We start from the raw sequence: 121,896 nt of genomic DNA, 5'->3' as shown, positions 1-121,896 counted from the left end.
AATTTCAGTCAAACTGTGGCATAGGTTATGATTAGCCAATGTATATTCTATTTTCTCAATATCATATTATAATTACATTTATTAAAGAATAATAAAAGCTGTATCAGTTTGAATTTAACAGATTTGTGACAAGTTATTGCTGCATCATTGGAGGCTACTCCCTTTCGCCCCCTATCGGTCATTCATTGTTACAAAAAGAGAGAAAAAAACAGATTCTTTCAACTGCATTGTGGGTATTTTAGTCTTCGACGACGACAGGGGCCAGTAGAATGCTCATTCATTGAACGACAAGTACCACAATCCTTTGCGGAAATAAATTGTCACGGTTGCGGCGTTTTGACAGCCGCAGTCAACCTCTGAGCTCTCAGTGGACGCTGCACTCGGCTACATCACGTCAGCTTTGTTTCTTTGTTCGCTCTCGCACCGTTACCGTTACCGGTCGCCGCTGACCGCTTCGAAGAATGTCCGACGGCGGGGGGACGGAGGAAAACTCCGGCACCATGGAGGTGTCGGCCGTCCAGACGGTCGCCGACACCTCTGTGCTGCAGAAGCACATTCGGAAGCTGGTACCTCTCCTCTTGGAAGATGGCGGCGAGGCCCCGGCCTCACTGGAAACCGCCCTGGAAGAGAAGAGCGCCGTGGAACAGATGAAGAAATTCTTGGCTGATCCTCAACTTCACACCATCCTTGTCGAGAGAAGTGCCCTCAAAGGTACATTTAGAGACGAGTGCGTAGCAGATATCTTTAGGACACTTGCTGTTTAAAATTTGACGCAACGTCTCCGCTAACTCGCTTTTAAATGCACCAACAGGTACGCGCCTGTAAACCCAAATCTTGGCTAATTTAACTGCTCGCCAATTAACTATTAACCAAACTTGCACTCGTTATATTGTAAAGCAACTGCGCCATATTGGGTGTGGAGGAGAAAGGAAAAGAGGTCACAACACAATACACTCCCCTGGAGGCAAGTTTACATTTTGAGGCGTGATAGTGGCCGCAGTTTATGCAAAATGTTGGGTTAATCTCTCGTAATTTAAGGTTGCCCTTAACTCTGTGTTTAAATAAAGTTAATTCAGTTATTTATTTAACATGGTAGTAGTTTACAACGGTGCTGGAAATCGACAACAGACCACTGATAATAGAAACTCAAAGAGAAAGACTCCTCTGTCATTTCTGCAAGTCATATTGTGCGCAGTTTCTTGGGGTTTTATCATGTGAGCCAGCTTCTGTCAGTGAACACATTGTGTTCGGTTTCCTACAGGCGAATTCATCCTCAGCCTCAGCTGCCGCTTGCCTGTTTTTATTTTATAACAGTGCTGAATCTTGATCCTCAGATACTGCACATGACCAGCCGCTCAGTCTGAGCCTGTGCAGGTTTTGGATTCCCAGCCGGAGAGTCACTTCCGCAGCCTATTCGTGGTTTTGCACCAAGAATACTGACACTGCAGAGCAGAGCGCAGTGTCTGCAGACGGCTCTCTCTTTCCTACAAGCCATAACCTCGCTTGTAAAATTGGGTGGGGACTGGGAAACTCCAAGATTGCACCCACATCCTCTACACACAATTAAACCCATATCTTAGTATCTAAATAAAGCTCTAGTATCTAAATAAATACTTTTTCTAATTCCTCATCACTAGATGCAAAATAGCATGAACAATAATTAAAAAGCAAGCACATAGTCAGCCTTATGCTACGTAAAGTGTTTCTCAGTTTTGCAGATGCTGGATGCATAGATATGTTAGTAATGTTACTGGTCTGGTCTGGACTCTTAACAGATTTTATTTGTTCTTCACACAGAGGATGTTGGCGATGAAGGAGAGGAGGAGAAGGAATGCATCACTTACAATGTCAGCATTGACATACACTATGGGATCAAGTCCAACAGGTATATGTTTCATCTAATGTGGTGGTCTGTAATGCTGTGAGAGATACTGAAAAATGTCTTTTGCATTCTTCGTGTGAACTGCATTCCTCTGTTAGTTGTAAACATGAACGTATTCACCATTTTTCTCCCCGGCAGCTTGGCTTTGATCAAGAGGACAGGTGTCATTGATGCAGACAAGCCCATATCAACCCAAGTTCGAGTGCTGACTTTGAGTGAGGATTCCCCGTACGAGACGCTTCACTCCTTCATCAGCAATGCCGTCGCTCCTTTCTTCAAGTCCTACATCCGTGAGTCTGGCAAGGCGGACAGGTAATGTCTTTTATATTTCTGATTAGTTTTTAAGACCTTTTTATCAAATACAATGAGTCCTGAACTTTTCTTGTCATAACTCTGTAGAGATGGGGATAAGATGGCTCCCTCTGTTGAGAAAAAGATCGCTGAGCTGGAGATGGGCCTTCTCCACCTGCAGCAGAACATTGAGATTCCTGAGATCAGCCTGCTCATCCACCCAATCATCACAAACATCGCCAAGCAGTGCTATGAGCGCGGGGAGAAGCCCAAGGTCACTGACTTTGGCGACAAAGTGGAAGACCCAACCTTCCTTAACCAGCTGCAATCAGGAGTTAACCGCTGGATCAGGGAGATCCAAAAGGTACGAGGCATTCCCTTAGGGTGTTGGTGTCGAGTTTAAACAAAACAGTGTCGTGGGCAGTGATATAATACATGACAAAATATCTCTGGCTTTATTCTCTGTGCAGGTGACAAAGCTTGATCGTGACCCAGCTTCGGGCACAGCCTTGCAGGAGATCAGCTTCTGGCTGAATCTGGAGAGAGCTCTGAACAGGATCCAGGAGAAGAGAGAAAGCCCTGAGGTTCTGCTCACACTGGACATCCTGAAACATGGCAAACGTTTCCATGCTACTGTCAGTTTTGACACAGACACCGGTAAGTGAATTATACTATATTTAATGGGCCTAATGCTCCTCTGCACCGTTTTGTCCCCTAGTAGTAATTATATAATTATTTATTAATACTACTTGCAGGTCTGAAACAGGCACTGGAAACCGTCAATGACTACAATCCTCTGATGAAGGACTTCCCCCTCAATGACCTGCTTTCTGCATTGGAGCTCGATAAGATCCGTCAAGCCCTGATGGCTATATTCACTCACCTCAAAAAAATCAGGAACACCAAATATCCCATCCAGAGAGCTCTGCGTTTGGTGGAGGCCATCTCCAGGGACTTGAGCTCCCAGCTCCTCAAGGTGTTGGGCACCAGGAAACTCATGCATGTTGCCTATGAGGAATTTGAAAAGGTTTGTTTGGTTGTGTGCCTTCCCCATTAGTTCAAACCTTTTCTCTGATGTGCTCGCTTACACTAGACACTGAGAATATGTTTTTCTAAATGTCCATGTAACTCCTCCGTGCAGGTGATGGTGGCTTGCTTTGAGGTGTTCCAGACCTGGGAGGATGAGTATGAGAAATTGCAGGTGCTTCTGAGGGACATTGTGAAGAGGAAGAGAGAGGAAAACCTGAAGATGGTGTGGCGTCTGAGCCCTGCCCACAGGAAGCTTCAGTCCCGACTGGACCACATGAGGCGCTTCAGAAGGCAGCACGAGCAGCTGAGGGCTGTCATCGTCCGTGTGCTAAGGCCTCAGGTATGGTACCTTCAGCAAGTGCAGTGGCCACATTTGAATTTTGCTTCATCATTTAAGTATACTTTAAATTAGGATTTTTTATTAATTCATTTTTATCACCAATTAATTGTGAAATTACTTTGTGTTTTCAGATATCTGCAGTGCCACAGCACGCCCCAGGGGAGACAGTTGAGCCTCAAGACATGAAGGTAGCTGGAGTTCTGTTGGATGCTGCTGATGCCAACGCTATCGAGGAGGTCAACCTGGCATATGAGAATGTCAAAGAGGTCGATGGCTTGGATGTGTCTAAGGAAGGCGTGGAGGCCTGGGAAGCCGCCATGAAGCGCTATGACGAACGCATCGACCGCGTGGAGACCCGTATCACTGCCCGTCTGCGTGATCAGCTGGGAACCGCCAAGAACGCCAACGAGATGTTCCGCATCTTCTCCCGCTTCAATGCCCTGTTTGTGCGCCCCCACATCCGCGGTGCCATCCGAGAGTACCAGACACAGCTCATCCAGCGTGTGAAAGATGACATCGAGTCACTGCATGACAAATTCAAAGTGCAGTATCCTCAGAGCCAGGCCTGTAAGATGAGCCATGTCCGAGACTTGCCACCTGTGTCTGGCTCCATCATCTGGGCCAAGCAGATCGACCGTCAGCTGACAGCATATATGAAGAGGGTGGAGGATGTTCTGGGAAAAGGCTGGGAGAACCATGTGGAGGGGCTGAAGCTGAAGCAGGATGGAGACAGCTTCAGGGCTAAACTCAATACTCAAGAGATATTTGATGACTGGGCTCGCAAGGTATGGAGCAGTGTTATATTTATTCAAAATTTCCTCAAACATTTAAATCATGGTCTTCATTCTGCTGCTGATACATTGCCTTTCATTTGTAAATTCATATTTCATCCCTTTAATTTGTGAATCAGGTGCAGCAGCGTAACCTTGGTGTGTCTGGCCGGATCTTCACCATTGAGAGTACTCGCGCCCGTGCAAAATCAGGGAACATGCTCAAGCTTAAAGTCAACTTCCTGCCAGAGATCATCACCTTGTCCAAAGAGGTCCGCAACCTCAAGTGGCTGAGCTTCCGTGTTCCTTTGGCCATCGTCAACAAAGCCCACCAAGCTAATCAGCTGTACCCCTTTGCCATCTCTCTGATCGAGAGCGTGCGCACCTACGAGCGCACTTGCGAGAAAGTGGAGGAGAGGTCCTCGATCTCTCTGCTGGTGGCTGGGCTCAAAAAAGAGGTCCAGGCTCTCATCACTGAGGGCATCACTCTGGTATGGGAGTCCTACAAGCTGGATCCATATGTTCAGAGGCTGGCAGAGACGGTCTTCAACTTCCAGGAGAAGGTGAGGAGCTCTCACTATTCAGTAGATACCAACATCCTGCATGAATATTGACTCCAAACGGTCATTTTGTATTTGAATGACAAATGTATTTTTTTCTGCCATGTAGGTGGATGACCTCTTACTGATTGAGGAGAAAATTGATCTGGAGGTTCGCTCTCTGGAGACATGCATGTTCGACAACAAGACCTTCTCTGACATCCTCAATCGAGTCCAGAAAGCGGTGGATGACCTCAATCTCCATTCTTATTCCAATTTGCCCATCTGGGTCAACAAGCTTGACATCGAGGTTAGCACTACAAATTAATACCAATATGTGTTGTTCTGTCACAGTTGTAAGCCAACATAAAAACACTGACTGTTTCTGAATATTTCAGTCTATAGGTGACTTATTTGTTTGCTAATAAAATTGTTGATACTAACTAATGTTATTTCCTTAGATTGAGCGTATCCTGGGAGTGCGTCTTCAGGCTGGTCTTAAGGCCTGGACCCAGGTACTCCGTGGCCAGTTCGAAGACAAAGCTGATGTGGACATGGACACAGAGGCTCCACAAGTCAGCCACAAACCTGGAGGAGAGCCCAAGATCAAGGTAACCAAGCTGAGTAGTGACACTGCCTTGGTGAACATTACTTGTAAAGCCTTGGATATCTGTACAGACCTGACTGTTCGTTTTTTTATTCCTAGAATGTTGTCCATGAGCTGAGAATCACCAACCAGGTGATCTACTTGAACCCACCAATTGAAGACTGTCGCTACAAGCTCTATCAGGAAATGTTTTCTTGGAAGATGATCATCCTTTCTCTGCCAAGGATCCAGAGCCAGAGATACCAGGTGGGGGATCTTAAGACAGTTGTGTTTGGATATTGTGACCTATTGCGCTTGTATTTTTTGCTATTTTCCTGATCCTGTCTGTTATTCCTCATTAGGTGGGTGTCCACTATGAGCTTTCAGAGGAGGAGAAGTTCTACCGTAATGCCCTGACCAGGATGCCAGATGGGCCTGCAGGTTTAGAGGAGGCCTACAATGCAGTGGAAGACATCGTCAATGAGGTGGAGCAGTATGTTAAGGTAAGAGCCTCCTGGTTTTAACATTAAATGTTATCCTGTTTTTGAGCTCCTTTCTTTATTAATTCAGCTTTTATCCAATTATATCATATTTAATTATTGACTGTCTCTATCTTGCCCCCTGTCCAGGTGTGGCTGCAATATCAGTGCCTGTGGGACATGCAAGCTGAAAACATCTACAACCGTCTCGGTGAAGATCTCACCAAGTGGCAGGCCCTGCTGGTCCAGATCCGCAAAGCACGAGGAACCTTTGACAATGCTGAGACTCGTAAAGAGTTTGGGCCTGTGGTTATCGACTACGGCAAGGTAGTTACATAATCCAGTCCTGTAAGAAATTCACAGCTAAAGTCTTATACTGTCATGTTTTTACCATTATTCTAAGAATAACAGGAAATGTGATCCTCCTTATTTGTGCCAGTTTGTTTATTTATTTATTTTTGAAAGCTGTATAATGATCTTCTGCACTCCACAAAAACCTTTTAGTTTTTCTTTGGACTTTGAATTAAATGTTTGTATTGGTCCCTGACAACAGGTCCAGTCTAAGGTGAACTTGAAGTATGACTCCTGGCACAAAGAAGTCCTCAGCAAGTTTGGACAGATGCTTGGTCAGAACATGCAGGACTTCCATGCCCAGATCTCCAAGGTAATGGATAATACGCGGAGCCTGTTATTTGATAGACACTGAAAAAAAACAATGATTCTTCCAAATAGTTTTCTAACACTTCTTGTTCCTCACCAGTCTCGCCAAGATCTGGAACAACACTCTGTGGACACGGCTAGCACCTCAGATGCGGTCAACTTCATAACATACGTCCAGACCCTGAAACGCAAAATCAAACAGTTTGAGAAAAATGTGGACGTAAGTACTTAAAACGTTTAGTATTCTCTCCTTCATTTTTGTATTACTGTTATTAAAAAAAATAAGCACTAATCTGATTCTCCATAATTTTTACTTGTAGATGTTCCGTAACGGACAGCGTTTGCTGGAGAAGCAAAGATTCCAGTTCCCTCCTTCCTGGCTCTACATCGACAACATTGAAGGTGAATGGGGTGCGTTCAGTGACATAATGAAACGCAAGGACACTGCTATCCAGCAGCAAGTTGCCAATCTGCAGATGAAGATTGTCCAGGAGGACAAAGCCGTGGAAAACCGCACCACTGACTTGCTCACTGACTGGGAGAAGACCAAACCAGTTGCTGTAAGAAACTAAGTTCTGTCATTGAATTTTAATTACACCTAGAAGTCAGATAATGTGGCTTGTTCTAAAAAACAAATTCTGGATTTGTTTATTTTAGCATCTAACTGTTAATCTTTTCCATTAGGGCAATCTGCGTCCAGAGGAGGCTCTGCAGTCTCTTGCCATCTACGAAGGCAACTTTGGCCGTCTGAAGGTTGAAAGGGAGAAGTGTGCCCGTGCCAAAGAGGCCCTGGAGCTCACTGATACTGGTTTGCTCAGTGGCAGTGAAGAGAGGGTGCAGGTAAGGCCTGCACACACTTACATAAATGTTTTATAAGGATTGGTTGGACACTGGTTTGAAGTATGATTACTCTGTAGCCTTTTATGTGCGAGTTACATCACCGATCTGTGCCTACTGCACATATTTACAAACCAACATATTGATTATTTGAAAAGATGCTTTCCTTGTGATTCATTTGTGTGACTCCGTTCTTGTAGGTGGCATTGGAGGAGCTGCATGACCTGAAAGAGGTGTGGTCTGAGCTGTCAAAGGTCTGGGAGCAGATCGACCAAATGAAAGAGCAGCCATGGGTTTCTGTACAGCCTCGCAAGGTAACAAGAGCATAGTAATCTTTTGGATCCCCATTCTCTTGTCCCGTCCCTTACGCATGAGATTCAGCATAACCTGTAACTATGTTTGTATTTTGTGTGCAGCTTCGTCAGACTCTGGATGGTCTTCTGAACCAGCTGAAGAACTTCCAAGCAAGACTGAGACAATATGCCTCTTACGAGTATGTTCAGAGGATGCTTAAAGGATATTTAAAGGTCAGGAAACTAGTTTTCTCCACTAAGAACAAGGTTTGTCTCACAAGAAAAATAAATTGCATTTTAAATGATCTGCCTGTATCTTTTTTTTTTTTCTAGGTTAACATGTTGGTGATTGAGCTTAAATCGGAAGCTCTGAAGGACCGCCACTGGAAACAGCTGATGAAGAGGTTGCATGTGAACTGGGTCCTGTCTGAACTGACTCTTGGACAGATCTGGGATGTGGATCTGCAGAAGAATGAGATGGTGGTGAAGGATGTTCTCCTGGTAGCCCAGGGTGAGATGGCTTTGGAGGAGTTCCTTAAACAGGTAAGTGGGGAGGGGGGCAGTTTCCATTTGTAAATACACAGCTTTCAGTCAAAATAATTATCAACCGCTCTCAATAATAATTGGATGGTTTTCTGGTTTTCAGATTCGTGAAGTGTGGAACTCTTATGAGCTCGACCTGGTGAACTACCAGAACAAGTGTCGTCTGATCAGAGGCTGGGATGACCTCTTCAACAAGGTCAAAGAACACATTAACAGCGTGTCTGCCATGAAGTTGTCTCCTTACTACAAGGTAAACGGGCTTGTTACCCAGATGGACATTAAGATTTATTTTTTTATATATATATATATATATATATATATTTTTTTATTTTTTTTAACAACTGGATTAACATCACATTTTTCTTCTTTCCCTCCTAGGTGTTTGAGGAAGATGCCCTGAGTTGGGAAGACAAGCTGAATCGTATTATGGCTCTGTTTGACGTCTGGATTGACGTCCAGCGTCGCTGGGTTTATCTGGAGGGCATCTTCACAGGCAGTGCCGACATCAAACACCTGCTGCCTGTAGAAACCCAGAGATTCCAGAGGTACGTGATGGACTGTTATTTTATAAATTGAGACCTCATTGTGTCAGCAATTTAAAGAAAGAAAACTAATTTCAAGTTTTGACTTAATGTTTACTTCTTATTCACTACAATATTAATCAACTGTGATCTGTTTCTCTGTCTTCATTGCAGTATTAGCACAGAGTTCTTGGCACTGATGAAGAAGGTGACCAAGTCTCCTTTAGTGATGGATGTGCTGAACATACAGGGAGTGCAGAGGTCCCTGGAGCGACTGGCCGACCTTCTAGGAAAAATCCAGAAAGCCCTTGGAGAATATCTGGAGAGAGAGAGATCCTCATTCCCCAGGTATTAAAGTTGATGCAAGCAAGATTGAGGGCATGTGCATCATTATCATGCAGATTCTTGCATTTCTTTATTGAGTAATACATTGTTTTTTAAATTACCTACTTGTTGTTGACAGGTTCTACTTTGTGGGAGACGAGGACCTGCTTGAGATTATTGGCAACAGCAAGAATGTGGCCAAACTCCAGAAGCACTTCAAAAAGATGTTCGCCGGCGTCTCCAGCATCCTGCTTAATGAGGACAGCACAGAGGTGCTGGGAATCTCCTCACGTGAGGGTGAGGAGATTGTCTACAAGACACCAGTCTCCATCACACAGCACCCGAAGATCAACGAGTGGCTGACACTGGTGGAGAAGGAGATGAGAGTGACACTGGCCAAGCTGCTCGCTGAGTCCGTCACAGAGGTCACAGCCTTCAACACGGGCACAGCTATTGACCTCAGTCAGTACATCAACTGGATTGACCGTTACCAGGTTGGGATCGAGAACATCCATTCTGCATTCATTTAATTATAAAACACTGTTGCAGATGTGGAAATCTGGCGCTGTGTAAATGTTTTCATCTATTTTTTTTTTTTGCTCCACAGGCCCAGCTAGTGGTCCTCTCTGCCCAGATTGCCTGGTCTGAAAACATCGAGAGTGCCTTGACCACCGTCTCTGGCGGAGGGGACATGTCACCCATGCAGGAAGTGCTGTCAAACGTGGAGGCCACTCTGAACGTGTTGGCTGACACCGTGCTGATGGAGCAGCCTCCAATCCGGAGGAGAAAACTGGAGCACCTGGTTAGAAAGAAAGAATTGATTAACTCCTTTTCAAAAGAATACAGTACATTGAAAATTGTTTGTAATACCTCTAATGCTCCACTCATAGATCACCGAGTTGGTGCACCAGCGTGATGTGACCAGGATTCTGATCAAGAACAAGATCGACAACCCCAAGTCCTTCGAGTGGCTCAGCCAGATGCGCTTCTACTTTGACCCTAAGCAGACAGATGTCCTGCAACAGCTGTCCATTCAGATGGCCAATGCCAAGTTCAACTACGGCTTTGAGTACTTGGGAGTCCAGGACAAGCTCGTCCAGACCCCTCTAACAGACCGATGCTATCTCACCATGACCCAGGCTCTGGAGGCTCGCCTTGGAGGATCTCCATTTGGTATGAAAGTTCACTTTAGTATTTTTTTCTTAAAAGAAATGAAGAATGTGCCTTTTTTTTCTTATTTATTTAATTATAATTTTCTCAAAAACTATAATAATTAAACCACTCATCTCCTAAATTTGTTCACCATCTAGGTCCTGCTGGTACAGGGAAGACGGAGTCAGTGAAAGCCCTTGGTCACCAGCTTGGCCGTTTTGTCCTGGTCTTCAACTGTGACGAGACTTTCGACTTCCAGGTACATAAATGTATTCATTTGGGGACCCCAAGAAGAATCGCTACTGAAATGCTGTAACTGATGTCAGTTCAATTAAACTGTCTGAAATGTTCTTATCTCTAAAGCTATTTTATAATCAAGACTCGTATATAGAGATTAATTAAATGTTTTTCTCCTTTTTTTTTTTTTTTAGGCCATGGGTCGTATCTTCGTGGGTCTGTGCCAGGTAGGAGCCTGGGGCTGCTTTGACGAGTTCAATCGTCTGGAAGAGAGAATGCTGTCTGCTGTCTCCCAGCAAGTCCAGTACATCCAGGTGGCCTTGAGGGAGCACAGTAACCCTAACAGGGACAGAAGTATGTATAATATGAGTGGGAACTTGCATTACCTGTAATGAGAATGCCACTGTATTCTCCCCATTTCTTGAGTTGTACATATGGACTGCATTGTAAATAACCTCTCATCTGTCATCCTCCCAGGTGTGCCCGTCACTACAGAGCTCTTGAACAAGCAGGTGAAGGTGAGCCCAGACATGGCAATCTTCATCACCATGAACCCTGGCTACGCTGGTCGTTCCAACTTGCCCGACAATCTGAAGAAGCTGTTCCGTAGCTTGGCCATGACGAAGCCTGACCGCCAGCTCATCGCGCAGGTCATGCTCTACTCCCAAGGTTTCAGAACAGCTGAGACCCTCGCCAAGAAGATTGTGCCCTTCTTCAAGTATGTTCCGTGATTGTCTAAGACGAGTTAAGATTACGTTGAGAACTTCTTCTCCTCTAAATTAAACCCATACTTCTTATTTCAGACTGTGCGATGAGCAGCTTTCATCACAGAGTCACTACGACTTTGGTCTCCGAGCGCTCAAGAGTGTGCTGATCAGTGCCGGCAACGTCAAGCGTGAGCGCATCCAGAAAATCAAAAGGGAGAAGCTTGAGCGTGGAGAGGTTGTCGATGAAAATGACATTGCTGAAAACCTTCCTGAGCAGGAGGTGTGTAAACTGTTGACACTTGGACTTGGAAGTTTCTTTATTCATTTAGTTTTTTTCACCTCTTGCAAGTTTGTTTTAGAAAAGTGGGGTTGTTTCACTCAGTCTGTGTTCCGTTTACTTTAGATTCTTATCCAGAGTGTGTGCGAGACCATGGTCCCCAAGCTGGTGGCGGAGGACATTCCTCTGCTGTTCAGCCTCCTGTCAGACGTCTTCCCTGGAGTTCAGTACATGCGTGGAGAGATGACTGCTCTGAGGGAGGAGCTGAAGAAGGTCTGCACGGAAATGTACCTCACCTACGGAGACGGTGACGATGTGGGCAGCATGTGGGTGGAGAAGGTACAAAGCTAAATGAAGTCGTTACAAAGATGCACACGTCTTTATATACTGGTGTGGATGGAAGCAATGAAGCCTATGAAGACACTGACGCATGTTAAAGTTGGACACATACTGAATAAACTTTGTCGTTCAACCTTTTCCAGGTGCTCCAACTGTACCAGATCACTCAGATCAACCATGGTCTGATGATGGTGGGACCATCAGGCAGTGGGAAAACCATGGCATGGAGGGTGCTACTCAAAGCCCTGGAGAGACTGGAGGGTGTTGAGGGAGTGGCCCACATCATTGACCCTAAGGCCATCAGCAAGGACCACCTGTATGGAACCCTAGACCCCAACACCCGTGAATGGACAGATGGCTTGTTCACACACATCCTCAGGAAGTGAGTTCACAGCTTATTAATACTAATTAATTGTAAGAAATCATCTTGACAGGTGGGACAATTTTTAAAATACCTTGTTTTCTTAAATTTAAGGATCATTGACAATGTTCGAGGTGAACTGCAGAAGCGCCAGTGGATCATCTTTGACGGCGACGTTGACCCAGAGTGGGTTGAAAATCTTAACTCAGTCCTGGATGACAACAAACTGCTCACCCTGCCCAATGGAGAGCGTCTCAGCTTGCCACCAAATGTAAGAGCACGGCATTTCAAACACTGTTGTTGGCTTCAGTCTTACTACAGTCCGAGCTGGTGGAAGCATGTTTTTATTCACCCTGGGTCTTTCTCTTTCTGTCCAGGTGCGTGTGATGTTTGAAGTACAGGACCTGAAGTATGCCACCCTTGCCACTGTGTCCCGCTGTGGTATGGTGTGGTTCAGTGAGGATGTCCTCAGCACCGACATGATCTTCAACAACTTCCTGGCTCGCCTTCGCAGCATTCCCTTGGATGAGGGAGAGGATGAAGCTCAGCGTAAGAGGAAGGGCACCGAAGATGAGGAAGAGACTGCCTCACCAATGCTGCAGGTACTTAAAGGACAGAAAATCCGCAACAAAACACCACCAGATCTGTCAGGAATTTCCTCTGTACTGATGTTCTGCTGTTTACATTAGATCCAGAGAGACGCTTCAGCAGTCCTGCAGCCGTACTTCACCTCCACAGGCCTCGTGATCAAGGCCTTGGAGCATGCCTCTAAGATGGAGCACATCATGGACTTCACCCGCCTGCGCTGTTTGGGTTCACTGTGCTCAATGTTGCACCAGGCTTGCCGTAATGTGGCTCTGTACAACAACAACCACCCTGACTTCCCTATGCCCATTGATCAGCTGGAGAAATACATGCAGGTAATGTTCGGTGTTTGTTGTTACGTCAGTTAATTGTCATATGTATTTTCTTAAAACTGATGAATGGTATTTCTTTGCAGAAATATTTGATCTACGCGGTGCTCTGGTCCTTCTCTGGTGATGGAAGGTTGAAGATGAGGGCAGAGCTTGGGGAATACATCCGTCGCATCACCACCGTGCCCCTTCCCTCTGCTCCAAATGTCCCCATCATTGACTATGAGGTACAGCCTCCTTTGCTTTTGTTAATGTTTTGCCTTTATCTACATTTAAAAAGGGAAAGCAAAATTACTCCAGTCTTGTATTTTCTGAACCAACTTTGCATCATTTTATTCTCGTTTAGGTGTGTATCTCTGGTGAGTGGCAGTCCTGGCAAGGCAAGGTGCCCCAGATTGAAGTCGAGACCCACAAGGTGGCTTCCCCAGATGTGGTGGTTCCTACCCTGGACACTGTTCGCCACGAGGCTTTGCTTTACACATGGCTGGCAGAGCACAAACCACTGGTGCTGTGTGGACCGCCCGGCTCTGGAAAGACCATGACCCTGTTCAGCGCCCTCAGGGCTTTGCCTGACATGGAGGTGAGAGTCTGGACTGAGTAAATCCTGCATTTACCAAGCAGCTCAGATGTTTTATGTACTTCTCAATGAATGTGGATGTTGCTCTATTGTCAACACTTTTAACTGTCAAATTTCTACTTTCAACAGGTTGTCGGTCTGAACTTCTCCAGTGCCACCACCCCAGAACTGCTCCTGAAGACCTTTGACCACTACTGTGAGTACCGCCGTACTCCTAATGGTGTGGTCCTCGCCCCCGTCCAGCTGGGCAAGTGGCTGGTGTTGTTCTGTGACGAGATCAATCTGCCGGACATGGACAAGTACGGCACACAGAGAGTCATCTCTTTCCTCAGACAGGTATGATTCACTGTTAAGAAACACAATCGCGACTTCCTCTATTCTACGAAGAAGACCATTTTTACATCATGGTGGCATCAAATGTGGTATCCCTCATCTCTCTGCAGATGGTGGAACATGGAGGTTTCTACCGCACTTCAGACCAGACTTGGGTCAAACTGGAGAGGATCCAGTTTGTTGGAGCCTGTAATCCTCCCACCGATCCCGGCAGAAAGCCTCTCACACACAGGTACAGACTTGATCATAGCAGTTACAAAACTTATATTTAACACATAACAAATGTAGTGACCATGTTTTGATGCACTCTCTTTAGGTTCCTGCGTCACGTTCCCGTGGTGTATGTGGACTATCCAGGTCCAGCCTCTCTCACCCAGATTTATGGAACCTTCAACCGTGCCATGCTGCGCCTCATCCCATCTCTACGAACCTATGCTGAACCTCTGACAGCGGCTATGGTTGAGTTCTACACCATGTCTCAGGTGAGATGTTGAAGATGTATTTTTTACTTAGGACTTTCTTTTCATTAAAATTGTTTCTTATTTGCTTGCACATCTAAATCCAATTATTTGTTTTCCACTCTAGGAGCGTTTCACCCAGGACACTCAACCTCACTACATCTACTCTCCCAGAGAGATGACCCGCTGGGTGAGGGGCATCTTTGAGGCCCTGCGGCCACTTGAAACTCTTCCTGTGGAGGGGCTCATCCGGATCTGGGCCCATGAGGCTCTCCGTCTCTTCCAGGATAGGTGGGCTCTAGTTTCTGTCTGAGCTTTTTCACAGACAGTATAGATTACGAGAGGTGACATTTTAACAGTGATTCAATTTAGTAACTGTGTGATTTGCTTCTAGGCTGGTGGGTGATGAAGAGAGAAGGTGGACAGATGAAAACATTGACATGGTGGCTCTCAAACACTTCCCCAACATTGATAAGGAAAAGGCCCTCAACAGGCCTATCCTCTACAGCAACTGGCTCTCTAAGGTACGTCGCATCTATCTATGTTGACCTCACTCTGATATCTGCTTCTGTAATATTCAAGTCAGTAGTAGCTTAAGTTCCATTTTTGTCGTTTAAGGATTACATCCCAGTGGAACAGGAGGAACTGAGGGACTATGTGAAGGCCCGTCTGAAGGTCTTCTATGAGGAGGAGCTGGACGTCCCTCTGGTGCTCTTTAATGAGGTGCTGGACCACGTCCTCAGAATTGACCGGTGAGTCTTTTTCTTTTTCTTTTCATCACAGCCCCATTGACTCTTTCATATCTGATATATTTATGTTGTGTTGTTTTCCAGAATCTTCCGTCAGCCTCAGGGCCATCTCCTGCTAATTGGAGTGAGTGGAGCAGGAAAGACGACTCTCTCTCGCTTCGTAGCCTGGATGAACGGACTAAGTGTCTACCAGATCAAGGTTGGTACAGTAAATGTTTAAATGATTTGGAGTCATATTTGTACATTTTCCTGTCTGTATATTGATTTGTGTATGCTTGTTATATTTAGGTGCACAGGAAATACACTGGGGAAGACTTTGATGAAGACCTCCGTACAGTTCTGCGTCGCTCAGGTTGCAAGAACGAGAAGATCGCCTTCATCATGGATGAGTCCAATGTCCTGGATTCTGGCTTCCTTGAGAGAATGAACACACTGCTGGCCAACGGAGAGGTAACTTATATTTTATTCTTTTAACTCGTAGCCTGTTGTTTTGCATCTGTTCTTGTTTCGCTAATGCTCCCCTGCTTTTTAGGTTCCTGGCCTGTTTGAGGGAGATGAGTATGCCACCCTGATGACTCAGTGTAAAGAGGGAGCCCAGAAAGAGGGGCTGATGCTGGACACTCATGAGGAGCTGTACAAGTGGTTCACCAGCCAGGTTATCAGAAACCTCCACGTGGTTTTCACCATGAACCCATCCTCAGAAGGCCTGAAGGACAGGGCTGCCACATCTCCTGCCCTCTTCAACAGGTACAGAGTCTCATAACGAATGAATAAACTGCATTAGAGGAACAGGAAGCTGAAGTGATCGATAGATGGATTCTGTGTTTACTGAAATCTTTCCTCTTTTTCAGGTGTGTGTTGAACTGGTTTGGAGACTGGTCCACAGAGGCCCTTTATCAGGTGGGTAAGGAGTTCACCAGCAAGATGGATCTGGAGAAGCCCAACTACAAGGTGCCAGACTACATGCCCATCGTCTATGACAAACTGCCCCAGCCACCATCTCACCGCGAGGCGATTGTCAATGGCTGTGTGTTTGTACACCAAACACTTCACCAGGTATGATGGTGTGCTTTAATAGAAATGACACAATTGGGGGAAAATGGTTTAAATGTGCACTAATTTATTGCCGTAAGTAATACTTGTTATGAAATCTCTCAGGCTAACAACCGTCTGGCCAAGCGTGGAAGTCACACCATGGCCATTACTCCTCGCCACTATCTCGACTTCATCAACCAGTATGCCAACCTGTTCAATGAGAAACGTAGTGAGTTGGAGGAGCAGCAGATGCACCTCAACGTTGGTCTCCGGAAGATCAAGGAGACTGTAGACCAGGTAATCTTTAATTTCTATAAATCGTCCAATGTGCTTGGTATTCATTGAATGACTTTTACATGAAATATTCACAATCCATCAGTGCTTTGTGCTTTATCAACCCTGATTGTATTAATGCCTTGTCATCAAGGTGGAGGAACTTCGTCGTGACCTGAGAATCAAGAGCCAGGAGCTGGAGGCAAAGAACGCCGCTGCCAACGACAAGCTGAAGAAGATGGTGAAAGACCAGCAGGAGGCTGAGAAGAAAAAGGTACACTGAAGGAACTGAACACTATTAAAGAATGACTTTCTGTAGATGTGACCCCTTTACCCATGCATTACATGGGTCGTGTGGGTTTACTGGTGCACTAGACTGTACTGTCACTACTTTAATTCCAGGTGATGAGTCAGGAGATCCAGGAAGCTGTGTACAAGCAGCAGGAGGTGATCAAGGACAAACAGCTGAGTGTCAAAGAGGACTTGGACCAGGTGGAGCCAGCTGTTATTGAGGCTCAGAATGGTACAGTACTCCTTTCACATTTTAGCATATGCATAGCGGCTTTTTATGCACTTTGATTGTTAAGCAAAGGGTTCCAGTTAACAGTCTGATGTCTGCTCACATCCTCCCTTCATCGCTGCCCCTTTCCTTGTCATAACCCTCATCCTTGTTCACCTGGTGTCGATAGCCGTTAAGTCCATTAAGAAGCAGCACCTGGTGGAGGTGCGTTCCATGGCCAATCCCCCCGCGGCCGTGAAGCTGGCCTTGGAATCCATTTGCTTGCTCCTGGGAGAAAGCACGACTGACTGGAAGCAGATCCGTTCCATCATCATGAGGGAGAACTTCATCCCCACCATTGTTAACTTCTCTGCTGACGAGATCAGGTGAAATAAAAGAAAGATGTTTTTGGCAGTTGTTGCACTAAAGAGTTCCCTCTTTCTCTCTTTATTTCTCTCTTCCTTCCGTCTTTTTCATTTTCCCTCCCTAAACCTGTGTCAAATTTCTCTCCACTCCTTGTCCTAAACGCTCTTCTTCCCTCTTTCAAACACATTCTTCCTATTACTTAACTAGCGGTGAGTTCTATTAAGCGGCAGCACCTAGTAGAAGTGCGGGCCATGACCAATCCCCCAGCTGCTGTCAAACTGGCCCTGGAGTCTATCTGCCTATTGCTGGGCGAGGAGACCAATGACTGGAGAAAAATCAGACAAGTTATTATCAGGGATAATTTCATCAGCAGCATAGTCAACTTTTCCATTGAGGAAATGAGGTACCGGTGTCAGGAGTGTCTGTTTTGTCCTTGTCTAGTGGAAGCACAAATGACGTCATTCAATCAGCACAACCGGCACCTGTGATTAGTATTTGATTTCAGTGCCAAAGTGTAATCAGATGATTTTGAATCACAGAGTGAGCTGATGGCCACGTTCCTTGTTTGTAGAACTTGTATCCCTTTGTACAAATGATCCTGTACCGTATACCACAAATCCTTTTTTTTTTTTCTTTTAATTTCGTGTGATTTATCATCAGTATTTCACTTCATAAAGTGCTGCCGTTTTCTAACTTCTTTGATTATTTCTACTTTATTCAGCGACTCCATCCGTGAGAAGATGAAGAAGAACTACATGTCCAACCCAAGCTACAACTATGACCAAGTCAACAGGGCATCTCTGGCCTGTGGACCCATGGTGAAATGGGCCATTGCTCAGGTACGGACGCCTAAACAATGTGGAAATGAAGATGATAATTAAGTGCTCTTCTAATGTGCACCATGTTCTATCACTCTAGCTCAATTATGCTGACATGCTGAAGCGTGTGGAGCCTCTGCGCAATGAACTGCAGAAGCTTGAGGACGATGCCACGGACAACAAGACAAAGGCAGAAGAGGTGGAGCAGATGATCAGAGACCTGGAGGCTAGCATTGCTCGCTACAAGGAGGAGTACGCTGTCCTCATCTCAGAGGCCCAGGCTATCAAGGCTGATCTGGCTGCAGTTGAAGCCAAGGTAACCGGTTAACACATGTGTCTGGTTCCCCTTCATATAATATCAGCCTCCTCAGTTCTTATCTCATCTAATTTATTTTGCTCTCTGTTCCTAGGTGAACCGTAGTACAGCCCTCCTGAAGAGTTTGTCGGCTGAAAGGGAACGCTGGGAGAAGACAAGTGAGACGTTCAAGAACCAGATGTCCACCATAGCAGGAGACTGTCTGCTCTCTGCGGCATTCATCACGTACGCCGGCTACTTTGAACAGCAGATGAGGCAGAACTTGTTCACTACATGGTCTCATCACCTGCAGCAGGCCAACATTCAGGTATGTGAGGGTCCACGTATATGTTTTGGTATACTTTTCATGTCTAAATAAGTACTAACTCCCACTGACCTCGTTCTTGTCCTTAGTTCCGTACGGACATTGCAAGAACTGAGTACCTGTCCAATGCAGATGAAAGACTCCGCTGGCAGGCCAACTCTCTCCCAGCTGATGACCTCTGTACTGAAAACGCCATCATGCTTAAACGGTTCAACAGGTCAGTGTCTTTATTTGGTCAGGGAACCCCAACTTTAATATCGGTGACTTTATTTTTTTCCAGTTTTGACTTCCTGCTCTATGTCTTTGTCATTTTAGATACCCGCTCATAATCGATCCATCAGGCCAAGCCACAGAGTTCATAATGAACGAGTACAAGGAACGCAAGATCACCAGGACCAGCTTCCTGGACGACGCCTTCAGGAAGAACCTGGAGAGTGCTTTGCGTTTTGGAAACCCACTGCTGGTCCAGGTAAGAGCATCTGTTTTAAACTTCCAAAATATCTCAGTTTTCCTGCTACATGATCAACATCCAATCAATACCAATCTAGGACTTTATTTATTCTCATTTATTTTCTCTTGTGTGCCTTGAAGGATGTAGAAAGCTACGACCCCATCTTAAACCCGGTGCTGAACAGAGAAGTCCGCAGGACCGGAGGACGTGTCCTCATCACTCTTGGAGACCAGGACATCGATCTGTCACCTTCATTTGTCATCTTCCTCTCCACTCGAGACCCAACGGTAAAGAGACTCTTTTATTTTATTTGTCTTCATGCTCGATTCTACAAATAATTTGATCTGAGTGCTATGGTGTCTCTTGCGTATGCAGGTCGAGTTCCCACCAGACTTGTGTTCTCGTGTCACATTCGTCAACTTCACCGTGACTCGCAGCAGCCTTCAGAGCCAGTGTCTCAACGAGGTCCTTAAAGCCGAGAGACCCGATGTGGATGAGAAACGCTCCGACCTCCTCAAACTGCAGGGTGAGTGACGAATGTAACGACAGGCTGTGGAAAGAGGTCTGTGAAATGATGAAGCCGGGCGTTGACTCCCCTCTCGTCTCTTTCAGGTGAGTTCCAGTTGCGTCTTCGTCAGCTGGAGAAATCCCTGCTGCAGGCCCTCAATGAAGTGAAGGGTCGCATCCTTGATGACGACACCATCATCACCACACTGGAGAACTTGAAGAAGGAGGCAGCTGAGGTGACAAGAAAGGTGGAGGAGACTGACATCATCATGGCTGAGGTGGAGGCGGTGTCACAGCAATACCTGTCTCTGTCATCCGCCTGCAGCAGCATCTACTTCACCATGGAGTCTCTCAACCAGGTCCGGGGACACCTCTAGTACCTTTCCTCTTTTAACGTTCATCAGCTAAGAACTCTGAATTATAAATACTGTCTATATGTTTTTTGGGGGTTGTCCAATATGTGCATGCAAGTTAAGCAAACACTTAATAAACCAGCTGTTTTTGTACCACCTTCCAGATGCACTTCCTCTACCAGTACTCTCTCCACTTCTTCTTGGACACGTACCACACCGTGCTGTATGAGAACGCCAACCTCAAGAGCATTAGCGATCATTCCCAGAGACTTGCCGTCATCACCAAGGACCTCTTCCAGGTTTGCACCACAACTTAAAATAAAATAAGGCTTGTTGTCTTCTTTTAGACAGTCATGCTGATGTCTGGTTTGTGTGGAATTAGGTGGCGTTCAACAGAGTGGCCAGAGGTATGCTGCACCTGGACCACATTACCTTTGCCATGCTGCTGGCTAAGATCAGTCTGAAGGGCATGACCAGGTAAGACGGCAGTACTGACGATAACCGACTACAAGTAGTATAAATCAGGTTGAGGTTAACGCCAGTAATAATAAATAAATCTTGTGCATCTCTCCAGTGAGCCATCATACGATGCAGAATTCCAGCACTTCCTGCGTGGTAAGGAGATCGTCCTGACAGGCATGTCACTGCCCAAGGTCAAGGGTCTGACTTCCGACCAGAGTGAGGCCATGGTCCGACTCAGCCGCCTGCCAGCGTTCAAAGACCTGGTGGAAAAAGTTGAGGCTGACGAGGTGAGCACTGACAGATGCTTTCCACGTGTTAAGACTTCATATTGACTGAATCAGTGATCATTCATTGTTTTGTTTTGTCACCACAGCAATTCTTCATGTGGATTGAGAGCAACACTCCCGAGCTGGCTGTTCCTTATCTGTGGTCAGAGGAGAAGCAGGCTAGTGAGTATATGAACTTCTCATATTTTGCGAGTTGGACACAAACTGTACGGATAAGCAAAACTTGTACAGTAAACACATTGGTTGTTATGGCCTGCCCCTGACCTGTACCATGTCCTGTTCAGCTACCATCGGCCAGGCAGTGCACCAGCTGCTGCTGATTCAAGCCTTCCGTCCCGACCGCCTGCTGGCCATGTCACACATCTTCGTCTCAAAGGTGCTGGGAGAGACCTTCATGAACATCACTGAGCAGCCTCTTGACCTGGCTAATATCGTGGACACTGAGGTAGTGTAAATTATACATTTTTCAGTATTTTTCCCCATTTGTCTTTCTATTATCTCTGTTGTTGAATATCTTGCTGACCTCTCTTTCCTTGTGTCTTTAGGTGAAGCCCAGCACTCCAGTGCTGATGTGTTCTGTACCTGGTTACGATGCCAGCGGACTGGTTAGAGATCTGGCTGCTGAGGAGAACAAGCAAATCACTTCCATCTCTATTGGTAAAGGAATAAACTTATGACTCTTGGTTCTTAACGCATAAACTAGATCCTTCTTTTGTTTTGAGTAAATAAGTCAAAGGTCACTGAGGATATTGTAAATGTTTATATACTTCCACTGTCCACAGGTTCGGCTGAAGGGTTCAATAAGGCTGACAGAGACATCAACACTGCTGTCAAGTCTGGCAGGTGAGTGTTGTTAAATGTAAATGTGTGCAGCTGTTCTGTTGTACCGGTGTCCTGACTGTTTTTCCGTCCTGCAGGTGGGTGATGTTGGAGAACGTCCACCTGGCTCCCGGCTGGCTGATGCAGCTGGAGAAGAAGCTTCACTCTATGCAGCCTCATGCCAGCTTCAGGCTTTTCCTCACAATGGAGATCAATCCCAAGGTATACCGCGTCACCCACAAGGATTTGATCGGCTGAAAATCTGGATGATGAAAACTCACTTCACTGTTTTCCTTCAGGTGCCAGTGAATCTGCTTCGTGCTGGTCGGATCTTTGTGTTCGAGCCTCCTCCTGGTGTCAAGGCCAACATGCTCAGAACCTTCAGCAGCATTCCTGTGGCTCGCATGTGCAAGGTGATCTGAGCTGCGTTCACCAACACAATACAAACATACACAGAAAAACATTTTCAAAACCTTTGCTATATAAATGTGTATATTTTGTTTTTTTAAAGGCTCCCAACGAGCGTGCACGTCTCTACTTCCTGCTGGCTTGGTTCCATGCTGTCATCCAGGAGCGTCTGCGTTACGCACCACTCGGCTGGTCCAAGAAATATGAGTTTGGAGAGTCTGACCTTCGCTCTGCTTGTGACACCGTTGACACCTGGCTGGATGATACTGCTAAGGTTAGAGATGCTTGCAGACATTATACACAACTTTAAATAATAAAAATGTTGGCATGTGCATTATTTGTCGCAATAGAAATACTTAATCCATCAGATGAATTACTCAGTGATTAGAGATTTGACAAAAATATTCCCACCTCGTGACACTAAACTTGCAAACACACATGCACAGGGCCGTCAGAACATCGCACCAGACAAGATCCCCTGGGCGGCTCTGAAAACCCTGATGGCCCAGTCCATCTACGGTGGTCGCATTGACAACGAGTTTGACCAGCGGCTGCTCAACACCTTCCTGGACCGCATCTTCACAAAAGGAAGCTTTGACAGCGAGTTCAAGCTGGCCCTCAAGGTGGACGGACACAAGGACATCAAGATGCCCGACGGCATTCGGTCAGTCGGATTTTAGTAAAATATGTTTTAAACGTTTTGTGATGTCCTTAACCTAAAAAAAAGAAATCATGTTAAATGTTTTTGATGCATTACAGACGCGAGGAGTTCATGCACTGGGTAGAGATGCTCCCTGACACTCAGACTCCATCCTGGCTCGGGTTGCCTAGTAATGCAGAGAAGGTCTTGCTCACCACTCAGGGTATGCAGAAGCCAGTCGTCTTCACCGTTTGTTGTTCTGTTACAGTTACTGGACCACATTTCTTGTATTCTTTTTCTTTTATTCTGATTTCTTATGTTTACTGGGTAGAGTATTAATCAATTCTCTCTCTGTTGTAGTGTCATAACTATTTAACAGGATGTATCCGCGCAATGTTAAGGGGGTTCCCTCTGATAATCTCTCATCTTCCCGTCAGTTCTCTTCACCTCATTACCAGATCGTTTCCTGTGGTACAATAGCCTCTCCTTGTATCCATACATTGTAGCCTAGCTGCAGTCATAACCATCATACTTTAAAAGGTGCTCTGCCCAAAGGATTGGGTGCGCGTGTCCTCACCCTCCAGCAGCTGTATTTCACAGCCATCATGTCGCTTTGCTGAGTATACCATCCCACCTTGAGATTAGGTTTTAAAACCCTCACCCACTTCCATATCCCTCGGCTACCCCTTCACATCCCACCTTCCCTGTTTTGTCAAATTGATCTTCACAGCTCCAAAGTCCCGCAGTCCCAGCTGCTGAAGTGTCCACCCACTGCACTCCCCCTTTCCTTTATCCTCACCTCATCCCCTTACTTTATACCTCAAAACCTGCCCCCCCACGTCAGTTGTGCTCATTTTCTTTACAGGTCCAGTCAGTCAAGATAGTGGTTTATTTTTCCACTTGGCAGCTATGTGAAAGTGATGGAAATATTGCCTGAAGCCTTGTGTGTGTTTACCCAGTGTCGTCCTAATTTGTTAGTCTGGCACAACTCCTTTTATTTTATTTTTTTTAAACCAAACCCTTTATTAACACATCCTTGAGGTAAGCTGTTTGTTTCTTTGTTCCACAATTAATTTCTTCTTCCCCCTACCTCCCACCGTGGCCTTGTCTTCCACTTCTCTTCCACCTCCCTCCCCGCTCACTCGCTCCCTACGCCGGGCTGCACAGGCACTGACATGATGGGTAAGATGCTGAAAATGCAGATGTTGGAGGATGAGGACGACCTTGCCTACGAGACGGAGAAGAAGGAGCGCGCCTCGTCCACATCCGATGCCCAGCCAGCCTGGATGAGGACCCTCCACACCACGGCCTGCAACTGGCTGCAGCTCATGCCACAAACAGTCAATCCACTCAAACGCACGGTGGAGAACATCAAGGTAATGGCAGAATAAAAAGGAAAGGCAGATGGCAAGCAGACTTCTCCTGTACTGACAACTGATATGATCATTTTTTTGTGCCTGACATTTGAGGTAACCAGGTGAACTCAAAAACAAAATTAAAGATCAGGTTTAGATTAATACGTGTTTGTTGGCGCATCTGTGCATCTTCTACATTTCCTTTAACGGCATCTTTGTCCAAACAAACACCAGGACCCACTGTTCCGCTTCTTTGAGCGTGAGGTGAAGATGGGCGGCAAGATGCTGCAGGAGGTCCGTCAGGATCTGTCTGACGTGGTGCAAGTGTGTGAGGGCAAGAAGAAGCAGACCAACTACCTGCGCACACTCATCAGTGACCTTGTGAAAGGTTTGTTAATGTACTTTTATGAATTTACCTTGGATAAGTCGGAGGAATGAATATATTTGGTATATAAATGTGTCTGCCTTTATTTTCTCAGGAATCCTTCCTCGCAGCTGGTGTCGGTACACAGTCCCAGTCTCCATGACTGTCATCCAGTGGGTGGCAGACTTCAGTGAGCGAATCAAACAGCTGCAGCAGATCTCCCAGGGAGCTGCCAGTGGGGGTGCAAAGGAACTGAAGGTACTGTTTGTGTACAGAATCAAACAAGCTCTAACTCTTTTTAAATAGTATGATAAAACTGATCTTACTCTTCTTTCGCATTCCGTGTCCTCTCCTCTCGCTCCCCGTCTCCAGAACATTCACGTGTGCCTGGGCAGCCTGTTTGTGCCAGAGGCTTACATCACCGCCACCCGCCAGTATGTGGCACAGGCCAACAGCTGGTCACTGGAAGAGCTGTGTCTGGAGGTCAATGTCACCACCGCCCAGGGAGCCGCACTGGACGCCTGCAGCTTCGGCATCAAAGGTCAGACAAAACACGCCGTCTGCTGTAGGAAAGGAAAAAAAAAAACATTGTGCAGATTACGTAACAAGCCACCTTTTTATATGACGAGCTGAAAATGAGCTTTATGAACACTTGAACTTATGTTAATTAAATAATTATGCTCTATAATTTAGTGGAGATTTGTAAAATGTTGTTGTCGGTTCTTATTCCAAACATATTCCCTACTGTTTCCAGGTCTGAAACTGCAGGGAGCTACTTGCGGCAACAACAAGCTTTCTCTGTCCACCTCCATCTCCACTGAGCTGCCTCTCACTCAGCTTCGCTGGATCAAGCAAAGCAATGCAGAGAAGAGACACTTGGTATAAAAAAAAAAAAAAAAAACATGAACATATGACGCAACAATACATACTTAGCTTTAAAGGCAATTTGGGAAAACAAATATGAGGTCATAAACGTCTTTGTCTTTCTTCTCGCTGCAGGTGACTCTGCCCGTGTACCTGAACTTCACGAGGTCTGACCTCATCTTCACCGTTGACTTTGACATTGCCACCAAGGAGGATCCCCATAGCTTCTATGAGCGTGGAGTCGCTGTCCTGTGCACAGAGTAAATGAAACGAGTCATTCCTTTAGACTAAAAAGTCTTTATTATTATCAAACCACACTTAATCTCTTACATTCATCACATTTAGAAGTAGTCATAGTCTGTTGCATTCCAACATGAAGCTTAGTTAGAAACATTAATGGAGCAGTAATGAACATTTAATCAATCGTAGTGGCTTGGGAAAGTGTCTTGGAAGGTCAAGAGAATGTTGTCAGATGGTAAATGAAATGGGAGGGGAAAAAAGGTGGAAAAGAGAAGTTGAAATGTTTTAATGAAAGAAAAAGTATGTTTTTAGATTGAATAAAACATGTTAGTGTGAATGAACTGCCTCCAGAGTGATCTGTGTTCTAGTTAACAATATCATAGATGGTTTCTACTGTGGCACTAATTCCGATCTTGATCTGTTCTTGTTTAATACACCTTTCACTGCACGAGAAGTTTTGAGACAAATTTCTGAAGTAGATTACAAATGTGGTCACGAGATCAGATGAAATGGCTATGCTCATTGTTTTTATGCAAAATAAAGCTAACATGAGAGATAAGAACTGTCCTTACTGAAAATTGTGAAAAAAATATTACCTTTTAGACATTTGCAAAGGTTGAATGCTATGAAATGGGTTCAAACTGGTCAACCAGACCAAATACTTCATATGAATGTGCAGATGAGAAATATTTGTTTCAGCTCAGATTCCACTCCACTGACAAGAGGAGCTCTCATAGAGGAAGACGATTAATTTCATTATCAGTTCAGTTTCTGCTCTTTTCCACTGTCCTCAGAGGTGGTCATACATCTTATCAGATTAATGACCAAACCAATGTGAACCTGGATGCATGGATAATTGAAGCTTCACTGAGCCGCAGGAAAAGTTACATAAAAATGTTCCATCTTCAGTGTGTTACTGCCCCCTGCTGGATGGAGGTATCAATGTTATTTAGGATTTTGTAAAAGCACAAATATAATGGGATGGACTTGAACTCTGCAAGCTGTTAGGGAAAAGAAAACTACCAATAAATCTTAGAATTTGTTCAAAATATCTAGTAACTTGGATATGAGTTGGGTCTGTTGTCTGCTTAAACTACTGAAATGACTGAATTTAAACATGGAACAATGAATGCTGTGCATCTTTAATTTGACCCATTTATATGGATGCTACTTCCAAAAGCACTTAAACTGACTTCAACACAACATAAAGAAATTTATGTATATTATATTTGTTATATTATCCATTTGTATCAGTGTGTATAAAATAAAATTTAAACCGCTCATAATTTTAACAGAAAAACTTGACGCACCTGTGGCTAAAATTCAAGTGAGCTGCGGTTTCTGATTGCCAAAATCACGAGGTGCTCAAACGTTACTAAGAACAGTAGTAGAAACTTAAAGAGTTTATCATGACAAAAAAAAAAATCAAATATTATATTTCAATATACACCAATTTATCTGTACACAAGTAAACAAAGTGCATTTCCAAATAACTATATACAGTATTTCAGTCCAGATTTAAATTATTTAAGAGGACTGTTAGTCGATGGCTAGAAGCCTCTAACACGGTTCAGGTGCAGAGTCTCTTCCCGCCTGGTCGTCCTCCATGCTGATGACACACTGCCTCTTTCTTTGCCCCAACTCCATCATGTCTGCTCCGAGGAGTTTTCTCTTGTAAAAAGGTCTAAGGTTGCAAGAGCTGGGGGATTTCTCCGAAGAGCTATCCAGCATTTGAGGTCTGGTTGTGTGAGGGGTAGAGGATCTTGCAGCGTGCAAACCTGAATCATCAAGCTGTGATTCTATGTCCATGATTTGGGTGTGCCTTGTTGTTTCTTCAGTCACACTTCTACAACCGTGCCTGTCAGCGTGGGAGGAGGGCAGAGCGTCTATTTCAAAGTCACTTCCACATTTCATCTGGACATCCGTGTGATGCTGCTGCTCTATGAAAGAATTTCTCATCCCGTTTTTCACCACTTCTCTGAGGGCAACAGAGGCAGGATGATGAAGGATAAATCGCCTGCTCCGGCCAGAGAGCCGGCATCCTCCTGCTCCCCCTCCTCCTCCACATTTCCCTTGCTGCCTTGTCTGCCTGCTGGAGACGCCGGCGTCAGTGTTTGACTTGTCAGAATCCTCAGAGCTCCCATCGTACGGGTCCAGAAACTACAATGAAAAACATACACATATATATTCAGTCCTAAACACATTGAACAGCATGATGCTACTGCAGCAAAGATGGATGGAAAAAGGGGAATGTTTACCAGTGAATAACAGCCATGTCTTCCTGCAGGCTTGTGTATCAATGGCAATGGCCGCCGTGATGTACCACTCTCTGGTGCGCTGCTCATACATCCCTAATCGCAACAAGCAGGGATTCAACAGTCTGATGGCTATTGCAGTAACTATTTAAAAACTAGAAGGATCAATGCATTCTCTTCTTGTTACTATATCTTACTGAAATCTTTATGAATTAATGTGTGTACCATGTGCTCCAGTGATGAAGCCAAACTTATTATATATTTGTGTGTAAAAGTAATACCATAGTGCTGGTGTCTGACCATCTTGGACTGATTTCAGAGTCAGAATCTGTGCTGGACTCCACTTTGCACATCTCCTGACAGAAAACAGAGGTCACTCCAGTCCACATACATATATCACAGCAATGGAAACAATCTAAAACACTTGTTTATATATATATTAAAAAAAAAAGTTTCATAAATAACACAACAGATAATATACAACAGATTAGCTGCAGACAGGCCTCACGTGTGTAACTAATCTCACCATGTACTTGAAAGTAAGTTGGTCCATGTTGTTGGGTACATGTCTATCACTGTGGTCTGAGTACAGAAAAAACAATTTATACTTAAGCACTTTATGAATTCAATTAAATTCCACGTGCAACGAAAAATTATTTTTTGAACGCTTTAAAACATGCATCAGTTTTTTTTTTTTAATGAAAAAGATTGATACGTACTTACAAGTGAGCTTTGACGTCTTCTCCTATTTGCCATGACATATGTCCCGTGCAACTTTTTTTTGGACAAAATCCCGACAAAATGTCGTGATAATGCAGTCAGGAAAACTGGCAGATTAATTAACCAGCAGGGCGACATTTAATATCAAACAGCCCCGCGTGGTGAGCACAGGTGAGCCGGGCACGAGCTCAAATTTCGTGAATTGGCCTAAATATTACGTCCGGTGATTGCTTTTTCAAAATAAAACTTGTGATCAACTAAAAGTGTCCATTAGTTTTTTTTTTGTTTTTTGTTTTTTGTTTTTTAATTATCTTAACTTTAATTGAAATACATATTTCTGTGGGGGAAAATGCGTTTTAAGATCTTTCTATCCAAGGCTTTTACCTAAATGACTATATTCTTCTATATTCTTATGTTTGACTTTTATTTTCCTAAATGTACTCTGTGTACCAAACAAGAACTATTTGTACTTTTTGCTTTAAAGTTAACATAATATAACGCTGCAACTTTAAGGTAAAAGTAAGTCTCAACTTTGTTATTTTAAAAACAGCATCGGTAGCTTCACCCTCCACCACTTCCCCGGTGAACCGTTGGGGGGAACGGGAGAGTCGGAATGCCCGCTCCCATCCGTGCGTAAGATCCGGCCTGGGGGAAAGGGATGAATGTTAATTTCAAAGATGGCGGCGGAGGGAGGAGGGAAGGAGATGAACGAAATTAAAACTCAGTTCACCACTCGGGAAGGTGTCTACAAACTCCTCACTCACTCCGAATACAGCCGTCCTAACAGGGTGCCTTTCAACTCGCAAGGCTCCAACCCCGTCAAGGTCTCCTTCGTAAACGTCAACGACCAGTCGGGCAACGGCGACAGGATCTGTTTCAATGTGGGCCGTGAGCTCTACTTCTACATCTACAAAGGCGTAAGAAAGGTAGCGTGCTAACGCGGCTAATGTCAACGGAAACCTGTGATACTACAAGTTAAAAGACGCCACTTCTGCATGAGCTGCTGCTTGAGTTTTGGCTTGTGTTTGTTGTCTTAAATAACTCTGACAGGTGCTTGACTTTGAAATTAGCTGGCTGCTAGCTAGTTAGCTCCAAGCTACGGCGAAGCTAGCCTGCTAGTTAGCTAGCAAACGCAACTGGCTAACATTAGCCAGCAGCTACGCCGAGGCCAGGGGCTAAACTCCGTCCCCTGTCCGTCACTTTGTTTTAGTTTTGCGTTATGACACGGCTCTGGTTGGATACGTGTCGTTAGGGTAAAGCTGACTTTTTGTCTTGATTTAAGTTGTCAGGTCCTAAAGTGTTTCTGTAACGGGTGTAGTTTGTGATGAAAGTGACAGTTGACAGTGACAGCTTTACTTTTCCCCACCCTTAAGAGCTGTCGGTGTTCTTTTGACGAACAGCGGTCCACAAATCAAATCATTGTACCGGCAACCATTTGGCCGTCAAGCTAACTGCCGCCCTCAGTTTAATTTAATAACACTTGGCCATAAGCTTGGGGATGTGTCCGGACACTTATCTATGTCCTGAGCTGACTTTGCATATTTCGGTTCTGTTATTAAAAGGGCTGTGCGTCTTTCAAGTCTCTGGCATCGCTCAGCACATTTTTATTTTTTTTCTTCTTCTAGATTTCCAGCCACTAACAAGTCATATAGTTCTCCAACAACAACACGTGAATGGTCTAGACGAATGTGTCATGATTTTTAACAGAAGGTCGGGAAGCAGCGGGATCACATGATGCCCTGCTCTCCAGCATTATCACGATACCCTGGCTGTGGTGTTTACGTGTCATCAAGTATCACGATGAAACTGTTTTGTCACTGTTGACATCACAGCTTGACAACGGTGATCCGGTTGCTAACTGTGCGTTTCAGCCCTCTTACTGTTTCACGTTAAAGTGACGTTAAAATGTGTTTCAACAGGTTAAGTTTGGTCATGTTAAGAGTTTATGGATTAATCAACAAAACCTGACAAACCTGTTAATGTGCCTTTTGTTGTACAGTAGTCTTGACTCGAAGGTACACATCAACACAGTGCATCTCGTCGTGCATTAGGTACTGAAGTGACTGTACAAGCATCGGTTTCTAGCCACCAAGTACGCCACAGCGGAAGTGTCATATGTGAATCGTAAGCCAGAGCTGTGGTTCGAAGAATCTTGCTCCTATCAGTTTGTCAGTGAGGGACAGTGAACGTTTTCTCACTTTTAATCACACATTTAGACTGGTGACATTATGTGAAACAGTCCTAGCAGAGTTTTGCCACATATAACCCACCACTAACTCGTTTGTCTTGTATGTATTGAGCAGACAAAATCCTTCCACAACATTATTGACTAAAACGGTGCCCTTTCTGTCATAATTCACTTGATCTGTAATATAATATGCCTAGGAAACTGGATATCACTGAGCCGTAAAAAAAAAGAAAATCCAGTTAACTTTTTGTCTTGAGAAGTGGAGTGATTGTGTAACCCACTGCTAAATACATACAATACAATACGATGTTATTGGTATGAAGTGGAATCCCATGTTGCACACCAGGCAACAGGCGTTATACATGAATGCTCATACTTGTTGCTCACTTGTCTTTATTTACTGTTGGTGCGCAAACATGTGAGTGTGCGTAGTGACACCTAGTAGTAGGACTCGTGAGATTGCCAGCAGACAGAGATTTGAAAGAACTGTATATTGAAATTGAATGTATAAGCGTGATAAAGGTTTGCACCACAAATTGTTAGGCTGGGAACAGAAAGAGACAAAAAAGTGTCTGACTTGGACTTTGTTTTTAAACACCCCTGTTAGACAAAAACTGAACAGCTTATTGGCTGAGACGAGATGCGCACGTTATCACACCAAAAACTAACATCTTAAGTAAAAAAAGCTACCTGTAATCGAGAATTTTGTAGTTGTCTAAACACGAAACCTCAAAGGCGTTATTTGTGCAGATGGATTCTTTTCTTATAGTCACACGAAAAACCTGTGTTGTGCTCAACTCTATTAATAGTGCTCAGATGATGTGTATGACTATTTAGCTGTTCGGCCATCAAAACAATCTGATTGACTCGGCAGATCTTTGCTGAGCGACTTCCAATCAACTTTCCACCACAAAAGATTTGTGGCCAGGAGAAAACTGGACTCGCTTCTAGGCTAATTAACAAATGTCTGAAAGTACTCATGCGCTTTGCAAAACTTGTCAATTTAGTTTTCAGTTTAACGTGTAAATATTTCCGTGCATAGTCTAATATTTCTTTACATTTGTAGAGTAGAGCAGGAAGTAGCTGGAGTTTTATTGCGCTGACATATAGTAACAAATTAATCCCTGCAGGTGTCTCATTGTTATCAGCAGCATATTATTAAATCCAGCATCTTGGGTTTATTACTTGTAAGAATCCAAAGCCTCTGTACTTTGCACCACCACACTTGACACTGACTTTTTATATAAAACATTTTGATTATGTTTACAGTGGTTTGTAGTTTTTGTTGAGAGTTCTGGTTCATTCACAGAATTGTAAAGCACTGACTTTGCAAGGAATGAAATGATAAGTTTGTGACTTCTTTCCATTACTGCGTGAGACATGAGACACGTTTGACTCATAGAGAAATAAAAAGATGGGCGCAGCCACTTGACTTCAAAAGCGAAGCCACTGCGGAGACAGAAACACTCGGTGTCACATCTCACAGTGATGGAGCAACCACTGAGTCATCATTTTACACTCAAGAGAGTTTTCCATTGTTTCAGTAGTGTTAACTGTAAATCATTAACTTACAGAACTGTTCTTGTGCGTTGGATATCTACGACAGTGTGATACTTTTACCCTGTGACCTAAAGCGACTCATCTGCAGAGAACAGGCGTACCACTGTACTTGAGTTCTTCCTCATTTTTGCTCGGTGAATGTCAGCTATTTGACGTGCTGCTAAATGTTGTTCAGTTTTATTTTAGGTTCAGTGACGTCGTTCTTTTCTGATCTGTGAAATTAATTCTGTATCAGCGTGTTTGAGATTTAAGCTAATCAAGAAACTTAATAACTACACGCTTACCTCCTGTGTTTTGTTTAGACAGGATGACCAGAAGGCGCCTTTGCCATACAACAAATTCAGATATTGGTTATTGCAGTCTTTTAATGCGTGTTCATGCTGTTTCCCTCTCTCCCTCTCCAGGCTGCTGACTTGAGCAAACCCATAGACAAGCGCATTTACAAGGGAACGCAGCCCACATGTCACGACTTCAACCACCTCACAGCAACAGCAGAGAGTGTGTCTTTGCTGGTGGGTTTCTCAGCAGGACAGGTACAGCTCATCGACCCCATCAAGAAGGAAACGAGCAAGCTCTTCAATGAAGAGGTAGGTGTTTAAAGGACACACTTTTCCAGACATGGCAGGACTATTTCCCCAAATCACATATTGTAGTATTGCTTATGTTGAGACTTCCTTTAATTGGATATTCCTTTAATTAATCACTACAACTCAGATTGTGCTCTGTAAAAATTACATAAAATACAGTTTGATGTGAAATGTGTCCTCACAGGTTTTCAACTACATTTCTACTTGGTTTTCCTTTATCTATAGTGTTACCTTGTGACCAAAGACTTTTTGTGTTAAGCTGTAAATCTTTCAGTATGTTCAGAATATCGATCTCAATATGACACTGTACTGAAATTGTTTTCTCTCCTCTTTCCCTTCCCCGCCTGCCTCGCAAACCTCCACCATCCTTCTTTCCTGCCAGAGATTAATTGACAAATCCAGAGTAACATGTGTGAAATGGGTCCCAGGCTCTGAGAGCCTGTTTCTGGTCTCTCATGCCAGTGGGAATATGTACCTGTACAATGTGGAGCACACCTGCGGAACCACAGCACCACACTACCAGCTGCTCAAACAGGGAGAGAACTACTCTGTACACACTTGCAAGAGTAAATCCACGCGGAACCCTCTCCTTAAGTGGACAGTGGGGGAGGGAGCTCTGAATGAGTTTGCCTTCTCTCCAGATGGGAAGTACCTTGCCTGTGTAAGCCAAGATGGCTTCCTACGGGTGTTCAACTTTGACGCTGTCGAGCTTCATGGCACCATGAAGAGCTATTTTGGTGGCTTGTTGTGTGTGTGCTGGAGCCCTGATGGGAAGTACATAGTCGCAGGTGGAGAGGACGATCTAGTGACTGTGTGGTCGTTCTTGGACTGCAGAGTCATTGCCAGAGGTCACGGCCACAAGTCATGGGTGAGTGTGGTGGCATTTGACCATTACACCACCAGTGTGGAGGAGAGTGACCCGATGGAGTTCAGTGGCAGTGATGAGGACTTCCAGGATCAAATGATCCACTTTGGACGGGACCGGGCCAACAGCACACAGTCTCGACTTTCCAAGCGCAACTCCACGGACAGCCGGCCTGTTAGCGTCACGTACCGGTTTGGCTCAGTGGGCCAGGACACTCAACTGTGCCTATGGGACCTCACTGAGGACATCCTTTTCCCCCATCTTCCGCTTTCACGGACACGAACACATACTAATGTGATGAATGCTACCAGCCCTCCTGCGGGCGCTACAATAATCACTAACACCTCTAGTAACACTACTAATGGAAACAACAGTGGTGCCAATACTCCTGGCATTAATTCCCTCTCTACTACATTACCACGCTCCAACAGCCTTCCCCATTCAGCCGGCACCACAACAACGGCAAACAATACCAACAAGGCTGGCAGCGGGGGTGGAATCGGCAGTGGTATTATGGACAGTGCCATCGCCACGGGCGTGAGTAAGTTTGCCACGCTGTCACTCCATGATCGGAAGGAGCGCCACCACGAGAAGGACCACAAACGCAACCACAGCATGGGTCACATCAGCAGCAAGAGCAGTGACAAGCTCAACCTGTTGACCAAAACCAAAACGGACCCTGCTAAGACTCTGGGCACGCTGCTGTGCCCACGCATGGAGGATGTGCCCCTCCTTGAGCCGCTCATCTGTAAAAAAATAGCACACGAGAGACTGACTGTACTCATATTTTTAGAGGACTGCTTAGTGACTGCTTGTCAGGAGGGATTTATTTGCACATGGGCGAGGCCAGGCAAAGTGGTAAGTTCTTTTTAATGTAGGAAATGTGGGTGAAATATGAAGTGATCGCGTTGTGTTTGTCAGACCTAAACGATTAAGAGACCAGGCATATTCTGAATTGACATTTTGAATAGCTTTTTATAGTTTAAATTGTCATTTCGTAGGCAGGCAAGTAACATTTCAGACTTTATTTAATGTTCACCTGCTTTCCAATTAAATACCTATTATGCCTATTAAGTTTCAGATATAGTCTGTGCTGTGAAAATATAGTTTCTGGTTATATAATCTATTCTGACCTGTGAGAAGAAGGAAGACATATTAAGTGTGTTCATTGGCTCATCATAATCATTTCACAATGCATAGCAGCACAGCATAATAAGTCCTCTGCACACACTCTCACATTTAGGATCGGGTTCCAGTAGCTGGTTCCGTTTTAGATCCAGTTTCTGGTCAGCAGCTCAGATGCTAGTAAATTTATTTTGTTTCTCTGTAACATGTTGGCAAAGAACAATTATCACAACATGAGGGTGACATTAGCGGCTTCTAATTAATGGTAATACGTTGAATCTTTGTCTGTTTTTAATGTGCACTCTCCAAGACACCGACTGTGCTCCCAAGTCTGTTTGTGACTGAAGACATCATCACATGTGTGTTCATGTTTTTCAACAGAGCGGAGACTCTTTATCAAATCAACATTTTGAGCTCATGGCCTGGTGTAAAATTCGGTTGCAGCTGTTCTCAGTGCGTCAGAACAATCAAACATTTCAGAGCTCACTTTAAAGGCTGGACGTTGTGAACAGGCCAGCTTAATTAATGTTGATTAAATTACTAGCATTTCTGGCTTCTTGTTCAAGCATAAGCTAAATTTAATAAGATTTGTTAAAGGATTTGATAAAGTGCTATTGAACCCCAACCCTACTCACATTTCAGCTTTTATGCAAATAGCTCTGTACTTGCACAAATAACCTCTGCTGTTCACATGTTTGCAGCTTAATATGTATATACACTCTTGCACATTTCCCTTTTTCTGTGTATTTTGAGAGATTTTACCAAAAATGAGGAACGTGATAATCTGGATCATAACCAGTAGACCGAATGCTAGTGCTGTGAGCCTGTTATTTTTATCCAGACATTCATGGGAACAAAAAAAATGCCCTTGAAAGTTCAACATAATTAAATACTCAACTTGAGGCTGCAGAAAAAGTAAAGTGAAGCTTTGTTCAGACTGCTGGCACGTCAGATTTGTTCCAGGTCTTTAGGGCAGACCGTTCACACTATTGTTTGTATTAGATTGGAGTTTTGTGTCCAGCTTTCAGTTGACTTACAAGTTAAAGTAGGTTCAACCCAGGTTTGCTTGCACAGAAGCCTCCCCCTACAGTTCCAGCAGGCAACTTATTTTGACAGCTGTTCGCAGACTGTTGTTTCCCTTGTAGCTGCTAGTAGCCGCACGGATACTGCTCCGCTGCTTCATTACTCTATTAGACATTTTCATTGAATACACTTTTAAATCCAATTTGGACATCCAGACTGGGACGCATTCATAGAAGTCCAGCTGGAATTTCATTTGAAAAGACCTCCAAATGTTGTTTCGATCCTATTTGGAATGATTTCATGTGGGTTTTCTTCTTTTTCTGTCGAGTCTGAACGCAGTTTAGATATGCCAAAAATTGCAGATTTATCTAGTAGTCTGAACTAGACTTAGTTTCCCATCAAATCTCTGTGAATGTCAGATCAAGAGGTTAAAAAATACCTTTAGTCATGTGTAAAACAAGTGCCTTGATAAACAAAACCTCTCAAAAGACACTATTGGTCTCACACTGAGCTTACTTTTCCTGTTGTGCAAAGTGTATTAATTGAATGCAGGGGTCCGGGATATGGGAAGATGAGGCTTTTTCCTTTTTTTGCTTGATTTTGATACAGTATGTGGACTTTCCCAATGCAAATCTCCTTGTTTTCCTTTTTCCAGGGTTTATTGTCATCCCAAAACCAAGCCAGCTCTCCCAGTGGAACAGTAGTATAGCCACAATATTTCTGCTGCTAAAGAACCCTGCAACCCAGAGTCTGATGCTGCTCTTCACCCTGCAAGCATTGCAAGTTTTCCTTTTCTTTTATACCCCTCCCTCCCCCCGTTTTGTTAATGGCTTTTCTGTTGTTTTTTTTTTTCGTGTATCACTCACTTGACCTAGAGGAGGAATGGAACAAGAAGCAGTGCAATTGTGGACTATTGTGCTAATTGTTCTCTGGAGTTTTAACACATTTTAGATTTTTTTAAATATCTTTTTTTTTTTTTTTTCCTGTCAGTTCTCATCACACTGTTGTCTTCTCTGGAATTAATGCTTGGCTTTGTTAGATGCAAACCATACTATTGGGGCTTGAGATTAAAAGGATAGTTCATTTAATTTTCAGAATCGCTGTAGCCCTTTTCACCCTTAGGCTCAAGGTTACTGACTTCAGTATGAGTTTTGAAAGAACTATCCTTTTATGACCAAGTGCGTGAGCATCTGAAAATTTTGCATCCATCTACATTCACACACCACTTCTGTCTTTTCCCGACTAGAATCTCCCCATTGATGACTTTGCACTGATTTTCTCAGCTATTTTGTTTGTTTGTTTTTATAACTACTCTAATGGAACAAAAAAAAAAAAAAAAAAAAAAGAGGGTTGAGGACTGCCTTGTTGCACTCGGCTTTAACATCCTCAGTCTTGAAATCTGAATCTATAAAGCTGGATGCTGCAATCATAGTCTTTTTAAAGTTTAAAAAAAAAAAAATGGTTTGCACTTAAATTAGTTTATTAGAAGAAAATGGCTTTACATTTTTGGGTGTGCTCACAGATGGCTAATACAGTAGGTGAAGAAAATGATAAAAAACTATTAAAACCTTTATCTATTGAGCATTTATTTTAATATTATTTCAGATTCAAATCTGCTCTGTATCATAATGTGTATATTGTAATTAATTGATTTGATGGGGGCCTACGCAAACTACCATTACTCCAGTGGAAGTTTTGTCATTGATAGTTATATTTCTAAAGCCTAAAGTATACATATTAATAATATTAAAATAATCTTGAATACATTGTTTTCTGTTCTTTTTTTGTGTGATGTCGTGATGTGTTGGCGTAACAAATGTCTTTGGCTTGAAAATATTGTAGCTGCAAACGAGAGGCTTTCAACCTCAATTCTTGAACTTTATATTATGTTCACACCAGCAGCAAGAGGGCAACAAGCTACAATTAATTTTTAATGGCAGTAAGAACATTATATATTGAAGATAAACCTTTACACCAATGCATCTTTAATGTACTTGAATCTAAAGCTGATGACCAATCATTGTTGACGCCATAAGGAGTTCAGTAGCCCCTGCGCTAGACAGAAACCTGCTGGAAATTTTTTTTTTTTCAAGTAAACCATTATATTATTAATTGAAAAAATCTGTCGGGAATTTGCGTTAGATTTTTAACACTCATTAATGACAACATCATACACATGAGACTTGAATTAAGTTCTTTACTCTGATAATACATCACAGTAAACCACATGATAAAGAGCAGACTGGGTCGCGGTCTGCTCTTAATGAGCTCACAGCTCTGAATAAAATGGAACATTTTTAAGCCACAGTTCCTCGAGTGAGGACGAATGAAGGTTGTGGCAAAGCTACGTTCTAAACATCACATTCAAATATCCGACACAGACTTTTTTAAAGTCCAATCTGCAGTCAGTGTCTACGCACACTAATACAGGCGTCTTCACATACATGGTTAAAGGAAAGCTGTTGTGTTAATGTTGCCGAGGACACTTTCATGTGAATGTCGGACTTTGGACTGGAAGACTATTACCCTTCAAATCAATTTGTCCTCAGGACTTCATGTCATAGTTATTAGAAAGAGACACACATACAGTTCTTATAGAAAGAAAGAAACCCTGGCCTTTTTTTTCATGTTTATTATCCCACAACTCTGACTCACAGTGTAGCCTTTGGATTGGATTAAAGTCTGGACTTTGATTTGGCTGCTACAGGATATAAAGATACTCCTGTATAGTTTTTATTTAATGTTTAGAGTCCTAATCTTGCTGTAATGTAAATCTTATTCTGTCATTAATTTACAAAGTTGGACCTTCCAGATCCCCAGAGTATGTAACTCAAATTCACTCGTCCCAGTATAATTACACACAGTCAGGCTCATTCAAGTTATTTATACCACTAAAAAAAAAAAAAAAAGACCTTGGTCATAAAGGTAGGTGTATTCTGTTCTATTTGTGATTCAGATTTAATGATGTAATACAACCTGAACAAGCGCAAGCAATGTGACTGCATTTTAAAGGTACTGTTGAAAATGTTGATCAGTGACCAATGGTAAAACGTCGTTCTTTGTCAAATGTAGTATGGCTTAGCTTGTGTACCGTAATAGTTTTAGACTCAAGCCTATTTTAACAGTAGTTGTAAATGTGTAACGTCCATTTAGGTTTGGGTGTAGGTGTAAGTAAAACTGAGGAACTAAAACTACACACACACTGAACATTATATGAAAGACTATAATGTATGTGTAGAGATCACATTGAATTTCACCATTACACTCAGGTTTACCGTCAGAACTGTAAGAAGACAGGTTTTGCGGCGTTCATTGCATTTCGTGAGAATGTTTGTGACTTTTTTTTTTTTTTTTTTTGGAAGAGGCTTCGACATCAGTCCTCTTCAGTCGTCGTCCTCTTAACATATCAGTTTCTTAGTACAGGTGTATCCTGTTTTTTAAGAAGCATTTTAAAATCAAATACTTAAGTGTTTTTGGCTCTCAGTAGCCACCATGTTTCCTGTCCAGAGGTGGCATATAGTAGGTCTTGAAAGCTGCGCGGTGTGACTCATCCCGGGGCTGTGAAGAGAGGAAATGCAGCCTGAATGCCAAATCAGAGCTCTTATTGAAAGCAGTAGCGAGGCACTTGTTTGGTCATATTAATGTGACATCTTCTAATATCTGAAACAAAACCATAAGCTGAGTTTTACTATAATTCTGTAGTAATAGTTGATGTGACGCCCAGCAAGAGTTAAACGACTCAAGGATTCAAAAATGTCTGCTGTCTGTGTAGGACCGCTGTGTTTACCTTGGCCAACTGTGACTGGCACTTTTTGGACGTGATGGCTGGCAGTGAGCCTCGGTGAGTGACGGTAAATGCAGGCATAGTGGAGACTGGGAAGGAGATCTGAGGTCCGGGCACCACCATGTTGAGCTTGGGCAGCTCTGCTGGGTAATGATGGATGTTTCTTCTGATGAGTGGGTCTGCTACATGCTTCACATTGTGCTGAAAAGAGAGAAAGCATCGGATGGTGTTTGAGAAGTTTACTTTAGTGTAATTTAACATTGGCCAGTACAGTTTGGACTTACACTCATTAAAAGCGTTTGCCTTGTGTGCCTTCCCCTCAGATGTTTGCCAAGTCGGGTTGGTCGCCAAATGTGCTCCAAGGAGTTTTGCAACACACTCCCTCCGACTCCATCAATCGTCTCAGAAACTCTTTGAAGAGTCTCTGCTTTCTTCTCTGCCATCCTGCGAGAAAAGGACAAACAGTTCTGTCACATATTACAGGATGCAGTTATTTTAACAATTTATAACATAGTTTTGTATTAAATTTCACCTGATTTCTCTAAAGTATGTGTGCCTCAGCGCTGTCTCTGCAGAGATACGCTCATCGGGGTCATAAGCGAGCATCTGGTAGAGCAGTGATAGAGCTGGAGCTGGGCAGTTTGGGATTAACCTCGATATGCCAGTGCCTTTCTTTGGAGGGAAGTTGAAATGCATTGCTCTAGACCTGGCAGACATTGAGACGCCAAGACAAGTCTTTGTAAGTACATGAAACATATATACTGTATTTACAACTTACAATCCATCGGAGAATGAACACCTACTGCTTGAACTTTTGGAGGAGACTTTGATCTGGTGTCCCCAACACATCATGGATCTTTGAAACCTGGTCCAACTCATTGCTTCCAGGGAAGAGGGGATTCAAGCTGAAACATACAGGTATATAAGGATATGACTGCCACAGCACAGATATTTGCATAGCTTTTGTTTGACATTTGTTTATGCCTATAGGCAGAGGCAGTTGAATTACAAAGACGAAGAAAAAATATTGTGTAAGACAAGACATGAGCTTGTATTACAGGTGAAATGTTGTGCCCTCTTCCTGCAGAAATACCTCATGATTTCAAAGAAGACACAACCGGCGCTCCAGATGTCCATCTTTAAGCTGTAATAGCCATCAGTGAGGAGGCACTCCGGGGCTCTGTACCAGCGGGTGGAGATGTACTCTGTGTGCGGGGGCTTTGAGTACACGCTCCGGCACGATCCAAAGTCACCAAGCTTCAAAATGTTTTGCTGCAAGTTGTGCAGAATTTGTGTGGAAAAAAGGTTTTTAGTAACTCAAATCGAACTCATGCTTTCTTTTAAAACAAATTACAACGATGATGCATCTCACTTTTATGAGAATGTTTTCTGGCTTCACATCTCTGTGAAAGATCCCACATCTGAAAAAAAAAAAAAGAAAATAATCTCAGTTTATATGGATGAGGAATTTCACTTAAACTTGAGTATTTGCTTTTAAGTACTTTTTTTTTTATATACCTGTGCATATGTTCAAGTGACTTGCACAGTTGGTACATGTAGTGCTTTACTGTATGGTCAGGCAGTGGTGTTTGTCTCCCTGCAAGAAATAGAAACACCAAACATAACTTATATCATTTATGCAAAACCACTATGTCTTTAAGTCAACAGGGATTTGTGCATGTACTCGGTCATACTTGCAGACTTACCTTGTATATACTCATAGATATTCATCTCCATCAGCTCACATATCAAAGACACCGTTCCAGTTTCTTTGTCGCTGAAACATTATATTAGATTAGTACGACAAGTCTCACATCATACAGGTTTAAGATACTACAATAACTGCATAATAGTTAACACTTACAAAATCAGTTCATGCAGCTGGATGATATTTGCATGTGGGCTCAGCCTCTTCATTGCCTGAACTTCCCGAAGGTTGTTGGCCTGCTCCAAACTTAACAACAGAGAACATGGCAGGTGTATGAATACAGTATACTTACTTGCACAGTCATAAGGTATATGTGCTTATTTAAACTGGAGGAACTGGGCAATTCTGCATCCTTACTTTTATGTATGGAAACATTCAATAATAAATGGCCGAACAGATTTAGACCCTAGTTACAAACCAGTGCACTGACAACTCAAGCAGACAACTATTGTTGTCTCATCACTACAAAGTCAAAGGCAGAGTATGGTGAAATCGAATAGGATACTTAAAGCAAAAGGAGGGGTGTCAAGCTGCCAACTCAGGTTTCAGTGTCCATACATAACCGAGCACGGAGACACTACACCACTGATTGCCTGTGCACAGGTTAACGGGTACATTAGCGGAATTCATACCTGTTTATTGTCTGTTTCATGGTTTTACACGCGTAAAACCTCCCATCTTTCAGGCTCTGAGTTTTCACCACCTCCGAAAATGTGCCCTCCCCGATTTTCTTGATTATTTTGTAGCCTGCAAAGATAAAAAATAAAAACATAAGCGGGGGGGAAAAAAAGAAAAAAGAAAAGACAGCAATTGCATGTTCACAAAAACAAGTCGTGTCCTCCACAGAGAGTTAAAACTAGAACAGCCCCATTGGACATTAAAGCCCATGACGATTGTTCTGGGACTGGGAAGATATTCTGAGTCACATATACGACTGAAACTAATTATTATTTTCCCAAGTGTTTTGATTGATTGTTTGGTATTTTTTTTACAAAGTTAAAGAATAATGACAAATATCAATTTCTCAGAATCTTAAGTTGACATTTAAATATCAAACGACAACAAAAAAAAAAGACAAGGAAGACAAAGGAAAGCGACACATGTTTGTATTTTTGACACCAAACCCAGTGTAGTGTAGTGTTTGGTTTTATATTTACTAATTAGATAAGATTACACTGTTTTCAACACATAATGGGAATTAACTATTGCTATCTCCAGTTTTAGGGAGACATTTTGGGGGATTTTACTGTCTTAAAACTGTTAACAAGCAGAGTAGAAGTATTGTTAAAGGGGATTTTACATTTAAAACTGTGACCTGTGTCATTTTCTAGTAGGCCTATTGAGGTAGGGTGTATTTCTATTCACTTTCCCCACCTTACATTGCCAACAAACTGGTTAAAACAAAGGCAAACAAGACTTTTTAAACATTATTAATAAAGGATAATATCCCCAAATGCGTTCCCATTTGTTTACAGGACACAATGATGTGAGGTTAAAGGTTAAAGCAGCTTAAAGCGAGCAAACATTAGACGTTAGGAGAGAAATCTCACGGACGTGTCAGCGTTTAACTCATTACTTACAATGCATTCCTTTGAGTCTTAGCCGCCCCATGTAAGTCGTGTATCCATAACATGCGCTTTCGGACAATACATTTCAATTTAAAGTTACAGTTTGAAAATGTATATATTATTACTTATTATTATTATTTTTTTTACGCAGACAAGTGTCAAAAGGACGATAAAGTCGTCTTTCGGGTGCTAGCTTAGCCTCGCTAGCGAGCCCTGTTAGCTGACCGTCGCCTTGGTAACGGAGCACGCCTTCGCCCTCCACTCTGACCTGAGGAGGAAACTGGAAACTCCAGCTGGATGCCTGACTCTCTCAAACCAGCCTCGGCTCGAAATATTTCACAACGAAATACACACATCATGCTCTGCCATGAATGACAAAGAAAAAATGACACTCGAGCAGAATTATTCACAACAGGCCCAGGTATTCGTCTGGCTCTTTGCCGTTATAGGATTCGCGTCCTTACCTTTTTTCCAGATGTAAGTGGTGACCGTTTGCTCGGATATATTGTTGTTGTGCATGTCCGCAGCATTTCCCCTGTTACTCCAGTCCGTGTTAGGCGGTGTTTTGCATGCATGTCGAAGGCTTGCCCTATTTTTTAAGTCAATAAGCCAGTTTGAGTAATGCATCATTGGTGCACGTTTAATGCTAAAAAAGCCGACCATGAGCTTACTAATTTATTGAAATGCGAGCGCAAAGCTGGAGATAGTCCACTGCATTCATAAAATAGCATAACGTTATCAAACACGAGTGCATCTCATACAATGTAGCCCTACTCTATTCACATCTGCTGCTGTGTGTAAAAGGCGTGGACTTTTATTTGCTCATTTTCGCGACTCGTAGGCTTCCGTAGAAAATGACAAATGTGCGCATGCTCAGGAGTTCCCTGCATGTTTTCTCGCGGAAATTGCTTTAGAGATGTGAACGTTTCCCTTCATTCTTTACATTTCTTTTTTTATGTAACTATTCCCAGGAGTTAAGTCACCATGAAGACAAGATTCACCACTGTGGATATCAGGGCGGTTATTGCCGAGATCAATGCCAAGTGGGTGATATGTTTCAGGCTAAGCTAAAGTTAGCTTCGTTTGAATGTTGCAGCTATGGCTAATGTGGATTTGTTTACAGATGCTCGTCAGCATTTCATTTATCTCTCCTCTTTCTTTCACAGCTACATTGGCATGAGAGTAAACAACGTGTATGACATCGACAATAAGACGTATCTTATCCGTCTGCAAAAGTAAGGACAGCCTGAAAACTTGCTTATCAAAGTTTCACAAGAACGTTTCACAACACATGCAGCTGGAATACCACAGTGCAGAAGTACTCAGTCATAAAAGAAACAGTCCTGCAGCTGTGGTCATGTTACGTGTTCATTTATGTGATGCATCAATAAATAACCAGTAGCATTAAAGCAAATTTTATTTGTTTATACATTTGGATTTTCTCATCTATAGCCTTGTATTAGGCTAGGAAAACAACTATAACAGCAAACTTTTAATGACATATAAAGAGTGCCTTGTGAAGTTTCCCCTCTGAAAATAGTGAATTAGAGCTATAATGTATCATGAAATGCAATTATTTAAGTAAAGCAGCTCAAAATTTGCACCTAAGCACAGAGCTTGAGTAAAGCGAAACTGCCATCCAGAGTTTCTAACTGTTTGTGTGTATGTATTGTCTCAGGCCTGACAGCAAAGCTGTCCTCCTGATTGAGTCTGGGACACGTATTCATTCCACAGATTTCGAATGGCCCAAGAATATGATGCCTTCGGGCTTTGCCATGAAAGTAAGGACATCTCAATGACATGTTCATTTTTTTGTTTGTTTAAAATTTTTATTAGTGCTATTGTGCTGACATTCTAGGAGCTAAGTCATTTGTTTTGCTCAAAGTATCACTGTAAACTAATACTAGGTCAGATTTCTCAGAGAGGCTAGTGATCACATACTAAGCTTTGAGTGATTACTGACCCTTGATTTTCTTTCCATCTCTAAACAAATCGATTTATCAAGTATATGTCAACGTCCGACTTGTGGCTGCAGATCAGTATTTTCTTCTCGGCTGTTGTAACGAGTGCTAATGCGAGACTTTTCTCAACAGTGTCGAAAACACCTGAAGTCCCGCCGACTGACCCAGGTTAAGCAGCTTGGGATCGACAGGATTGTCGACATCCAGTTCGGTTCAGATGAGGCTGCCTACCACTTGATTATTGAACTTTACGACAGGGTCAGGAAACTGTTCTTTAAATCACGTATCTCACATCTGTATTGTTCAGATCATATCAGTCCCCGTTTAAACACTATCGCATTCCTGCTTTTTTGTGGATCTGTCTGTTCGTTGACGGGCCCATGTCTATTTTCAGGGTAACATCATTCTTGCAGACCACGAGTACACGATCCTCAATCTGCTGAGATTTCGAACAGCAGAGGTAGAAGATGTTAAGATTGCTGTGAGGGAAAGATACCCCGTGGAGAGCGCCAGACCTCCTGAACCTCTCATCAGTTTGGAGCGGTAACCACATTTTTACACATGTACATATCAGTGAACATATATATGGTCTGTATTTGTGAAAATTTTCGTTATTGGTGTTTTATATAGACTCACCGAAATCCTCAGCAAAGCACCTAATGGAGAGCAAGTGAAAAGAGTCCTAAACCCTCATCTCCGTAAGTAGCAACAGATACTTATGAGTTTTTTTTCTTTTCATTTTACATATCATAAAGTTCTTTTATGACATAAAAAACAAGACTGTTTTATGTTTCATGTTCTTTCCAAACACATCTTCAGCTTATGGAGCCACTCTGATAGAGCACAGTTTGATAGAAGCGGGACTCCCGGGCACCGTCAAAGTTGACAGCCAAGTTGATGCTGCCCAAGGTATAGTTTTATTTATTTATTTTTAAATCTAATCTTAAATCTATTCTCTAGATCTGTAAACATATCCGATCTGTCTGCTTTGTCAGTTGCACCTAAAATCCTGGAAGCCATGCAGGTTGCGGAAACGTACATGGAAAAAACTGAGAACTTCAGCGGCAAAGTGAGTACGATGTTTTTCATGAGGAGTCTTTGTTTTGAGGATAACTGCTTTGGGATACATTCACAAACTCCGCTTTGTTCAATTTAAGGGATACATCATTCAAAAGAGTGAGAAGAAACCAAGTTTAACTCCGGGAAAACCCAGTGAAGAGCTGCTCACGTATGTCTTGTTTTGTCTAATGAGATTTTCTTCAGCTGGTTGTTAATAGTAATGCATTCATTTAAGTGTCGTCTACTTACAGATATGATGAATTCCATCCATTTCTCTTTGCCCAGCATGCAAAGAGCCCCTATTTGGAGTTTGATACATTTGACAAGGTGAATATTAGCATGACTGTTTATCTGGTTTTTGCTTTTTCATGGGGGAACTAACATTGAATGAAACTCTTTTGGCAATAATGGCTTACAAATTCAATGTGATCTTCTAATCCAGGCAGTGGATGAGTTCTTTTCTAAGATGGAGAGTCAGAAGATCGACATGAAGGCCTTGCAGCAGGAAAAACAGGCTATGAAGAAGCTGGATAATGTTAAGAAGGACCACGTGCAGAGGCTGGAGGCCTTGCACCAAGCTCAGGTTAGCAACAAACACCTTCTGCTTCTCTTAAATGCTCCTGCTTTCTCATGTTTCATATTGACGTTGCTGCGATTCATTCATTAGAAGTTTTGTCTCATGTGTTGCAGGAGGTGGACAAAATAAAGGGTGAACTGGTGGAGATGAATCTGGCTGTGGTGGAGAGGGCGCTGCAGGTGGTGCGCAGTGCGCTGGCCAATCAAGTGGACTGGACGGAGATTGGCATTCTTGTCAAAGAGGCGCAAGCTGCTGGAGACCCCGTGGCCTGTGCCATCAAGGAGCTGAAGCTGCAGACCAACCACATCACCATGCTTCTGAAGTGAGCTCATCGCAGAGGCACTGAACTTAAATACGTCGTTACAAAAGATGAAATCCAAGTGATATGCTCGTGTTTTTATCTGCAGGAATCCATATATTTCTGAGGAGGATTTGGAAGAAGAAGAAGAACAGATAAAGCATCAAGTAGAGGAGAAAGGGAAGAAAAACAAAAGTAAAGACAAAGGACAGAACAAGAAGCAGCAAAGGAACAAGCCCATGTTAGTGGATGTGGATCTTGGCCTGTCAGCTTACGCCAATGCCAAAAAGTAGGTTTACATGTATTTGCACAAGTATATTGCCACAGAATTATATGGAGAGAGTTGACGGCCGATGAAACATATCACTCTGCTTCTTTTAGGTATTACGACTTCAAACGCAGTGCTGAAAAGAAGGAACAGAAAACCATGGAAGCGGCAGATAAGGTGAGGAAGCTGCCTTTTCCTTTGTCTGCATCAAAAATCAAGATTATGTATAAGCAATGTACCTTATAATGACTTGCAATCATCTTTGATTGAGAAGTTACTGATGTTTTTTTTAATTGAATGCCACTGAAGGCTATGAAATCTGCAGAGAAGAAAACACAACAAACACTAAAAGAGGTCCAGACAGTGACCACCATTCAGAAGGCCAGGAAAGTCTACTGGTAAGCCACATTTAACTACATTTACTGTATGTACCTATACAAATTGCACATAATAAGGTTCTTGACATCAAATGGACGGTTTTATTCTCTTGGCCATGTCTTCTCAATTGGCAGGTTTGAGAAGTTCCTATGGTTCATCAGCTCTGAGAATTATCTCGTCATCGCAGGAAGGGACCAGCAGCAGAACGAGATGATTGTTAAGCGCTACCTCCGGGCTGGTAGATAAACTTCTACACACTCTAAATAAATGCCTACAAAAAAGGGTGACTGGTGACCTCATCTGTACCTTTTCTGTGTCAGGTGATATCTACGTCCACGCTGACCTCCATGGAGCAACTAGCTGCGTCATCAAAAACCCATCAGGTACAGATGCGCATCTTCATTTCATTTTCAACAGCTAAGCTTGTTCAGTCGACGTCTTCTTAGTCCAGCTCTCCGTCTCCTTCCTCCAGGGGCTCCCATCCCTCCCCGTACACTGACCGAATCCGGCACCATGGCTGTGTGCTACAGTGCTGCATGGGACGCCAAGATCATCACCAGTGCTTGGTGGGTTCATCATCATCAGGTGAGGCGTCAGTAATTAGGAAACCAGCTCATCAGGTTTATTTTTCACCGTTTCGTGTATCATCTTCATATTGTATACACTGATCAGCCACAACATTAAAACCACTGACAGGAGAAGTAAATGACATTGACCATCTTGTGACAATACAATGTTCTGCTGGGAAACGTTTGGACCTGGTATTCATGTGGATGTTACTTAGACATGTAGCACCCATCTAGACAAGACCAGACACCCCCACCCCATAGCAATGACACTCCTTGATGGCAGCAGCCATCCCCAGCAGGATGCAGCCTGACACAGGCACACAAACAAAAACGGTTTAGGAACAGCACAAGGTGTTGACCTGGCCTCCGAATTCACTAGATCCCAAACTGATCAAGTATCTGTGGGATTCACTGGAACAAGCCTGATCCATTTTAAAACTTCACTTTACCCCTGAGGAGTTTCTCATAACCAAAGTTACATTCACGAATGCGTTTAGTTAATTTTGAATTAAACATTTGCAATGCTGATGTACTGTTCGTAATGCTGCTAAAGACCCAACTTACTATCATGAACTTAGAGGCACAGGGCATGTTACCAGACATAGGGAGAAATGAGCACCAAAAACATTTGCAGAAGAAATTGTAGTATTATTGATTAGTGGCATTATGTCTTATTTTTTCAGGTATCTAAGACAGCGCCCACTGGAGAGTACTTGACCACTGGAAGTTTCATGATCAGAGGTACGAAACACAGGTGTTCAAACACATGAATGCCATCAGAGAGTAATTTAACTAAGTTAACTTGCATTAGTGTTCTAAAGTAGCTTTAAAACATGCTACCGTATGGCACTCACTAATGTCTGACTTTTTTTTTTTATATTTTTCTCTTCAGGAAAGAAGAATTTTCTGCCACCTTCTTACCTGATTATGGGCTTTGGATTCCTCTTCAAGGTAAACACCATGACAAGCTGTGTTTACATTTTATCTCCTTCAAACTCTTAATTTCCATCTAATCATCTGCTTCTTCAGGTGGATGAGCAGAGTGTGTTTCGGCACAGAGGTGAGCGAAAGGTGAAAACGGTAGAGGAAGACCTGGAGGATGTCACGTCCAGAACGTCCGAGCTGTTGGAGGACGGCGAGGAGCTGATAGGTGGGAGGACGCGGTTACGGACTTAATTTGATTTACTGTGTTTATAGAAACTTCAGTTGACTTTCCTGTGCGTGTTGCAGGCGATGACAGCAGTAATGAGGATCAGGGAGAAGAGGGAGCAGGAAATGGAGAGACAAAGGTGGCAGGAGATACTAAGATTAAAAAGGAAACGGAAGTGGAGGAGGATGGCGCTTCCAGAGAAACGGACGCAGATCCCGAAGAAACAGGAGAGCAAAACAACGAGGCGGAAGAGGAGCACGGAGAGGAGGAGGACGGTGAAGAATTCAGCTTTCCAGACACGACCATCTCGCTCTCTCATTTACAACCCGGCAGGTAAAGTTACCACTTAACCAAGGAATGCAAACTCCTCTCCTGTTTCCACTTAACTAATAGTTGTATGATATGACAGTGAATGGTACTTAACTGAATTCTCTCTCCCTGTTTCTAGGCACACTGAGAAACCTGGCTTCAAGAAAGAAACAACCAATCAAGCAAGTATTCCTGCATTTTTTAAATCAATCCATTAGTTAGAATTAATTCGCTAATGTAATTAATTCATTTCTTTCAGGCTGAGGTGGATTCACAAGCGAAAAAACACATGACTGCCAAGCAGAGGAGGTGAGAGAATGGCACAAAATATATGCAAAACAACAGTTGCATGTATGTAATCCCAGTGTTGTAGGTTTAAAAGTTTTTAGCAGCAGACCATACTCTGTCTGGTGCGTCTTCTATCGGACGCTAAATAAGCTTTAGCGACAGATGAGGTGTTGAGACACTTGCTGAGACATCTTTTCTTCTTAGAGAGGAGAAGAAGAAGAAGCAGAAACAGGAGGGCTGCGACAACGAGGAGAGGGCCGAGGTCTCCTCCGGCGGATCGGCGGTGGACCAGGGCTCCTCCGGCGGATCGGCGGTGGACCAGGGCTCCAAAAGTGGAGGCGGTCCCTCGCAGCAGCCACTGAAGAGGGGTCAAAAGGTAAAGACGGGCTCCGACCTGCTTCAGATATTGTTGCACCACAGCGTTCATTTAGTTTACCTCCACGTCTGAAGTGGAGCATTAATTGATAATCCAAATAATATCCGAAGATTTGTTGCTCATTTAAATCCTGCAGTGTGTTTGAGATTAGAGAGATTAGATTACCCGTGAAGTTTCTCTATGAAGCGTGTGATCCAACCTGATTTCATCAGGTGCAATATTTAAACTCCCGCTGTGATGAGAGTCGTCGGTTTGAAGGATCTGATAATAAAACTATTTCCCCCTTTTAACAGAAGTAATTAAATTGTTCTGCTTAATGAGAGGTTAAATTAAGAAGAAGAAAATAAAATTCAAAGAGTAAATCATACAAGGAAGCTGTATTAGACACAAACTTCAGTTAGCAGTCAGTCCCATAAACACATTTTTATCATTGTTGTTATTTAGGACATCAGATTACACCATTTTCTTAGTCTTCTTTTTCTAGTGGTGCTGTGTCTCCTTAAATTTCTCCTACAGGCGATCAGTAAAGGTGCATCCTATCTTAAAAGCATCATTAGGACCATACATATTTCCATCATCAGTAACTATCAGTTACGTTTGTCTGTACCGTTCACGTGTCTGCTGTTGTCACCACAGAACAAACTGAAGAAGATTAAAGAGAAGTACAAAGACCAGGATGAAGAAGACAGGGAGCTGATGATGCAGCTGCTCGGGGTGAGGATAATGTGACTTTTACCCCATTTTGCCATTTATATGTTTTTTTTCTACACACTCCTGGAAGCTGTCGCGATAAATTACATCCCAGCTGCTTTTTTCCCCTCAGTCCTCCGGTTCCGCGAAGGAGGAGAAGGGGAAGAAGGGAAAGAAAGGGAAAGGGAAAGAGGAGCCCGTCAGGAAACCGCCCTCTCAGAAACCACAGCAGAAACCTCGTGGTGCGGAGGCCGCGGCGAGGAAGCCGGAGCAGACAGGTGGTGGGGAGCAGGAGGAGAGGCAGCCGGGAGAGGAGGGAGGTGTTGCAGAACAGGAGGACAAGGTACGAAATTTACCTGTTAAGTTCAAAACTTAAACGTACAGACATGTGCAGCTTTGAATGACTCCTGGCTGCAGAGTGAATGGTAGCTGCTGGGGTTTTGTTATCCCTTACCTCAAGTCTCTTCTCTTCCAGGAAGATGAGGCGGATCAGGACAACCCCGGAGCAGAGGTGGGTTTCCGACGTAACTTTAAATAGAAAGAAATCTGTATTCCCTCTAAAATATTCAGGAAAAACTTCATTTTGAATCATTTATCTGCTCAGGAAGCAGAGAATCTGCTCACCTCTCTGACTGGCCAGCCTCACCCTGAGGATGTGCTGATGTTCGCTGTGCCAGTCTGCGCTCCGTACACGGCCCTTTCCAACTACAAGTATGTCCAGTTTACCTTTTTTTATCGAATTATGAAAGAGTGAAGAGTCCTCGAGCTAACGGGTCGTTTCTTTTCCTCAGACACAAAGTGAAACTGACACCAGGTTCCCAGAAGAAAGGGAAAGGTAAGGATACTGTTCCTGTCAATATTCATAAAGCTTGTTTCTTAATGTTATAACAGCGGAAAAGACTTTTGGAAATGACTGTGATTTTTGTTTTGTTTCCTTACCAGCTGCACGCACGGCGGTGTTGAGCTTTATGAAAGCCAAAGAGGCCTCATCCAGAGAAAAGGATTTGTTCCGCAGCGTCAAGGTAAAGAATTTATAACTGCATAGTAGTTAATCTAAGTTCATATAACTTTAATATAGATGGATGTGGCCACGGAAAACTGAAGCCAGCGCAGAAGTACATTATTGTAGTCATTAGTTAAATGCATGTGTTCTGATCAGAAGGCTAGTGGTCCTTTTGAAATTAATTACATTATTAAATAGATATTAGGTCCTTGATAGAGAGAGGTTTTCAGTGACAGAACAGATTCAGTTCTTGCACCATTCCTATTGGGCAAACAAAGAGGTGTTCACCTTGAAGCGAACAGACCCACCGGTTTTACACTAAAGCTAAAGCTGGCATTGATCTGCTCTTTATTAAGGAGGAACTACTGTTTTTTACAACCTGGACCTTATTTCTGGCATAAAATACAATCGTTTACTCACCCATATAACTTTGGTGTAATATTTAGTCATTCAGGAGATATTTAGATCTCATTTCACCAATATTTTGTTATGATACACTAGTGCTATTCCCCGTTGAGTCCGGAGTTACCTGTTATCATCTTCTGGGGTCTGTAGATTGACCGGAAGATGTCATCTCTGAGCGGCGTGCACACCCGCGACAGTTGGCTTGTTTACCTGTAATTTGCTACTGCTAGACCCCGGATAATGATAACAGGTAACTCCGCACTCAGCGGGGAATAGCGCTAGCGTATCATAACAAAATATTGGTGAAATGAACGAGTTTCACGGCAGATAATGCGTAGAGGTTGTGTTGCAGTGCCCCAGTCTCTCCCGCTTTATGGATATATGCTGATCTCCTGAATGACTAAATATTACACCAAAGTTATATGGGGTACCGGTCATAAACGATCATATTTTATGCCAGTAATAAGGTCCAGGTTGTTAAAAAAAAAAAAAAAACAGTAGTTCTCCTTTAAGTTTTACTTCTAGCTTGTGGTTCCATGTATAGTTTGCTTAACACTGTAAAAACTAAACAACATTCTTGGTAATCAAATAGTCACAGAGGACATTGGAGTACGACTCATTTAATGACTAGGTAGCTGCCCATTTGAAAACATTGGATCTTGAAGGTTCAGACAAAATAGGCCCTCGACTAAAACTACAAATAGTTCTTAACTGCACACCCAATAATACAGTATGGATGTTTTTCTTGGAGTTTAAATGTAAACGTTTCCCTGTTTGTCATCGTCCTGTGTTGCAGGATTCAGATCTTTCCAGAAACATGCCAGGAAAAGTCAAAGTGTCTGCTCCAAACCTGCTGGCTGCCAAGAAGAAATGAGACGTGGGGGGGTAAATACGAAACGAAATTTACGCCATTTCTTCAGTTTAATGAAGTTCAACAAGACTCTGCCGACTTCATCTGCCTTTCACGCGTTAAGGTTCGCAGGTGATTCATCAACACTGTGCTCTTGTTTGAATAAGAATTCTTTTATTTTAAAGAGTGATTGTATTTGTTGACCGACGACATGTAAATTAACAAAGCTGAATAAGAGAACACCACTTATTGTCCGTGTTTATTCTTCGAGTACAAAGTGAACGTTGCATTAACAGTATGCATTGTATCCTACAATAAAAAACACCAAGAGAACTTTGTGCAAACCAGGCAAGTACAAACAAAGCCCTACAGACAGGAGGCATTTCAGTGCAATGTGGCTCAACATCTAATATAGTCGCAGTATTTAAAGTCATCGATTAAATAAAATCAGTGTTACAGGAGACGCCTGTAACACCGTAAAGACTTTGACAGCCTCTTTTAGAAGACAACCCACACATTTCCCCACAAATATATAAATAACTATATATATATATATTTATATACAAATAAAACCTAAAAGTTAACATTTCCGTGGCTCCAGAGTTGAGTCTTTTATAACGTAAAGCACTAGTTTTAGGTCTGTGAGAACTTAAGCAAATCACCCAACATCAAGCGAACATCTGTATTCCAGATCACGGTAAAGATTAGAGTAATCAATAAAGCGAACAGACTACGAAACAGCTCTGCAGCTAAAGCAAACCCCGTTTTGCTTTGTGTTAAGACAACGACATTTTAAGTTGGTTCTAGGAATAACACCAGTGAAAAGTTGCTATTTTAACATCTGTTGAGTCCTGTATAGGCTTTGCACTGCTCTCAGTCTTAATCACACAATGCATTTTCTCTGTTTTAGTAGTCATCCTGAAAAGATGGAAAATGAGTGGGGGTTTTCTGTCCATGTAGTATGAGAAACCTTCTTGAAATTATGTCTCAGCAAAGACTTAGAATCTCAAAATAATGTAATTAGGATCAGTTTGCTCACACATTGGGAAGGTTTCTCATTATTTTGAGAATATTTTTTAAACCTACCAACTTCTAATTTAATATTCAGATTAATGACAAACTAATTTGGATAATGTTTCGTCATTATTTGCCAGATACTAACTCATTTTGAGTAACTAAGTAGACCGTGGCTTATTATTTTGTAAATGCGTCGAAACGTTCTCATAAATTTTTATTTGTGAGGAACAAACCCATTATTTTGAGGAACTAACCCATTATTTCACCAAACTCTTATTGTAATGAATCTATTTTTTTTTATAACATTGTCAGAGCTGCTGGGAGAGGAAGGCGCAGAACAAAAACTAATCCAAAAGTCGCATGGGGCTTCCGCGAGCTCTCTCTCTCTCGTATATTTCGTCCTAGGAATAGGCTGTCCCTCACCGCTAACGCTTCTACTGGCCTTGCAAGAATTGAGATAATAAATGGTGATTAACAGCTGTGAACAGCCCGGGAATGTTAGCTTATCAATCGGGAAACACGTCCAACAAATCCACAACTGTTCACTATTGCTTAGAGGTGTCCACACACGTTAAACTAATGCTCAAAGGGGACACCTGCTTTGATAGAAACACTCATCTCTTCCATACATACATACATACATACATACATATCGTCCTGTAATCCTTCAAGACTTGATTGATTATTGGCATCCTCTGGATCTAGGAGCCCAGTGTGTTGACGCGTGTCATTCTCTGCTTGAGGCTGTGCAGGAGGTGTTTAGGCAAACAGTCCCAGTAGTTTGACAAACGCTCCCTGTGCTGCAGAATGGTCTCCATACAGAACCTGGGGAGCGGTGATAATAGATAATGTGTGAGTGTGACACAACGTAAAGGCAAATATATCAGGTGTGGAGAAAGTTACTGTGCACTCACCGGACTAATGATTTAGGCTGGACGTTGAAAACCAGTAACTCGTTGCTGTGAGCCTGTTAAAAATAGAAAAAAGTGAAAATCACAGTAAAAAATAATAATAAAAAAAAAAAATTATTCTTACATGAAGATAAAATATTCATCTTACAGCTCTGTGATGAGACAACAGGTTGTTGGCACATCCTCCAAACACAAACACCTCTCCATCAGGACCAGAGCATGCCGTGTGCCACAGCCTAAAATATACAAATGCATTATCAGATACTGCCTTAATCTAAATGCACATAATCAATAGGATCCAAATAAGATGAAATATTCACCTGGGGCTCTCTGCGTGACTGTGTTTGAAAGGCTTCCACTCGTTTTTGCTCACGCAGTACAGCCAAGCATCACCTGAAAAACCACATCTTGGGCATTACTTCGAGACCTCTACAGTTATTTTCCACTCAATGTCAAGTGTCACACTTACTCAGTGTCTCTCTGTCTGTGGTGAAACCTCCAAATAAGAAGATGTGGTCTGGTGACACGGGCGTGAAGGAGTGCCAAGACCGACCCACAGGACCCTGCTGGGGGACGCTCCTACAACGAAGGCAGGGGGGTTCAATGTTAGGAGGATTATTTGAATTTAATATTTAATTAGAATATTGGGAGAATCCTGAAAAGTGGTAAACAGCTGGATAACCTTTAGTGAACAATGGAACATAAGGTCAGGCTGCCCTTTCCTCATGACATGAGGACAAAGTCACTGAGGCCATCAAGGGAATATTATTTATGCGATTAAAAAAAGTTTTATTAGGTTCCAGAGAAATAAGCCGAGGCTCTTTTATAGACTCTTTTATACTGTGTGCTAGGTCACAACACGCGTAACATGAAGCAACACTTACATTTCATGCCACTCCCATGTGTCCAGGTCAATGTAGTAAAGGTCATTTAGTCTGTAGTTCTGTAGACCAAAGGAAAGTGGTTGTTATTAGACGGTGGCATTAAAACAAAATAACCACAAAGAAAGAAATGCAGCCTTGAAATCGCCACCTACTTTGTATCGTCCCCCAAACACATATCCTCGATTGCCAACTGTGGCACAAGCGTGAGCTGCTCTTGGTGATGGGGTGTTTCCCTGAGTTAAGAACAAAACCAGACAGTAAATTTCACAATGTTAAATTGCTAGACTTTATTGATCCACAAGGGGAATTGCTTTGTCGCAGAAGTTCAATTGCACATAAAAAATTTTTTATTATTATTATTATTATTTATTGAAAAACAAAAAAGAAAAATAGGTTTAAGATAGTTATAAGCCATAACATACATAAAATACAATGGTATAAGCAAAAATATACAAGATTTGCATTTGTACAAATCTACAAGTGATGATAAAGGGAGAGGCTATTTGTGTGTATCCGTCGAATTATCTGCAATGAAGCTGGTGAGTTTGTGTTTGTTTTTACCGTGGTGATGGGCTGGCTCCATGTGGATGTCTCCAGGTCCAGGATATGGATGTGATTGTTCCAGCCTCGCCCAGGGCTGTCCCACTGCACCACCAAAAAAAAAAAAAAAAAACACTTTTCAAGCCACAATTCCTTCAACTATTTTTTGGGATAAAAACAGATGTATCCAACCTTTCAGAAAAACTCTTGATTCATTGTTTATGTGAATAGGATTTCTGTTTACAGACCATGAGAGAAGACGATTCATCATACTCGAAAGTCCCCCGATGTGATCCCTGTGCAGCATATCCATAGCCTCCAAAAAATATAAGTCTGCCAACACAATATCACAACAAGGTCACTAAAACATGTTGTTATTAAAATGGTGTATGTATTCTTGCATATGGAAAAAACTAATCCTTGGCCACATTTCTGCACTAGATGTTTAAATCGAAGGCCATTCTGTAGTGGCAGTGTAACTCCAGCTTCTGATTAAAATGGGTATTTCGATGACTGGTAGTTCTGTCAAACTGTTTTCTTTTTTGTAATCTAAAGTAGATGAACTGCTGTGCAGGGTCACCAAAATGTACTTTACAAAAAAAAGTCCCAAGAAGCTTTATTCAGAATATTGTCAGCACTTTACCTTGCCATCAGACTATATGTAAAATAAAATATTTTACCTTGCAGAAGTTGTAGATCTATTGCCACAAGCTTGTTTGACTTATTGTGTGTCAACACATTAGTTGGTGTTAAAACACCAAAACACAGCAGTAGACCAGAGCTAACACTTAAACTAATATAGAATTTGGCTAAACCTCCTGTCTGCTTCTCTGAACTGGGCGTGTGTTGACCACTATCTTCCGTAAGTAACACACTTACTGTGAGTAGCTCATACAACCTAACCCTAACTCTCTCTTCTTTGATGTTCAATATCGGCACCATCATAAAGCAAAAAGAAAGAAAGAAAAAAAAAAAAAACACTCATCCCCTTACCTGTTCTTCTGAACCCAACACCCTAGCTTGTCCTTGCACGATGGAGCAAGTCCTTTGAGGTCTCTCATTTCCTCCCACACAAGGCTTGGAGCTCTCAGGGGCAGGCGGTAGATCTATAAAGAACAGCACAATATACAGGTCGGTCAGAAAGATGATCAGTAGGCTGACAAGACAAGACGCAATTATCCAAAAATAATAGAAGATGGTGGGAAAACAGGTAAACTGTACCCTGTTTGTGTTTCCCCTGGCATGATGACCTCCGAACAGGTAGAGCACTCCATCGACACACACCCCGCAGCTTCCCGACATCGACGTTTGCAGGTTACCCCCAGCTACATGCTTGTTCCTATGAACATGCACAATTCTTTTTTTTTTTAATTTCTCTACTTGAATGACAGGAGAAAAGTGCAGAGCTGATGACGGTGTTATCCGTTTAAGTCATAAGACATTCTCACCACACTCCTGACTCCAAGTTGTACGTCCAGATCTCATTTCTTGGCAGGTACAAGTCAAAGAATCCGTGATTTTGAGCATTCTTGAACAGAGAAGGATTAAGAACAACTCAGACACACGTTGAGACAGTGGACATGTAAATGTAAAAGACAATCCATACCTTGTATCCACCCCACACGTACATGATGTTTCTGTCAACCACTGCTATGTGTCCACTGCGCTCAGCTGGTGTGTCCAACTCAAATGACTCGGATGCTTCAGCGTCCAACAGCTGCTGCTCGTCCTCCGCCTCTTCCTCCTCCTCCTCCTCCTCTTCCTCGTCTTCATCCATACCGTCGTTTACCATCCAAGCAAACACCCTGTCATCTTCATCCCTCTCCGAGTCATTGTCATCCTCTTCGGCTGGCTGCTCTTCCATGTCTTCCTCCATGTCTGCCATCCTCTCTGCCATGTCCTGTCTCTTGTTCTACTAAGGCAACAAGAGAGAGAATAAGTGAAAACATCTAGATTGTTTAATTAACTGACAAGCCAATAATCCAATACTAAGCTAATAAAAAGATGACGCAAAATCAAAACAATGGGCGTCCATAAGTGACTAGACGGTTAAACATCCAAGACATGAGACAACAGGACACAATAGGACAACGTCGTCATACTCTCGCTGCGTAAAGTACAGATTTATTTTAATCAGATGCACGCCTTGAGCTGTTTTGCTAGCAACATTTTGGCTAACCCAAGGCTGTTTGCGATGCAACGTTAGCTAGTAGCACGATTACTGTTGACCTACTTTGCTAGCTTAACTATTTGGGTTAGCATGTCAACGTTAGCTTCGTGCATATATGTTATATAAGAGAAAAGACCAACCAAAAGTCCAAGATATTTGAAATATTGAATTAAAACTCCCTAAATAACAGTAGTTTTAGCCAAGGTAGCTAGCACCCAACAGCTGTTCCGTCTGTTAATGTCCTCCCTGCTCACGTTCCAAAACTAGAAAATGACAAACACAGCGACCGCGGGAAGAAAGCACCTTTCTAAACTATATTTGCAGCGTTAATATCGAATATAAAAAAACGTACATTTGCTCAGAGTAAAGTACATTTGCACCTTCGTCACCTTACCGTAGCTAATGTTTGATTTTCCTGCAAAATTCAAAAGCTGTCCGCCATTTATGTGAGGTCATCACAAGCGTTCTGGGGGCACGACCGGAAGCGAGCGTCTCCTTTAATCCGCCATCTTGGTGAGGTCGGAATAAAATCGCCTAGACCCTACGTTCAAACCGATATATTTTAATATTTTATGTTATTTAAGGGCATCACGTGTCAATTGTCGCAGAAATCAAACACACCAAATTAAATATCCCAGAAAATCCCCCTAAAACTTAATCAAACAGTCCCGCACAGCGCCGAGATTGTTTTTCAAAATAAAAGTCACCTGTTTAACTACAGTAAATGTTAATGTGAAGAAACAGTTGAGTGCAACTTCATTCAAAAGTGTACTTTGCTTTCTTGCCTAAACTATTATGCATACACAAAAAGGTCACAGTGTTCAGTACAAAGGATAAAAGCTTTATTATTCAAGACAGTAAACAGATACAGACACATACAATGATTTGATCACTCCTAATTTTTCACATACAGTATCATACAAAGGCAATGTACAAAACAACTAAAAACAGAGCTACATGTTAATCAACAACTTTCTTCAGAGCCCTTGGAGTTTGCTGTGGAAACACAAGAACACAAAAGTTTAGTATAGGTATAGTAAGTGTTTAAACTTCAACCATCAATAGTGTATAAGAGAAAAGTAAAACTTTACAAATGTACCTGTCCTCAATAGTTCTGTTGGATGGATAATACACCTTGAATGTGAAACCACTTCTTGGGAATGAACCCTGCAGAAATACAGAGTGACAAAGTGTGAACAAAAAAAAATAAATCTGAATAAAACTGGGAAAATACTGTTTCGAATTCAGTCAAGGGATAATTTTGAGCCATTTTCTTTGTTTCCTCTTTTTCTTACCGGGTTGACACACAGGCAGCCAGTATTGGTGATACTGAAGGGGTCGTATTTGTCTGCGAAGACAATGACATCAGGTACTGGGTAGATGCGCAGGGAGTAGTCGTACGACCAGAATACAGGACTGACATAGAGCGGGAGTGGAGTCAAGTGACCCTGGGACACAATGGTCTTAACAAACTGGAGAAAGGAACACAAAGACAAACATTTCAAATTGAGTTCTGTCAGAAATTATTAGTTTACCAACATCTTCACAGCAACAACCCGTGACTAATACTTACAGCCCTTTGGAGGAAGGCAAATAAACATCTATCAACACAACTAATGATACTGTATGTCTGTTTAATGAGAGGTCTTTCAGTCAAGTATGGGCAGGTTTGTTCAGAGAAGCTGAAACTCACATGGTTTGGAATGTCAAGATTGTTATTGGGCAACCGGACGCAATTCCTGCACATCTTGTTGACCAGGTCTTCCCTGATAATGACGATCTCCTGGCTGCAGTACTGGATCCTGACAGGAAAAAACATCATCACAATAAAAATCTGTTTTACAGTAGCTTCAGTCTTGAGTCTGGCCATGAACTTATACATGTACTGAAACCCTTTTATCATGTTTTACCTGCATGGGTTGGTTGTGAACACAGAAAATGGCACCCTCTGCCTGAACTCCTCCGTGATGTGGTCTGCTAAAGGAGCCCTGAGGGAAACAAGTTTTTCTACATTTAGATTTGTGCAAATCTACCACAATGGTGTTAAAAACAAGATGGTCTGTGAAGGCCTACCTTGGCAGGATGGTGCCTGGACCAGGGTCCTCGGGACCAGGAACAAACACAAAGCGACTACTGCAGATTTAGGATGAACACGTTTAAGTCAAACACACTGAATTTTTTGAAGGTTAACAATTAGGAGCAATTCAGAGTGAGAAATGTATTAGATCGTACCTGCTGTGAATGTTGGGGTATGCACATATAGCATCTGCAAGAGCCTTCAGTGATTCTACAAAAAATAAATAAATAAAATGTTTGAAATGCTGTATTTTTGTCCTTTAAGGCAGGCTGACACTGTACAGATCTCTCACAACTGGATTAATATACATTTAAATGGTCAGTCCGACTGAAATTATTCTGATCAGGGTGATCAGAATGCCCCAAAAATGTGTATGAGAATATAATGTCTTTTACGCCAGAGCTATAAATCAACTGGAAAACATAATGAGAGATTAGGGCTCAGCTGACTCACCCTTGAGCGACTTGATCTGTGTTTTCCCATATGGGGCAGAAGAGAAGTTTCCACACAAAATGAAACACGTTGGAGGCATGGCTGCATATCCTGTAAGAAAAACAGTAAACAGTGAGAATCTGACAGGCGTCCCATAGAGTGTGTGTTCTTGACCTGTAAAGTTTGAAATATCAGACCTGAGAACATGATGTTGAGCTTTTCCATCACTTCGACACTGTCCAGCCAGACGTCGGAGACAATCACAAACATGGCGTCCTCGTTCTCCTCTTCCAGCTGCTTCAGCTTGGCTGAAGCTTTGACTGAAGTGGTGGACGGACCACCAAAGAAATTCATGTTGCCGTAGTATGCCCTGGAAATAATGCAAGGACAGTTATGTGAGAAGGCACAAACCCTTTGCAAGGTGTCTTAAAACTGAAAGTCAAAGAATTCAAGGTTCAAATCCACCTTCACTCACTACGCTTTCACAATAACCTGTAATCTTTTTACATTTCAGCAGGTGTTGTAGTCTAAACATGCTTTACAGGTATGCTGCACAGTGCATCTACAATATGTACTGTCATCTTTCCACACTGAAACCACTGACCTTGTGGCAGAGGAAGGCTCTGTTGGTGGGAACCCGAAGCCATTGACATGGAACACAGAGTCTTCGTACCAACCTGTAGGACAGCATGCAAGACTCTTCATTAACATACAGAAATTAATGTTATCTGGCTATTTGGTTGGCTATTTCATTTAATTTATATATTTTTTTCAATACTATAGAGATATCTTAACGTCGTCTTACCTTCTGCCAATACGAAGCAGGATTCTGTGTACAGGCCATTATGAAACTGGTAAGAACAGCGCTAAGGAATATTATCCTTTTAAAAAGCCACATGATGTTTTATAATATAAAGAACTTTTTGTTGATGGACCCACAAAACCTATCAAAGGATATTGCTTTGGACATGTCCAGCTGGACTGTTCCACTTAGGTCCTCAAGGTAGTATTTGCCCTGAAAAGCATTCACAAATGTTTGAGAAGTTTAAAATATAATAATAATAATAATAATAATAATAATAATAAAGTGAATGGAAAGCCACAATTTTTATCACTTTCAAGAAACTGGAAAGAACTGAAGAAACGTTTTCTGTCTATCTGTATCAGTAACTTACCTCTTTCAGTTGTGTGATCATCCCAAGAACAATCACCTCTCCAAGTTTAGCTGTGCTACCAAGCAACGCTTCAATGGTCTTCAGCTAGAAAATACAAATAATGACATATAAGTGAATAAAGACCTACATTCTTCCTTTCTAATAACCATTGCATTGGTTTCAGAGTCGATACCTGAAATTTGTTTTGGCCCTCATCTACAACAGCTCCTATAGCGGGTGGAGTGAAGAGCTCGTGTCGATGTATACGCTACGGAAAAATGTGAATGTATGAATACGAAATACAAACTACACACAGCAGCCAACACAACAAGCCTGTTGCTCAGTGTGGAGTCATGAGTCAAATCTTGCTGACCTGTTGTAAGATTGTGTAGCGCTCCCTGAAGAGTTCAGCTTTGTCTTTGGCCGAACCACACAGACCGGGTGCCGGATGGCTGGTCATACTGATGCTAAATGAAAAAGCCAAAAGAAGAACATTTAAACCTTTAACTGCCTGTGACATTAATGAAATCCTATTCACAAGTCAACACTACATTTTACTCACGGTACAAATTTCTTCCTCTCCACACTGTAAATGTATCTGGGCACGTCGAAGGCTCCGATGATGTTGAACACGTTATCTCTGAAAGGAAGTTAAACAGCTCGTGTAAGACAGAATGGATGAAATAATATACTATGTTATGTAAGCACTGAATGACAAGTTTGAGTTTGGTCCATGTAGATCATACACATAACTCTTATAAACACTCAACATTCAGATGCTACAATGCATTATACATAACGTGACACAATTTACCTGTATATGTCACTAAATAGTTGTGTCAAAACTTCTGAAACGACCTAAGACCCACTAAAATGTAAATTTAATTAAAGTCAAGTGATGAAAACATTAACAAAATGCACATAACAATGACCCCGAGAGCATGAATACTAACATGAAGAATCCTGCAATTGATCAATTAAACAAAACACAACATGATAATTAATAATTACGCTCCACTTACATGATTTCGTCACAGGACTGGGTGCAATCCTGCACAGCAATTTCCACCACAGAGTGCTCGATCATATTTGAGGACACTGTGGGAAAACGAATTACCGTCACAACCCGAGAAACACAGAAACGCGCACAGCGGATTGTGCACTAAACACACAGCGCGCTGCACTCACACGGCTGCTTTTCCACTGCGTCCAGGACCCGCTCAATAACATCGTCCAGCTCTGAGTGGTCGACAGACTCCAGCACCTCCACAAGGTACCTGCTGGCTTCACTGGTGCACAAAAACAAACAAAAATACCAATGTTCAGTTTATGTTGAAACACACAAAATCACTTTGGAGGATGTAGTTTGTGATGCTGTTAAACTGTATTTAAATAAACACAAAAGAGTTTCTGTCATTTAGCCTAGCCCACTGACTGAAATGGGGTTGACAAAATAATAGAAACAGATGTCAACAGAATACAATTCAATAGTACTACAAACCACAGCCTCCAAAATGAAAACACAGTTGAATCAACAGCTCTCTCTGTTATTTTTAACCAATGCTGAATACCATAAACTTCACAATGATAATGATAATTTGTGCAGGACTGTCAGAATGATTTCACCACTGTACCTAATGTGTATGAGTGCATGCAACAAATAGAAACAGGAAAACAATCATTAGGAAAATTGACATGTGCTGCCATCTACTGACAATACGATTTTAAATCTTTTTAATGGAAATATATAAATATATGGACATATCATATATTTATATTATGTACCGTCATTCTATTTCCATACATAATACAAAGAGTGTTAAAGCAGATGTCAGATGTTTTATTTCGAGTCAAAGAGCTGAAAATAGTTTATTTAAGGGGGAATCATTACAGACATTTAAGTGAACTGAAGGCTGACTGTAGGTTAGTTATAATTTGTGGTCCCTTTCGAGGCCAGTATGTGCCTGCCATTTATTTTACAGAAACGACATTGTACTGTCCGTGTTATCGAATGACTCCCAGCAAGACAGTTAGCATTTAGCATTTTTTTAACATTTTAACAAAACAAGCTCGACAGAAAATACATACGGTCGCAGTATGAGCCCCCTCATCTTGAAGCCAGCCAACACTTTTGTCTTTATTTTGCGAGCTACATCCATGACTTCGTCTCTTCCCCACTCAAGCTTTGGCGCTAAATGTCAACTTCCGCATGTGTTTCGTCACTTCCGTTTAAGACGAGTGGGCGGCGCCTCCACTTTTAATAACAAACAGAAGAAGAAAAGAAAAGAAGAGTTAAAAACAAATCGATTTATTTCTAATCAATGGCTGTTTTCAATATTTGTTTATTCCATAGCTTATTATTTGTTTTTTTGTTGTTGTTGTAATATAGTCCTCTTTCACTCGTCTGTATGTTTCACATTTTGTTCATGTGCATGTATTTATTTTCGATTATATTATTAAAAATGTTTTTTTTTTTTTTAACAACAGCATAAAAAATATTGTTATTGTTTTAAGAAGGCCAAAAGTTGTACAAATGCTTTCTGGTTGTAATATAAAGAAAAAGTGTCATCAGATGTCACCTGTAGGTTTTGACCTTTCATGTTGCAATGGGTTTAAAGATGTGAAATATTCGTGAGTATTTGTATAGCCTAGTTTTTTTATTGACAAAAATAATTCCTTACTTTTTATTATATTTTATGGTTTCTTAACTGATGTTTTGCTCCCACTTTGTGTAGCATTTTCCGGACTACTCACTGCACTATATCTTCCTACTTTCTGCACAAGACCTTAAAAACATATATTATGTATGTACTCGGACAGTACAGTGGCCCAGAAACATTTGATAGGTTTACTGTATACTGTGCTTATTCTGTGCTATACTATCTGACCCATAAAATACTGTGGCGTTACTGTGTTGACTCTAGTCATTAAATGGGACGTATTTGTTCAATAAAATAATGTAATAAGACAATAATATGAAATACAGCTGAATCTTGTAGCTGTAAAGCCACTGGATTCAAATGTCTCGATGTTTCCACGCATGTCTTCTTCAGAATTACAGGAGTGCATCTTTAAAAACAAAGCCCAGCTCACAGCTGCTTTTGCAGAGATGCCATTTATTAAGAATTTAAGTCTTAAACAGTAAATGCACAGACCAGCAAGTTCAAATATGTGAAAGTAAGATCGCCACATATATTTTACTTAATTACATGCCTTGCTGCTAATGCTTTTTGCAGATGTGTGTATGAGTACTTCTGTCAGTTTACAGCTCTGGTTAGTGGCATCTGTTATGGCTGGTGTTGTACTCTTAAAAATGAATCAAGTAATGGCCTACAGTACATCCCCCTGGAGTGTTAATTATTTTCTGCAAAGATATGCATACCAAAGGCTGCAAAGAAACCACACACCTGCAGATAAACAATAATATTCTGGTTTATAAAGGTCATGTGTGGTGTTGGATTTCCACGTGTCAACAAACACAGTGAAAGGCACATCTGCTGTGATGAAACCACAACAGCAGAATAAAACTGACCACATTACATAATGTGGTTTTGTACCCTGCGGGCAGCAAAATCTCTACTGCAATGGGTAAACTCACACCAGTCATGATGTATATAGAAACCTTGTTGCATCAAAGAATTGTCATGTAATTTGATGATGTTTTTTTTTGACAGAATGCTCTCGATGGTGCCTCTGTAAAAGGTTGGCATGATGCATGAGGGGGTTGTTGCTGTCCTCTCTTCTTGAGTGCTGTGGTGTTTGTGTTTGTCCAAGAGATATCCTCTGATATGTACACCCAGAGGAACTTGGTGCTGTCAACTATCTCTACTACTGCAGCGTCGATGGTCAGTGGGGGGCTCTCTTGAAGTAGTTTCCTAGAGAAAATACAAAAATGCACAAATCCTGTACCACTCTGCACCCTCAATGGCCTTGCAGTAGCAGTAAAGGAGTCCTTTACTGCTTGACTTTTATTGCTTTAACCACTACCAGGCATACCGGTGAATTTGTGAACAAATGAGATGTCTGGAGAGGCCTGCAGAAGTTCCTCTCTTTGCTGCTGAAACTGGGCACTATAGTTTATTAGGATACTATTTTATTTTTGTAAACTCCGATTTCTACACCCCACTTTGTGTTACAGAATCATTTTCAAGCAACGACGGCCTGAAGCCTGAAACCCACAAGCATCACCAAAGACTCAACCATTGCTATTGCACAGTATAAACATATGTATCCATAAAGGCCTAAGAGTAACTCTAAAGTTAGTTACATAAAATCACATCGGGTAATACAACTTTACAAATCAAAGCATAAAAAGTGCAGTTTACAGTAACATAATAATATATCAAATCATCTTGGCTTGTTGAACTTGATACATATGATGATTTAAAACAATAATTGTATTTACAGCAACTTAACAAACTGCAACAAAGCGGTTAAATCGGTTTCAGTTATATCAGCGTAACTTTCTTAACTCAAAGCGACGACGACAATTTTGTCCTACGTGGCTCTCCTTACTACCTCCCGGGCACGAGCAAAACATTTCTTGCGCGAGCTTTGTTGTTTTTCCGGGGGGCGGGCCCAAAGGCAAACTGATTCTGACATAACCGGAAGTTGCATCTTATTTTGTGACAGTGTTTACACAGCTGATCTCAGCGACGCTTTTCTTGCTTCTCCTTTTTTTTTTTAATGTTTAGTGAGCAGACGTTTTTTGTTTTTTTTTTTTTTTTGTTTTTTACAACTTGAGATTTAAATACACGACAACTAAAAGCGTACTATAGCACGTGAGTATGTTTAAATATATATTTTTCTTTAAATGTTCTAACGGTAGCCCTTAGAATACGACGGCTGCCAATTTTATACAAATACAGTATAATTTATGTTGTACCGATACCAACAAACGGTCTTGTGTCAGTTTTCTGCTCGCATTCATGTGTTACCTCCCCTGTTATAACAGTGTGTCAGCAGCAAGGTGAGGGCGTCTGAGACAGTTTTAGACACGTTTACTCGTAATTTTAGGTTCAAAGCTAAGTCTTTCCTTTTCTATTTAAAGCAGACAGCCATGGATTCCGCCTTTGAGAGGCACTGCTCGGAGCTGGTGGCACGGGAGAGGAGCGGACACACGGCTGTGGTGGAAGGAAACCTGCTGTACGTGTGGGGAGGCTACATGGTGAGAAAACACAAAAAAAAAACGCCCTGTTTAACCTGTTTCCAGTTTCATTAAGAAGAATCGATGTCCATACACAGTGAAAGTCAGTGACCACCCAACAGTACCCTTAGGCCTACATCTTAATGACTCTGCTGTGACGCATCAATTATTTGGTCTATATACACATATATATTTTATAAACCACCTATAATGGTTACCAAAATGGTAATAATCACTGATCAAGTGAATAACACTGATTATCTCATTCATCATGGTACCTGTGCTAGTGAGCGGGATATATTAGGCAGCAAGGTGAACATTTTGTTCTCAGAGTGGATCTGAAAGAAGCAGGAAAAATGATCAAGAGGACGATTTGAGCGACTTTGACAAGAGCTAAATTTACACAACTGGGTCAGAGCATCTCCAAAAACCGCACGTCCCGTGGGGTGTCTGCAACGGTCAGTATCCAAAGTGGTTCAAGGACGGAAAAGTGGTGAACTAGCACGAGGGTCATGGCGTTTGGCATGTTGGGAGGAACCGCTGGCCCTTGTGGTCTGATGTGACTGATGAGCTTTTTTAGTTCAAATTGCTAAAAAAAGTGAGTTCTGGTTCTGATTCGGACGAGGCTGCATAGCTGCAAATAAGTCTGTGTGTCCATGCTGACCCCTGTCCACTTTCAAAAGTGCCAGCAACGGGTGCTTGACCTTCACTCACTGGATCATGGAGAAATAGAAGAAGGGAATCTGGTCTGATGAATCATGTTTTCTTTTACCTCATGTGAGGTAGGTGCCATGGTCGTTGCTTATCTGGGGAACACATGACACCGGGATGCAAGAACACCCCTGCTTGTTGTGGCCATGGTAGTGTAACTGGTGTGTAACAATGTTCAGGTGGTTATTGAATATAACTGGAAGCTGAATCCTGGCTTTGATAGCTTTGCATGAAATGCTAGCAGAATTAACCAGTTTACTTGTATTGTTTTGTAATAACCATTGTTATTTTGTTTTCATATTAACAGTGTAATGGCATTTTAATCATGGATTCAAGGATTTATGCTGCTGTGCTTACTTATTCCATTCTAATAAACATGCTTTATTCTCTACAGTCAATTGCTGATGATGAAGTCTTCCTACCCAATGATGAAATCTGGGTATATGATTTAGAGGCAGGTATATGGTAAGGTTACTAAATTAACTTCAGATAAGTTATGCGTGATGTTCTGTCGTCTCTCCTCATGTCATAGAAGCATGTGACGTTACTTTCTTGTAGCTGCCAGCTGTTTCTTCTCTTGTTATAAAGCGTGTTATGACATAAGTGAATTTGATTTTCTTTTATGCATTTTGTTGAAGGGAAGTGTTTCACACGGCAGGAGAAGTCCCTCCGTCCTTGTCTGGGACCTGCAGTTGTTCTCTGAATGGACACATGTACATATTTGGAGGCTGTGATGACAATGGACAGACCAATCAGGTGAGGCTGAGATCAGAGGAAATTAGGGATCCTATTGCTCCTTGACACTCAAATCATGGTTTACATGATACACATAAAAGTGTATCATGGATTTTATACAACAGAGTTTGATATTTATTCAATCTTACTCACCAAATTTATATTGTGTATCCTTAATTCCTAACAAACATACTTGAATGCATTCCTTCCTAGTTAAACATTTGCAGTTTAAAAAAATATTTAACGCTGCATTGTGTGCATGCTTGTTTAGTAGGTTGCAGTCTTTAGTGCTGCCACTGTTTAAACTAAGCATGAAGAGGTAATTAGTGTTTGACTTCCAACAGCTCTACTGTGTTGACCTGACAGACGGTAAATACATGTGGAAGAAGATCATACACGAGTTCGGTTGTTCTCCCTCCCCTCGAGACAAGCTGTCCTGCTGGGTTTATAAAGGAAAGTAAGTGCTATAAGATCTATATAAGTCATTACAGGCAAGTTGTCGCGTTAACGTTATAAATATATTTTACAAATGCTGATATCAAACATTGATATCAAGAAATTTGAGGATTGGAAACTGGCTTTACGGGATCAGTTAAGATGTGCTATGATTTAAGGTCTTTATCTTTTCTCCATGACTTTTTAGTTTAATGCACGTTGCATGTTCATGTCTGCTTCTAATTTAATGAAGTAAAACAACAGGACGTCACACGCTGAAATCTTGCAGGTCAAAAAGCAGCGCAAAATTAAGTGCTTGTTGTCATTATTTGTCGTCACCTGCACCTAGTTTGGGATGGATGTGCTCAGTAGTCGCCTTTTTTTGAGTTCATTTTGTTGTATTCGAAAACACAACCTAGGGAAATGTCTAAATATATGCTGCACAAGAAATAAGAGCTAAGTGTTTGGAATGCATAATCTGTGTTTGTGTGATTTTAATTGTGATAATTTTTGTTTCATATTCCCCAGGATCATCTACTTTGGAGGATATGGTCACAAACTACCGGCTGATGTTGACAGCAGGAACAGAAGCTTCATCGTAGATGAAACGTCATGGGTAACAACTTTACTGACTCTACTGTACTCCGTACAGTTTGGCTTATCCAGCAGTTACTACTGAAAACATCAGGATTACATGACTAATACTCACCTTAAAGGTGTTAAGTGCTCTTTGCTTTCAGCTATGTTCGTTCAGGATTTTGTGATTTAGAAATTTGTGGTGGGACAACTTTGATATTATTGCTACTAACCAATAATACTCTTCCATTTACAGTGTGTTATGTTAGAAGTAAAGGTCAGTCTCTTTGCCAATGTTTAGGTGTCTTGTTGTTTTCAGGTAGAACATGTCTTTTGGGGATGGAACAATGAGGTTCATATATTTGACCCCGTCCAAACCCGCTGGAGTGAACCACAAACTCATGTAAGTCACTGAGAGTCATGAGACACTGAATTAGATAGGTGACATTTACAGATGATGTTTTACTGTAAAATGATAAAGATGATTTTTTTAAAAATTCAGAGATGTGTATTTTAAAACGTTTTGGCTTTTAGGGTCGTGCTCCCGCTCCGAGGGCTGCCCATGCCAGCGCCACCCTCGGACATAAAGGTTACATCTGTGGAGGCAGAGTCATGGTGAGGGCATACATGGTTTTCAGTGCTGCTCTCACATCAGTGCTGCATTATTTCACAAATGACCATAAGATGACCATGCATTGCTTGTGCTCTTTCTTAAATGCAGGAGACCAGGATGAGTGACATTCATTGTCTAGACCTTGAATCATGGACGTGGTCCACAATGTATGTAACCACATGGTGTTGTGGGCCGATACAGAATGTGTAGTTTCAGACAGTATCTGCAGTATGTGGTGTATGATATGTGTCAACTTGTGCTCAAAAATGATCAATAATGTGGAAAGAACTGTTAGTTATTAATAATACAATTAAATGTTTTCCAGAGTCCCATTGTCCGACTCTCCAGTGGGCAGATCATGGCATACAGTCACAGCAGTATCAGACACGACCTTGTTCCTGTTTGGAGGTCTCAGTGTAGACTGCAAACCAATGAGTAAGAAAATATACCCTTTCTTTAGTTTTATTTTCCTTGTTCCTTTGCTCATTTTATGTCCTTTAAGGGCAAAAATATGTATTTTTTCAGACTATTGAACTAAAGATGTCCAAAATGCAGATTTAGGTGTTTAGGAAATGCGCTTATTTTATTAAATAATAATACCTAATTTAAACACAGGCGATGGCTGGTTGTTTGATGTTGAAACAAAGAAATGGCGAGAGTTTGAGCATCCCTTCAAGAATAAGCCAAGGTAACAACCCAATGAATATTTTGGCTTATTTTACTCTGTACAACAATTATTGTAAATCGTGAATGCGTTTTAGATTAAATCTATTTCTCTGTCTAAGGCTGTGGCACACGGCATGTCCAGGCAAAGACTCTGATGTGATTGTGTTCGGAGGAAGCTGTGACTACATCCTCCTTGTCGACACTGTAAGTATCACAAAACCACCACAGAGGTTCTGATAGCGACATAAAATAAATTTATTAATGTATGCACTGCTATATCCTGTAAAACTACTATTTATAAAAGAACCTACTATGTGATGAACATAAACACAAGTGAACAATTGAAGACCTAAACAAAGCTTTTTTTTAAATTTTTTATTTCCAGGGTCACTGCAATGATGCACTTGTTTTCCAGATGCAACCATATCCTCTGTTTAGGTAAAAACCTTCTATATTATAACAATCTTTAAGACTAAATTTTATTTAAAATTTACCGTATTAAATACATTCTAATAATTTCCCACAGCAGACTTTTTTGACTTGTCAAACACCAGTGGAATTGATTACATTAAAGGTTCAGTGTGTTGAATTTAATGACATCTGGTGGTAAGCTTGTGTGTGTAGGACTGTCGCCACCACTTGAAAAACTTAAATGGCGTTGATTATATATGATGGATTACTCTTCCACGACGGCACCCATAGGTTTTCTTAGGAGCAGTTTTGAAGCTCACTGTGGTTGTCACCATCTTGCCTGATTCATGGCTCATCCAAAAATGAGTTGGAAATGACACAGATGCCTGTGTTGCCAGATGCAGCTGATGGTTTCCAGACCAAAAACTTCGCACAAAACTGCCCAAAATATTCGATAGATATTCTTTTTAAAGTACACGAACAAAAGGCGCTGCAAAAACCATCACTTGCGAACAGTACCCCAAGATACTTGAACTTCCTCACTTGAGGCAGAAACTCACCCCCAACCCAGAGGTAACAATCCACCGTTTTCCAGCAGAGCACCATGGCCTCAGACTTGGAGGTGCTGACTCTTATCCCAAGCACTTCACATTCAGCTTGATGCAGATAACAGAACCACATCATCTGCAAAAAGTAGGAACGCAATTCGGAGGCTCCCATCCCTCCTCACCCTGGCTGCGCCTTGAGATCCTGTCCATGAAGACCATGAACAGGACCGGGGACAAGGGACAGCCTTGATGGAGTCCAACAGCCACTGGAAACATGCTTGACTTTATGCCGAGGATATGGACACAGCTCTCACTTTGGTTATACAGGGACCGGATGGCTCGCAGTAACGTCCCCCATATCCTGTGCTCCCTCAGTAAACACCTCAAAGTTCCTTGGGGAACACGGTCATAGGCCTTCTCCAAGTCGTCGTACAGTTTGCCAGAACCTCTTAGAGGCCAACCGGAAGTCATTCTCCATAGCCTCTAAGAACTCCTTCCAGAAGCTGCAGCCCTTCTGGCGATACTTGCCTGCTGCTTCTGGAGTCCCCTATGCCAACCGGGAATGAAAGGTCCCCTTCTTCAGCTTGACGGCTTCCCTCACCACTGGTGTCCACCAACGGGTTCATAGGTTGCTTCCACGGTGGGCTCTGACAACCTTCTGGCCACAGCTCCTGCAATGGAGAAAAGCTGCTCCCTATATAAATGGTTGGCTTAGAATTTGCCAAAAAAAAAAAAAAGAATAATTTGAACATAAATGTGAACACTATGATTTCATACACACTGGACCTTTAAGTATTGTTGGCCGCATAACATGTAGGACTGTCATTTCCAGAGCTCTAATAAAATGTAGAGTGTGCTTTGTTGGTAAGAACTGCCATTATCAATATTAGCTTCACTTGTGCTTCTCCTGCTTTGACAAGTCAAAATATCTGCTGATCAAATGTTCTATGTTTGTATTTAAAATAGAAACGACTGTCTTTTTTTGTTTTCTCCTGAAAGGATTTGTGAGGATTACATTGCAAAGAATGTGAGGAACTACAAGATGCTCAGAAATCAGCTTCCTCTACTGCCATCCAAACTCCTGAAGACAGTACAGAGGAGGATATCTTTCTACAGGCCTTCAAAGAAGCAGACTGGTAGTTAAAGAATACCTCAGATGCCAATAATATCAGTGCCACATACATAAAAGTTCTTAAAGTACTGTATTCCCATTAGTGTGAACCTCACACTCATCACACTGGGGTTTGGACTCTTTTGTTTGTTAAATATATTATGCAAGATGTTTGTAAAAAGATGTCATATTTTATTGTTTAACAAATGCACATTTTATTTTGTACAGTCCGCTGAAACACTCTCCACTTGACCCTGTAATGAATGCAACAATTAAACGAGTGAAGAACTTGTGAAAATATTTTTTTTTTATTTGCCTTACAAAACCTTTTCTCCAACACTGACAAAAGCACAGTTTGTTCACACACAAACTGAATTCACGTAAATGTTCTGGCTCGTGCGCATGCGTACGACTGCTGTGTCCTACCACTAAGTGGCAGCATGCTTTTATGTTTAAACCGTGTCAGCAGAAATGCAGCTGGGTCAAATGTAGCCTCACAGAACGTCTCTCTGGTGCTGCACATTCCTCCTTCATATGGGTGGAGAAGTGCAGGAGCTGTGGTCAGGAAGGAAACCTTGAATAAACATTCCCTGCTCATACCTTCTTTGCAAGGTTGCCACGTATGAAAAACTTTAGCCCTGTGTAATATACCGACCACACAAAGGTGGGAAAGTATCCGTCTTCCTATGCAGCATGTACCTCTGCTGCCAAAATGTAGACATCCATCTGTGTCCTTCCATTTACAGATTAACAGACAAGTTAAAACGATGTAAGTAATGGGTAACAAATAAGTAGGTACGTGCTCAGTGGGGGATCGAAAAGGACTGAATGGATGACAGTGACACCCTACCGCTGTCTAAGTCGGTTAACAGCCCAGGTCAGCGTGAGGAGATCCTCCTGGCACCAGTTCAAGCTTGTGTTTTAAAATTCTGCAATTACACCGCCTCGTGTTGTTAAATAAGACTCGGCTAAATGCAAAGGCCAGGAGTGACGTTGCTCCTTGAGTTAAACCCAAACTTTATCTGGATGACCCTGCATTAAAAAACGAACACATATCCTTCCCTTGTATCAGGAAATTTGTCAAATGAAACCCTGGCTTCCTTTCTTTCTAAAATGTCTTCTGCAAACATGTATCACATGAACACAGGACAGTAGATTTGCGGAGTGTTCTCAGCTGGTGGTCAACTAAACTCTCTCTCAATGGTGTCCATCAGCTCCTCCTCTGATCCATCGTACAGGATGACCGGCATGGTGACAGGGGAGCTGTGGCCGCTGCCAAAGGTCCTGGGGAGATTGGAGAAACATGTCAGCAAGAATACATATGTGACAAGTTATTCCACTCAGGGCAACATCTAACAATCAACTGGTCAACAATTATGATGCACAAGCTCTGGGAATATGTTGGCTACATGTGTTTCTTCACACTCACCTCTAACAAAGCTGTAACAACAGACACTTGTTTGTTTCTGTCCTGCTTGCAGACATCTGACAAATCTGATCTGCCCTGAGAATAATGGGGTCGGTATTTCGATCCTTTTAAGGTGAATTTGATCTGCCCCTGCTCGCTTTTTACTCCACTGAGCTCGGAGATTAATTATTTATCGCAGTTGGCTACTTACGATTGTTTATCTGACGTGGGGACAGCTTCCAACAAAGTCTCTCTTCTCAGAAGGCCCTGTGAGGAGGAATGACATTACCCAGAGAGGATATAATGGATACATTGTATTTTCTTCTCAGTACTAAGACAAATTCAAACTCTTTGTTACTTTAACATAATTATGTTGGTCAATTTAAATGTTAAACTGGATTGTATCTTTAAAAACAGTGTAATAGTCTACTCGGCCCAAGAATATTTATGAAATAGAATGAATCTTACATTGTGCTGGCTGGGGCAGGCAGGTGTGTGCTTTTTTAAGTGTGTGAGGGCTGAATGGCTCCTCTTGTTTACATCTCTTGTCACACCGTGTGAGACACGTGTCTCCTCGGCTCTTCCTGACGCCGTTAGCCGAGGAACAGAGCCGAGGTCGTCCTCAGCCTCCTCCTGGCTAAAATGACAGAGTCCGTATGTTTTGGATCTGATGAAAGTCTTCCTCGGAGGAGTTTTCTTGACGGAATCCCTCTCTCGCTCGTCGTAATCTGCTTGAACCGTGTCCAGTTCTCCATCAATATCATCGTCCTCTCCAGAGAAGTCAGAGTCGTGTCCTTCGCTGTGGCAGTCCGGTTGCGCACGGTTACGCGCGCTGCGCAAAACTGCATGGATTTTGAGAGGCTTGAATGGACCGCTGTCCTGTTTGGGTGAAGTGACACCGGTCCCCGAACTGGTCACGTTCACCTCGTTGACACATGCAGGTGCGACTTTCTTCCCTCTGCTCGTACCTGTCCCCATGTCCGTGTGTCTGGCTGCTTTGGAAACCTAAAGTCCCATTTCCAAATACCTCTTCAGGCACATCAGGCTTCCAGAGTTGAATATTAACCAACACGGTCTTGATCCTTGGCAGTGTTTAAGGTCAGTTTTCAATTAGGTTTACGATTGGATGACGGTTCTTTGGCAAAGAGTCAGCCCTCAAGGCCAGTCTTCTTCAAAATGTTCGCGGACGCACTGCTTAAATCAAATTACACGACTACAGAGCAGACTTTAGTCAGACCCGCAGTCTGTAAACTTTCGAGTAACTCCACATCAGGATGAGAAACAGTGTATCCCTTACATAACGCAGTTTGGCTCAGGACCCCAAGGAGAAAACTCCGCCTTCTTGTGGAGGGGGGGACCAGCACCCTTCATGTCTCTTTGATTCCTTCTGGATAAATGTAACTTCCACTGTTACTTTAGGACATTTGACTGCATTTTCTCATTGGTCTCAGAGTAAAAATGGGAAAAAAGACAACTCTTGTATCTTTTGACTGAGAAAGAGGTTACGTCAGGACTAGGTATGGGCATAGAAAGACTAACAGGCGCAGTTAGAGTGATTTATCTGTATCACATCAGCAACATGACCAGCTTATTACCCTTCTGTGTACAGCTAATGGATTTTATTGAGGTAAGTGAGGTCAAGGCTGAGTGAGTTCCTGTCAGCCAGATGCAGGAGGCCCCCCAGTGACTGATTAAGACTCAAGCACTGGGCCACGAGAGAGGGGCATTCCTTTCCAACAGCTTGGGCTTCCCAGAGATTCCTCAATAAGCTTTTGTTTGGTCCACTTGCACACACAAAAGACACAGCGGGAGCACCTCAATGCCAGAGCTGTCCAACAAGAACGCAGAGTCCACCGAGTTAAAAAAAAAAAAAAAAGTTGTTTGCTATCTTTCATTAAGTGCCTCTTTCTCTCTCTTTCTTTTCACGCTCATGTGTGCGGATGTGAGTGCGCGCCAGACAGCTGTGCAACCTGTTCTCTCTGGAGGGTGACCAAGTCAAAGACACCTGTTGTTCAAGCAACTGGTATTTTCCAAACTGTTAATGTGACGGGGGGAGGAAAAAAAGAGTAAAAATCAGCCTGCAAGTCCAGACGTCTCATCAGGAACATTCCTGTTTGATTTCCAGAGAACATGAGCAGCAAGTTAGAGTTTAAGGTGAAAACTTGCAGACTACTCTCGCTGTGAATTATTTACATTTGATATTCATAAAAGACACTGTGTGACATCCTGATCATGTCCATGCAACTCTCCCTCCATTTCAGTGATGCTATCCAAAGATGTGATCACATGTTTGTTGAGAGTCTGAAGGAGACCTCAGATCAGATCGCAGCTCCAAAAGTCCAAAACTTCATTAAAACCTACTTAACTTTAAGCAGAAGTTCTATTTGTAGATCTTAACCAAAAGCAAGAACAAGCTTTCTTTCTGGCCATGCTCCTTGTTTGTGTTATTTTCAACCTCCCCCGTTTCTGTTGCTTTCTGCTTACGCCAGTGTATCATTAAAGACATCAGGCGGCCACATCTGGAGAAAAATTCAACAGCTTCCAGACGAGGGGGAGGAACCGCCGCAAGATGGTGGCCACAGCCCAGCTCGCTACATATTTGTGGTTCCTCTGACTTCTCCCAGATTCAGTAATTCTTCCATCATGGAAGAAAGTCTCAAAATACCGGGAACAGTCTGGTTGTGGGTTCTGCAACAATTTGTGTCTCCCGGTCTTCTCAAACTCTTATAAGACTGTGCTGTTTGCTGCTTTTCTTGCTGCGGCGTTCCCTCCCGGCAGCAGGACTGCATGTGTGAAACTTTAATTATTATGAGTCAACAGCTCCACTTGAGGGGCAACAAACGAAACTATTGTTGTCTGTAAAAAAACAAATGTCTGTGTGTCTGTAACAGACAAATCTCTGGAGAGTGTTTAACGAGCCAGCTGCCCGCTGATAGGCATTCCAGTTAAACTGTGTGGGCCTCTTACCCCGCAGGTAGACAAACACGAACACGACAGGGTCAAGAAGATCTGCGCACCAACATATAAAAAAGTCCTGTATTATTAACTCAGAGACTCTTTTTGGAGCTTTAATAATTTCTAAACCTTAACCACCACACTGACTCCCACCCTAGGCTTAAATTAAAAAAATATGTGCACAATTTATACCTTGTTAAAGATCCACACGCGTAAAAAGACAACATTTCAGCACGGTTTCTCTACTGGTTCATCACTGTACCGCATTAAAAATGATCTTTTTATAATTTCCGATACCTCTATTCAAACTCAGACTCTATCATCAGTTTCAAGGAACAACATGTATGCACATGATCAGGCATAACATTATGTAGGTCTCCCTTGTGCCTCCAAAACAGTTGTGGCTCATCAGAGAATGGACATGGGCCTTCTGAGGGTGTCCTGGGGTGTCTGGCAACAGAACGTTGTCAGTGGGGGCCTTTGGGTCCTATGGGTTGAGGGGAGGGGCCTCTGTAGAGCATCCCACAGATACTTGATCAGTTTGGGATCCAGTGAATTTGGAGGCCAGGTCAACACCTTGTTCCTAAACCGTTTTTGTGTGTGTGTCTGTGTCAGGCTGCATCCTACTGGGGATGGCTGCTGCCATCCAAGAGTGTCATTGCTATGAGGTGGGGGTGCCTGGTCTGGTCTAGGTGGGTGGTACATGTCTAAGTAACATCCACATGAATGCCAGGTCCAAAAGTTTCCCAGCAGAACATTGTATTGTCACCAGATGGTCAATGTTGTTTACTTCTCCCATCAGTGGTTTTAATGTTGTGGCTGTATATTTTTAGTAACTTTTATATTTGTAAAAGATAAAGAGAAGAGAAATAGTTTCTAAAAGGTGAGAAAGCAAAGCGGGCTCCTTTGCAGTCAGATAAAAGCTCCATTGAGACTCTGCAGAGACGTAATCAACTGAACAGATGAGACAGAAGGATATTGTAACTCTGATAGGGTGACATAAGGTTGCCAGGGCAACGCTCAGCGCAGCCCAGAGGAGCTGAACTGTAGTCAAAGAAGGAAGGGGGCATCCGTATTTATCTTTGAGCCATCCTTCTCAATCTGCTACATCACCCAACGTAAAGTGAGCCATTTGCTTTTGTGTCGACGTTTAAAGTACGTCACAAGAGATGGAGCTGTGACCTCTGGGAGAAGTTCGATGGGAAACTTCTTTTTTTCAGGTTTGTGTGTAAACCTTTTACTCCCACACGCCGATGACGGACCAAATATATTTCTTTGAGAGGGAGCCGCAAGAGGGGAGGCTCTGGTCTGCCTCCTGGTTTCCTTAATGTTGACCACCCAGCACATGAGGTGAGGTGAGATGAGTGTTAAGATTACAACCAGCAGATGGAGCCGGCATTCAAGAAAAAGAAATAACACAGCTTCTTGTAGGCGTATTCTATAAATACACTGTACTATGGAGGCATCCGTGTACAAGGAAATAGCAACTCTTTCTGCATTTTCAACAATAAATGTCCTCTCCAAGATAAATATGTGAAAAAAGAGACACAAGTCCTTGTATGATGTTGCACAAGTGAAGTATATTTTCTGCATTGTCAATAGTTATGCACAAAAACAATATGTTAAAGAGTTTCTCATCAGATCAGTGTTGACTTGGTAAAAGTAATGGACAAATTCATACAACAATAACACAAAAGGAAGCATGTTTAACAATTACAGTGCAAATAAAGAAGAGTCTTACACAGCAGGAAAACACTATTATTAACACGAATCATAGCCGCTACAGCCAGAAGTCCTTGTGCTTCTGTAATTGTTGTCGCCGTGCGCTGGAAGGTCTTCTTGGCCAAGTCTGTGGTCACTACTGCAGTGACCCATTTTTCTGTCAAAAGGCCATGTAATCAACAGAAAACAATTACTGCCTCTCTCAGGCGCTCCAAGCGCTCAATACCAGCATCTGCTCACTTCCTAATTACCTACGAGGTAAGAGGCTTCATTTGGAGAAGACTCACGGCAATCAATCCCCACATTATACTTGGCTTGTTTGTCAGCATCCTAATGTGTCAAATTGAAAGTGTCAGGTCTGTTTAGTTCAGTTCGGTCTGATTCACCTCTTCTTTACCTCTCAGCTTTTTATTTACACCTAATGTTCTTGTATTTATTGTTTTTTTTTTCTGTCTTCTTTATTTTTATTTATTTTTTTAACTGCAGCCACTATTAAAATTTTATCACGGTTGCCCCTTTTACTTTTGCTCCCAGGCTGGTGCTAACCCAGTTCTGCCTTACAGAGTTTAAATGCCTCTGCTTTGTTTTCGTTTTCTCTACCTCTTTCAGAAAGGAACCACCTTTGTCAGGCAGTGCGTGAGTTCGATTAGAGCGAATTTCCGTGAAGCACTGCTTCGCTCGAGTCACGGTAAAGCCACGGTATACCACCGATTCCCAGAAATCGCTCATGTTCTCCGTGGCCGGACACTGTGTCTTTTACATTTGTAATGGGGTGTCGAAAACAGTCATCTCAAAACCAAGATTGTAATAGTGGATAGGGGGTTGGTTAAATCCTTAAAAAGTCTATAATAAGAGTTCAAATGGCATGAGATTTTGAACAGGCATTCATGTTCTCCTGAGGATGATTCCTAAAGACTTTGTTAACGGTTGTTGCATCACCAACACATAACTCCTGGATGTATTAGGACTAAATTTCAAAAGACATTCATTTTCTCTAGAAGATGAATCCTAATGATTTTAGTGATTCATTGACCTTTTTTATACTATCACCAGGAGGTTAGTTAATGTGCTTTTGAGTGATGTATTGAATGAACTGCTATAAAATTTAGCAGTCATTTATTATATTTTTCTCTCAAGATGAATTGTAGTAAATAGGTAGCCTGGAAGCCAGCTCTGACTTCCCATAAACACAACATGTTTGTTTGCGAACATCTGCCGGGCCAGTCAAATAATTTAGGGTAATGAGCGCCGTTTAGTTTGTTTTGTTTACAACAACATGGCTGCCCTCAGAGATTCCTGACAGAGAAATATGATTAAAAGATAGACAGTTAACAGCGATTAAGGCATTTGTTACCCGATTTGGTTTAAGGATTATCCAATTGTATGCGGTAGGGGTTGAACGACTTCAGATTTTTTAAAGTGGACTTAATACTTAATAATATAATAAAAAAAAAAAGTGTATATCTCCGAAGCCTTATCCGTGTATAGCAGCTAAAGATCTAAAAACTTCAGACAATGAAATTCACCAGCAAATTGGTGACCTGACATTGCAGGTGAAGTTGGTAATTGCGTGCCGCTGAGAGGATTTGGACCGTTCATCTTCTAGCGTTAGCAGATGACTTTTCAGATGAGTGTGCATTGCAGTAGTACATTTGTTGTGTTTCAGGACTGACTTACATATTCTGCATGTCACGGCAGAGTGAAGTATTTCCACACACTTCAATAGTTTGCTGCCACGACCCACTGGGCTCTTCACCTGTCTCCTCTGAGGCGTCTGTGTTATTATTGTCACGTGACCCACGACTAGTCAACTTCCTCCTTAAAGCGTCATGGCGCAGCAGTAAAGTCAACTAGTCGGTACAACCCCTAGTGTGCAGATATATATATATTTTTCTCTGTGTTGATTGAAACTCGCCCCATAATTAAGTTCATATGATGTGTGACCAGATGCAAATTCTAGTAAGAGTTGAGTCTGGCTATGTTATTGTCTAGAAAATGTGATAGATAGCTTAGCTAGCATTCACATTTACCTTATATCAGTAAAATACTGACAAAACCCAAGACATTTTTTTTTTCTGAGCAATTTTTTCTGGCTATGTTCTGGATCCACTTATGCACAGATAATTTAAGCTTTCAGCAATAACGCATTGTAGAAAATAAAATGTAAATGTAGGATAATCCTAAACATGTCAGTCTTGTGTTATCGCATCATGTAGCATGAGTGAGAGATATTAATTCGAAGACCATCTTTAATAACTTAAAGCCATTTTTAACTCGTTATTTCTTCAAGCATTTTTTTTAAGCAATAAGTCAGCTACTTTAAGAATACAGAACAAGCTGTGCTGGTAAGATACTGTTCCCATCCTGACAAAAGCCGCAGCTGAACAGCTCCTCAAACATTTATTTATTTATTTTTTTTGTCAGTGATTTCCTGTCTTTTCTCTTTTACTCTCTGTCAAAACAACACAGAGAATATGAAAGTTGATCTGATCCCTTCCCCAGATATTTCTGTTCCAAAAACAAGGTTGAGGAAAAGTACAGAAGGCTCAAGATCGGGAAGCAACACCGGTTTGATGCTGTCCGTACAGATGGCACGCATGTAGAGTAAAGTGCATTACAGTAACGATTCCATACCTTCTGCAGCATCTTTTCCAGGATGCCACGAAAAACTAAATCGTTTGTTTTTTTAACCAATCTGTCATGAGAGAGAACTCACAAGTGGCTGAGCAATAAAGAAACATCCATGTTTGGCTTTGATGCAGAGTCGCCAGACAACAGAACATGTGGTGGGATGCTGAAAGATTGCATTTCAGTGTAGTCTGGTTGCAGTGCATGACATACAGGAACACAGCTCAGTGTTTACTGTGTATGTGAACGTTGTACCTGTCCTCAAGTAAGCCAGATATGGGTTAAAAAAAAAAAAAAAAAAGAAAGTATAGAGCGCCGCCGAAAAAAGTGCAATGCATGTGCACCCCCCTCCTCCCTTTCCATGTTACATAATGGGACTGTTGATGGCTGGCATCATTACCGGCCCTGTCTATGCCAGTCTAAAAATACGGTTCAGGACTCCAACAGTATGTGGCATTTATGAAAGCGAAGAGAACAGGAGAGGGGTTTGGATCACATGCCGTCTCGGTGACAGTCCAGAGCCTATATGGCAGAGAGAGGGCGAGCGAGGAGGAGGAGGAGGAGGAGGAGGAGGAGGAGTGCTCAGAGAAAGAGCGAGAGAAAGCACTGGTGGGGGCGTGGAGATGGTTGCAGCCCCATTATCATGCACACTTCAGATATGCCTGCAAAGAAACTTTCCCTCATCAAATTCCTCCAAACTGTGGCTCATCCTCCACTAATGCAACACTATGTTACATACGCAGCCTTATGCTGTTTAATGTTGTTATCCTTAAAGGTATTATCCAAATAAAGTATATTGCAAACTAACAGTGCTCTCAAGCGAACTGAGAGTGGAAATAAATTCAATTTGAACTTCTAAGTAAAGTTGAACAAATTAAAGAAAGTGTCCTGGATGTTAGGAAGGCGGAGGAGAAAGTGCATCCAGTTAAATGTAAATATTATTAATATTTTTGCTTCTCAGCCCATGAAAAACACATTTTCTCCATCAGCAAAGCCTCAAACAGGTCATAGTATAAAAACCATACCCAGACTGAGCACACCAGTCAAGCTTCTGATTTCTCCACTTTCTCTCTCTTTCTCTATATTAAGAAGCAACACGAAAAGACTCTGGAGAATCGTGGTGAAGAAAATATGTAAGAGATGGATTAAAGCTCATGTTTATCTGCGCCAAGGCGAGCTGTAATTACTACCTACAGGACAGGAGCAACCTCGCATTCATTTTAAAACCAAAGAGCATATAATTTGCTTACTCCGTTATTTAGCTCATTGCTCATTTCATTTCATGTGCAACCTCTATGTTGCAGTATATTTTTCAATCATTCAGTCCTCCCTAACAAGAAAAACCTCAACATTTGACCTTTCATATATTCTCAAGTTATTTATAAAAAAACAACAACCTAGCTGTCACATCTCTGGGGAGAAATGCAATCTCTGGATTGTTTACTATTATCAACACACATAAACCTTTACTATCAGGTAGCAGCATGTGGATGCATTAAGGTAACTCCTTGTTTATGGGAGTGACACTCACCTCTGTTCCCTCTGCTGCGTCTCGTGCTTACAAATCAGACCCCGTGGAGGGAATTTGCTCGAGTGTGATTAAAGCAGCATTATTGGCTAAATGCTTCCCCTAATTAACATGCACTTAAAGTAAGACCTTGCTTTCCCTTACATTTTCAGCCTCTGTGATGTGCTAGCATTGACACCTGCCGCCAAAGAGAATGTAACGTCACTAGCAAATACATGCATGAATTAGTGTTGTATGCGCAGGCTACAAAACAAAAAAAACAAATGTTTTATGGAGTATTTGGGCATGATTTGGTTTTAGATGTGATTTTAGAGGCTATATTAGTCCAAAATGTTTTGGAAGTGTTGTAGAAGATTACAGAAGGAAAGTATTGTTCAGATTTGCCCTCCAGTGTCCTGTACAACCACAGGTAACACTCTACAAATAGCAGACACATCATGTGTATTTCACAAACAGTACCTAAGTTGACTAGTCATTAAATGTTAATACTTTCACTGCTACCTTGTTCACGTTCTGTCAGCCATCTAGCACAGACTTGGTCACGGATGACTGAATCACCAAAGAAAGAACAAACTAAGCAATGTGATGCCGGGGGAAGTTATTTTATTCAAATGTCTCTCCCTCCACCACTGCTGTAGTTTAAAGTTTGTCAGCCCTCGGGGTGTCCCCTTGTGGTCTGAGGCCTCAAGCATTTGCCTGCCTTGCTTTGCTTCGCTTGTTTCCCTCATGCTGTAAGGAAGGCTTCAGCTGTTTATAGTAATGGAATCCATACATAGTTATATACACCGATCAGGCATAACAATACGTAACATAGTGTAGGTCTCCCTTGTGTCTCCAAAACAGTTCTGACTCATCAGAGAATGGACATGTGCCTTCTGAGGGTGTCCTGTGGTGTCTGGCAACAGGATATTGTTAGTGGGGGCCTATGAGTTGAGGGGAGGATCAGGATCTGTGGATCAGGCTTGTTCCAGTGCATCCCACAGATACTTGATCAGTTTGGGATCTAGTGAATTTGGAGGCCAGGTCAACACCTTGTGCTCTTCTTCATGTTTTTTTGAGTTGCTCCTAAACCGTTTTTGTGTCAGCCTGCATCCAGCTGGGGATGTTTGCTGCCATCAAGGAGTGTCATTGCTATGGGGTGTGGGTGCCTGGTCTCGTCTAGGTGGGTGGCACATGTAATATCCACATGAATGCCAGGTACAAAGCAGAACATTTTATTGCCACAAGATGTTTTTTACTTCTCCTGTCAGTGGTTTTAATGTTATGGCTGATCGGTATATATATGTGGTCTACTGCCCTTGGACTCTGAAAAGAAGTGTTCAGTATATAGAAATGAATTGAGAAGTTGGCTAAAATGTGTAACACAGAATTAGGTGATACATTTTTATGTCAGGCTTTACTCAAAAACAGGCTGGGTAATTTTTGACCTGGGTCGACGGGAAGACAATACAGGAATTAAACTGTCTTCATGTCTTCTAGTATCAGAGCCCCATAAAGTAAAAAATCCTCTAAAATCAATTATATTTAAAGTAAAATCACTAGTCGTCCAGGTTTAGAGATGAAGTGGTATCATAGGACAAAATCCAGACATGGTATTAAGACACTTAATTGTCTTAATTGTCTGCTTAATTAAGACACCTTGCATGTCTTCTCTTGGTTTCGATAACAACTCTGCCACGGCCTGATGCAGTGACGCCAAGCTGAACACTAAACCCTAACGTCCGTGGCAAGCAACCGAAGCGGAAAGGGGCGTGCTCCGTGCAGAATAGAGTTACCCATTCTTGACAAATTACTCCTGGTAAGCAAGTCTGAAACACGTTACCTCAGTGTTTGTAAGATTTATGAGCGTGTCCGCATCCACGTCTAATTTAGTGGGATCCGGCAGACACGGCAGAAAGCAAAAAACAAAAAGAGATTTTCTCAACAGTTTTTTTGTGAAGACGCATGCACTTCCCCACATCATTCAAAAGAGGTTGTAAAAGTTAACAGCCTCTGCATATAATAGGAAGGCAGTAAACATACTTTGACATATGGCAGGTTATGCTGATCAAAGCCTTACGATGGGGTTTAGATGAGGGGCATGCCGGAGGAGGTTTAAACTCCACTTTATGACATTTTCTTGTCTAAAAACCTGCAGGAAGGCTTTTGATATCACACTAATTAAGCTGTACATGTTGAGAAATGTGTTGTGTCACATTTACAAGAAAGTGAAATCCACAAAAATTAGTAGTCCGTCCCCAGCGCACGCCTAAAGATTCCTAGCCACTCATTTCATATTCCTCTGATTTATTTATTTTGGATGTCGAGGTAGTGTCAATATTATTTGAGTTTCCGTCTTGCAGTGAGCTCATACGCTGCTGTTGTTCTGCTTGTGTTATCAGAGCTCAACGGACCGGGCTGAATTATTCAGTGCTCCCAGCAGCATCTCTCTCACTCACTCTCTCTTTGCACCGACCTAGTTTACATCACAAGTTTAGAGGTTGGGCAGCCTGGTCAGGAAGAAACTTGTATATGCAATTGGCCTTTGACACATTCCCCGGCATTAAATTTAATGTGTAATGTCTGTGTCGGACCGACTTGTTTGCTTTTCAATATGTTCTCTTCTGTGACTTGATGCGAAGATGACGGTGACAAACAGTTTGCAGGACTCCGAGCTCCATCCAGAGCCACAGCGTCGGCTCAACCACCTGCCGGCTGACAGAGGAGAAATGTCACGCCTGTTAAACAGACCACCAGCATCAGAAAGCTGAGCTCAGTGACAAGCCTGATGGTGCTCGTAGCTCTGCTTTGACCTGCCAAGGCTGTTGAGCCCAAATGAGCTTAAAACGCGGCATGAAACACGGGCTGTCGACACTCGTCTGAGAGTGGGAGTCTGCTCGCCACAAGCTCCGGATACAAGAGCTGTTGAGAGGTGACAGTTCAGATCTGTCACGTAAAAGTCAAATTTCCGAACACAAAGTTTACCGAATTGTAAATTCAACATCTTCGCGTCCCTCTGAGTACCGTCTGAGTGCACTCCACTTTGAAAAAACAAGTTTAACCATGTTTTTGTCTTTTTTTTTCCCCCCTCAGACCAAATTTACTATGGGTGGAACAACAGATGGCAAGCACTGGAATAAAGAGTTAATGAAATTTCCCCCTGAGGGAGCGAGAGATGAAAGTCCTACGAACAAAAATTGAATTGGGCAGCTTCAGGTTCAAGGAAGCCAAGGTTAAGGAAATGCAACAAAGCAGTGTAGTGTTTTCATAGAAAATCAATACTGGGCTTCTCATTAATGTCCTCATACTGCTGCGTAGGAGACAGGTCAGTTTTTTCAATGTTCAGGGAACACTGAAGGAAAGAGAGATCAAACTGAGTGCAGTCTGAGTTAGAACCGGAGCACCTTGTAAACAAATGTCCTTGCTACCAATTGCACTCTAATGATGCCTTGCTACAAAAACAAAGCAGATGAAGGCCGCTCGTTATTTCTCGTTTTCAGTGAGCTCTTTAAACATTAAAGTTTCCAGACTGAATGAACCGTGCTCAGTTTTCGGGGATATTTTGGGAATGTCATTGGTCTCACCTCTCACAGGCGCCGGCACAGCTCCAACTTTCTTCTGACCTCTGGCTGACCTCCCATTAGCAGCAGCTATCACAGTCTGACATGGATATCACCGCTTCGGGTCAATATTCAAATCACATCTCGGATGTGGAGGGCCCCTTTTTCTTGCCAAGTCTCTGTTAATCCAATACGAAAGAATTATAACCCAGTTTGCCAAAAATGAAAAAAAAAATCCCCCTCATAAAACACTTGCAAGATGTTTTCTTGGAATACTGATTAGAAATGAGAAATTAGGGATCAGGTGCCTCGGCGTGACTAAAAATCTCTACTGGACTGATTTCTAGAATACTAATGTTTAACTCTTTCATGTAATAGTCATACTGACCGTCAATGATGGCGGTCAGTATGTAGTATTTTATATTAGTATTTAAGTAAAAGCACTGGTTTGGTCCCTCTAAATCATAGAGGTCAGTGTGTTTTTTTATATACATGGATAGCCAGTGAATCAGAGAAGGAGTAAGAAACAAAGATTTTCATATGCACAAGTCTCTCTTTAGCTTTTGGACTTTCTAAAATCCCCAATCCAGGAAGAACTGGAATGTGTTGTTGGAGAGAAGGACATCTGGAAGTCCTTGCTGGGCCCAATGCCGCCACAACCTGACCTTGGATAAGCAAAAGATCATGGAAAAAATATTTGACATTCGGTGACATTTTGGATCTCTGGAACATTTGTTGTAATTAAACCATGTGAGACGTTTAGAGGGAAAAGTTGCCGCACAGTGCTTTACGTGAGACGTCAAAGCCAAAACGATTGGAAACCGCATGCTTGTTATATTATCTGTAAAATGTTCACATTAAAAGTAATAAATGTAGTAGGAGTAGAAAGTACAAAGTGTCTCAGTGTTGTGGAGTGGAAGTATAAGGTACAATTAAATGATATAATGAAATAGCCACTCAAGTATAAGTACCTCAAAATCATTTTTGAGGTACTTATACTAGATAACCATTATGTGGCCACATACTGCATGCTATATATCATTTGCAGTTAAAATAGGATTAGAGTGGGGCTAAAGATGTGTCCTAGGTAAAAATCTACAAAACTATATGGAAAAATATGAAGATGTTCGTTAAGGAGACTGTGTGTCCCATGCATAGACTGTATATAAGTATGGACAACGTCTCCCCACTTCCTTGCATTGGCCAAACTGACACTATTTTCCCCCATGCATACGGGCAGCGCCACCTTGTGACTTTGGAGCCAGAGTCTGCGCAGTACGGTCCGACAGTAGAACCACGCGGAGCCGCGGTATCGATGACCCGCCCACACTTCCCCCAGATTCACTGGCGTTTACATTTAATTAATACTGTACACTGCTCTACCTCAACTAATTACAAGGAAATTGTGGATTATGCACTGTAGTCGCAACTCGTAGTTGACATTATGTCGCATCCTGTTTCTATAGCATCAAATAACTAACTTAAACGAAAGTTACCCAAAAAATTGACACTTGAACATGAATCAGTATTATATTAACTACCTAAAATGATAGAAACCATCCTTTAAAAAAAAAAAAAAGTTATTTGACATGTATTTTAGTGTTTTAGTTTTGCCCAAGTCCCATCTACTAACATGGAGGGGGTGGAGCTTATGACATACACTGCAGCCAGCCACCAGGGGGAGCTCTTCTTGCTTTGGCTTCACTTTTGAGGAGCAGTTCTGCCATCCATCTATATACAGTCTATGGGCCCATGTGACACTTCCCAGTGTTTGGTAGGAAGGACAAAGACTCTAATGTTAGTGTAAAGTAAGGTATAATATGACTTTAAATAACTGAAAGTGTTCCCAAACTCTTGATATGTAGAGTTTTGATTATAGTGTAAGACTCAGAATGAGATTACGACTGAGATTACAATTGACAGTCTTGCCTGCCTTGTCACAGTTGCTGATAGCTGCAGAGATGCGGTTTTTGGCTTACTTTATGACATATCTATTCCAATGGTTTTTATATTTATGTCAGCTTTTAGTATTTTTCCGTTAAAGTCTAATGCAATTTCAGTTCTCTTACTTTGCTTTTATGCCCACAGGTTGAAAGCGTAATGGACAACAACACTACTGCTGCTAATAAACACTGCTCAAGGTCAAGCTACCCCTCGTGTAGGCTTCCCAAAACAAAGCAGTGCATATCACCTCTGTAAGTGTTACCAACAATATGTCACAGTAAATTAAATTTCGCGACTCGCTAAGGCTGGAGCTGCTGCGTGATCCCCTCAGACACTGACCTCTCCTTCCTGGTCAGCGCAGTCAGGCAGGAGAATGAAGTGAATGAGCCCCGGACACAAAAGGCCAACCCTGCTTAGCTCATGAGCTGTGCTGCCAGAGCTGCCATCAGAGGTGTTATTACCATATAAATGAGATAAGGTCTTTGGTAATTGCTGGCTGAAATTAAAGCAGAGCAGTCGTGCACTAGAGACACTTTGTCTACACGTGGAAGGAAATTGTGATGTTTTACAGTAGATTGACTCGAGGTTCCTGAATGAATGTATTCATAAGTGACTCTCAGACTGTATTTATACTTTATTCTACAGCTATTGTCTGTGTGAGTCGACGGTATTCACATCATAAAAGGACAAAATATCCCTATAGGAGCAAATCAAGGTATTAAGACGAGTGAAGTGCCGTATTTACAACACCTTTAATACCATTAAAGCTATCTGATTACAAAGAGCACTAAAAGACCATTCCCATTCAAATTAGTCCCCATATTAGCAGCGAGCAAATTAGATCTTGATAAGTTCTGCTAATTGCATCTGCAGTGAGGTGTGTGCCATTCGCTGATTTTTTTTATGAGTCTTGTGTCATATTATGTTACGGTGCTTTGGTGCTGAGAGAGGGGCAATGGCATTTATTAGTTGATGGAATAGCCCACCTGGGATAAGAGCAGTCGTGACATTTCAGCAATGGAGCAGGGCAATTACCCCGGGTGTCAGCAGCAATAGAGCAAGCTGGCCTTCTGTTGTGGTTCAACTCATCTAGGCTTTGATTTGTTCATATATTTGTCTGGGTGGACATTCAGAGATGAAAAAGATAAGCATTTTTCATCTTGTTTTATGATTTATAACAACAGCTTAATGCAAAGACTTTCTTTTAATGTGGTGGTGTGTCTACACCGTCAACATCAGTCCAGTAGACCGCATGGCAGTGACCCTACAATTTGGAAAAGCACATTTTTTTGGTTTCTTACCTATGTGGAAAATGATTGAAAGTGGTTAGCTTAGCTGACTGTAGCAACTAAGGCTAGCTGTTTCAGATTAGCTAATATAAAGATGGATGAATCCTCCTTAACATCTCCAAATGGTTTTCTAGAGAATACTTTTGAGGCTCAGTTTGATGCCTCCGGTCCTTGCCAGCTTGGCAGTGCTGTCTTATCCAAAGACGGTTAAGAGGTGGCTCGTGAGAGGGGGGCTATATGCTGTGGGGACCTGTGGGGCCATGTCCTTAATTAGGCATAACTTTAAGCCTTGATTTAAGCCTTGAAGTTACAGTTGTACAGATTTTATGAATGAGGGAAATTAGCTATAGAGAAATGTTTATGTCTGCATTTTTAACATGGAGCTCTATGGGGATCGACTCGCTTTTGTAGTCAGACTCAAGTGGCCATTTGTGGAATTACAATTTTTGGCTTTTCAGCGTTGAGGTCATTCCTCAGCCCTGGAGGTTGAGATTTGGTTTCCAGTCTTTATGCTAAGCTAAACTAACTCCTGTCTCAAGATTCTCATCTGATTTTACACAAGAAAACAAAAAAGGATATTACTTGAAAACATGGTCTGGATAAAAACAGACTTTTGAAAAAAAAAGCATTCCAACACAAAAACTAATGAGCTTATAAAATTTTTTTTATTTTACATTCAGTGTGAAAACTTTCAGTCTCTGCACACGGAAATCTCCCCGAAGCGACCATGTTGTCTCGCATTATGGATCCCGGGTGAAACGGAGAATATTTCTAAACGCAAGTTCACACAGAAATTTTTCTTTTTCAGAACCTTTTGAATAATTTAACGTCATGTTCTCATTTTTTTTTTTTTTTTTTTTTTGTTTTGCTTTCACAGAAATGGAAAAAGCATTTTGAATGCATCCGCAAAGTTGCTAATCCACTTGAAAAACATACATACTCTACACAGTGTAACCTTGGTTAACCTTACTTTACAGGATGCCCCTGGACTCTTGAATACATTTAAAAACATGAGGAGCGCAGGTAGTGCAGGCAGACCGCATTTGATTATCTCTTGATAAGGAGCAAGCTGTGAACTATTGATCATCTAAACTGAAGGGTCAAAAACCATTTGCACCGATAAGTCAGGGGATGATCAACGATTTCATGCAGCTACACCGGTTTTCAGGTCACTCGACGAGTGCATTTTGCTTCTTTCTTTCTGTTGCATTTATGTTTCAGCCTTTGATAGTCTCGATATATAGGATGCTTTACGTTCTACAGCAGTGCACGGCCTCAGATTAAAACGAATAACCCTGTCTTTTTTACCATGACATTTCACTACCATGAAGTCACGAATAAAAACCTCCACTAATCACAGCGCTGTGTTTCAATTACCCCCACATCATAACGCCGCACTCTTCTTCCCAGAATGCCACTGCTCGAAGGTCACGGCAGCCTTTTCAGTATCATGTGCTGTCTAGGACGTTTTCGTGGTTGACCTTTCGCTGTCTCTTTGCTGGATAACACCAATCACAGCGCGGGGACCTGATTACATGCAAGGTTACACCATGAAGCTTTGGCCATATTTTCTACAGTTTATTAGTCATGCAGTTCATGCTCCTCGTTGAGTCTGTCATCTTGTCTTTGGCGGTGAAAAAAAAAACCCAGACGGTGATAAACTCAGAGAGGGAAGGACAGGATAGTGTGTTTAAGATAAAGCAAGAAAGGGAGAAGGCAGGAGACCAATTTTGTCGGCGATGACTGAGTTTTAACTTGACTGATTCGTTCCTGACAGAGACCTCTCATTAATCTTTTACATCTAGCCTGAAGTTATCATTACTAAGAAAACCGTCAGACGCTCTTCCTTTATTTTGACAGAGACACTTACTTTCATCTTCGCTACAAAAACGGTGGGGGGAGGCTGTTGTTGTTTCCCAGCATCCCACCCACCGCAGAAATTCTGCTGTGTTTAGCAAGTTGTCCAACTGAAAGACACGTCTGGACTGACAAGCTCCTCCTCTCTGCTCTCGTTTTGAGAAGATGCAGCCTCGTTGCTTGATTGCATCGAAGTCACGCTGCAGTTTATTGTTGATATGCTTTTTTGTTTTGTGTGCCGTCATTGTCCACAGTTGGCACGAGAATGGTGTTTGAGTTGAGAGACGACGTCTATGGCCATTTGTTAACAGTTTGAAACCACTACAGTGACTTTGTTTAAGGTATTCCTAGACATGCGTGGCATATTGGCTTTCTTGGTGGGTATTTCGCTCTTCTTACAGACGGTTTGGGTGCATGTAACCGAACCGGATCAGTCAGTGCTACTCGGATTACAAAGAGAAACCAGAAATTGCCGAAATCCTGTCCCTTTTCTACAGATTCTGCATATATGCAATCCTTTTGCTTTGGAAATTGCTTATATTCCTGATATAGTCTGGCACATAAGGGGTTAACATGAAAATTTTAGTTTGCGTCCAAATCAAACAGACTTCAGACGTCCTTAGATAGACCCGGGGTTAGCTGTTTTCCTTTGTTTCCAGTCATTCTGCAAAGACAATCTAACAAGTATCTGGGAGCTAATATTGTGCAATTCCTTATTTTGAAAAATATTCAGTTTTAGCCTAAACTTTATGGCTGCTTCTCAATACACACACCTGTTCAGCTAGTCTATATTGCTGGTTTCGAAATTGGATTTTTAAAAAACCCAAGGTGTCCCAAGAGCTGCAGGGTTTCAAGATGATTAATGTGATTGTATTATACACAAAATATTGTAAAAGAATGATATAATCTGCAATCCTTAAAAAGGCTAACAAATCAATAAGAAGAATCTCAAATGAACTGAAGTACTCATCACCTTGAACATGTGCAATCAGCGACGAGAGCTCACAAGTAGCCGCGGCACAATAATATTGTTCCATGTGACTTGTTCACTGGATTCCATTCACAAATTCAGAGCACAGTCCCAACTGGTGTTTGTACATTCAGCATGCCAGACCTGCTGATCACTCACAGAGCACTCAGAGCATTATGAATATTCAGAGTGGTGGCCAAATGTCACTGAGCTACCCCGCAACAATAATGGAGCTTGAAGTCTGCAGATAAGTGGGCACGAACTGAGGCGAGCTAATGAATGTAGCCGCCGCGCCTTGATTAGTTTGGATGACAGGCGTTTTGATAGATCGCTATGGTTTTAATCTGCATGACATTATTTGCTTCCTCGTGCTGCGTGACAATAGTGAGTTCAGTCCAAGGCAACATGACCCAGGAGGTTACTGTTACTGTAAATGTAAAAATCTGTGTCGGCTAATGGCATTTTTTTTAATTGTAAAATGCAAATTGTAAATTCAGCCCTGCGATAGACTGGGGACCTGTCCAGCAGACCCCCGCGACCCTTAACAGGAATAAGCGGGGATACAGAAGATGAATGAATGAAAAATTGTAAATTCGTCTGCTTACTAAGATATACAGTAGATACACTAAATGATCTTCTTTTTGTCCATCTTGCAAATTAGAAATGATGCACCCATTTAAACAGAAGTAGATACAAACAGACAGTGCAAGCAGATCGAATGACAAGAACAGAAGTCTGAGTTAAATATATAAAACAAAATGAAGTCAGTGACTCAAGAAGTACAGGCAGTATCATTAGATAAATGTCCGCAAGCTCGAGTATGGATACGTGGGCCAAAAAGCACCAGATACAACATCAGTTTTGTTGCATGTTGCACTGTTGTGGGAGAAGGAGAGACTAAACAATGTCGTCTGAAGGGCTGCCATGCTTTAGGAGCACGGTCCGCTGGCTGAGTTTATTGTAAATATAATTTATACCTGACTCTCTTTGCCACTCTGTCACAAGGAATCTCGAAGCTGGTGCATTACTGGAAGCTGGCGTCAGCCTAATTACTGGGAATAGTGCCTGTCAGGACTTTAGGGAAGGAGGGAAGGACCTGCAGTATGGCACAAACATTAACATAAAGAATGTTGAAAGAGGTTTAATGGGATAAAAAGACATTTTATACAAGAAAATGCAGATGTACCATGTTTATCCTGACAACTAATCAGCTCTGTTTTATAGACGACTGTAAAGCTAAGACATGCTAATTCGCTCTGATGAATATACAAACATGTACATATAGCCACATGTGGTTTACATTTCTCTGCATTTTCTGGAAGCTGAAGACTAAATACAGGGCTTCTGGTTATTGCTACTTTTGGAAAGTGACTAATTAGTGTATTTGGCTCTCCTGCATGTCGTGAAAAACTCCAGCTGAGGTCCTTCATGTGTCCACACTGAAGACCAGATGAGATCCACAGTGATTCCTAGGTTTCTGCTCAGCTCAGCTGGCCTTGATCTAGGTCATCTGGGCCTTTCACTGGACGGCTGGGAGCCAACAAAACAAAACAAAAAAAAAACCAGACCCAGTATTTGTAATTTGAATGCAAAACTGCTGCTAACCTTGCCAAAACTACTTTGTACTGACTTCCCGTACGTGACACAGTTTCAAGAGTCCAGTTTTCAAACAACGCCGCACTGATAAATATAATCTGGGGTTCTTCGCAGTTGTAGTTTGCCAAGGTTTTGCTCTCGGAGTCAGAGAAGATCATTAAATATTAAACCACCACAGCCTGCTAGAGGGAGCGAAGCTCTGCTCATGCAATAACAAGAAGCCTGTTTACTTACCCTCATCTTGCAGCAGCAGAGAGCTTAATTTTTCCTGTTATTTTTATTTTTTTTTTTTTGCTTGCACAGAAAAAAAAAGAAAAGTAAAAAGTAAACAGGAGATGCAAAATGAGAAAGGTTCTTGAATGACCTCTGTGGAGAGAATATGTCAGGTGTTTACTGTCTGACACTTTGTTATAACAATAAAGTGTCAAAGTGAGTGATTACATTTATTCAAGTGCAACTTGAGGTATTAGAACTTGAGTATGTGAGTATTTTCTTCCTCTATGCTTCTTTATACTTCAGTTGTAATGTGATTTTTGAAAAAACCCTCACACCACTACATGTCTATTAAAATAAGAAGAAGAGAGGAGGACTCTTTGATACCTTCAGATGTTGATTCTTCTGGTTTCCAGGTGTATTTTGCATTAGATCTTGTTTGTGTCTAATCTGCTTTTCTATCAATGGATTTATGTATATTTCATGTTACAATTCGTGTTTTAATTCTCAGTGGCTTATAGGTAGACATGGCCTTAACAGTCTTTATATATATATCCACTGTTACAAAAAGAAAGAATGGATACTAAAAAAAAAAAATCAATTAAACCTCTGAAAAATACAATAAACTTGAAATTAAAGTATAAACAGCTACAGGGGCTGCAGCAAAATGAATTCCTTTTGGGACATAAAATAGAGCTGTTGTGTTTTTTTCATCAGCCGTTCTGAATAGCGGTGATAGAACATTTCTACATCAAAGAGGATTTTACATTGCACCTAAATGGATTCCCCTACAGGGACAGGCAGGAGATGCTAAATTGCACTTTCCTTATTTCGAGTGTAGCATTAATTAGACACAGTGAATAATGAGGTGAATGTATAAAATATTTCCTTGTGATACTGACCAAAGGAAGAAAACAAAGTGCGGTCAGGAAGGAAAGAAAGGCTGCGATGCATCGTGAGTCTTTGCCTTTGATTTAGTTTTTTTACGTGAAAACAGTGGAGGGGGTCAAATGTACTTTAATATTCTTTTCACATTTCCTATTTAGTCACAATGACTTGGGCCGTTGTATCCAAGATTTTTGTTGCCGATATAACAGTTCTCAGTAAAGTCAGCTTTGTTCTATAACTGGGAGCACCATCTGCCAGTGAGCCAAAAGGAATGCAAGAGGGCCATTAACTGCATTCTGCTTCGGATTTAATGACATTTTTTGTAAAACTGGAGAAGGAGACAGAAAGGTAAAAACATGATGCTTGAGGACAGACTGGGGCATTGGTGTCTGACCCCAGTATTAAATATAGAAAACTTATTAATTTTGAATTTGACTAGGACTTTTGGCCATGAACTGGGCTAATGCTTTGGTCCAGACCGAAATGCAATTACTGTTTGATGGATTTAGTTTTGTACCGACATTCATAGTCCCTAGAGGATGAATTGTATTGTGCTGAATTGTCCCTGACTAGTGAAATGTCTGCAAAGTTTGGGTCAACTGAAATACAAGAAAGCCTTGGCTGTGTTTTCTGTTTACGCGTTAATTATGTTAGAACGGAAACACTAAACCCACCTAACATCAACTAGTTAGCATTGTCATCGTGATCGTGTTAGCATATAGCTCAAAGCTACGAGGTCCAGAATCCGAGCCTCACATTTGTATGGACTCTTGAGCCCATTTCAATTCTAGACACTGATTTCAAGCATTGCCCTCATGTGTTCACACTGTAAATATTCAATTCAATTCAAGGGACAGAGGGATACACAGCAATTAACATGCTATACAGTAGTATGAGTAAATTGCATGAGTAGTAATAGAGAAGAAATAATTACAGGACAGGAGCTCGGTGCCAGAGAAAAGAAATTAGAGGACAGGAGCTCGGTGCCAGAAAAAAAGAAATTAGAGGACAGGAGCTCGGTGCGAGAGAAAATAAATTAGAGAACAGGAGCTTGTGTGAGAGAAAATAAATTAGAGGACAGGAGCTTGGTGCCAGAGAAAAGAAATTAGAGGACAGGAGCTCGGTGCCAGAGAAAAGAAATTAGAGGATAGGAGCTCGGTGCCAGACAAAAGAAATTAGAGGACAGGAGCTCGGTGCCAGACAAAAGAAATTAGAGGACAGGAGCTTGGTGCCAGAGAAAAGAAATTACAGGATAGGAGCTCGGTGTGAGAGAAGAGAATAGAGGGCATGTGCTCAGTGCATTATCCGTCAGCTGCCTATGCCTATTGCAGCATAACTAAGGGATGAACACAACGTGCAGGTAAAGCAGATAAAATGCATATGAAATACTGCTTTTTGAGTGTGTTACAGTATCAGGGAAGACTATTCTCCCACAATGCAAGGGGCAAAAGTCATGTGTCCTGGTTTAAACAGCTACCAAAAATTCTTGGAAAGCAGAAAATTAGGGTTGTTTAGTTTTCTTGATGACGTTTTAACTTTCAGACACATCCAGTGCCAGATTGGATGTATGCAGATGCTGCTGGACAGATTGCATGTCTTGTTCGAGCTAAAGTGAAAAGCTGATTGAATTTAGACATTCCTGTCTCCGACGCTTTTCATGTATTTCGCCATGTCGGGCACTAAAGGAAAGACGTCAAACGCACAGGAAAATGAAAACCTGATATTTATGTTTTCTTAAAAGCACTGTTGCTGCTGTCGGGCTGTAAAGAGTTACAGCTTTGCCCTATGAGATCCTTGAAGCCCTCTTAACTAAATGTGTTTGTATTTTTTATGTTTCAGTGCCAACCTCTATTAGTATCATGTCACTAAGTGCCCTTGACTCCAGTCAGGCAGCACTGCGCCTGTTGTGTCTGGGTTGTGCGTGGGTTGTATTTACAGTCCGTGCTCTCAAAAATACAGCTTTGCACAGTGCAGAAAAGATGAAATGTAGTCAACAGACTGCAGATACATAACTTAAACCTGCGTTTCCTTGCTCAAGTTGAGCTGATCCGACGGGGAGACTGAAGAACATTTGTCTTTTTTTAATAGAAAGACATTCAACAGAATTTGAATGAAAACATATGGTGTAATACCCCATGGTACATCACACTAATAATGGTAAGACTCTATAAAATATTGTTATTATGTCTTGCTTGATGACAGCTCTACTTAGAGCACTGCCTATAATTCTTTATAATGATGAAGTAGGTGCTCTGTGAAAATGTTGTGTGGGTGGCTGAATCACACAGGGATCATACTGTATGTGCAAGTTCATTAAACTATTCAGCCGTACTTTTATATCATTAAACTTCACAATTTCACTTGAGAGAAAAAGGTACCCTTCAAATATATTTCACAGCAGCAGGGAAGTCTGCTCTTTTTCTTCCCGAGTGGCTTAATGGTAATTTTACGCATTATGTGACTGCGGTCGACAGGAAATATTAGCGTTTCAGTGCGCTCAATTATATTTTACATTAGGTTATTATGTTTAGAAAATGATGGAGGTGTTACAGTACCAATAATTTATTAAACAGACTACAGCGAAGTTGAGATTAGCAAGTATTTAGACCTTTTACTTAAGTAGCACCACTGCAATTCACATACAAATACTAAAATACAAGTTAAAGTCCTTTATTGAAATTATTACTTTGTATAAGTATATAGGCATTATTAGCTAAGCATTGATTTTAGTTTGCTTATCCAAATGTAGGTTGCAACAGGCTAAGCAGGATATGTTCCAGACGTCCAGTCGATATGAAATCCCTCCAGCGAATCCTGGGTGTACCCTGAGGTCTCCTTCCAGCTGCCCGCGCCGGGAAAACCTCCAAGGGGAAGTGCCCAGGAGGCGCCCTCACCAGATGCCCGAACCTCCTCGATTTCCTTCTTTAGGCGTGGAGGAGTAGTGGCTTTTCACCAAGCTCCTTCCAAATGTTTGGGGTCTCTCTAAAGCTGAGCCCAGAGCTGGCTGCTTGTATTCACAGTGCCATTCTACCCCGAGGTTCACGACCATAGGGGAAGGTTGAAATGTAGATTGACTGGTAAATCAAAAGCTTTTTTCTTATGATTCAGTTTCCCCTTCTCCACAATGCAAATCAGCCAGTCTATCTTATGCACAGTTAACAGAAACCTTTCCCAAATAACGAGAATGGAGAAAAGAGTTGTAATTTCATGTCTGTCAACCGCACCTCAATGATTTGTGTCTGTATTCTACCTCTTAGTCTCCACTCTGACTGCCTGGAGTAGAGCGAAACAGATGAGAAGTCTAAACACAGAAAACCTTGCTTGTTGGACCCAGAAAGACGTCCTGTACTTGGGTCAGCAATCCTTCTACCCCCTAAAAAGTGCAGCCAGAGCCTCTTTAGAAAGATTAATGACCATTGATCCCCGGCGCAAGCCACCAGGGCAGCAGACTACTGTTTTCCTCCCGTCCCCACGAGCAGTAAAATCCTCATTACACACTTTCTGAGCCTTTAGGTTAGACCTCAGCCCGGCCCGAGCCCGGCCCAAGGACAGCTGCCGGTGTTTGCTTTGTTTTGTTCTGTTCAGCGAAGTGTGTTGATGCAGCTGATGTTTGCTTATTGGTGCATTTTAGCTCTGTACTTCATTATGAATTCTATGAAGTCTGAAATATGAGTTTACAACATTTTTTTTTTAAACACTGTAAAAATGCAAGGCGAGAAAGGGCAAACGACTGATGACCACTGTGAATCAGTGAAAACTGCACACTCTGAACTATATTCTTTAAAGACACATGTACTTGAGCAAAAATAAACCTGTCTAGACCACATTCTGCCGCAAAATCCCTCATGTGCCGATTAAACAGGACGCCTGTATAATCATCTGCGCGTTTGGAGAACTTATAACCCATATTTGCTTCTTTCTGCGTGACCTTCCTGATCACATGAGCATTTCAAAAGCTCAAGGGGCAGGGGGTCACTGCCAATATGGGATTGAAACTGCAAATTACCATTTGGCAGGAATGTTCCTCCGGTAAATCAGCTCCTGCTCTATTCTGAGCAGGAGGTAACTGTCTGACTTCTGCCCCAAACACCGTCTTTGATGTTGGTAGAAGGTCTGAAGTGAGAGTGATTAAGATGTTACAGCAGCACTCTTCGTATATGCTTAAAGCAGGTTGAAAGCAGGGATAACGTCTTTGTTTCTTTTTAACAGTGCGGAAATAACAGCCTGCTTTTATTGGAAATTAATATCTGACTAACTAACAACTTAACATGAGTCGATGGTGACTAATCAGTTATATAATGACACACATTTTCCTCACGTTGTGAGACCAATCTCGCTTTTATGAGCCCAGCAGGGAAAGATTATTGAAGCTCGTTCACATCGTTAAAGTCTTTCTTATTTCATCTAATTGCGACGTCGCTCTCCACCACTTTCATGTCAGACACGAACAAGTCAAAGACACACGAAGGCTGTATGATGTTTAAATGACATTAAATGTCTTAATGAGATAATTCTATAGTAGGTATTTAAATTAAACCATCATTTACAGTTTCATTTAAATACATTTTCTGTGTTTGTTCCCATTTTTAGCAGCTGAGCTTCTTCTTCGGCCATCTTGGGATTGTCAGTTAAGTACTTTGCAGTTTTAATTGAAAACGCTCACACTGTTTGTACGGTTTTCAAGCCTGTAAAAAGAGTTGTCCAGAGATAAATTACCTCCTCCTAAAAGAAGGGGTACAAGTGTCCACAACAAAGCTGACTGAGCACCAGTGAAGAGGCTTTAACGTATTACCCGTCAAACAGGATCTTGCCAGTAAAAAGGGACCGGTTGATCCATTTTGTGTCAATGTTTGGATGTTTTCCAAAAATCCCAACATGCAGTATTTCTACTGAAGTGAGAATGCGTTTACAGTCACGATGTGGACGACGCCGTATCAGCCAAAACATGATGCAAACGGAGGAGACTGTCCTCCTAAGCATGTGTCACAAAATTTGACAATGTCCTATTGTGGCCACCATCATTATTGCGACAGCTGATATTATTATTGTGCAAAAAGGTTTAGTTTTGGGTTGAGAAAAGAAAGTGAAGAAAAAAACATAATTGCAGGTCTGTGCCAGGCAACGAGCTTACAGACGTCACAGATACTTGCTGCATTAGGCTTATTTTGTTGTTGATAGTTTTATCCCAAGAATAGAAAAATAGAGCAAATTATCTGTGGCACTTACACCCATCAGGCATAACATTATGACTACTTTCTTGATATTGTGTAGGTCTCCTTTGTTCCTCCAAAACAGTTGTGACTCATCAGAGAATGGACATGGGCCTTCTAAGGGTGTCCTGTGGTGTTTGGCAACAGAATGTTGTTAGTGGGGTATTTGGGTCCTGTGGGTTGAGGGGAAAGGCTTCTGTGGATCAGTCTTGTTCCAATGCATCCCACAGATACTAGATCAGTTTGGGATCTAGTGAATTTGATGGCCAGGTCAACACCTTGTGCTGTTCTTCATGTTTTTTGAGTTGTTCGTCAGGCTGCGTCCTGCTGGGGATGGCTGCTGCCATCAAGGAGGAGTGTCATTGCTATGGCGTGGGGATGACTGGTCAGGACTGGGTGGGTGGTGCATGTCTACGTAACCAGCACAACATTGTATTGACGGTCAACGTCATTTACTTCTCCTGTCAGTTGTCATAAAGTTATGCCTGATCAGTCTATTTGATAGCTTGCAGACTTTAAGATGTAAAAATTATACTTGAACCAGTTATCAGTCAAAATATCTTCACTTACATCTTATTTGTTCTAACTTGCAATGCTTAAAATCCTACTCAGTAGTTCTTGTTATCTTGCATGACTCGTGGATATGAGTTTACCGCCAATGTTTTTCCCGCAAACTGGATACGCCTTAGAAGTTAACGCATGCCTTTACATATACCGCCATTAAATTTGCATGAAAAGAGGCTTCTGGGATGGTTTGTGGAGACCACTTTTAGAGGCGCATCCGGTAGTCGTCCTGCACCATTAGATGAAAGAAATGAAAAAACCTGTTTAACAGAGCAGCTCTGCCTTAGAACTAGTGTATACAGTACGGACGTTGCTGAATTAATGATGTTGTTCTCCGTGCATCCAGATGAGGTGACAACGCTCAGAAATTGACCTACAGTGCTGACATAAGTCATCTGGAAACAGGTAATGGCGTGTGGCTAAGTTTCCCATATAACCAGCATGGGGAGACGTGCTGTCACAGCAGCCTGATCATTAGGACACCAAACAAGGAAATGCTCAGATGGACACTAATCATTCAAGATCAAATGCATTTCAATTACCCAATAACATCTGCTCGCAGAGCCATTCTGGTGATTCGCCATATGTCTCACGACCTCAAAGTGGCGATGACGAGAGATAGATGCGCGACTATATGTTGCCAAAATAAAGAGAAACTGGCAGAAAATTGATAAATTCGGATGATGTCGTTTAACACGCGGGCTCAAACATATGTGCCTTGTCATATAAAGATCCTTGAAAGTAACTTTGAAAGGCTTTATACTAACTAGCAATTTGATTGAAATGATATCTTTATCATTTATGAACATATGGTATACCGTGAATTAATGATCGTGGCTGCCCACTCATGAAGACACTTGATTTCAACATAACCCACAGTCTGCTTTACCATATGGGCACTTGTTGTTTTAACGGTTCTTTAGCTTGTTGATAAGGGCTAAAAATATCAGGAGAACAAACACAGAGGAAGCTATTATTTAGATTTCAACAAATTCATCCGTCATATCACAACAAAAGGAAATCAGGTTAATTCATTTAAATAATTGCATTTGTTCCTTTTTACGTCCCGGGTTAATTAGCAAACATTTTAGCTCAAAAGAAAAAAAAAAAAGATCTGCCCTTATTAAGTGGGATAAACAGGGCCTGTCAGCACATCTTTACAAGTCTTATGCGTAATACAAATAAGCCCGGCTGCTGCTTGTAGGTGCTGAGGGTTTTCATCCATAGCTGAACAATTTTCTGCTCCCCTGGGAATCTTTGCATCAATTCAATTTATTTCGGTAAATGGACCAATTCATCAGGGAAATTTGGTATGTCATTTGTGTTTTTCATCAAGCGATACCTTCCTCCACTTTTGTCAGTAACACAAATGGATTAAACACTTATGCAGACATCTTGAACCTACAGTACATCTGCGTGAAAGGTTATTGTGCGCTGACGGTGTGAAGGAGACGAGACCATTGCTTTGTTTAGAGGCGCTGTAGTTATGAATGTAATCAACTATTTACTGCTCTCTCACTTAGAGTTAATATATATTGCCAAGTTAGAAAGTTAGAATACCTGGGTTTACATTTAATTTAATCAATAAAGAGATTATTTAAGGAGCTTGGAAATTAGACTCGAGGAACTTTGACTGCAGTTATATAAGATCCACCAGAAACCAGCGCAGGTAACGACAACAGTTGGTGCTCCGTAACCTTCCAGATGTCTGTGTGCGATGGGCTGCTCCCCGCTGGCCCTCGCTGACAGGCTCATGTCACCCGTGTGACATTTCCAGAGGCGTCACATTTCATCAGAACGGTAATTAATCATCGCCGAAACAATGTGGCGGGCCTGGAACACCACGGCGCCGAGGAGGAGAGCGAGTGCTGCCAGGGGCCTCCTTGGCACATGCCAGGGTGCGACAGGCGAAACGTTGCCATGGTGAAACCTCCGCAGCATCGAGGACCATCGGCCCTTTGTGACATCTGTTGGCATCTCCCGCTGCAACTCAGCCTACAAGGCAGGATTCAGATATTCAGGTTCTTTCATTTCTCTACAAAACACATCTCAGTCACAACCTCAAATAAAAACAACAATGTAAGTGTTTCAGAAGGATTTAAGTGATATAACTAAACGCACATGGAAAAAAAGAATCAGTTTTGTCCTTTTTATCATTTTAAACGTTTAAACTCTTCCCAATGATAACACCAATAACATAGAGTAACATACAATGGTGAAAAACAGTTTCTTTCCTTGGGCTGGAGCCTATCCGAGCTGTCCTTGGGCAATAAACAGACAAACGACCATTCACACTAACATGCACACTTACCGAAGTTGGGTTCATAACAAACCCATTGAATCGCTTGATTTTGTCTAACTTAAATATTGGCGCTGGATACGTTGCATCCGGCAGCGACCGCTCCTTAAATCTGTCAACTACTTGAAAGCAGTGGAAACATAACATTAGAAGTTTGTACGGTGGCCATGATGCAACACACAGTAGTTTAAGTTCACCAACTATGTTTATGTTTTGGTCCTGTGCAGGTTTCTGGGTTTTGCGAAAGCTTTTTTCGCTGAATACAGCTGCTTGGAACCACCGACAACTAAGATGTGAGACCTTCCAGGTGGACAACTAAACAACTATCGAGCTACTTGTGTGTTTAACACTGTCCTTTCGCATAGTTAGGTTATTTTCGTTCTGTTTTTGAGACACTGTTCTACATCGTTCTCAGCTGCTTTAAGAGTCAAATCAGTTTTCTCCCAGACAAGTTAAAGTAAAAGGAATTGTAAATCTTTGCCTTTAATCTGAATCCATCTGTGCAGTTCGTCTTAGTAAATTGATTCAGTATGACTCAGAAGACATTTTCTGCACTTTCTCTTCAACAGTTTAATGGAAAGGACTCTAACGCAGTCAACTTTTAGTTTAAAACTGTTAATGAACATCAATACAACATTTCCTTTGCATCACACTCGCAATATTAGGTCAACACATTATTCACATATTATTACCACAATTAAGCTGCTATTATGTAAGTTCAAAATTATGTTTTAAACAAGATGAAGAAAAAGTACAAAGCTAAACTGCATAGCTTCATGTTCATAGCGAAGAAGAACACAGATGGCTGTTCTGTGAAATCCAAAAAAAACAAAACAAAACAAGAATTTAATCAGAGTATTACAATAAATGTACTTGCTACCTCTGGTTCCTTGTCAGAGCAGTGAAACATAGCGTACATAAGATGAGGCATGATAAGGAAAGATAGCCTCCAGGTGGGAATAAAGGCAGGAAGAGAGCCAGATGTGTCCCAGACTTTCACAGTGTATTAAGTGTAGGAGTACAGATGACTACTACTTCAGGTCTGTCAGCTGTACACACATTCTCTGAAACGCCACTATGAATAAATCAAAGGCACGACAACAACCTTCTTCCGGAGTATATCATTATTTGATGAAAGTCACCGCTGTTGGTGCGATGTATAGAGCTTCACTGGTGCTTTCCATTAAACTCCACCACATTCTGTTTATTTAGCTTTTGTTTTTGGCAAAGTTCACAGCTATCACCTTGTCTCTGCGACCTTTTAAAGTGTTGTTCCCGTGCGCTTATTTGAGTCCTCCTTATTAAGGGGACGCTAATGAAAATGAAGGTGCCATCGCTCGCCAGCTTTTAATGTTAATTGGCAGTGATTTGTAGAAAAAAATGGCCCCGGTCCAAGACGAAGCCGCTTCGGAAGGCACTACATTAGAGGAGATTTGTTGTCACAAAAATAACCTTTGTACGAAAAAGCCGGGTCACGGCTGCAAGGTGAATCCTCGCTCCCACTTTGCGGCGTTCGCAGAGCATACAGAATGAAAATCATAACTCCCCAAGTCAACCAAACAGGTGAGGTCAGATTATTATCAAAGCTGCTGAACCAGAAAGTTGATACAGTGTGCTGTATGTGCTCGAGGGGGAAGACACTGACAGTTCAAGGCCTTTGAGTCTGCAAGAAAACAGGGAGCTTGGTAGAAATGCATCTGCAAGCACTAGAATTATTAACATTTAGGTATGCTTACAAGACAGTATTAAATCAACGTAAGCAAAAAAAGGAAAAAAAAAAGGGCTGAAGCAGTGCTGTGTAGATGGACGCTCACATCCACACTTTTATTCACTCATTTACAATTCATGTCAAGTCACTACCACCAACCCCCCGCCACCCCACCCCAACCCCCACCCTGCTGCTTGACCCCCCTCCGCCTCCGAAGAACAAGAAGAAGAAATGAGAAACAAGCCTCTGGGCCGGTGCATATCTTCTCTGACCTTCACGTGGAATTGATCATCTAGCAGACGGTCTCTGACAGATTTTTGACACCAGTTAAGAAGCCCCTTTTTTGAGCTCATCTCAACCAAGCTGATGGTCGAAGCAAAGGCAGTTCACGCTGTTTTAGACTAGGCTACCAAGAAAAACAACATCTGATGATGAAATCTGGCTGAAAGATCAGGGGAATGCAACAACAATCATGGTCACAGTCTTTCTCTAACCGAAAACAGTCGTATTTGTGATAATCTGATGACAGTGGTCTTCAAAGGCTTTGACAAATGATCTTGTTTCGTTAATAAGGTGTCAGTTTATTTGGTTGAACTGAGGATTTTCAGCAAAGACTCATAAATCGTTTGGTTGAAAACACTCTCCACTTTCAGCGAACCAATAACTAATAACTAATATGAATTAAATCAACAAATACATGACTTTTAAATGTTATGATTTAAATGTTAATCAGGTTTTCAGAACGTACAGTATTTTATGGTGGAGAGAGTCGTGGTAGCAAACAGCGTTTGGACATGAACATATTAAGGGGGAAGTGTCAGGCCTGCATGACTGTGATTGGACGTTACAGATCAGCTGATAGTTGCACAGCTCCTAATTGAGCCAATGGTAGTGAAGTACAAAACAGCTGATCGCCAATCCACTAATATAAGAACATCTTGCTCTGCCTGGACTACTGCCATGCTATACTTTATGTTAGACATTATAAACATGGGATTAGTTGGCGCCGACTATGAACACGTGCTGTAATACTCCATTTTGTCCTAAACCTTGTGACTCTAGTTTTAGTGTCAGGGATCCGAACATTTTTCTGGAATTCCACTCATTTGAGCTACAAAAACAAGCTTAGACTTAATATATGTCGATTTCTAGTACTATCACCTGAATCCTTGCTGCTTTCTTACTATTTTTGTCTTTTACTGAGTGTTTGATTTGGTACACAGTGGCCGTTTTTTGTTGCTTTTTGTCTCTGCAGCTTTTCACCAGGATGAAATCCTCCAGCTTTCGGTTGTGAAGGCTCTAGATTTTGTTCAGTCTTCAAAACAGGCGACTTGATTTTCTGAGAAGCTGCCGGGAGTTGGCACAGTGGCAGCTTAGAAAGAGTCGTTCCCTCCAACCCCTTCAAGACAGTGTGCTGGACTGATGGATGAGAATTGAAAGCCAATCAATAGAGATCACAGCTTAAATGAAGAGTGATTTTAATTGGCTTACTGTTATTGACGGGCGCTTCCCTCAGCTCCTCGGACTTGCCGCTCGGCCACATGAGGGCTCCAGCAAATGAAGATCTGCTGATACTCGGCTCCTCACTGAATGAATTGACGCCTAACAAGGGGTGACAATAACGATTCAGATAAACGTGTATCAGGGGCATTTTCGACTGCCCCAGTCCGCCTGCGGCGTGTCTGTTTTCAGGAGCTGTTAAGAGATTGACAAACACTCTCGAGATGACAACGTGTCATATAATCACAGATCAAAATGTGAAACAAGGAGGAAACGCACTTTGCCGTATATAACAGCTGCAATCTGTAAATACCTTGACAGTCAAAACCTCACCAGGAATCATAATAAAATCTGAGAATATGCTCTTTGCATAAAGAGAAGGTAGCTAAACACATGCATAGGAGAAGATGTAGAGAGCAATTTCCATTTTGACATTATATTAACTGCGTGAAAGCGTTATTTTAAAACTCATTGGGTACTTTATATACTGACTCATGCTAATGCTTATGAAGCTGTATCTTAAGTTTTATATTCTGTAAGGGAAAAACACGACTTCACTGTTGTTCACGAGCGCAAGAATGAGCATATAAACTGTATGTCACACCACCATCCTGTCACATATTAATCTAAATGACTGTTGCAACGTGAGATTTAATAAACATCTGCCTTATCTGTTTTCTGTCAAACACAATGAGCTAAAAAGAAAAAAAACGAACACCCCTCCGACGAACATTAAAAACACATTTGTCACTTCAGTCATTTTCTTTGATGTCTCTATAAAGGAAAGGAGCGCTAAGATAACCCCTCTTTTGAAATATATAGAATATGCCAACGCTATACATAATGATGAAATAGGACCTGAAACATAGCCTCTAACTTTTGATACACGCACAGTCAGCAGCAGGGAATGCCTGCAAGATTAACACGGAGGACCCTTCTCCTTATTGCATTAGGGCTGCCTGAACAGGCTGTTTTAATAATGCATACTCACTCATGCATATTCTCAGCGCTCTGTCAAGTACAGGGGAATTAAACAAGTTTATCATCTAAAAAATGACACGTTCCGTATCAGCCTTTTTCACCGACTAGCCGACGAGCGGCGATCACGCTTTCCGCCTATCGTGAAGATACTGAAATAAGATTGTTATCAGCAGTTGCTGAGAATTTATAATTTCCTGCTGGGGCCAATATCTTCAGCTTAATAACCAAGAATGGTTTTTGATACTGGGGGAGTTTTTTTCTTTTTTTACTGGCGGAAAAGTGTTCTGAGGCGTAGAGCACTCGTGAGGTTCGTCCTTGATTTCACTCATTTTGCCTGAATGGAGAGGTGTATGGATTGTCTCACTGGTACAAAATTCACTCTTTGGAGACAACTTGCACCTTTATAATCTTTATTAGGACAGTTTAGTGACGTCACATCATTTCCAGAAGCAGAGACAGAGGTCGAACACAGCCCAAAACGATGACAGCATCCTTCAATTTCAACAGTATCCAGGGGAAAAAAGAAAAAACACAACGTGGCAAGCATACCCTTCAAGTGTTTGATGAGGACTTCATTTTCAGATTTGAAGGCGAGACACATGCTGCTTTCAAATGGAATCCGTGAGCTTGTGGTTACGACATGGTAAGGCTGTATACACAAAGTGCTTGTCGTTCTAATGGTAACATCTGCCTTAAGTCAACTGCTGCTAGGCAACTGTAGGCATCTAAAAGCCCTGACGCTAACAGTTTAGCAAGATTACGACCGAGTGGCTTCGTGTAGGAAATAAAAACCTATGTAGGGATGAGGTGAAAACTCCATACGACTGAATTATAGTATATAATTTACGATTCACCTTAATTTACCGTTTCTGAAAATGTCATTAAACATGTGCCAACTCGTAAACTCAGACCTTACTGAAAAGTTCCACTTATACACAACCAGATTTGATAGCAATGCCCCATGTAACACAGTAGCCTTTATTTAGGCAGAACCAAGAACAGGGTTGTTTCTGATAGGCTGAACCTTTAGCGGTTGGCACAGTGGTGTAGTGGTTAGCACAGCAAGAAGGTCTGGGTTCGGATCCATCGAAATCTTCTCCCTGTGTCTGTGTGGGTTCATCCACCATCCAAAGACATACTACTTAGGTTAACTGGTGAATCTAAATTGGCCATAGGTGTGAGTGTGGTTGCCGCCTCTCGCCCAATGACATCTGAGATAGGCTCCAGCCCCCCCACAACCCTGCAGAGGACAAGCGGTAACAGAAAATGGATGAATGAATTGTCCATCACCTGACAAAACAGTTTTAACGTGCAGATGTTTAACAATATCCTGACGTCCTCCCATCTTTAACCAGCTGCGTTTTTGTGGGTTTGACCTGCTCGTGTTCTTACTGGTCTGCATAGCTTCATGTTCAGCATATTTCCCTGCACTGACTGATTAATGGAACTTAATTGTGGGCTAATGATTTTTACGCCAGGCAAAAGGTTTCATTGTTCATGAGATCAAGGCTCATTAAGAGACTGAATCATTTAAGTGAAACTCTCAGACCGCACAGGGAACATCTGGCCAAACATAGAAAGGCCGGTTACTGAGTGCCAGTAGTTACTGAGTGTGTATGTGCGTGGAAAGGAGAGAGTGGGAGAGAGCGATGGTCTGAGGGAGGAAGACTTATCTTCCAGCAGGATCAGTACTATTGTTAAACCTCCTAAATCACCTGCAGTGAGGGAACCAGAACAGAGCAGCTCAATGCAAGGCTGCAAGATTTCTTATTTCATTTTTAATACCTCCAGATCGGATCCATCCAGGATTGCGTCGCTGTAATCCCTTGGCTCGATATCCCCCATGTTCAATATGTTAATGTCTCCCACCGAATGCATCATTCGTCAGACAGACTTGGCAGATTGGCTCGCGACCGTTTCAAAAAAGACAGATGTATCAACACGGCTCTCTAAAATCTCTGTGTGCTTTACAACAGTCGACTCATCATCGATACAACAATGAATGCGTGTATTTCTGTCGAAAAAGAGCAGAGGAGGCATTGTGGGGAGGACCAGTGATTTACCCCAGGAACATGTTATGAAAGATGCACAGTGGAGGATGAACATTACATTGTCACTACCCAGAAGACTGAACATAAAAGAGGCTTTTGTGTGTTTGAATTGCCAGAACCATTTCTGAACACATTATGTTTTAGCCAGATAATGATCTATTTCTCGTTCCACAGTGTCCTACTTAGCCTAGTTATCCAAGTTGGAGAGAAGAATAATCATTTGATGTAGAGGATGCTTCGTAGCCTTGCTAATGCTGCTCCGTCCTTGATTATCAGCCTTATTATTTACTAGCTTAAGGACAGTTTCCTTAAAGGGGATTTTGAATTCTATATGTGAGACTCTTCACTGGGCCTTTGTCGAATACGGCGCTGCGATTTCGATGAACTGAGAAAAGAAAAGTACCTGAATATCAAATCGATGTTTTGCAAATATTGATTTCAAAGAGAGACAAAGACTGTTTTCTACATTCTCATTCAGGCCTCAGCATCTCAGTATTGAATAACCTGCAAGCTATTATGATGCTTTTCTGTGAAACACATGATTTATTGCTGCTCCTGGTGTTGCACCATCAGACAGGGGGTTGTTTAAAGAAACTCTTCTCAGCAAAGTCAAAGCAGTAAAGAGGCCGCTTTTGTTCCCCTTTTAATCAGCCCCCTCAAAACGATGAGGCTGATTAATTTACAAGCTATTCTGCACTTGCAGCTGTTTGCGCCGTGACATGAAACTCATTCTTTCCGTCATTTTCGCTCAAAAACAAACACTCGGCACGAGGTTGAGGAAGCTGTTTATACACAGAGTCTACATCAATTTGCATTGTGACAGCCGATATGCGCAATATTTCACACGGGCTTGCGTAAATGCCACAAGAATTCCCAACAAAGCCAGATGTTCTTTAATGTATCTAAGTCAGAGTGTTGAGGCATCGCATGCCTGCTGCAAAACAAAGATGGCTTCTACAACTGACTTTGAAAATTGACAATAATATTGAACGAGCCGAACATCAAAGCTGATTGCCTTCTGCCTCTTCATCCCAAGTTTCAGACTGATTGATGCCAAGCTTTTGTTTGTGCTGCAGAAGTTCAGACAAAGGGATATACGTGTGTGTATTTATATGAAGGGGAATACATTTGAATGCATTTCCATCAGAGGAAAACACTTATTAAGTGTATATGTGCTGACCCATCGTCGTCTCGGGATGAGCTACCACGTCCGCTCGTCCGCCGAATGTTCTAAGGATAAAAATGAAAGCTGCGTCGAGTGTTCCAGTCGGACGACGAGCTGCTCTCGAAAAACAGGCTTTCATGTGCTCAGGCTGACAGGCTTTTGATGTAAGTAGTAGAGTTTGAGATTAGGCTCTGAGGATACCAGGCTGGCCTTTAGAAGAAGAGAAAAGGGGAGACAGAGAGGAAAACAAAGGTGTGTATATGGGGAGTGCCTGATGTTTATCACTAGTAAGTTAAAATCTAATCTTTACAGATGAGGTCCCTACAGTAAGATCTAAAGTATGTCTAAATGTATACTTTATGAACACAAATCTAAGAACGTCCCTGTCACAGATATTGAAAGGAACATAATCAAGCACTCAAGATCTCATTGGTCCTCTCCAACTCTTTCTAGGTTCTATTTTATTCCTTTTGACTGTGAATTCACAGAGCCTTGGTTACATTTGTAACTCTGGTTTCTCCGCAATAGGTGTCAAAATATTCCTAGTTGCTGTAGCACCACGAAAAATAGACGTTCTTGAAGATGTTTTGCCACTCATCCAAATAACTTTTTCAGTTCTAAAAGACTAGACATCTCGCCACTGCCTTTCACTGGCCAAACTGACGCTATTTTCCAGGGGATACGGGCAGCGCCATCTTGTGACTTTGGAGCCAGAGTCTGCTCTACCTGCACCAGTTACAAAGAAATGTTGGATTATACACTGTACTTGTTTTTAAATTTGTTGACCTGTTCTCACGGACCGCTTTACGGAGCGGTTGGCATGGCAACTGGTATTTGCCATTATGCATGGCAGCTGGTAGTCACCATTATGTCACATCCTGTTTACATACTGTCAAATAACTAACCAAAAAAAAACTTATCCAAAAAACTGACACTTGAACATGCATCAACATTATATTAACTACTTATAGTGACAGAAATCATCCTTGAAAAAAAATAATAATAATAATAATTTGACGTGTATTTTAGTGTTTTAATTTGGCCCAAGTCCCATCCACTAACATGGAGGAGGTGGAGCTTATGACCTACACTGCAGCCAGTCACCAGGGGGAGCTCTACTTTCTTTGGCTTCACTTTTGAGGAGAAGTTCTGCTGTCCATCATTATACTGTCTGTAGTTTTAACCACCATTGGGTGCTGTCCACCTGGAACTCCCCCAAATGGACGACAACACAGATCCTCCGTCCACAAAACATACACAAAACAAATAGATGTAGATGGTTTTAGGCTATCAAATATTATTTGTCCTCCTTGGCAAGTTCTGTGGTTCTGCACAAAAGAGGTGCTTCTTAATGTGTTTCTTTGTCATTTGGTGATCTGGGAAACTCATAACCCCCTGCTACAAACATACCTGCCATGCTCTCTCCAGTGTCGGATCCGTCAAAACAACACATACTTCGAAAGTGCAATGAAATGAATTGAACACCTAATTAAACAAAGTCAGTGGCGCTGTTCCAGCTCAAGCATTAATTTTTCATTCATACTGAAATACTGGGTCCCTAATCACGGTACTAATTTATTGTTCATCCATCATTTTAAATGGAATGCATAATTCTCTATCCAACCCAAATCCATATGTGGAGGACTGCTATATTTTGACCTTGGGGTCAATTCAGACTTCCAGTGAACATACAGTATCTTATTTGATTATGAAGCTCCACAATTAAATAATTGAATGAAAATGCTAATGAGGAGCCTACCCAAGGGTTGGCCTGTGGCAGTCTTCGACCAATCAAGCCTAAAAGCATTACCACTACTTTCAAAATTTCTGAGTGATTTAGGTTTTTCTCTAGGTCAAGCATTTTCTTTTTCTTCCTTTCTATCAGACTTTAAGCTACAAGCAGAAGAAAAACACATCACAAAACTTTCAAATCAATCTTTAATGGCTTTCCTTGTTATTTTACATTCTTTAGCCTGCACACAGCACCAATTTGAGGTTACTAGCATCCCATTACCACAGGATCAACTGAAATGCTTTTACATTGTCCAGCCTCTGCTCATGACCCATCCATCTTTTCCCCAGAACGAAGGAATCAAACATCTTTCAGAGTTTGAATCTTTATTTCCCTCATCCTTGCATCTCTGTTAGTAAGAAGCAGGATTGGAAGAGCGGGTTCTCTGACTGGAGGACACCCATATGCTGCAGTCATGTTCTCTGCTAATTAGGATTAATGGCAGCCATGACACGGCCTAACTCCTTAGCTTCATACAACCACGGCTAGGATCTCATTTAACTTTCATCTGTGTCTCTCTACCCTGCATGAAAGAAAAAAGCAAGTTAGGAGATTTTTAGATATCTTTCTTTCAAGCTCTGCCAACACTTTGTAGGTTTTTCAGACCTGGGAGTGTTTGATGTTCCTTCAAGGTTCCCTGACACCAACACAAAAGGTTTACTAGACTCAACTTTTTTATTTTATTTTTTTCATTTTTGTCTGAAATACAAAGTTTGGGGCATTGATGTGGACCCATGTGCGGCGTGTTCTGTGTTTGTAAATTGTACATAGGGCAAGACTTTCTCAATAATTAATGAGGTGGCAGCGCTGAGCTGTGCTCACTGAAGGACGAATTAGAAAGCACAGGTCGAACAATTGAGTACAAACACACAAAAAATAGAAAAAGACAGAGGCATTAATTGGTGATTACACTTACGTTAATCTGGATTGTGAAGAGGCTCAGACTCCATTAACGTTACCCTTGAATCTAAACCAAAACACTAACACCTGGAGCTTGTGTGGGTGAGAGATTTTCTCACACCAATTTACAACGAGGCCTTCCTTAGATCTGCCTTATGAAATGTAAGCTGGAGTATCTTACCCTGTGAAATTAATTAAAGTGAACTCAAGGCTTTCAGTGTATGGACTCTGACACTCTTTCAGCTTACTTTTCATCAACTTTGCTGTACATGAAAGGTACTTCTATCAATTTCACCCCTAGATATGTTTTTCTTGTTTTGTTTTTTGTTGAAATGTGATAAAAGAGTGAAATAAATTGGTCTGTAGCACCAAAACCATGAAAGTTTAAGGGGAATTACCATTTTTTACAACCTGTTGTCATCTGTAGATTGACATACTAACTTCTAACCTGGATGATGTCATCTCTGAGCGCACCGGCGACGGTTCGCTTGTTTACCTGTAATTTGCTACTGCTAGTTTTTTGCAATATGACTGAATATTTTTCCGATTCTGAGGTTGTGGACAACGACTTTGTATATGATGGACGTCCTTACCGTTTTGAGCCAGAGTATACGGATGAGGAGCTCGTTGAAAGGAGGATGCGGAGGCAGAGAGAGGAACAGCTGGCCAAAGAACAACAAACCGCTGCACATCCGCGAACAGATAACAGGTAACTCCAGACTCAGCGGGGAATAGGACTAGCGTATCTTAACAAAATATTGGTAAAAAGAACGAGTTTTACGGCAGATAATGTGTTATTTAGAGGCTGCATTTCGGTGCCCCAGTCACTCCCACTATATGGATATACACTGTGTTCTGCTGGATCAAAATATCTTCTGAATGACTCCAAATGACACCAAAGTTATATGGGTGAGTAAACGATCGTATTTTATGCCAGAAATAAGGTCCAGGTTGTGAAAAACGGTAATTCCCCTTTAATGTCTAGATAGGGGTTTCGTTGTGATGTTGTCACTTTGATCAACACATTTCATATAAGATAAGATAAAATAATCCTTTATTTATCCCACAGTGGAATAACAACAATAGCAACATTCAGTTATCTAACTATAACATACTGTCAAGATGTCTTTGGTCAAGAATAAAGACAGACACAGTTTAGTGCATATTTGCCCGAGTCTTTGTTGAGACTGATATTTGCATGTTTCATGGAAGTTGATGTGAACCAAAGGATGATCATCATGCAGTCGGACAACACTGACTTGGTTGCCACACGACAAGAACAAATTCGACGGGCTCTCTGATTAATTGTTATAAATGCCCACGCAGACAGCGACAGTCTGAGTTAGTTAACACCGAAGCAGGAAGGAATGGAAAGTCGGCTGTAAAATTATGCACACTGGTGGTTTCGGATCGGAGGGAATGTTTCCTTTACATTTCCATTTTTATTGCTGTCCATTCCGGGTCATTTCATGCGCACAGCAACATCAAGCTCAAACTAATTTGTTGGCAGCTGTTTCACATTCTAAACATTTCCATTAGCAGTCGAACCTATCCACATAATGAAATATTGTTCAAAGGGAAATCTATTTCCAAAGTATTTTATTTAATTTCACAAACTCATACACATGCATCGATGAAAAATAAAGCCTTCACTCTGCATCTAAATATGACGGCGAGATACTTTTGTTAATATTTTACATTGTTGCCGTCTCTCTTCACTGAAACAGAAACCGCTGAAGGAAACCTTGTTAATCTTTACTATGTGTGGTGTTAAAAACCCAATCAAGCCGCGACCCCAAAAGTCGTAATGAAACATATTAAGATGCAACATTTATTCTGTCCTCTTTACTTGAACGATATATCTCTCACAGAAAGCCAAAGGCCAAAATGTAAATTGATGAATAACTATAAATATTCAGGTAGTAAAACTGCCTATTTCTTTAAAATGAGAAATGGATGGCATGGCCTTGGTGAGTCACTTCTTCTCAAAGACAGAGGGATAAGTCTTTCTGCTCTCGGTTCAAACGCTGAAAGCCTGTGTCCTTCCCCCTGGCAGAGGGGAAGTGAGAAAAAACGGGATCGGCGGGAGACGACAGGGATGGGACGGTTCTCTCGGGGAGGGTTCGCCGTCCTGGTGTCAGATTGCACAATAAATGTCCTGGAGGTTGTTCACGTTTGATCAGTGTATCCATTATGCGCTCCCGTCGCTGGCACCGATGTGACGTCCAAAGGCGAGATAAGTTCTGTACCGTGGATGCACACGTTGAAGGAATGCAGTGTGTTAGGGGAAGGAACGCAAAAGGTGAAATGCATGCAAACACATACATGTTTTCACCTTATGCACGAAAACACATGACTTGTGAAGAGACCAAAAAACGTTCGCACACATACAAACACTGTCGACTGATGGCTGTTCAGCTCCAACACACTTGCACCGTAAGCTGATCTGACACTGTTTTTATAGTGGTAGCTCACACTGCACCCGACCTGGGTACAATGTGGGTGCTCACACTGGACATATAAGCAGTCTTTCGTTAAGACTATAATTTTAGCCCTTGACTTAAAGGGGAACTACTGTTTTTTACAACCTGGACCTTATTTCTGGCATAAAATATGATCGTTTACTCCCCCATATAACTTTGGAGACATTTGGAGTCGTTGAGAAGATATTTAGCTGTTCCTCTCTCTGCCTCCGCATCCTCCTTTCAACAAGCTCCTCATCTGTATACTCTGGCTCAAAACGGTAAGGACGTCCATCATAAACAAAGTCTTCGTCCACAACCTCAGAATCGGAAAAATATTCAGCCATGTTGCAAAAAACTAGCAGTAGCAAATTACAGGTAAACAAGTTGAGGCTGCGTTTTGGTGCCCCAGTCACTCCCAGTCAAATGTTCTCCGAACAACTCCAAATGACACCAAAGTTATATGGGTGAGTGAACGATCGTATTTTATGCCAGAAATAAGGTCCAGGTTGTAAAAAACAGTAATTCCCATTTAAGGTTAAAATCATGCTATAGTGTCACACCATAAACTAGAACAACAGTGAAATTCACTGTGTCTTTTTATCACACAAACCTTACATTGTCCTGACTGCTGGGAGACGACTGTAACCGTTATCAAACCTTTATCAAACCGAAACAGTTTCTACTCTTACAGAAGGACACATAAAACTGGATGGTGCAAAAAACCCAATGGCTTGCCTCAGATTCTTCTCTTCTGAACGATAAACATCAACAGTGCCAAGCTGGTTTGAGATAGGTCAACAGTGAATGTGCATATTCAAGTTAGACTTCACATGAAAAAAAATCGGCATGGGTTACTTTTGCTCCCACCAGTGAATCTACAAACTGATTTCTTTGGATTTAATTGAACAGTCTACAAAATTTTGGCATTTAAAAATGCTTGTTAAATGCAAATTCTGACCGGTATCATGCGTTAAAACACATTAAAATTTCACACCTCACTATTTCACACACACACACACTTGTGCATTTTGCCTTATGCATGAGTAACTACATTATTCAAGCACAAACCTACTCACTCCCTCACAGTCAACTTTACACGGAGCTCGCATTCTGCATTTAAACACAGAAAGGCAAACACACTTGGACTAATGACGAGTCAGCTCGCTGCATTTTAGATGACCACACCAACACGTACACACATGAAATCCCCACTAAAAAAAAAACAAACAAACCGGAGGAGACCCTCGCCCCTTATCCCGGCCTCTGTCACAAATGCTTCTTGTCGTCAGGCTGTGTGTGACTCCCCTGAGTCGGTTGCCAGGCAACCGTGAGCTGCATTAATATGCGCGGTAGAGAGGGAGCAGGGGATACCTCTTGCCTGTGGAGTGAAAGCAACCACGACAGCGTCAGTGTGAGGCGACTGGTTCCTTCGCAGCACCCCGCCCTCCCCTCTGTCTGTGTCTTATAGCCGTCCAGTGTTCGCACTCTGCTCACTTAGTTAGGGAAAGACACTCAGCCACTGGAGCTCAAGAAAAGGTATATTAGGTAGTGCACATCATGTAGAGCAAGTCGGGGCTTCCACCACTTGAACAGGGATGCTGTTTTACCCTATTTATTTATGTATGCAACATTTAAATTCCAAGACACAATCTAAAGATGTTTTACATTTCTCAGCTGCATAAAAGTTTGATAGAGGAGATGAGCCTTTAAAAGGGGCTCACAGGGTGTTTTGGAAAGAGAGACAAGACTCCTTTTTTTTTTTTTTTAATAAGCTTTGCGGAATAAAGACAAAAGGAGGATGGAAATACTCCCATGAATCAGCTCTGTTACCCTCCCACCCCGATCAACCCGTCAACTGACTCCATTCTTCAACTTGACATCATCCTTCCACACAGACAAGAAGAAGAAAAGGAAGAAGAGGAGGAGGAGGAGGAGGAGGAGGAGAGAGAAGCAGAGGTGCGGAGGCAAACAGACGTGAAAGAGGAGGAAGAGCAGAGAGGAGGTGGGCAGTACAGTTTCAGCTCTCACAAGGCTGAGGAGGAGAAAGTGACAGCAGCAAGAACTTGGCCACTAGTGAGATGAAATTTGGGGAGGAGACGCTGGAGCGCTGCAGGAGACAACATCCCACGAGAGCCCTGAAATTGGATCGCCTGGAAGACGAGCCAGCCCTCTCTGGATCCCGCGCCACCCCACAGCCGAAGGATGAGAGGGGTCGACTTTCACCTTAGTTGCCAGGGATGTCTGTGCACTACGGAAAGGCATCCCCCTCCAGCATGTCCAATGCTATGTTATTCCTGATGCTTTGCAAGGTACGTCTTTAAAGTGGCACTGGCATCCCACATCAGCAGCTTCCTCTTGAAACTCACCATTTACAGAGCATCTGCAAACTGTCTACAAATACTTCATGAATCTCTAACTGCTTTTGAATGTTGTGACAATGTGTAGCCATGAATTTATTATGCACCGTGATATATTCTTTATAAAGGTAGGATATTTCCAGGCTCAGTTATTTTTGCATGAATCATTGAAGAGGGTACAGGAGACACCCTGGATAATGCCTTAAAAACTGAACTCTGGCTTTTCTGCTTTAATCTGAGAGACACTGTTAACTGGCGGTGGTTATTTGTACAGAAACGCTTCATGCATTTTGTTATCAAGTTTAAATTCTTCTCACAAAGCAACAGTACAACCTTGAAAGAAAGCATGCTTTACCTTTTTGTGTAGGCACCGTTCCACACAAAGACGCTGTATTCCTCAGGAATTATTACACTGAAGCTGAGATAAAACAAGGCTTGTCTTTTTTTTTTTTTTTTTTTTTTAAATTATGAACAACACAACACTACCTTCTAAATGAAATACAGGAATGTTTCTATCAGATTTATAATTCCTTGTCCGTCCCATAAAACCGTAACTTGCTGCATGTTTGAACTTTTCCGTTTGGACTGTGGCAGTTTTTTAGAGTTACCAAAAACTGAATCATATTAGCATATTTCGTTCTTGTCAGTTCAAAAATAGGTCTGTCACTTTCCTCTCACACGCAGAACAATGAGGACAGGATGTGGAAAATGGGTCACTATTGGCAGCATTTCTTCTTCTTCTTCTTCTTCTGTCAAGTCCTTTCTTTTTGGATTATGCCACATCTATGCCACATTTGTCGGTATTGTTCAGCGTCTGAGGCTCCGTACTTTGTCGGTGTGTGATGGGCGTCAACCCGCGTGTGTGTGAGTGTGTGTGTCTGTGTGTGTACTTACACACTCGGGAGGGGTTGTGAGCTGTTTGCTTTAATTCCATTTTAAAACAATGCCAAAAGCGACTCTGCCTGTCAGACTGAGTTAGCATCTGGAGTTGTTTGACATGCTCCAGATTATTCAAGTGGCAAAAGGTTTCACTCTCCACTGATCAGATCTGAGGATGTTAGCTTCTGTTGGGTGTAGCAGGAGCGTCCGGATTTGTTGTCCCAGGTATGGCTTCACCTTGCTTTCTCTCTTTCTCTCTCTCTCTCATTTCCTGTCGGTATTCTCTTTTTATATAAATATGCTTCTGGCTGTTGCCGTACAAGGGAAGAGCCAGGTGTGAGCTCACCTTGGGAGGCTTTTTAATTTTCAATTTGTTGACGCTACACGTGTCCTCCTCGGCCCTGGAAGTGACAGGCATGCCCAGATTAATAAAAGAGAGAAAAATGAAGACATAAAAACTGTAGTAAATGAGCCAACAAGCAAATATTAAATCCTCGACGCCTTAGTGCAGCTCACGGTGAGATGACGAGGAGGTAGATACGCCGAAACTCTGTACTGTTTCTTAATAATCTCTTAATATGATACATTAAGGCGCAGGCTGTGACTATACCTTCATTGACTCTCATTTCTAGCTTGTCCTGGATTATTATAGCTCTGATCCCTCTCTCTCACACACACACACACACACTGTCCAGCCTGAGTGTTAAACAGACAGAGGAAATCATTACGAGCGCCTAATGATTATAGCACATTACAGGATGCCAGCCTTGGCTGCCACTTAAAACAGAACGCTCTCCGCTGATGATTGTCGAGACTGGAGCTGTTGAGTGAGAGGGCACTGGAAGCCTTCCAGAGAGTCGCACAGCTGTACTCGGTCGGTGAAGCGGTTTCCTTAACACACAGGTTTTGGCACCGCATGGACCCCCGCTCACCTCCACTTCCAACTAATTTATCCTCCTCCCCTTCCCTTTCCCTGCCCTCAGCATCTCGGGGTGCGTTTCTCCCCCTCCGTTTTTTTTCTTTCGCTGAGCACTTGTTTATATCAGCAGCAAGCAGGCGACTTCATGCATGAGGACACATCCAGCGCGCCACACAAAGATCTCCATTCAGGTTGAGGGAAGCCCTGTTTGTAGTGCTCCCCAGGAGAGGCAATCAAAGCCCATTGTTACAGATCAGAGGAGGAGGACACACTCCGACAGAGAGACAAAGCACAACGGGTTTTTATGTTCGTCAAGAGCACAATGCACGTCGATGATTGGGTGCTGCTTCCTTTCAGAGGCACCATGTGGGATGTTGGCCTTTAGGAAGGACAATCATTTTGATGCTTTTACCCTTATAAACAAACCTGAACAAAATGAGTTTTACTGTATCAAACCTCTTATATTTAGAGGTCATCCATAAACACGCAAGCCATTTCTTGGGGGTGGACACCACATGTTGAACTCTTATTAAAATGGCTGACTTTATCTTACTGTTATCAGTGAGTTTCATCTCCTCCTCCCTCTCTGTAATACATCTACACTAGACAACACCTAGACTTTGACGTACTGTAACAGAATCCAGGCAGGTGATGATTTCTGCCAAGACCTTTTTCTCCTGCCAGACTGTCAGACAGCACAATTGGCCAGCAGAGAAAGGGGGAGAATGTTACGAAAAAAGTAGTTTGTCAGAGCTCCTGAAAAGGGCTACATAAATTGCAACAACTGCCAAGGATAATCTGGGATTTGCAAAGGTTAATTTCGATAAACAACTGTGTGGTTTTTCGCCGGGGGGAAAAAACAAATGTCCAGGAAGCTGTGTCTGTGCTTAAAGCTGTGATCATGTCAGTCACGACTTGACGTTCTCTAACCTGCAGGTGGATTCAACACAGAGAGCACAGTGTAAACAGAAAGCAATACACATGCCAACGCAAATAAAAGGTGAATATAATCTTTCATTTTGAAAGGATGTACTTAGACCAAATGAGATTCCATGAAACAAAACCTTTCCAAAAGGTCCACGTTTTTTTTTTTTTAAATAATTTAAATTCAGACTGTCAATAAGGTACGTTGTGTACCCTTTTAGTACTTCAGGTAACTTCTTTTTTTATAAAGTCTCGCCCGAAGTCAAAAATACGTAGTTTACCTTGCATCAAAGCTTTTTACTATAAAGAACAGCTCCCTGTTAGAAGGTTTATTTTTAGTCTGCGTTAGCTTACATGCTTTTCAAACCCATTGACCCGCAAAAGG

At 42.0% G+C, this 121,896-nt stretch overlaps 9 protein-coding genes across 13 annotated transcripts in view; 5 read left to right on the top strand and 4 right to left on the bottom strand.

The window, feature by feature from the left end:
- Positions 1 to 372: 372 nt before the first annotated feature.
- dync1h1 (dynein, cytoplasmic 1, heavy chain 1) lies at positions 373 to 25,896 on the top strand. The gene is made up of 78 exons (XM_084569364.1): positions 373 to 711; positions 1,798 to 1,885; positions 2,021 to 2,194; positions 2,282 to 2,537; positions 2,644 to 2,830; positions 2,929 to 3,200; positions 3,315 to 3,542; positions 3,674 to 4,327; positions 4,453 to 4,875; positions 4,982 to 5,161; positions 5,313 to 5,462; positions 5,558 to 5,704; positions 5,800 to 5,940; positions 6,067 to 6,243; positions 6,470 to 6,580; positions 6,677 to 6,796; positions 6,897 to 7,136; positions 7,261 to 7,416; positions 7,614 to 7,727; positions 7,830 to 7,940; positions 8,040 to 8,249; positions 8,353 to 8,499; positions 8,628 to 8,794; positions 8,945 to 9,118; positions 9,234 to 9,588; positions 9,702 to 9,896; positions 9,985 to 10,267; positions 10,405 to 10,505; positions 10,678 to 10,837; positions 10,961 to 11,201; positions 11,287 to 11,470; positions 11,594 to 11,806; positions 11,950 to 12,188; positions 12,282 to 12,438; positions 12,545 to 12,769; positions 12,857 to 13,087; positions 13,168 to 13,308; positions 13,428 to 13,661; positions 13,788 to 13,994; positions 14,102 to 14,223; positions 14,308 to 14,473; positions 14,577 to 14,740; positions 14,844 to 14,973; positions 15,068 to 15,201; positions 15,283 to 15,397; positions 15,487 to 15,648; positions 15,731 to 15,945; positions 16,050 to 16,254; positions 16,357 to 16,530; positions 16,661 to 16,780; positions 16,909 to 17,029; positions 17,196 to 17,391; positions 18,093 to 18,210; positions 18,290 to 18,505; positions 18,600 to 18,812; positions 18,899 to 19,026; positions 19,125 to 19,278; positions 19,401 to 19,547; positions 19,636 to 19,786; positions 19,873 to 20,126; positions 20,285 to 20,419; positions 20,503 to 20,597; positions 20,695 to 20,869; positions 20,956 to 21,031; positions 21,154 to 21,314; positions 21,415 to 21,526; positions 21,652 to 21,712; positions 21,787 to 21,910; positions 21,988 to 22,101; positions 22,200 to 22,370; positions 22,543 to 22,760; positions 22,856 to 22,959; positions 23,904 to 24,112; positions 24,326 to 24,479; positions 24,571 to 24,713; positions 24,828 to 24,996; positions 25,210 to 25,334; positions 25,455 to 25,896. The coding sequence occupies exons 1-78, from the start codon at positions 462 to 464 to the stop codon at positions 25,581 to 25,583; spliced, it is 13,923 nt and encodes a 4,640-aa protein (XP_084425490.1). The 5' UTR covers positions 373 to 461; the 3' UTR covers positions 25,584 to 25,896.
- A 914-nt stretch (positions 25,897 to 26,810) lies between these two features.
- LOC311505905 (uncharacterized protein) lies at positions 26,811 to 28,798 on the bottom strand. 2 transcript variants are annotated; one of them, XM_084569730.1, is made up of 5 exons: positions 28,534 to 28,798; positions 28,341 to 28,396; positions 28,096 to 28,167; positions 27,818 to 27,910; positions 26,811 to 27,719 (listed from the first exon to the last, which is right to left on the bottom strand). In XM_084569730.1, exons 1-5 carry the CDS (start codon positions 28,670 to 28,672, stop codon positions 27,120 to 27,122), a joined length of 960 nt encoding a protein of 319 aa, XP_084425856.1. In that variant the 5' UTR covers positions 28,673 to 28,798; the 3' UTR covers positions 26,811 to 27,119. The 2 variants fall into 2 exon arrangements, with proteins under 2 accessions (XP_084425856.1, XP_084425855.1); XM_084569729.1 differs by having other exon boundaries at positions 28,096 to 28,170; positions 28,534 to 28,797.
- A 398-nt stretch (positions 28,799 to 29,196) lies between these two features.
- On the top strand, positions 29,197 to 37,769 carry wdr20a (WD repeat domain 20a; the record flags this gene model as incomplete). The annotated part of the gene is made up of 4 exons (XM_084568398.1): positions 29,197 to 29,460; positions 32,687 to 32,869; positions 33,252 to 34,592; positions 36,538 to 37,769. The coding sequence occupies 4 exons, from the start codon at positions 29,197 to 29,199 to the stop codon at positions 36,589 to 36,591; spliced, it is 1,842 nt and encodes a 613-aa protein (XP_084424524.1). The 3' UTR covers positions 36,592 to 37,769.
- Positions 37,770 to 37,938: 169 nt separating this feature from the next.
- On the bottom strand, positions 37,939 to 43,696 carry mok (MOK protein kinase). Its single transcript, XM_084569515.1, has 12 exons — positions 43,407 to 43,696; positions 42,007 to 42,121; positions 41,531 to 41,620; positions 41,373 to 41,443; positions 41,185 to 41,263; positions 41,039 to 41,087; positions 40,760 to 40,938; positions 40,470 to 40,571; positions 40,199 to 40,372; positions 39,951 to 40,110; positions 39,670 to 39,867; positions 37,939 to 39,440 (listed from the first exon to the last, which is right to left on the bottom strand). The coding sequence occupies exons 1-12, from the start codon at positions 43,603 to 43,605 to the stop codon at positions 39,363 to 39,365; spliced, it is 1,494 nt and encodes a 497-aa protein (XP_084425641.1). The 5' UTR covers positions 43,606 to 43,696; the 3' UTR covers positions 37,939 to 39,362.
- A 110-nt stretch (positions 43,697 to 43,806) lies between these two features.
- On the top strand, positions 43,807 to 53,368 carry nemf (nuclear export mediator factor). The gene is made up of 32 exons (XM_084569514.1): positions 43,807 to 43,985; positions 44,109 to 44,177; positions 44,621 to 44,723; positions 45,036 to 45,161; positions 45,298 to 45,446; positions 45,534 to 45,601; positions 45,723 to 45,812; positions 45,899 to 45,972; positions 46,061 to 46,131; positions 46,214 to 46,289; positions 46,405 to 46,545; positions 46,653 to 46,861; positions 46,947 to 47,126; positions 47,219 to 47,282; positions 47,415 to 47,503; positions 47,618 to 47,721; positions 47,804 to 47,866; positions 47,956 to 48,068; positions 48,736 to 48,793; positions 48,945 to 49,003; positions 49,082 to 49,202; positions 49,283 to 49,535; positions 49,651 to 49,693; positions 49,771 to 49,820; positions 50,004 to 50,175; positions 50,812 to 50,889; positions 50,999 to 51,208; positions 51,341 to 51,376; positions 51,470 to 51,576; positions 51,657 to 51,700; positions 51,808 to 51,887; positions 53,070 to 53,368. Exons 1-32 carry the CDS (start codon positions 43,927 to 43,929, stop codon positions 53,145 to 53,147), a joined length of 3,237 nt encoding a protein of 1,078 aa, XP_084425640.1. The 5' UTR covers positions 43,807 to 43,926; the 3' UTR covers positions 53,148 to 53,368.
- Positions 53,369 to 53,496: 128 nt separating this feature from the next.
- Positions 53,497 to 64,602, bottom strand: LOC311505109 (DNA polymerase epsilon subunit 2-like). Its single transcript, XM_084568512.1, has 31 exons — positions 64,397 to 64,602; positions 63,497 to 63,597; positions 63,331 to 63,406; positions 62,871 to 62,948; positions 62,682 to 62,775; positions 62,502 to 62,576; positions 62,330 to 62,413; positions 62,113 to 62,169; positions 61,960 to 62,008; positions 61,759 to 61,831; positions 61,352 to 61,524; positions 61,176 to 61,265; positions 60,878 to 60,932; positions 60,719 to 60,778; positions 60,556 to 60,633; positions 60,339 to 60,447; positions 59,941 to 60,117; positions 59,732 to 59,812; positions 58,082 to 58,387; positions 57,924 to 58,003; positions 57,697 to 57,814; positions 57,469 to 57,581; positions 56,724 to 56,808; positions 56,497 to 56,580; positions 56,088 to 56,168; positions 55,936 to 55,994; positions 55,521 to 55,630; positions 55,372 to 55,444; positions 55,200 to 55,287; positions 55,055 to 55,107; positions 53,497 to 54,965 (listed from the first exon to the last, which is right to left on the bottom strand). The coding sequence occupies exons 1-31, from the start codon at positions 64,465 to 64,467 to the stop codon at positions 54,842 to 54,844; spliced, it is 2,955 nt and encodes a 984-aa protein (XP_084424638.1). The 5' UTR covers positions 64,468 to 64,602; the 3' UTR covers positions 53,497 to 54,841.
- A 2,426-nt stretch (positions 64,603 to 67,028) lies between these two features.
- On the top strand, positions 67,029 to 73,293 carry LOC311505803 (kelch domain-containing protein 1; the record flags this gene model as incomplete). 4 transcript variants are annotated; one of them, XM_084569572.1, is made up of 15 exons in its annotated part: positions 67,054 to 67,089; positions 67,221 to 67,277; positions 67,359 to 67,475; positions 68,560 to 68,630; positions 68,804 to 68,921; positions 69,245 to 69,357; positions 69,864 to 69,951; positions 70,231 to 70,314; positions 70,446 to 70,526; positions 70,633 to 70,691; positions 70,850 to 70,959; positions 71,140 to 71,212; positions 71,310 to 71,394; positions 71,576 to 71,628; positions 73,149 to 73,293. In XM_084569572.1, the coding sequence occupies exons 3-15, from the start codon at positions 67,368 to 67,370 to the stop codon at positions 73,291 to 73,293; spliced, it is 1,188 nt and encodes a 395-aa protein (XP_084425698.1). In that variant the 5' UTR covers positions 67,054 to 67,089; positions 67,221 to 67,277; positions 67,359 to 67,367. The 4 variants fall into 4 exon arrangements, with proteins under 4 accessions (XP_084425696.1, XP_084425697.1, XP_084425698.1 ...); XM_084569570.1 differs by lacking the exon at positions 67,221 to 67,277 and having other exon boundaries at positions 67,029 to 67,089; XM_084569571.1 differs by lacking the exon at positions 67,221 to 67,277 and having other exon boundaries at positions 67,047 to 67,089; positions 67,362 to 67,475.
- Positions 73,294 to 74,405: 1,112 nt separating this feature from the next.
- On the bottom strand, positions 74,406 to 76,047 carry LOC311505804 (uncharacterized protein). The gene is made up of 3 exons (XM_084569573.1): positions 75,137 to 76,047; positions 74,880 to 74,935; positions 74,406 to 74,544 (listed from the first exon to the last, which is right to left on the bottom strand). The coding sequence occupies exons 1-3, from the start codon at positions 75,644 to 75,646 to the stop codon at positions 74,442 to 74,444; spliced, it is 669 nt and encodes a 222-aa protein (XP_084425699.1). The 5' UTR covers positions 75,647 to 76,047; the 3' UTR covers positions 74,406 to 74,441.
- Positions 76,048 to 118,705: 42,658 nt separating this feature from the next.
- tunar (TCL1 upstream neural differentiation-associated RNA) overlaps positions 118,706 to 121,896 on the top strand; it is a gene marked incomplete at its 5' end in the record, with an annotated part of 4,901 nt that continues 1,710 nt past the window's right edge. The window contains one exon of the mRNA XM_084568454.1: positions 118,706 to 118,741. Within this exon, the coding sequence (XP_084424580.1) occupies positions 118,706 to 118,741 (36 nt within the window). The remainder of the gene's footprint in view (positions 118,742 to 121,896) is intronic.

Source organism: Chelon labrosus, assembly GCF_963514085.1.
Source record: "Chelon labrosus genome assembly, chromosome: 20".
NCBI classification, from domain to species: Eukaryota; Metazoa; Chordata; class Actinopteri; order Mugiliformes; family Mugilidae; genus Chelon; species Chelon labrosus.
This window is presented reverse-complemented; position numbering and strand designations above follow the sequence as displayed.

Coding starts and splice junctions, on each gene's coding strand:
- dync1h1 (XM_084569364.1), top strand. CDS start 462: ATGTCCGACGGCGGGGGGACGGAGGAAAACTCCGGCACCATGGAGGTG. Junction 1,886..2,020: donor TATGGGATCAAGTCCAACAG/GTATATGTTTCA, acceptor TCTCCCCGGCAG/CTTGGCTTTGATCAAGAGGA. Junction 4,328..4,452: donor TTGATGACTGGGCTCGCAAG/GTATGGAGCAGT, acceptor TTTGTGAATCAG/GTGCAGCAGCGTAACCTTGG.
- LOC311505905 (XM_084569729.1), bottom strand. CDS start 28,672: ATGTCGCCCTGCTGGTTAATTAATCTGCCAGTTTTCCTGACTGCATTA. Junction 27,911..28,095: donor GGTCAGACACCAGCACTATG/GTATTACTTTTA, acceptor TGTTGCGATTAG/GGATGTATGAGCAGCGCACC. Junction 27,720..27,817: donor GACATGGCTGTTATTCACTG/GTAAACATTCCC, acceptor TTTTCATTGTAG/TTTCTGGACCCGTACGATGG.
- mok (XM_084569515.1), bottom strand. CDS start 43,605: ATGGTCGGCTTTTTTAGCATTAAACGTGCACCAATGATGCATTACTCA. Junction 40,572..40,759: donor GTCTTCTTTGAAATCATGAG/GTATTTCTGCAG, acceptor TGTATGTTTCAG/CTTGAATCCCCTCTTCCCTG. Junction 40,111..40,198: donor ACATACTTTAGAGAAATCAG/GTGAAATTTAAT, acceptor CTTTTCTCGCAG/GATGGCAGAGAAGAAAGCAG.
- nemf (XM_084569514.1), top strand. CDS start 43,927: ATGAAGACAAGATTCACCACTGTGGATATCAGGGCGGTTATTGCCGAG. Junction 43,986..44,108: donor ATTGCCGAGATCAATGCCAA/GTGGGTGATATG, acceptor TTTCTTTCACAG/CTACATTGGCATGAGAGTAA. Junction 46,290..46,404: donor AGTTTGATACATTTGACAAG/GTGAATATTAGC, acceptor CTTCTAATCCAG/GCAGTGGATGAGTTCTTTTC.
- LOC311505109 (XM_084568512.1), bottom strand. CDS start 64,467: ATGGATGTAGCTCGCAAAATAAAGACAAAAGTGTTGGCTGGCTTCAAG. Junction 60,779..60,877: donor TACCCCAACATTCACAGCAG/GTACGATCTAAT, acceptor CTAAATCTGCAG/TAGTCGCTTTGTGTTTGTTC. Junction 58,004..58,081: donor ACGTGTGGGGTGGATACAAG/GTATGGATTGTC, acceptor TCTCTGTTCAAG/AATGCTCAAAATCACGGATT.
- LOC311505804 (XM_084569573.1), bottom strand. CDS start 75,646: ATGGGGACAGGTACGAGCAGAGGGAAGAAAGTCGCACCTGCATGTGTC. Junction 74,936..75,136: donor CCTGCCCCAGCCAGCACAAT/GTAAGATTCATT, acceptor TCCTCCTCACAG/GGCCTTCTGAGAAGAGAGAC. Junction 74,545..74,879: donor CCCACGTCAGATAAACAATC/GTAAGTAGCCAA, acceptor CAATCTCCCCAG/GACCTTTGGCAGCGGCCACA.